The sequence below is a fragment of the Pteronotus mesoamericanus genome, unplaced genomic scaffold, assembly GCF_021234165.1.
Source record: "Pteronotus mesoamericanus isolate MK-2021 breed Mesoamerican mustached bat unplaced genomic scaffold, CSHL_Meso_final contig_20, whole genome shotgun sequence".
Taxonomy (NCBI): domain Eukaryota; kingdom Metazoa; phylum Chordata; class Mammalia; order Chiroptera; family Mormoopidae; genus Pteronotus; species Pteronotus mesoamericanus.
This window is the reverse complement of record NW_026555085.1, coordinates 36,485,148-36,629,326: the sequence shown is the minus strand read 5'-3', so window position 1 is coordinate 36,629,326 and position 144,179 is coordinate 36,485,148. Positions and strand designations below refer to the sequence as shown.

At 37.7% G+C, this 144,179-nt stretch overlaps 1 protein-coding gene and 2 non-coding genes across 3 annotated transcripts; all 3 read left to right on the top strand.

Moving 5' to 3' along the window:
• The first annotated feature begins 5,208 nt into the window (after positions 1–5,208).
• On the top strand, positions 5,209–5,367 carry LOC129068072 (U1 spliceosomal RNA). Its single transcript, XR_008528884.1, has one exon. It is a non-coding gene; the product is annotated as a U1 spliceosomal RNA (small nuclear RNA).
• Positions 5,368–13,178: 7,811 nt separating this feature from the next.
• Positions 13,179–13,308, top strand: LOC129068043 (small nucleolar RNA SNORA33). The gene has a single exon (XR_008528860.1). It is a non-coding gene; the product is annotated as a small nucleolar RNA SNORA33 (small nucleolar RNA).
• Positions 13,309–28,476: 15,168 nt separating this feature from the next.
• On the top strand, positions 28,477–139,181 carry COL12A1 (collagen type XII alpha 1 chain). The gene is made up of 66 exons (XM_054569632.1): positions 28,477–28,745; positions 31,801–31,917; positions 38,351–38,467; positions 40,246–40,389; positions 41,544–41,603; positions 43,748–44,011; positions 44,187–44,351; positions 45,016–45,189; positions 47,111–47,401; positions 47,569–48,171; positions 49,292–49,564; positions 52,292–52,564; positions 54,151–54,423; positions 64,191–64,463; positions 70,533–70,799; positions 71,252–71,444; positions 72,523–72,644; positions 74,377–74,526; positions 74,608–74,727; positions 74,827–74,991; positions 75,548–75,694; positions 78,243–78,382; positions 79,142–79,271; positions 80,527–80,669; positions 80,962–81,091; positions 83,089–83,229; positions 84,284–84,409; positions 86,795–86,934; positions 87,424–87,556; positions 87,654–87,680; positions 88,000–88,142; positions 90,629–90,758; positions 91,175–91,314; positions 91,738–91,867; positions 92,944–93,086; positions 94,121–94,250; positions 94,879–95,021; positions 96,591–96,720; positions 98,682–98,801; positions 99,934–100,080; positions 101,020–101,136; positions 101,632–101,778; positions 102,320–102,394; positions 103,853–103,992; positions 105,276–105,399; positions 105,573–105,716; positions 107,077–107,241; positions 108,553–108,591; positions 108,688–108,826; positions 110,896–111,038; positions 111,458–111,567; positions 114,930–115,079; positions 116,828–116,905; positions 118,213–118,299; positions 120,541–120,594; positions 121,633–121,728; positions 123,154–123,207; positions 123,573–123,626; positions 127,663–127,716; positions 129,131–129,202; positions 132,807–132,842; positions 132,949–133,015; positions 134,129–134,317; positions 135,320–135,388; positions 136,398–136,568; positions 138,886–139,181. Exons 2-66 carry the CDS (start codon positions 31,842–31,844, stop codon positions 139,062–139,064), a joined length of 9,369 nt encoding a protein of 3,122 aa, XP_054425607.1. The 5' UTR covers positions 28,477–28,745; positions 31,801–31,841; the 3' UTR covers positions 139,065–139,181.
• The last annotated feature ends 4,998 nt before the right edge of the window (positions 139,182–144,179 follow it).

Below are 144,179 nucleotides of genomic sequence, written 5' to 3'. Positions count from 1 at the left end.
TGTTACTAAATAGAAGAAATTTTGTGATGATATTATCCCATTAATATAAACACTGGGAGGGAGATGTATTTAAATGAAATTTGTTAAAATTGCTACTATGCACAAAATTACATTTGTATCCTGTAGTTCTAAATGAAATGAAACCGTATCTGTAGATAAAAAAACCCCCAAAGCTTGGGGAGGGCTTGCAGTTCACACAAAGCAAGGAAATGGCAGCACAAGATTTGAGACCCAGTTATATCTGATTCTTTAAAGTTCATAGTCTTTCTCGTGTACTTCGTCTTACCACGTCTTTAGTTAAATATTTACTGGAATAGCTTCAGTATGCTGTTAATAGCAATGCATGCAGATACGACTTGGATCCCCTGTAGTCAAGCTTCCTAGAAAGAGGTACCAGTACAGTCTCCAGTTCCATCATTCAGTTTCATGTTGATCTTTTTACATAATTTGCAGTCTGCCTACCTATTTAACATTTTTGTCTTCTACTTTACGCTTGAGATCCAAACTCAGTGCTCTCTCCATTGACAATATAACTGCTGCGGCATGGTGCATGCATACTCCTTGACACCCTGGGAAAGCTCCCCAGGTTCTGCTGGAACCCTTGACAGTTTCCTCTTTGCTCCCAATGTTCCCTGTACTCATCTTCATCAGGAGTTTCATTCCTTTGAATTGGAATTTAAATTTGAATTACAATTTTTGATAAGAACCAGTATAATGTAGTTAATCAGACATACGGAGTCAGAAGACCCAGCTTCCAGCCTTGGATTACCGTGGGTAGCTAACCTTGCTAAGCCTGTATCCTCATCTCTATAAATGAAACAGTATCTCAAATACATAGTTATGCTAATGCATGCAAAGGACAAAGAATGGTTTCTGACACATACCCAGCGTGCAATAAATGTCAGGTACATCTGTTGTTAGTTCTGAGAAGAGCTTCTTTTCAACTCGTCTCTATGAACTAGGCACAGAGCAGGGATTAGGAGCTGGTAGGGCAGGTTCACAATTTCATCCATGTCAGGTGACATCTGTCTTCTGGCTCTGTTATCCCTAGTGTACGGCTTTCCTTCTTGTAAGATGGCTGCTGCAGCTCCAACTGTTTTGTTTTTCTGCAGGAAGAGGTATCTGTGAAAGAGGACATGCTGACTTAAGTGAGCTCTTTATGGAGCTTTAGGGCCCCCACCCAGAGACTTTAGCTTACCTCTTTGGCCAGACCTTTGTCACATGATCATGCCTGGATTCAGGGAGACCAAGAAATGTTAACTGGACATAGGGCCAAACAAAATTGGAGTTCGATTTAGTGAGAAGGGAGATTGGGTACTTATATTGATTTTAGAGAGTGGGAGAAGGGAGAGAGAAATATTGATATGTTTTCCACTTATAATTTTTCTTTATTTTTAGACAGGGGAAGGGAGGGAGAGAAAAATCAATGCGTGGTTGCCTCTTGTGTGCCCCCCTCTACTGTGGACCTGGCCTGCAACCCAGACATGTGCCATGACTGGGAATCGATCCAGTGACTCTTTGGTTTGCAGGGCGTGTCTCAGTCCACGGAGCCACACCAGCCAGGGCTATTTTTCCACTTATTTATACATTTATTTGTTCATTCTGTGTGTCCTGAACAGGGATTGAACCTGCAACCTTGACATACCAGAAGGATGTTCTAACCAACTAAGCTACCAGACCAGGACTGAGATTGGGTATTTAGTTGGCAACTAGTAGCCTCTCCTTGAGCCAGTTTGTTTTTTTTAAAAGAACGAAATCACCTTGGCCTGGTAGCTCAGTTGGTTAGAGCGTCATCCAGATATGCCAAGGTTGCAAGTTTGATCCCCAGTCAGGGCACATACAAGAATCAGCCAATGAATGCATAAATGAATGGCACAACAAATTAACGTCTTTCTCCCTCCCTCCCTCCCTCCCTCCCTCTCTCTCTCTAAAACCAATAAATAAGAATTAAAAAAATAACAAAGTAAACACTGAGGACAGAGGATCTAGAATCATTTCAGTTCCTAGCTGTAGTTGTTTCTGATGTCCACATTGATGCCTGTTCTTAGATTTTGTTGCATTCCTATGGCTAATAATCTTTTATTTAAGTTAGTTTCAGGTAGGTTTCTCATCCAGGAACCAAACAAAGCAGGATTTCCTGAGTTTTCCACTTACACAATCTGATGAAACTACAACCCTATCATTTACCCTAAAAAATAGGTGCTTATAAAAAGGGAAGCCATTGCTGGTTTCTCATAGCAGGAATGTTTCAAAAAGATTTACTTGGGGAACACAGAAACAAATAGAGGGGATACGGAAATGATAAGGATTATGATGCTGCTGCTGCAGCTATTTTGCTTCAGGTTTGCAGAACTCTCCCTGTCGTTACAGTTAGGTACAAGTTCCCCAAAGCTGGGAATTTACCAGGTATCTAGTTTGAGTCTCCGTCTTCCTGGGCCTTGGTGTGCATTCACATGGAGAGCAACAACATCTTGTGCACGCAGTTTCCTTGAATTCTGAGATTATGTGACATTTATTGACCTCTTGTAGGAGGCCATCATCTTCTGTCTTGGGAGTTGCTTAAAAAACAAAACAACCAACCAAAAAGGCTCTTGGCATGCTGATGATTAAAGGCTGATGTCTTTGTTTGACTTAGTTCATTTCTTTCCAGGCCATCTTATCTCCATGAATGCACTTAGCTAAACCATTACTTGCCATTAATAATGGATGCTTTACCCGTAGTGCTTTTTCTTAAAACAGTATCTGCTTTGGGAAATCAGTATGTGATTAACCATTTTTACTGTTTCAGTTAAAAACACACGTCTTTACACATTGGTCATTTTTTTCACCTTGATTCTATCCTAATGTTAACATAATGGGTTTTTGTTTGTTTGTTTGTTTTTAAGATTTATGTCTACTTTAGTTGAAACAAAGTAAGAAGAAATAGATCAGGAATTCTTGTAATGGGTGAGGAGATAAGAGTCTCTTGTTTTATCTCTGCTGATATTTATCAATGAAAATCTAGACAAAGAGCAACTAACAATCACTTCACAGGATGGAAAGATAATAAAGCAAAATAAAAGATACATTGCTCAAGATGTAATTTGGAATATCAGTTTATTTTTCAAGATAACTGTGTTCTCATTTCCCAAAGCAACAGCAGCCTAGCTTCAGTAATATATGATAATTGGTTTCCAAATCAAGCTTTTTAACTGGTAGAAATGGGTGTTTATTATAGATGATTATTAAACATGCTGAGAAAGAAAGAGAAATGAGTATGTATAGAACACTTAATAACTACAGTGCATATATTATATTACTATTTCAGAAACATTGTCTTAGTATAACACTAATTCGTGCATAGTATGAAACTAAATAAAGAAGAAGGCTTCTGACAGCATTCTAATTTTTGTTGTATGTATAAATGAAGCACAGGGTGTCTTTAGTACTCGCTACTTGTCTCAGCTCATTCTTCCAGAATCCTTTCTTCAGTGTGGTAGAAATGTGTCCTCTGGAAATGCACACGTTCCAGCTTCCCCACCTGTATGAGTCAGCTCAGGCTGCCATAACAAAATACTGCCGACTGGGTGCCTTAAGTAGCAGAACTTCATTTTCTTACAATTCTGGAGGGTAAGAATCCCAGATCAAGGTACCAGGCAATTCAGTTCCTGAGGAAGCACTCTTCCTTACTTCCAGATGTTTTCTTACTTGCTGCATCCTCACAGAGCCTTTCTTCTGTGACATCAGAGAGTGCGCTCTGGTGTCTCTCTTAAAAGGACACAGATTTTACTGGATTAAGGCCCAACTCTTATGACCTCATTTAACCATAATTACCTCCATCTCCAAATACAGTCACATTGATGGTTAGGGCTTCCATCTAGGAATTTTGAGGGAACACATGTGAAAGAATGAAAGTTATTTTTGGTTGCACAATTTCAAGAAAGGGCTTTGGCCTAGGATCCATTAAATAAAAGTTACCATCATTGGCCCAAGTTGTTTCAGAGCTGGCTTCTTGCCAATATACAGCTTCTATTTGGGAGCCAATGCTCTGAAAAGTTTCTCACTTGTTAACTATAAACAAAGATAATATTATATGTCTATAGAACTTTAATACCATATGTACTGGGTGTGTTCAGTTAAGGGTGAGTAGATGTTAAACATATATAAAGAATATGGTTCTTTTTTTCAAGGATAACAGGCATATAGAAAATATCGTGATAGATGAGAGAAATAAGTTAATTGCAGGATATTCTGCTTAAGGTTTTAGTGGTAGGAGAAATAGAAATTCTGAAATATATGATTGTAGGAGGAAATGTGATTGGAGAAATTCAGAAGATTTAAGCAGTTTCACTTAAGATGCATCACAGTGGAGATAAAATAGCTTATGAGGAAGACATTATAATAGACTAAGCAAGATTTTAAAATATTGAGGGAAATGAGTTGTCCTTCTGAGGGAGAATAGGGTGGTAGGAGGTGATAACAAGGATGTATTAACAATAACCTAAATGTTTTATAAGTTATGTTTTGTGTAAGAAACAGAAAAATTGCCATGAAAGAAACAAAATTAGAAGAAAGGGTAAATTTTTAAACAGGATCAGATGCATTATTCATAGGTTTCTACTTTAAATAATAAGAGGAAGAAATTGACAATGGAGATGATATTGGACTAAAAATTATAATTTACAGTTGCAGCATTTTTCTGCAAGAAGTGAATGTAACCTCCACATACGAAAATGAGAACGGCAGAACAGAGAAGAGCTGCTCAGCAGACATGAAGTGGTTAATGCTGTGTTGTACTAGTTATGCTGAAGGTCACACCAATTTGGGAGCCAAAGTCACATTTACATTAGTGTCCAAATAACCATGATTTTGGTTATTTGCACAAAAACACTGCTATCTTTCAAGTCATCCTAATTCATTTTTGTAAGTCACTGGCACATCATATAGGCCCAGGAACATGATTTTCCATATTCCTCTCTTCCCATCTTATCAAAGTGCTTCACCAACACTAAGAGAAATCAACTCAGCCAAGCACTTTTTTGCCCACTTGTCTGTCTTTGCAAGCTCCCAAACCTACCTTTCCTTGTGTTCCAGGGCAAGATTCCTTTGTATGAGGAAAAGGGGAGCACTTTGCCTTCATGTATTCATTTATCAAATATTGAAATGCTTACTATGAGCTTAGCAAGGTTCCAGGCCCTGACGTGTTGCCATAAAAAAGACAGGCAATGCATAACATGGCAGGGGAGATCCCAAGGTCACAAAGGCGGCCTTCCCAGGGCGAGGCTCACTCATCGCACTCTGGATGGGTGGACCCCTGCCATTTCCCCAAATGTGGGAGACTCGACTGCAAAATTTGTGGTAGTGGGGGGCTGCATTTGCACTCTCCCCTGGAGGAAAAAAAGAGACAAAATCCCTGCTCTCCATGAGTTATATCCTGAGCTATGTTCCCTCAGCAAGGCCTTGAGACAGCAGCTTTGGAGGTCAGAGTCTTGCTAAGTTTTTGGTGAAGAGGGCTGTTTCTGTTTTGGGCTTCTGTTAGCACTCTCCAATAAGACCCTCACGTGCCAAAAAAGAAGCAACCATTTTTAGGTACACGGTGTCCCAATCCATACTTAGAAAACAATCGACATTTTTGTTTTGTTGATGGAACGAAAAGTAGTCAAATTTCCTACTCTGCCTGCTGTATTGACAATCTTTCACATGGCTCTAGAGCCTCAGCTTTGTCTTTGAAGATCTCGGCCTATTGTGAAGATTTTCCCAGAACAAAAGAAGAGCTTTCCCCTAAGTAGTCACCCCTTGCAAAACAGGAAACAGCTCAACTTTTGATATGACAAGGAATTTTGGCATATGATACCTGCATCAAGATTTCAAAGTTCTTATGACCATATTTCAGTCAGATTCAGGGAATTGTGAGTATCTTCCCTTTCCATCTCTATAAGGAAGCTGCTCTCAATAAGCAGCCTTGTGATAGGAACTGGCCTTTCCTTAAGCCAGTAGAAGAGCTACTTTTTCCTTTTATATCATTTTTAGAGGTCATTGCCTTTTCCTAGTGCATCTTGGCATAAAAGATCAGGACCTAGCCCAGGATGGGTCGTTTGGTTGGTTGGAACATTGTCCTGGGCACCAAAAAGGTTTTGGGTTGAATCTCCAGTGGGGGTGCACATGGGAGGCAACTGATTGATGTTTTTTTCCCCCTCTCTCTTTAAAATCAACAAACAAATGTATTTTTAATCTTCTAATGAGTGTTCAAAAAAAAAAAATATATATATATCTCCATGTATGTATCTCTCTCTGTCTCTCTGACCCATAGGACACGACTGATACTTTTATGGCAGGGCATTGTTTTCCTGGAAGGGAAAAACAAAGGAAATAAATGCTTCACTTAAAATGGCTCAATTTGAAATGAATGCTCACAAATCAGTTCAAATTAGGTAGCAATTTGTTGAAGGAAGGTTTCCATTTCTTTTCCTGTACCCCCTTGAGGATTTGAGAGGTGCTGTAAAGGGGTCAGGGCACCACTAGGGGGTAGTATTGGATAGGAAGAAAAAGGAAACCTTCACATTCGCCTATTCCCATAAAATTAAATCATATTTCAGTAAACCTAAATTAAAAATATCGGGCTGTTGCCAGTCAGAAGTTATCATCTCTCAACTTCTATAACACTGCTCACATGTGCAGGTAATAACACCTAACTGAGGGAAAGACTATTCATAATGACCACATAGTTCAGTGTGTGCAAAAAATTATCAGTCATTTACTATTGAATCATCATCTTTAATGTCCCTTCCAATTTATCATTGCTTCTCACTGAGTGCTTGATAAATGTTAGGTAGCACTATTATTATTAATAATGTTACTAATTATAACAGAGGCTTATTCTGGATACTTGCTTGATTTAGTTTGGGAGTCAGAAACACTGAAACCAATAAAGAGAGTCCAACACTTTTTACCCCTGGTGGACTTGGTTGGCTTCTAGGGTAACTACACCTTGGTCTTTAAGCCTCACACACACAAGAGAGGCACTGTTGGCAGAGCGTTGTCCAGCACAGAAATCTGAGAGTGACCCAAAATTCTTAGTTTTGTTTTAATGATGAGGGTCTCATCTGAAGAAAAGCATTTTGCCATACTTTTTTTGAAGCTTTTCTTTGAAGTTACAGGACCTACTTTCTTAAGCTAGCTTTAACATACCTTTCTTTTCATTTCAAGAATAATTAAAATTTGGGGATGGGGATAATATATTCAAAAAACTTTTATTTTGAAAATTTTCAGATGGGAAAATTAGAAAAAAGTGTGTAATCAACAGTTGTATACCCATCATCTATATCATAAAATTGTTATAATCTCACCACACATACTTTATTGTGTGTTTTTTCAATAAACCATTTTGAGTTGTAGGCTGTATAAAATTTCACTCCAAAATACTTCAGCAAATTATCCTTTATAATATAGTAGTATTATCACAGTATTTCCTAATATACTGGCCATATATTCAATTGCCTCAGCTAACCCCCCAAATGTCTTTTATATCTGTTTTATTTGTTTCAAGTCAGGGTCTTACCGAAGATCATATAGTCCATCTCTTTGCTATGTCCAAGACTTTATATGCTGGGACAGTGCTCCTCCTCCCTTACTCTTTTGTCAGTCTGTGAAGACACTAGGTTGGTTGTCTTGTCGCATGACACTGACACCTGTGTACTTGAACTTCATTGTAACTACAATGCTTGGTGTTGAAAATGAGGAGCACCCTCCAGCAGAGTGGTGTTGGAAATCTTCATGAGATACTTACTGATTTTTTTTCAGTTTTAATATTCAGATAAATTTTACATTGTCACAAAATAGGATTGTGACATATTTCACAATTCCCTATATTATCTCTTTTCATTTTCTGTCATATTTCTAAGATTTTCACAAACTTTTCTTTTGAGCTTGCTCCTCCATCTTTCTTTAAAATTATATTTTATTGATTATGCTACTACAGTTGTCTTAATTTTTGTCCATTTGCCCTCCTTCACTCAGCACCCTTCTCTCCCTCAGGCCATCCTCACACCTTTGTTCATGTCCATGAGTCATGCGTATAAGTTCTTTGGCTACTCCATTTCCTGTACTGCACTTTACATCCCCGTGGCTACTCTGTAACTACATATTGTATTTCTTAATCCCCTTGCCTCTTCACCCATTTCCTCACACCACCCTCCCACCTGGCAAACATCAAAATGCTCTCTGTACCTGTGATTCTGTCTCAGTTCTTCTTGTTCGCTATTTTGTTTTTAAGACTCAATTTTGAGAGATATGTATTTATTGCCATTTTATTGTTCATAGTTTTTATTTTCTTCTTTTTCTTAAATAAGTCTCTTTAACATTCCATATAATAATACTTTGGTGATGATGTACTCCTTTAGTTTTTTCTTGCTTGGGGAGCTCTGTATCTGCCCTTTGATTCTAAATGGTATCTTTGCTGGGTAGAGAAATCTTGGCTCTGGGTCCCTGCCTTTCATGGCTTTGAATATTTCTTGCCAAACTCTTCTAGCCTGCAAAGTTTCTTTTGAGAAATCAGTTGACAGGCTTAAGGGAATTCCTCTGTAGGTAACCTGTTTTTCTCTTGCTGCTTTTAAGATTCTCTATCTTTAACCTTTAGCATTTTAATTATGATGTGTCTTGGAGTGGGCCTCTTTGCATCCACCTTGTTTGTGACTCTCTGAGTCCTTGGACTTGCATGTCTATTTCCTCCACCAAATTAGGGAAATTTTCTTTCATTATTTTTTCAAATAGATTTCCAATTTCTTGCCCTTTCTCTTCTTCTGTCACCCCTATGATGCAAATGTTAGAATGCTTGAAGTTGTCCCAGAGGCTGCTTACACTATCCTTGTTTTTTGGATTCTTTTTCCTTCTTGTTGTTTTGCTTGGTTGTTTTTGCTTCCTTATGTTCTAAATCATTAATTTGATTCTTGACTTCACCCACTCTGCTGTTGATTCCCTGTAAATTATTCTTTATTTCAATTAGTGTACCCTTCATTTTGGGCTGGAACTTTTTTATGTTATTGAGGTTCTTGCTAAGTTCCTTGAGTATCCTTATTACCAGTGTTTTGAACTCTGAATCTGATAGATTGCTTATCTAAATTTCATTTAGTTCTTTTTCTAGAGTTTTGATCTGTTCTTTCATTTGGGCCATGTTTCTTTGTCTCCTCATTCTGGCAGCCTGCCTGTGTTTGTTTCTATGTATTAGGTAGAGCTGCTGTTCCTCCCTGTTTTGGTACCATGGCCTAATGTAATAGGTGTCCTGTAGGGTCCAGTGTTACAGCCTCCCCTATCACCCAACCTGAGTACTTGAATTGTGCCCTCCGTGTGTCTGAATACACCCTCTTCTTGCAGTTGTGCCTTGATTGCTCTTGGAAGGGATTTAGCCAGGTCAGTCAGCTGCAAGGACTGGCTCTAACCACTGATCACCAACTCCCGCCCTCTGTGGAGGATCAGCTGTGCAAGAGCAGGGTGGTGGTGCTCTGACATAGTGTGTAGCTGTCCACTGGTTGCGCAGGCTCTGGGGTTTCCTGGGTGGTGCAGGCCAAGGTTGGCCACCACCTATGTTCTGCCTGGGGCCACCCCAGCATGAGCTACAAAGCAATTAGCAGATGGCTGCCTCTTGTACTAGGCTTGGATGTTCCTAGCTGAAGCCAAACTGTCAATCTAGACTGGTTGCTGCTAGTCTATATATGTATACACACACACTCAATCCCATTTTATACAAAGCTAGTTGCAAATTTTGTGCTTTGTATTTTCAAATGTACTTATAAAGATAACTTCTTAAAATTTTCCTTAACATGTCCTACGTAAGACAAAAACAAATGAATGCAAAATAACTTTAATATAAATTAAAACTGAATCAAAGATATTCAGAGCTTGAATTATTTATTTCCACACTGTGATCTCTGTGTCCCAGATTGAGCATCATTGAATTCCTTTCCTTCTACCAATAGGTATAAAATATATAAGGTTCTCTTCCTCCTAAATGGTTAAGCTGTCCCTGGAAATTTTATTAATTTGTTTTTTGTGTGCAAAATTGTTTTGAGGAATACTCATTACTCCAGGCTCTTGTTTGAATCTTTTATTCAAGGAAAGTTTGGTCAACTTGATTGATGCTGTGTGGAGAGGTGTTGAGGAGAAAAAGAGATACGATTCCAAATGCTCATTCTTTTTCTCTAGGTGGACAAAACAATATAAAAGCAATCCTCTACTTTGAGAGGGACAGGAGAAGAGGCAGGCTGAGAATGGCCTGCTGAGACAGGCATCCCTTACACATTGGCCTGCCTACTTTTTGTTTCTTTGCTCTTGTTCATTGGACATAGCTAATAGCCAGGTAACCTTAGGCCAAAATGCTGTAGGATGACCTTCCCCATTGCTAGTTGTATAGCTGCATTTTCCTTCTTTTTATGAGACCAAAAATTGTACGATAAACTAATGTCTATATGTTTATCTGTTTGAAACATTGGTTATGAGAACCTTTGTCTTAACTGCATAGATTTAGTCTATCAAAATAATTAGGGGTTAACCAAAAGTCCTGGCACCTTTTCACAAAGACCATGACCTCTCCCTATAAATAGTTGATCCTGAGAAAGGAGGTATGTGAAGTAAGAGTGAGAATTAACTGTAGGGAGAATGATGGGAGATAAGGGACCACAGGTTCAAACACTGTGGAAAGCAAGTTCTGTGGACTCAGAGGTAAATTAAATGTGGTCCAGATGGCAGGAGGACCAAACATTAAGGGGTATGTGGCGGTATTTAAAAACATTCGCCAATTCTTTGACATTCCTCCTATTAAGAGGTGGAGTCTACATTCCCTCCCCTTGAACCTGAGAGGTCTTGTGGCTGCCTTGATGAGCAAATGTAGCTGAAATGATGCTGCATGCTTCCAGGGCTAGGTTAGAAAAGGCTTCTGACAGTTTCTCATGGGACACTCATTAATGAGGCTTCAGCTGCCAAGTAAAAAGTCCACCTGAGGCCACTAAGTGGGGACACCTCCTAAAGGGAGAGAGAAATGTCGAAGGAGCCCCGGCTGCTCTGGCCTGCAGATGTGTGGTGCTTCCAGTCCAGGTGCCAGTCTGAGTGCAGAAGCTCTCAGGACGACTCTAGCGCCAGTCACGTCCTGACGCCAACTGCGTGGACTCTGAGTGAGAACTGCTTAGCTAACTAAGTCCGTGCAGCCCAAATTGAGTGAGCAAAAGAAATACTGTTATTGTAAGCCATGTTTGTTTGTTTGTTTTTAAATGTAGCCATAGATAATTAGAACAAAGCACTAAAACATTACAGAATACATGAGAAAAGCAATGCTGATAAACTCAAGTTCTCTCATTAAAGTTCTGAGGAAGTGCAAATTAATTCCATTCTTTTTTTTTTAAATTTTATTTTAATTTATTTTTTCATTCTTGAAGTGGCTGGTACCCTTGTGAGGCCGTAAGTCAGAAAAGCACTTCTCTCTAGTATGTGTTTATCTCTGCTGTGTATTTGTGTGAAAAGCAATGGAATGAATTCCATCCTCCTTTGCCGGAGAGGTTGGGACTATAGGGGAGGAAAGATAATGTTCCCTCCACCCTTCGAAGTTCTTGTCTGAGATCCCTGTAATAAGAGACAGATTAACAAAGAAAAACAAACAGAAGTTTATTAACATATTTATCTCATGTACACATGGGAGTTACCCAAGGGAAAATGATTAGCTCCCGCCCCGGCTGGGTAGCTCAGTTGGCTGGAGCGTGGTCTCCGTGCACAGGGTTGTGGTTCTCTCCCCGGTCAGGGCATGTCAAGGAGTCAACCAATGGGTGCGTGAAGTGAGTTGGTGTTTCTCTTCCTCTTCCTCTCTCTCTAAAATAAGTAATAATTAAAAAATGATTAGTTCCCTGTGGTGGCTTAGACTTAAAATGAATTGCATCTCAATATCTTAATAGCAAGAGGGAGGGGGAGATTTAGGCCCCTTAGGGGAACGTAAATATTTTTTAGGAAAGGTAAACAGGATCTTAGAAGAATAGATGAGAAGTATGATAGTTTATGACAAGATTTGTCTGGGTGTGGTATCAACTTATATTCTTTTCTCCTGTGACAAAACCAGTCTTCCCCAGTGATGATACTCCCAGGCAGGGAATTTATGACAATTGAGTTCCTTTTGGAGGATCTGTTTTTAGGCAGAAAAGGTGGAGTTAAAGAAAGTCTCTTTCTGCTTTTGCTGTTTCTCAAGTGCCTGCAGTTCAACACTGTCAATACCAAAGCAACATATTTTGGGATGGTTTGTCCTGAATCCTACAGTCATATTTGGGGATGACATACTCGTATTCTGCTACCCTTGAGGATGATAAGATATAAGGGGCAGTCCTCTGGGCAAAGCTTTCATCCTTGGTGAAAAGAGATTTAGGAGGAGAAAGGCTTTCCTTGCAGCCTCCAGGTGCAGTTGTATGAGCAGCCGATTCCTGGCATCCACAAGATGACAGAAACCAACTCCTCACACGGCAGAGGGGAGAGATGGGAGACCACCAGTTCCATCTTCATTTTGATGCTTGGAACTGCTGGCCACTGGACTTCTTGCTAGATAATCAGTGTCCTTAATGTTTACGTTCCTCTCAGTGAGATCTGTTACTTAGGGCGGAAGACATAACTGATACACTTGAGATAATGTTGCTTCCAAGGAATGTGTGATTAAAAAAGTATTTTAAAATCCTTTAGAGTATCTCTCAAGAGGTTACCTGGTTCCAAAAATCACATGAGAAAGCTAAAGAGAGAATGAGGACTTAATAAAAGCAGGGACTATTTTGCTGTTTTCTCCCTTCTCAGGACACTTTAGCAAGTAGAAGTAAATTCATGAATCAGTCTTTTGTTCCTTCTGTTTCTGTAAATTTTCCTGTGCAGAAAATGATTTGTAATCCAAAAGTGAAGTATGAAATCTTATGTCAGATAGTTACTTTTAAGATTTGGTAATCAAACGTTGTCAGGTGTTGAAATAAAGTCCTTCCCTGTCTGATTCCAACATTCCAGAATGGCCAGTGGTTATAGGCTCAATTTTGTACTCCCCAAATTTATATGTTGAAGCGCTACCCCCCAGTACCTCAGGATGTGACTGAATTTTGGAAATAGGGCCTTAAAGAGGTAATTAAGTTAAATGGGGTTGTTAGGATGGGCCCTAATCCAATATGCTTGGTGTCCTTACTAGTAAAGGAGATTGGAAGCCAGCTAATGAACCCGCTTACCTGAATGTGTTTCAGCAGAAATTTAGACAAGACTGGCAATAGTAAAGCCTTGTTACAAGCCTTAAAAACATTGAAGTCATTAAGGTCCCTGCAAATGACTATAAGGAAAAAAAAAAAAAGAAGAGGAGGAGGAGACTGGGATATGGAAGGAGACACCACACAGGTGCACGCACAGAGAAATGGCCAGGTGAACACAGCGAGAAGGCAGCCATCTGCAAGCCAAGGAGAGATGCCTCAGGAGAAGCCAAACCTGTCAACACTTGCATCTTGGACTTCCAGCCATTAGAACTGTGAGAAAATAAATCTCTGTCATTTAAGTAATTCAGTCTGCAGTATTTTGTTATGGGAGCCCTAGCAAACTAATATAACAGATACGTGACATTTGACTCCTGGTGATATAGATTACAGTTTTTCATCCCTTTATCTCATCACTAATAAATGAAGGGATGAAAAAAATTACAATTCAAGAAACATTTCCAAATAAGTTAAAGTACTATGTTATATTGACTTCTTTTGAAGGGCATACAATTTTTATTCATCGATACTCAGCTTCATCCCTGAGGCACTGTGTGTTGAATAGATGTTTGTTTACAAATTGTAGTTTGAAGGTGGCATTAAATCATTGGGCTTCCGATTTGCCCACAGGTCTCAATCCAACCTTGGAAAGAAGGAGAAACTTGGAAAAGAAGGAGATTGTGGTGAGAGAAGGATTATTCATGGAAGGAGACCTTGGAACCACTTTTGTGATTATGAGATCTTTGGAAGGAAAGGAGAATAAAATTTGTTTTATTGATTTTAGACTGTGCTTAGCTGTGAGACAAAGATGTCAGCAACATTGCTAACACTTTATACTTATTAGTGGATAAGGAAACACTTGACAAATTTTACTTTTGCTGAGAGAGCCCAAAAGACAAATTAGTTTCCTGGAGAACATGATCCAAGTTCTATTGGATTGATTCCTTTTTAAGGTTGTTTGAAGGCAAATTTTTTTCCTTTGTATAATAATCCAGGTGATCAGTCTTTGGCCTACTTATAAATTGAGTTCTCAAAATAGTCTGCCTCTTCATAAATTGCAATGCTATTTTCTCTTTAACTTTCTAAAACAATAAAAACTAATGGAAATATCCTCCCCAGTATTTATTTTTTATAACATTGCAATTAATGGAAATATGTAGTTATTCCTCTCTTTTCCCCCAGGTCATTTTGATGCTATGGAAATTACTCAGGATGTTTTCTAATAAAATAAAATAATAGATCAACAATCTTATCTAGGTTTTCTCAGGTCTGTCTTGCAAATTAGCCACCAGGAAATATCTACCAAAATAGAACACTATATCTACAACAAAATGGTATTCTTGAACTATGGTTCATAGCAAAACATACACAGAAAGCTATATTTTAAAAGTATTTTCTCACCCAATTTTCAGTGACATTCTTGGATATAAAAACCTAAATTTATAAAAGAAAGCAGATTCTCTTTGATATATTGCTATGTAAATTTGGAAAAGGCTACTGGATAAAACTTGGAAAAGGCAACTAATTTTGTTTTGTTACCAAGAATGCAATTTGTGAAAAAAAGTGCCTGATTATAATAAATTAATGATCAAAATTGGAAAATAAACATACAAATAGAACTTTTTATTTGGAAAGTTTTGGCACTGTCGCAAACAAGAATACACATTTTAACATTTGCAAATGAGGAAGAAATTCACACGAAGAGCTGCAATTAGTGGAGGCAGAACCAATGAGGCGTATTTGACCAGCAACCTGCCATAGAAGCTTTAAGAAAGGCCTAAAAGATGGAATTTAATGAAATAAAAATATTTTAAAAAGAAAACACAGCTTCACCACAGACTTTTTCCCCATTTTGTAAATACATTATTAAATGCTATTTGCTTTTGTATAGCTCTATTCTACCAAATTCACCTCCTTATTTTTACCTAGCTTACACATCTGTGTGAGGGGTCAGGGTGGGGGCAAAGCTTAGACTAAATTGTCTCTTCTGCAGCTACAAGTTTTCATGGCTTCATGACGAAGAAACCATGACCATAACAGCCAGTATTTACCTAGAACTTTCTCTGTGCTAGGAACTGTCCCTAGTGCAATGTAAAGTAATCTGCAATGCTCCAGGGTTTATACTGGATTAAAAACATGGCTCCAAATCAGAGGAAATTTTTGATAACTAAACTCTAGAGTTCATGTTTTAACTAGAAAATGTCATGTGTCTAGGGCCCCAGTAATCTGAGGGATAAGGGGATCTCATCTTTGACTCAGAGACTTCTGATTCTCCTATGGTGCCCATTTTTTCCATTTCTCACAGTTGGCACTTGACTACTTGGAATAAAGACTACATTTCTCATCATCCCTTCCAGCAAGTTATAGCCATGTGACTAAGTTCTGGCCAATGGAATAGAAATTGGAGTATTGAGGGATAACATGCAAGAACCTGCTTTATGAGACAACATATATGCTTTAGTTAGATTATTAGATTGTACTGTTTTTGTTTGACTGTTTGGGAAGGGACTTTTGTACCATGAAGTAACACATTATGCTAAGTGATTTCTGTGTGTCCCATAATGATACAGTATGACAACCAACCATATTTTTATATAGTTGATTTTTTTAAAGGTGAAAACAATAGGAAGAAGAAAGTTGAAGTCAAGCTATTAAATTAACAAATTGACGTAAACAGGACATGAAGTAGTAGAGTAGTACATACCAGGAGTGGAACAGTAAAGTCTGTGTTTACCTTTGAGTCACTGAAGAATTGATAGGTCACTATGCTAAAGCAAAGAATGCATGTTTTTAACATTTAACAGTTCTGTTTATCTGTGAACTCAGTTTTCTGAATTCTCAAGATCATTTACACTTCCTTAGAAAGAACAACTCACATTTTAATATGTCTCACTGTCATGGAATTTATTTTCTGACATATTGTCTACATTTTCTCCTATTCATTATATTACTCATTTTGGCAATTTTTCAAAACTAGCACTGATCCATGAAAACTTTCTCTCTTTCTCCCTCTCACTATCTGCACTCCTTATTTCCCTCGGTAAGGATTTTCTTCTCTCTTATCTGGCTGACAAACACTGACAGCTCAGCTGAGCTCAGCTCATCTTGGCTCAGCTCAGGTATCTCTCTGGGAGTTCATCCTTTCCAGACATCTGATTTAGATGCTCCATTGTGTGCTCCAGCCCACAGTACCTGTCTCCACCAATGCACTTAGTACTCAGTGGAGTGGCTTTGCTTACTCCTCTCTCCTCTACTGCACTGTAAGTTCTTTAAAGTTCTGGACTAGGTCTTTCATCTCTATATTCCTAGATCCCAGCAAAGTGCCTCTCATAACAATGCAATAAATTCTTTTTTAAAAACATTTTTCTCAGATCTGAGTTTCAAAAAACTCTCAAACACACTTTTCTTTAATACAGTTTTAAAGTTAAATTTACTGAGGAGTAACCCATTTAAAAAATTAACTTTAAAAATTGTACAGTTTGATGAATTTTGGCAAATGTGTAGAGTCCTGGAATCATACCACAATTATGATATATAGAACATTTCCATCACCTTCAAAGTTCTATTTGCTCCTTTGCAGCCAAGTCTCCTACCCCGCCCCTACCCCCTAGAGACCACTGTTCTAATTTCTGTCTCTGTGGTTTTGCCAGTGCTGTACTGTCATATAAATGGAATCATATGTAGCCCATATTCTTTTCTGTCTGACTTTTTCCACTCAGCATAATGAGTCCGAGACCCATTCATGTCGTGCACATCAGTAGTTTGTTGCTGTTCATGTCTAAGTGGTATCCATTATATGCATGGTCTAAAAGTGCTTATCCGTTTGAGACACAGTATAGTTGTTTTCAGTTTTTGACTTATGGATAACGCTGCTGTAAACATTTGCCTATGGGTCTTTATATAAGCACGTATTTTCATTTTTCTGGGTAAACACACAGCATTGGGATTTCTGAGTTGTATGGTAAGTGTGTGTTTAACTCCATCATTAAATGCTCACCTTTTCCGAGGCAATTGTGCCAACTTACAATCTATCAGCAGTATATGCATTTCTCAGTTCACTAGTGCTTTTAAAATGACTATCATAAGTACCTGTGTACTAGATTTTTGCTTTTGTAGTTGTCAGATATTACTAAGTTACTAAAGAAAAAAAAAGAACACGTAAAAATAAATAGATAGAGGTGCTGAGGTCCAGCTTCTTTTGGATGGTGGAGTAGAAAACTGTTGAATAAGACCTATTCTTCCCCAAATAACTCCTCCACTGTTTTAGTTTACAACACCTAAAATGCTCTCCTTGCAGTGTCATTCCCTGCCCCAGCTATTCAATACTTTGAGTTAAAATTCCCCAGGAAACTGATCTGATAGGATCGCTCCATCAAGGTTTATCAGGACCAACTTGCAGAGGGCTGTAACTAAGAGCTGGGTTGGGGGAGACGTTTGAAGAATGAAGAGTCTGAATCCAGGGACCAGCAAAGGACGGGAAGAATGGACAGCCACAGTGGAAGGGAGACAACAAATGAGCAACAACCACGTTGGAAGGAGCCTTGAGCAAGGAGTCGGTAACTCCTGCGCCACCTGTGGCAGTAGATCCGGGTTTGAGAACTAGAAATGCCACTTTCTAGTTATGTGGCTTTAAGCAAAGCATGTAACCTCCTATTTACACATCAGCTTTTTACTTTTTTTTCATCTGGGATGCCAAGGAAATAATTTGAGCTCCACTTGCATCAAAGTGATTGTTATGGGCATTGCATTGATATATACTGTTAAGTGCAATTTATAATTCATGAATGTCTCCTATTATTTGGTCAATTTTTTAAACTGCTCTTCTGCCATTTAATTGTCTTCTGTTAATCTTCCTTTGACTTTTACTCTATACTTACCGTATCAGTGGTGTCCCCTCTCAGATTCATTTAATCTCTTTTCCTGCCCCTTTAAAACATTCTACTCATTTCAGAGTAGGTAATCGGTGGCACTTACATACATCTCTCAGACCTAGGGAATGGTATTCTGAGGTTTTAGATGTGACTGGGATGTACCATAGTTTCAGGCTCTGTGATATGTCAACAAACACTCAAATTGCGTTTCAATGAACTCGAAGTGGGGTTCAAGGTAATCTGAGAGCTAGATGGAACCTTCTTAATTTCTGAGGGGATATAGTTATCCTTCTGTGGCTCTTCCGTTGTCTCTAAGGCAAGCGCAAGCATCTTTTTACAAGAGAAGGTCAGTCATAGTCATTTATAAAACGCCTACATTTTCCTGGAAATTTTCCTATATATCCTGTCTATTTATAACTGCACTTGTTTTGCCTTCTCTGTGTTCCAGCGTAATGTTTGTTTATAAAAAACATGTCATGTAGTCCTTTCAGTGCCCTCTATGATAGGAAAGATGAAATGAAATTTTAATGCAGTAAATGACTCGCTAGGGAAAACACATGTCTCTGCAATGATGTCATCAGATGGAGATTCCATGGCCCATTGTTCTCTGGGGACCTGCTGTTTCCATAAGCCGTCTAGCTCACAGGATGGTTTTCCTTTCAAGTAAAACCATCTCAAAATTATGCTAAGTGTGAGGGCCAGGAGTTAAGAGGAGGTGAGGGATTTCTGAAGACAACAGTGCAAAGGAGATTCCTCTGTGCTTGGCAGCTGGTTCTCCGGACTGAATGGAATGAGTCAAAGTTTCAGTTAAAGTCTTGCTAAATCTGAAGTCAGTTACCAGCACTATTTGACACCTTGGATGGGGCTTGGTTTGTGTTTTAGCTACCATGTGCCCCGCACAGATGTCCACAGAACGTGGACATTTTCCACTGGATTGCTATCTATCAGAGGTGGAGTCTGCTGGTCATACTCCATTACTCCTTTTCTCCTTCTTCTGTAATAACAGAACCCTGCAGTCCGAGAGAGGCACATGGGTGGCCAGAAGAAACTACTGTCAAGCCACCTTTGCAGCTAGATGTGCCCATGTGACTAAATTCTGGCCAATGAGATATAATCGCAATCATTAAAAAGCAGCTCATCGGAACCTTCGTCAGAAGACGACAAAGGTCACCATGTGACCCCCTCCCCCAATCTTTTTGTTTGTCCTTTGCCTTTCCCTTTTGGATAAAATTTTTATGTTATGTCTTAAGCTGGAGCAACCAGCTTGGACCATGTGCTCCCTTGAAACAGAGGCCAACTGTGGAGTAATGAGATGGAAGGAGCCTGGGTGAGGACTCCATGACACAACGCCACCAGATAAGCTGCGTACCACCTACCTCTTGACTTTCATGAGTGTTTGAGTTCCTGTTATTTCTATTCTCTGTTGCTAGCAGCAGAACACTTCTGATGTTGTTGGTTGTCAGTTGTAAGCACTTTTTGGAGAGGGGCGATTAAAAGACGTTGTGGCAATGTTCTCAGTGAATTCCAGAGGTGGTCTCTGGAAGAGAGCAGACGCTGACCGTCATAGGACAGGAGACCATTGTGCTGGGTCGTTCCTTTCACGTGCACTCAGAACACATGGACACTGCTCTGGGGCTGCTTTAGTATCTGCAGCAAGTAGACACTGGGGCTACCTCTCCCTCTGGATCTTGCTCCCTCTGGAGCTGGAGTCAGTGGCCCCAAGGCATCTGGTTTCCTTATTAGGAGCTCTGTCAGTGGTACTGGTAAGTACTGGGTGGGCCAGGTACTTGTAGTTGCATATCTCACTGCCTATTTGTGGCAAGTTTTGTTTTGCTTTAACTTTAAAAGATGGCAGATGCAGATATGTTGTGATAGGTGGCAGCCTTCCACTGCTTTAATCCAATCTCATTTTTGAGACAGTGAGGCAGTGAGTCTCAACATGTTTTGCAAAATTAATGACAGGCCCAGAAATAGGGTGCCCAGAATAATGGAAAGAAGACCAACCAGGCAGCCGGTACCTGGATTCCAGTCCTGGCACCGCTGACAGAAACATGACATCGAGCAAGCTACTTCACAGCTCTGGCTCTCAGATTTTATAAATGAAAAATGAAGTGGGTTGCATGATTTCTAAGGTTATTTTTTTTAGTCCCATCACTCTGATAATTCCTACCATCGTTAGATAAGACCTATCTTACAGTTTTATATCTTTCTCTGAAAGTATTCAATGAATCTGTTAAGTATATATACAATAGAAAAATATCAATATTTTCCTCAGAAGAAATAAAACAAATTTTTCTCATCTTTGGATACATGTTTTAGTATCAAGAACAAGAAATAAATAGCATTGTGAGTGTGTTTTCGGAAGTAAAACTGTACCGTGTTTCTGTCTATTTAAACTTTAAAGATAATCGCAACGACAAACCAGATTCCCTCCGGGTATAACCCGAAGTGGGAGGCCTGGAGCCTTGGGAAACAGCTGGGCCAGGGTTTGATCCTGGCTGCTCCTCTTACCGGCTCCATGACCCTGGCTCACCCACGCACCCTCAGTTTGCTGGTTTACTCATAATTTTCCTTACGACTGCTGGCAAGACTGAATCCAAATTTTAACACCCTGATTTGAGGACCAGCCCTACAGGTGGTTAGTCCTTACTTGCCAGTTCTAGATGACCCCTCTCCATCTTCCCCATGGCACTTGAGTTCCCAGCATGCCTTAGCACAGACATCATGAGTAGCAGAGAGGGCCTTGGCTTAGGTGAGCTTGTGTCAACCCTCATCGGCCCTCAGAATTACCCAGGAAGCTTCGTACAGATGCCTAGGCCCTGCCCTGGGGATTAGATATAACTGGTCTAAGGGGGATGCTCAGACACCAGTACAGAAGAAGTTTTTCAGTCTTGCTGAGTGATCCTTTTGGGCAGGCGGGCTTGTACAACTCATTGGCTTAGACCTGCCAGGGCCACTTCAAGCTGCACGGTAGCCTTGCAGTGGAGCAGAGGTGGGAGAAATACCACTGAGCCACCCACAGAACCCACACAATGGCCATATTGTGGAAATGCATTATTTATCAGCTGAGACCACCTTAGCTCCAGTGTAAACATCCGAATGAATATCAGGTTGTGCTAGAGACTGCAAAACCAACATTTCAACTTCCTTTTCATAGGTAGTAAAAACAGTAAAAGTGCAAGGCTTCATTTCAAAAAACTTGGTTTTCTAACTACTTCCCTGTTATAAATATGGCCTTAGGTGTTCCTAACATCGGAGATTAGAATCTTTTATTATGGGGACAGTTAGTGGTTTTGTCCCAAAACTACTGTTACCAGTAAAAAAAAAAACCTGAAAAGAAAAGAAGCCATTTGATAAATAAAACTGCTTTTTTTCTTTTTGAAAACTAGACCATGTGTGAAAGTTGAAATTATTTTCTAAATTTAAACAATGAGTGAGGGCTTGATGTACTTTCAGCTTGATGAGTCCAACACTTGGGCAGCAGATAGACAGCGGGAGGACAGAGAAAATTGTTTAAGCATTTCCCAGATGCTTTTTGTATCACATGCAATGTTATGTATTCAGCCACCCATGAACAGGCCTGTAGGAGAGCCAAGGAACAACAATGCTGTCATTTTCCTTTTGAATAACTACTTGTCACAGAGAGTGCAAATGCGACTCTAATAGTTTTTCAGTTTGCAAAATCCTAAAAAAAAGATACATCTCTCTTTCTCAAAAAAAAAAATCTGTATTTGAATCTGAGATACTATTTTAATTTTATTAATAGAGTAGAAGGTTACCAATAAACTTTCTTTATTAGAGGAAAACATCCCAATGATTTTGATCATATAATAAGGCACGTCAAAGTCATTTTGTCATATTCCCTTAGACTGGCTCTTGGGCCTACTTCCTCGATTTTCCCCATGGCATCGTTATTCTTTCATTCGTGACTTTGCTCCGTTGACTTAAGACATTTTTCCATCCTTACCTCCTCGAGCCAGTCATCTTCCTGCTTTCAAGCCACCGTAACACAGATCCTCCGTGACCCTCCCTGGACGCTGGCACGGCCTCTGCTGTTGTCCTTGCTTGCAGGCTGTCTTCCCAGCAAGTTACTGGAGCTCAATTGACAGACTAGGCTCCTTTTACAAGATTAAAAAAAGTCAGTCTTTCATTGAGCCAGCATTTATTTTAATACAGAGAAAAGTCCATGGACTTAGATGACAGAGAGCTCTGAGTTCAGATCCTGATTCCAAACTTACCAGCAAGTCACTTACTTGACAGCTCTGATCCCAATTCCTCATCTGAAATTAAATTCCAAGGATTGATGTATATAAAATGTCATATGTAGTATCTGGAATACATTCTGTAAATTATTATATTTAGAGGATTAAGTTCTAGAAACTTGGCCACTTCCAAGTCCCACAACTATTCCAATTGTGTTCACGAACTTTCTGCTAAAACAACTTTGCTTTATGTATTGCCCAAGACATTTCCTGTCCTCTGCTATTTTTTTTTTTAACTTGTCATTTTGAACCTTGGACTTAGAATGCCCGTTCCTGGTCCTTTAGTCTTCCTCCTCTAGAAATTCTCCAGGAACCACTTTAACACAGAGTGCGTTCTTCCTCCCAAGAACTCCCAACAATTCTTATTGTTGGAAGACATTTCTCCATGGGTCTCACGTGTTTCTGCATGTTGTTGAACAGACACTTACTGCTTTTGTGTCAGATGCTCTCTCCTGGGGTGTCTGTAATACTAGCAGCCTTGGAAGACAGAGATAATTTCTTCCCCCAGAGCAAAGGGCAAGCCTGTTTACTGTCCACTATAACAAAGGTAATGTTTCCTCTCAGGGCAAAAGTCAAGCAGACTTACTGTCCTTACAAAAGACTTGGGTTCCTCAAGCTCAGATTCCGTTCCTGCAATGTAACTCACTGCGTATGCAAGGGCCACTGGGCCCTCTTGCCATCGCCCTGTGAGAATTGGGGAGCTGGCCCAAATGACGATACTCTGGCCACTGCATGTTCTGCCAGCACCCATGACACTATAGCATGTTAATTTGTTAGCTTGCAAGTAGGATAAAACTTCAAATCCTTCACAGTTCTTGACAAGTAGTATTATTTGGTTCTTATGGCTTCTGAATATATTTGTATAACAATCTCTTTCCCCTCTTTTTTCTTGTCATTGGTTTGTGGAGATTGGTTTATAGAGAAATTTGCTTATGGAAAAATTGATTTTTTTTTCCTGTGGAATGTTCTGAATGTCATATTGAGCTTATTGCTTCCTGTGTTGTCATTTATATTGTCCTCTATACCATGTATTTTTTCCTATATTATTTTTTGTATTGGTCTTTCTGCTTCCAATTACACACCGTCTCCACACCTCCCTTAAATGATTTGACTTTTGCTTATGTTTACTTCTGGTCACTGTCACTACATTTAAATCTTTATGGGCAGGGAGTCTTCTGATTTACATTTAAAAAAACTTCCCACTTTTTTTTAAGGGAACATCATGACTGGAATAACAGCATTTGCTGAATGAACGCTCAAGACAAAAATGATTTGATAATGAGTCTGTTCAGATAATGGCCACCCTTTTTTCTTTTCTCCACCAGAGGGCGTACTCCACACTGGATTTAGGAGCGTCACAAAGTCGGCTTTGAATACCTGGATGTCAGTGCTCAATATATGTATCTGAACTAATTAGTTAGTGTATAAAAATACATTGTCAAGTGGTGCCTTGGTCTGGTTACACTTCATTCGATACAGGAGCTCCAACTGAGAACGGTGAAACCTCTTTTCATAGTTTTTATGACTATGATTTCATCATTAATGCATTTCAGTCTGCTAGGTAGTAAGTCTGAAGGTGAAGACCAAATCTTGAAAAATGAATTCCTATGAATTTTCACCTTTTCACCAATGTGAAACTATGTCAATGTACACATACCAACTGTTGACACACAGCAGTGGCCTGACTAGAAATTCTGGACCTTGTGCTACTTTGATAGTTACAAAATAAATAGGTTCCAAGTCCCTTGTGGTGGTAAGGATACCTTGAACTGTATTGAATCTTAAAGAAATGAAAAAAAAAGTGGCAGAGGGTTGCTTTCTTAACTATTATATGAATTTATTTCCTATTGTCTTTTACATTTTACTCAAGGAAGTCGGAGCTAACTGAATGATCAACTCCTAGCAACAACTGCCTTTCATTAAATCTAAATGGTTTATCCTAAGAAGGTATTTTATTTAGATGCAACGTTTTTAAGAGCTTCATAGCTTTCCATGCGACCTCAGCATTTGAGGTCACACAAGATCTGAACTAGCCACCTTCTGTAGTAGGATAGATATGATGTAGTTACTGCTTTCTGCCACAAAGTTGCTCACGCTCTGATGGGAGAGGTTGTTGCAGTACAGGTGAGAAAGTCTGGGTGAAGCGTTCACAAAGCCTGTGGGTGTCACCAAAATAGTCCATTCTGAAAAATCAGCATCAGGCAAGAATGCGGAAGGAGTGTAGTGTATCCCTCTTCCTTCCTTAGGGATGGCTTGCTGTCTGGATTCCTCAGCTTTGCTAGTGCAGAGAGGGTGGTTGTCTATTGCTTCTCCCTTTTAATGTTAAAACATTTTGAAGGCATAAGCTCTTGGGAGATTTAAGTGGGCCGTGTGAAGCTGCTTCAGGTGCCTCACGTGTTACTTGACAGAGTTTTGAAGGCAAGTCCTCATCTTAATTATCTTTGTATCTGTTGCTTTGAGCCTGGCACTGTACAGGCACATAAAAGATGATCTTTACATGTGCTTTACTCGCCTAGCTTTAGGGATCTAAAGGAGAGGATTCAGATGCAGTGTTTCTAGCTCTTGCTGGTTACTGCCTCTCTGCCTGAGAAACTGTGCGGACGGAGTACTATCTCCTCTCTTTACACCCTTATCTAAAAGGGATTGTGAGGGCTTTTTTCACTTAACACCCTTACAGCCCGCTCTCCCTACAGCCCACGGGCAGCCCCAAGTCAGTGCACATTCCGCCCAGGTTTCTCTTTCCTTCTGCACAAGGTAAATCAGCAAGAACATACAAGGGAAACACTCACACCTGTTGCTAAGAAGGCTGGCTAAGTTAACCCCAAGCAAATCAATGAGGAGGCCGTTTTTGCCTTTTAAAAGGTGAAGGCCCTGCTGTAATCTAAACTTCCTGAAATCAGTACCTCTTTCCTCGTCTACCCTTGATTAGAACCTCACAGCAACCTTGGGCCAAGAGTTTCTATAAGCGGTTAATTAACGGGCACAAGGGAAGTTTATGCCACTTTCTCATTGGTTTTACTGTCCTGTCGCCCCTGTCAGTCCTGGGAATCAGATCAATGACACACTTTTGAAAAACTCACAATTTAACTTTCAGGCTGTAACTTTGACCTCCGACTCTAGGACTCACGCTGACCGCTAGATGGCGCTGTCAGCCAAGAAATCTGCAGCTCTGGACCCGCCGGGAACCCAGGAGTCGGAGGGAGAAGAGGTGGGAGTAATAGCTAGGGAGAGCGAGGGAATTAGTTCGCGGGACGTAACCTCAGGCATAAGCCACAGAATCCAGACGAACTGAATAAATGCAGCCAACTCTGCCTCAGTTGATAAATATATATATGCATTTTTTTTGCAAACATTTACGGATTCCAAGGGGTATTAATAACTGGACGCACTACTGAAGGGTACAGGTTGGAAGAAGGTTTACACCTTTTTGACACGTTTGTCCGTTTACCAGACTGGATGTTCAGCATAAGGGTTCCCGGAGAATAAACAATGCAGATGGCATGCAGGGAGGCCCCTCAGGCGCCCCTTTGGATGCATTTGAGTTGAACCTTGTGTCTGTCTCCTGGGAATGGATGTGTTTGGATTAGCTTGTGGATATGCACCTGTGAACTCCCCGACCCGGGTGTCCCCTCCTTCCTCCTCTTCTCATCCTACTCTGGAAACTGCGTAGGAATCATTTTTCAGAGGGCCAGAGAGCGTTTGCAGCCAGTGGTTTATATTACCTACATTCCTTTGCAGCAACTATTTTCAAGTGCATTAAATCTAAGAATGTGAGCGAGAACGCCTTGAGCAAGAGAGGATGGCAGCGCAGGTCCCCAGCACTTGGCCCTGAGTTGGAGAGCGGCTCAAAGTGCGTGCTCTTGAGGGCAGAAGCCTCTTCCCCCCAGTTTGCGGTGTTCAGCCTCAGTAGGAGGAAGCCAGCCACTGCCCTCGGCTCCCGGAGCGTGGCTGCACCACTCCCGGCAGATAAATGCATTTGCAGCTCTCAAATTAATAGGAAGGAACCCCTTTTAAACCAAGAATATCAACACCCAGGCTTTATACTGCTCCCTAATCAAGAATCTCGGCAGAACAAATTTTTTAAAAAGTGCAAAAAAGAGAAAGGCTCGCGCGCGCGCGCGCACACACACACACGACGACCTGGGCCAAATGCAAATCCCAGCCAGCCTGGGCTGACATGTTGTCCTTTTCTAGACAGGGGGTGGGAGGTGGGGATTGTGTCCCAGCAGCGTCCCTGGTCGTTCCAGGCCGGGGCGCCTGCCAGGACGTCCGCGGGTGCGGCGGGGCACTACTGGGTGCCAGGAAGGCGGCTGCCGGTACTTCTCTACTCCGTTCCGGGGGCTGCCACCCTCTTAAACGCGTGTGTGAGAGGGGAGTTAAGTCGGGGTGCGGGTGTAGACCTGGCCGTGATGCGGAGGCTAGCTCTGTACAGGCTGGGATAGGGGCTCATTGGCACTGCGGTGATGACTGTTCGCTGTGGTGTGCACGTCAGGTTATTCACGCCCAGGACGCATTCGCGCCGGGGGTGTGTGCCAGACACAGGGGTTGTGAGAGTTTGAAAGGGAAAAAGACTGTGCTCTGTGCGTGTGGGCTCTTTGTGCGAGCTGCCCAGTTGGACTTCGAGTGGGCCGGGTGTACTTCGGGAATGTGCAAAGGTGGCGAGTTCCATTTACCCCCCATTCCAGTCTTTGGCTTTTCTGGCTTTGGCTGGAGGAAGCCTGTGCGTGGGGCGGAGTGCAGGGGGGTCGCCCTGCAAGTTCTTGTCATTCTAAAAGCAAGTTCGGAGATTATCACGCTCGATGGAAGGAAGGCCAAATTAGCAGACGTCAGATCAAACGGGAAGAGAGGTTTACTTTGGCGACTAGACCCCCGCTTTATTGCAGGCGGTTAATTCCAGGGACGCCGCTCCCGCGTTCCTCTTGGCGCCACCTCCTCCATCCCCGGTGGCTCAGCCTTGCAGGGGTAACCCCTGGGCCTCGAGGCCAAAAGGCACAGGGCTTGTGCTGAGCGCACAGACGTGTGTAATCTGAACCTCTCCTGAAGCGCTTTTCAGATGCCAGAGTGTAAGCGCCCCGCGCTTCCTCCCGTGCGTCTAGTACAATTTGGCAACCCCGATTGCCAGGCTTCCTGCTCAGGGCCAAGGGGTGGAGTGGAGCGGGGAGGAGGCGGCAAAAAGAGGAGATGTTTCTGGCGGAATGTCAGCCCCACATTTGGCCTCCATCTCCCCATCGGTGGGGGAAATCTTACTCCCCTTCGTTGCCTGGACCCCACGGGGTTTCAAGGGTAAAGCTTTCGGTCCTAATCCTCCTCTTGGGCCCGGGTGAGAACTTTCTACAGTGTATAAAACTTGTTCCCGAGCGGCTTCCTATTAGGAGGACCCCTGGGTTTCAGAGCGTTGGCCGTCCCTCTCTCTTGGCGCACCCCAAGCCTCTCAGTTTCGTCCCAAAGCATCGGGGGAGAGAGACGGGACTGGGAAAGCCATCCCATCGCTGAGCCCCGCGCGGGCCGCTGTCCGGGTTTCCAATCGCCGCTCCGAGATCGAAAAAGACATTAGTTGAGCCGCGTGCACAGACAGTTAGTTAATGGAAACCCTGTAAATCGGTTTTAAGTGCACCCAGGACGGAGGGGGAGGAAGGTGTAGGTAGTGATGATGAGGGATGGGGCTAGGAAGGGTTGGGGTCGGTCCCACATTCTTACGATTTTGAAAATGAGAGCCCCTCCCGCCCCTCCCATTGTTCTTAATTTAGAAAAATAAATTCATTAAAGAAAATCGCACGGATAGGGAAACCCGAGCTCCCCGGCCCGCCCCAAGCGGAGGAGTGCGCGGCTTCCCTTGGCAGGGAACCCGGCGGCGGCTGTCCCCCGCCCCGCGCCCTCCCCACCCCCCCGCAATCCCTCCCCCGCTCCCCGGCGGGGCACTGCTACTACCGCGATCGCCACCTCACGCCGAAGGAATGCTCGAAGTATGCACACGTTCCCAAAAGTAGACCTCCTTCACCGCCGGAGGAGCATACATCACCCCGTGGCAGCCGTCCACCTTCCCAGGCGTTTCGTAACCGAGTAAACTGAGAGCTGGGAACAGCCCTCTATTAAGTAGCCCGCGGCGCGGAGCCTCTTCCCACTCCACGAAGGCGAGCCGCCCAGTTGGGTCCGCGCGCCGGCAGCTGCGGTCCCCGGCCGTCTCCGCCCGTGCTGCCGCTCCGGCTGCTCTTCCCGGGATCCTCCTCCGTCTCCTCCTCCTCCTCCTCCGGGTGGCCCGGCCTCTGCCCAAGTCCCAGCAGCCGCCAGGTGCTCCTGGAGCGCGGTGCCAACTGCAGGGGCGCGCGGGGGTCGCACTGAGCGCAGTCTGCGACGACGTCGGAAAGCCGCCGCCACCTGGATCGTAGCCGCTGCAGGTCAGTCCGGCTTCCAGCCCGTTTCCCTCGTCCCATCCCTCCCAAAGATAACTTGGAAAACTTGCTTCTAGCCTGTTGCTTGCTCCGCCCTAAGCCATTAAGGATCCTGGGCAAGGACCGTTTGGACTTGTAAGTGTGGAGATGTGCCTGAGATTTGCCAGGTATATTGGGGTTTTGTGATTGATTTGCGTCTTTAAGGGAGAAAGAATAATAGCTTTTCCTAAGGGCTGATGCAGGCGGCTGTGTGTGCTTTCTGCACCCTATCCAGTGTTTCTGTTTGTAGAGGAATCTAATCTACAGATGCTGTCGATTTCAATGAAGGGGGCGCCGGGTTTTGTGGCCACCCGTCCTTCGTTGTCTCGAGCCTGCAGCTTTGCTGGGGGTGCCGTCCTGCAGCCGGGCGCAGGGAAGGTATTTTGGTGACGCACGGTGCGGAATTCTTTGGAGGGCCGCTGAGTGCTCTGCAGCTCGTCGAGGCCCCGCGGGTGTGTGTGGCATCTTGAGACAGATTCCTGATCGAGTGTTCTGGCTCGTTCCTCTGCTTTTCAAAGCATCAGAGATGGCGGGTTGGTCTAGTTCTAGGGAAATGAATCTTGGCCGAATTTCCCTAGCTTCTGGAGAAAGCTCCCTCTCCCGACCTCTTCCCGAGTGCATTGGTGGAGGCCCTACTCGGGGTCGGTGGAACCTCTTAGGTAGTTTCCATCTCAAATCCAAGAGAATGTAGGGGTCAGAGAGTGTGGGCGCCAGGTTCATTTACGGGTCGAAGAAGACCTGTAGCCAGGAAGCAGAAAAGGTGCTTAAAATCCAGCATCCTCAGGGAAGCTCTGATGACCATTCGGGGCTTTCCAGGACCCCCTGCCCCTCACCTCAACCTGGACCTTCTATAGTCCGCTGGTACGTTGTAGGTAAGAGGGGGCAAGAAAGGAATTGAGCGCCAAACTCGCCCTTGGCTAAAGAAGGTCAAGGTCACGTTGGGTAGAGGAGGTAGGTAGGTAGATGACCAACAAGGGATCTAGAGGGACCCTCCGCGGGTTGGGGGGAGGTAAAATTTTCTTTTTAAACTGTAAGTTAAAGAATTGGCCTCTTCCACCGGGGTGGGAAGGGGACAAGTTGGCAGAAGGAGACTTATCCCTTAAAGACTATCCCCTCCTCCACCCCCCGCCCCCCGCAACTGACTCATTTTCATTCATGAGGGTGAAGTGAGGGAATCCTCTCTGCCACGTAGGGGCGGCCGTTTTCAGACATTTATGTCTGAGAATGCTCAATGAAGTGTTGCTAAGCATTCAGATAAATGTTTTGGCTAAAAGGAGATAAAACTTAAAAAAAGAAAGAGAAAAAAAAAAGAGGACATATGGACGGAATACTTGGTTGGCTGGCTGAACTCACTGTACGTTCAGATACCCGGCCGCAACGTGATTCATTCTTGCCACTGAATCAGGCAACCGATAGGTGGCGCTCTAGACCCAGACAAAAGGGCCTCCGTTGCTCAGGGCTTTTATTTTTTAATTTTTATTTTTTTAATTTAGACTTTAGCAGTTAAAAAAATAATCTGCACAAGCTTTTCGGTGGGTAGATTGTCAGCCTTTAACTTTTCGCGAGCACGACTGCCAACTGAGTTGGAAATTATTATAGCAAAGTAAAGGCCAGATGACGGGAACAATGGGCCAGTCTCACTTTTAGCTTTTCACCGATGTAGAAGAGGGTTAGAAATGTCAAACAGTTGTTAATTAGGAAGAAAGAAATTGCTAGAGCCCTTGGATCTCCAGGGCAGCGCCAAAATTTTAATTTTGGCTTCATAAAAAAGAGCTCCAGGCAAATTTGGCACGCCTGCTTACCAGACATTTAAAATGCAATTTACACTCAGGCCGAGGAAAGCTGCCCTAACACATCGTGCCAATAATTTGGAAAGACCTGGTTGGAGCTTGTAAGGCTCTTTTCTCAAAGAGGGCTAGACCTTTGGCTCATTTTTGGATTCCCAAGCACGACTCTGTTTTTCAGGAGGCCTAGTCTGTTGCCTTACAATAATTTATGTACCCTGGAGTCAACTCTCTTTTTATATTTTACCTCTTGGCACCTTTCCAGTTCAGTTCATTGCTAGCAGCTTTTGTCTCTGCATTGGACCTTAGAATGTTTTAGAGGATTCCCTTCTGCCCATATGGATTAAGCACCTACTATGTGCCGGGAACCACAAAAGATGAATAAAGCTCTATGTCTTTCAGGAATTATTAATTTAGTTACAGTCAGGAAAAATCAGGATAAGGCATGTATTCTTTTCTGGGGCACATATACCTGTGATCTTCTGGGATAAATGAGCAGTTAAATGAAAAGATTATGACTGAGGATTTTTATAAAGATATCTTCAGGAAACACAAGAGGGTTTTGTCTCTTCTATTGCTTGTCCCCTTTTTATTATGTATTTTAGAGTTGTTTTTCCCTAATTTTGGGTAAAGGATTTATCAGATGCGAAGACAACACAGCGAGCAGGAGGGTCAGGTTTCAGTTGGGCCTTACATATTTCTGTATAAGCCATTTCAGACCTAAAGAGCTGCATATTTGTAGGCAGAACAAAATGAAGAAAAAAGAGAGTAAAAGAGGTTTATTATACTTTTCCAAATTACCCTGAGACCACTAAAGTACAGTTACCTAAAGAGTTCAGCAGCTAGGAAAAAGTGGCCGGCCAAATAAAATCCCCAGCTGGAAGAGACATTTAGTTGAGTCAGAGATAAAATGACCTCTGAATTAGCCATCACCCAGGCAGGATGAAGTCATGTGGGGCCTGGCAAGTCCTTCACCCTGGATGCTAAGCAGGACCAGCCTCCAGGAAAACAGGACCCTCTTTAAACTTGAACTCCCTCTTAGTGCCATGATTAAACTGCTGTAGATGAACTTGACTTCCACTGCGCCACAATAAGCCCATTATATGCTGGGCTTGGCCCCGTTGATTATTAAGGCAGATATGGTAGGGTACTGGCCCAGGGCCAGGCTTCAGTTCTAACCTGGTTCCAGGCCTGCCCAGACCCGGTTCTGATGCGGCCACGGATGCTTCCTCCCGCAGATCCCTTCATGTGGCTGTGACTTCGCAGGCCCAGGCCAAGCATGAGGACCAGGCTTCCCACAGCGCTCGCCATCCTGGGCTGGGCCCTGCTCCTGTCGTCGTCCGTTGAGGCAGAAGGTAAAAGACTCTTCCTTCCCCTCCCCCAGTGACAATGTTGAATTATAGAAAAGAAAAAACAAGTGAATATTCCTTCTGCGCTCGCTCTGTTTCCCCGCACTTTATCTTTTCTCCAGGGGTTTCTCTCCTCCAGAGAAACTCCCCCTTCTACTGAGGTTTGTCCATTTCCCAACTCTCCGGTCCAGTTCTTTCGTATTCTGCTTAATCCATTCCGTACAGTGCTGTGTGGTCGGTCTCCTTGCGCTTGTTTCTGCGGTGTGCTGTCCACACTGCCACCTCCCCTGCTGCCTTCCAAGAGGACCTGCTGTCCGGGAGGGGGCGACGGCTGCTCCCACCTCTACAAACAAGATACCTCCGGGTGCTGCCCAGGAGCCCTGGTGCGCGGGCGGGCTTGCTCCAGGAGCTGGTAACCGCCTGGCTTGGGGCTGCGACCTCCGTGAAGGCACAAAATAAAAGACTCCAACAGCGCTGGCTCTGCGCGTTTGTGTGTTTCTGTGGGGAGCTCAGTCGGACAGGCGGGCGAAGCAGACAAATGAGGTAGAAGGCAAAACTTCTAGGGGATAGGTGGCAAGTAGAGAACGGTCACCCGGGGTGTGATCGCGTGGTCCAAAGTCGCCGCTGTTTCTGTTTGGTTCGCGGGATTCGGAGGCCCGTGGCCCCTGCCCAGCCCGGCACAGACAGGTTGGGTCTGGGCCAAAGTTCTCGACCCAAGAAGCGAGCGGGCGCCAGACCAGCCGGGCCCCACCTCCCTGTCCCCCATCCTTCCAGCATCACACGTGAGTGCTGAGTTGGTCAGGGGCTGGGAGATGGGTCGTCCTGGCCCTCTGGAAAACGAAGGACTTGATTTTCAACCTCACTTCTTTTCTTTGTGTGCCCTTGATGCTTTATTTTTCTCAGTATTTGCTAAGCAAGCCATTTCTATATTTTAACCAAATGGAGGCTTCTGTGTCCTCATTTATCACTGAAGGCCTGACAAACTAGATTTTTTGTTCTGCAAGGTACATAAAGTGATACCATAAAAGACATCTTAATTTTTTTTTTCCACAATAAAGAAATGCCCCTCATGGAGTTCAGGGAAAAAAGAAATAGTTCTGCGTGAGACAATTGTGGAAGTTCCAGCCTGGGTTCTGCTTTTATAGAGGTTGTGGGAAAGTAAAGCTGTTTCATGGCAACACTGAGATTTTAAAAAACTTTCTCTACTGTGTTTGATTTTTTGCTTTTAAGACTGTAGGTCCATAAAATTCAGATTGGGGAAAGCAGAGAGTTTCCAAAATGTATGGCATGTTTAGAAAAGTGACAGAGAAACTTGCTGGTTTTTCTTATCTGATGAATATTTTTGTGAATGGAGAGGCTTTTCAGAGTGGCCTCTGTGAAGTAATTTTCAGAAGAGGTTGCCTTTTAAGCTTCTTTCTGTGTCATTATTAGGAAGGAATTTTATTTGAGCAACTTTGGAAGCCCTACTAAAGATATTTTTAGATAATTTGCTGAAGTGGCCTAGTTACTGCTCATTAAGAAAATAGTTACTTGAAAATCGGAAAGACTTGAGAATTCTTAGGAAAAGAATTAGGTTGGAAATGATGTAAGTGGAAAAAAATCAATTCTGAATTGGATAATGGTTGGTTAGCAAAGTGCAGTTAAAAAGAACACTTCAGTATCTATTACTGATTATTTCCATATTTCTCACATTTCGTCTTCTTAATTTATATTTATTTCCACATGGTACAGCTCTTTCTTTTGCTTTCATAAGCTGTGTCTTTTCTTGTCTCTCATTCCCTTACATCAGTATTTAATAATTACATTTTAATAGGATTCATTTTTTTTGGCTCTATTCTCCAGTTTGGAATTGTCATATATTGTGAGCCACAAATGCAAGCCACATATAAAACTTAAAATTTTCTGGTTGTCACATTAAAAATAGGAAAAAGAAACAGTAGATACTAATTTTTATAATATATTTAACACAATGTATCCTAATAATATCACAATATCATTTCAGCATGTAATCAATATATAAATCATTAGTAAAATATTTTACATTTTTTGCACTAAGCCATTGAAGTTGAATGTGCATTTTATGCTTGCAGCACATTTCATTCTGGAGTGGCCAGAATGAAATTTCAAGTGCTTGATAGCCATGTGTGGCTGGTAGCCCCGTACTGGACAGCACAGCTTCCGTGTTAACTACCAGCTACTGATTCCAGGAGCCTGGGAAGGGCTTGCAAAATTTGTGGCCAAGGCCTTTCTGGGGACAATGAGCTAGAAACAAGATTTCTTTGAAATATGTCTGTTGGGGAAATTTCAAAATGTTAATTTGCACCCCTATTTCCTGCTATGTCATTTTAATTTTACTTCTGAAGTGGCCATAGTTATTTTTCTTTCCCTTTTGCAATTCATGTTTATATGTCTACTGTTTCCAACAAACTTCTATTGATTTAATCCTTTATATGTTGAAAACTCAATACTTTTTTGACATTATTTAAAAAGTTTGGCATTCACTTTTTGCATTTCTCCTTTTTTTAATAAGTGGTTCAACATTTGTCGTGTTTCTTTTCTATCTACTTATACAAGGAACTTTATTTTTCATAATGCAGTAGTTTGTCCTATAGAAATAAGGTGAGAATGATTTTTTGCCTTTAATATTTGTAATTTTTAGGCATAGTACAGACTTTATTAAACCTGTCACTTGGCCAGTGCTCTGAATGACCTAGAGTTATAAAATAAACAATTTGAAATTACCAGTTCATCAGTGAATTGAAGCCATAAGCTTTATCATCTTGTGTTTAGGTTAAGAGGCTAATTAACATATATTTCTATAATTCCGTCAAATGTATATCAGAAATTTCAGACTAGAGGAGAACTCATAGATCTACTCTAATTCTCTCCTCTTCCACATGAGAAAATGAGGAGCAGAGAGGCTGAAGGATTCAGTCCACTAACATGGTTACCTAGGGACAAGGCATAAACAGACAGAACCCAGGTCTTCTAGTCCTATTTAAAGCTGGTTTGCCCATACTGTATTCCTTTCTTGTTCAAAAGTTGGTCAATACAGTCAGTTTAATGAGGGAACACATTATATAATGTGTACACATGATTCATTACTTGTCTGAAGCATTAATTTTTCAACTGGTTATTTTTTGTATCTTAGAAATACAAATGAAATTAACATCTAATAATGGCAAAGGTTATTAAATTTATACTAGCTTTGGATGGAAAATTAAACTAATGCCTTTTGAATATAGTAAAATCACCATTTGCACACGTTTTAAGTTCTCCACCACTAAGGCAGCATTTTTTTAGTGTTATTATCACAAAGATTAGACTACAGGTCTTACTAGTTTATCAAGATTATATTTTTGTAGTGTGTTCTCATTTTTTATCTTTAGCACATTTCATATGCTTATCAAAACTCATTACACTATTCTCCTCTCACCTGTCCATCCATCCATCCATCCATCCATCCATCCATCCATCCATCCATCTCTGCATAGTTTGTAAACTCTTAGATGTTTCTTCCTTTTAAGTGCCATGATTAAAAAATTTTGTTTTTCAAAAATTATGTGTCAGGGCAGACACTTTAGACACTTCAGTTTTAAAATTGCTTGAACAAGTATGTAAAGTTAGTTTGCCAAATGCTATCTGTATCTGAATTGGTGATATCTAAGTACCATGTATTTATTATTGAACAGGCATCAAATACTGGTTTTTTATAGAGTAGAGAGAAATATGTATGCATAGATTAATACTTACTATGTGTAAATATTGTTTTCTCTTTTTAATTTAACATTTATTGTATTTTTTCCCATTAACATTTAGTCCTCTTATACCTCCCGCCTCCTAGTAATCTACACACTGTGGTCCATGTCCATGAGTCCATTCTTTCACTCAAATATTTCTTATTCTTTATATTTAACTCAGTATTTAAGAAAATTGTATATGCTGAGTCAGACTATGGAATCAAAGTTTTGCTGCTTGTTAGTTGTGTTAACCCCTCTGAATTTCACTGACTGATCTATGAAACTGGGATAATAACGCATGCTAAGCTTGACTGTTATGAGAAGAAAAGGAAACAATTACAAATTGTTTTAGGGAACACAAAATGCTGCTTGTGACAATATAAAGGCGGTTGTGAATTATTTTTATGTAAGAGAAGAGATTTTCAAATTTAATGAAAATACATTTTGCATTGATTTAAGTTGATAGGGGTCCATACTCATATCTACTTTATTATCTTTTATTTTCATGAAACAAACCAAAAATATATAAATTGCATGGCAATTATGAAAGGTTTGGTATGTGATAAAAGTGGCAAGAAGGAAGGTGGAGTGGGTTGTCTGTTGTACACATACTGGTTGGTCGTTCTTTCCTACTTTCGATTCCCAAGTACCACATCTGAGTTTCTATGAACACCTTAAATTCCTCTGAAATGTTAAAGACTTTTCCCAACAGTCAATTTTTCAGTTTTTCTGGAATCCTGGTCATTTGGAAACCAACAAGGTGGGCCGCTGCTGCCCTTCAGCAGTTTTAACCTAATGTCTGCTGCTTCAGGTCAATTTCCTTACAAGGTTGGTGGTACTGTTTTTCCATGTACTGGTTTTTTTTTAAAGCATGCTCAGGCCAGTTGTGTCTGCCTTTGCATTAAATTTGTCCTGAGCCATTGCTACTGGAACAATATTTTATAATGATATTCTTAATAGCTATTGTCCTATTAACATTTGTTGCATGCTTGTTATACTAAGTCATGATGACAGCTGAACCTCGCAATATGGTCAGACAGCAGAATGTTGAATAATTCAACTATGCATGTAGATTAATAGTCTAATCTCACTGCCTGTGTATGGATAGTAGGAAAATAACATTCATTCCATTACCAGTGTATCCAATACAGATAAAAAGCCATGCCCTACAGTTGTAAGCAGCAGCTATTAAAGCAAATGTTTGCTTAATTTGTTTTATTTCCATTTAAACATATTAATATTACATAAATCCCTAACCCCAGTTAAATTTTATGACCCATGTCTCAAAGCTACTGCTGTATTTCAATTGACGTATGTGAAAACCTACAGAGATTTTAATCTCTCAAAAATTCTGACTCACAAGGAATACTTTCAAACTTAAACACTTTATGAAGACTATGCTAAAAGTCTTCTTACTTTATTGACCTGCTTCAAGAGTAATAATTTGTAATGCACTGACCATGCACTGACAGTGAGTCAGTACAATGCTGCATGATGAGGCATGAACGTTGCAGAGAGAATATCATTATAAAATATTTCTGAAACGTCTTTGTGTAATGACTATTGTACATGGAGGCTTTTGTTCATTGTGGGAAACTAAAAACAAGTCAACATTTTATTGACACATGCATGATGCTGTACGGTTTTGTATGTAAACTATTTCTTTCTGTACTTTTAATTATTCCTTTCATTGACTTCTCCAAGTTTTTACGCGCAGTCATGTCTCCAGATTGCTGATTCTTCTTCACTGTTTTCTTTAAGTTCTGTAAATAAATGTCCATAAATATACATTGATGTTGTCTTTTCATAATTAACCATTGTTTTGTAGAGGACCATACTGGCATTTTAACTTAAAATGCCATTCCTAGTATGGGGTATACCTGCTGCAAAGGAAAAGAACAGTGTTGGTTTACACCTTGCAAATATACAGCAAATAGGTGTAAACAGACAGAATATTCATTTTATAAACATCTGTATATCACTCTATATATTTATAAATTATGAACATCTCTTATTATTTCAATATTTGTTTATATGAATATGAATATACATTAAATGTATATATATTTGTGAAACATAGCAGTGCTAAATTTCCCATGATTATTTCTTTTCATTAAAATACAGTTTCATCTCTGCCACAGATTGAGATTTCTCAAACAAAAATTAATAGCAACACTTCAATGCAGAGAATGAACCCAAAACATCATTGATTCTTTTCCACACAATGGAAAAAAAAAGTGCTATGTCAGTGTTCTAAATGAACTTCTATGGTTGTAAGCAGGTTGTGATATGGCATGCTTATTCAAAATGCACTCAGCATGTATTGAAATTCTTTTAATTGTTATGTGAATTGTTTGCATATGTGGTTATTATATGTGATCTCATTGTACTTGTATGTACTTGTATCCAAATATGTTTCTATTATGCTTGATTTTGCTGGCCATTCTTGGATGACCTAGCAACTCAAGAATCAAGAGTGTTTTGTGCTGTCTTCTATAATATGTATATTCTGTGATGTTTTGTCATATCTTGTCAGCTTTTAATTTTATTCTTATCCAACAGATTATCTTTCATATTTGTTGGAAACAAATTTATGCAAAGACAATTTAGTAAGCTTTGCTCAACACAATTCTTATTAATTAAATTGACCGTTTTCTGAAATAGGAAAAGGTAACTGATATCAACTCTCTCTTTTGCAGTTGATCCACCTTCAGACTTGAATTTTAAAATTATAGATGAAAATACTGTTCATATGTCATGGGCAAGACCAACTGATCCAATTGTGGGTTACAGAATAACAGTGGACCCTACAACAGGTAAGTTTTGCTTTTAGGAACATCAAAGATAATACAGTCTGCTCTTCGTCCCACCTTTCATTTTATATAAGGAATCCGAGATTTAGAAAACCTGAGAGATTCAGCCAATGACACCAGATATTTGCTGGGACTCGGGTCTCCAGATTTCCAACATAGTACTCACTGTTATATTTTTATAGTGTTGAGCTTTATTAATATGGTTTGCTGCGCTAAGCTGTTATTAAAAATGGACTTTTTTGGTACCTGATCAGAATATTGCTAGTAATCTTTGATTTTGCCACCTTTTGACAGTCTTCTTGAATTACTGATATTTCCAGCATATAAAGTGTCAAGTGATGAAGTGAGTTGTTATACCTTACCCAGTGTCTTACACACTTCAGTACTCAGGAAACATTATTCTGGGATAATGGTGAGCTACCATGATAAAAGATATTTTAGCTGGGTGGATTCTGTAGATACCAAGCTAGGAGTCTGAAAAAATATTGTTTTGGTTGCCCTCAAGGGCAGTATTTAGTGTTCATCATGTTGCCCATGTGTGGAGAACCAATATCTATTGATTAGCTTTTAGTTCTGACATGTAATGGGAAGGTAACCTTTTCCACTAACAGTGACCAAGTGGTAGGAAGAAGTCTTGATAGGCAGATGATAGAGATGAATTATGTCAACATAACTTATCACCAGTGCTGTGTTTATTTATGGTTTTTAAAGATACCAATGATTTTAAATGCTGATTTATTAGGGAATTGGGAAGCTATTTTTAAAATATGATCTGAGGACTTAAAATGGAGTCAAGAATTTACTTCTTTTTTAAAAATAATTTCTCCCTAATATGTTTGAAGTCAGTAAATTCATTAATTCCAAAGCAAAAAAGCAGTTGAAAAAGGCTCTATTCAGTTTTTAGGTGTTGTAAATCACTGACGTCTATACTCCCCAAGCTAGGACTGGGACCACACAACACAGCAGAGCCCTGGTGCCTTGGGGGCCCTTGTTGGTTCTGCAGTGTTTTACATATAAACCAGGAGCATTTCTCAGAGTTCGGTTACATCTGTTACCTTTTTGGATTATTTTGTTTTGATTAAAATTTAATATAATTGAAAATCTTAACAGGCACTTAGTCCTTAGGAACTACTGTGTTTCCTAATTCATTTGAAATCTAACATAATCTAGAGGGAAGTATAAAGTTATTAATAGGTAAGTCAACATTAGGTACACTGTGCCTTGAAACATTTGCTACTTAGTTAATTCAGAGGAGTGTGGTTACCCAGGAAGGTATGCACCTGTTTGGGTATGGAGGCTGCATTGCTTCCACACTAATATTTTCCCAGTAGAGGTTAGTCGTAGTCTATGGGGTTTCTTTCTCTGGAGCTGATTTTCATTTTTTTTTCTCTTTCTCTGCTCTCCTCCAGTGCATAACTTAATATTAAGTTATTTCCTACTTTATATCTCTTTTATAAAAAAATTTGTTATTTATTGTAATCCTTCCAAAACAAGAAGAGATTTTTGGTCTATCCTGGTGTATCTTTAATCTAGGTGCATCCTTGGGTCCTCAAACAAATATTTAATATGCTTGTAACAAGTAAAGGCAATGCCAGTCTATTTATTGAATTTCTAGAATTCAAAGTTTTTGTTTTGAAGGACAGTAAAACATAATGTTTGGATGTTCTGAAAACTAACATATGTTGAATTTTTCAGATTTTGAGTGTATGCGAGAATTATATCATACTGTATTGTACATAAAAAGCTTTGTTACATTGATATTTTCCTTTCTATATTTCCAGATGGGCCCACTAAAGAATTTACCCTAGCAGCTAGTACCACTGAAACTTTATTATCAGACCTTATACCTGAAGTAGAGTATGTGGTGACAATCACTTCATATGATGAAGTAGAAGAAAGTGTACCAGTTATAGGCCAACTCACAAGTAAGCACACATATAAAGTACTTTTATTCTTTTGATTTATTTTGCAGAAGATTTCTCCAACTTTCACATTTAATCTGTTATCATGTAGAGTTAATTTATATCAGTATTATCTATTCTTCCTAGAATAGTCATTTTTATGGTCCTAGTTATTAGTAAATGTGAATAATTCATTCCTGATTTATAACCCTGGCCTCTGGAATCATCAGGAATGTTATGAATGAAAACTATTAGAAACATTAAAGTTTGCCAGGCGACAACATTAATGTCTTTTTGAAATATAGCTAAAACTCACTAAAAAGAATTTAGTTGCAAGGAAATGCTTATTTGGCTGTATTGTTTTTTTTTTTAATTTTAAAAAAAGTTTTCAGATACGTTTGTCTCCATTTTCCCATCACCACTTTCTCCTGCCCCACCCACTCCCACCTCCCACCCTCAATCCTTCCCCACTTTAGCTTTGTCTGTGGGTCCTTCATACATGTTCCTTGATTTGACCCTTTCCCTCTTTTCCCCATTACCCCTCTCCCTCCTCCCCTCTCATTACTGTTGGTTTCTTTTTTCTTTCAATGTTGCTGGTTATATTTTCCGTGCTTGTTTGTTTTGTTGATTAGGTTCCACTCATAAGTGAGATCATATGGTCTTTGTCGTTTACCCCCCAGCTTATTTAACTTAGCATAATGCTCTCCAGTTCCATCCACACTGTCACAAAGGGTAGTAGCTCTTTCTTTCTGCTGCGTAGTATTCTGTTGTGTAAATGTATCATGGCTTTTGATCCACTCATTTACTGATGGACACTTAGGTTGCTTCCAGCACTTGGCTATTGTAAATTGTGCTGCTATGAACACTGGGGTGCATAAGTTCTTTTGTATTGGCGTTTTGGTATTCTTAAGGTATAATCCCAGCAGCGGAATCACTGGGTCAAAAGGCAGTTCCATTTTTAGCTTTTTGAGGAAATTCTAAACTGTTTTCCACAGTGGCTGCACCAGTCTGCATTCCTACCAACAGTGGACTAGGGTCCCCTTTTCTCCACAACCTCATTTGGCTGTATTCTATTAACAGCTAAGCATGGACCATACATTTGAAACACTATTGATTTTAGTTTTAGGAAGTATTTGTATGGGTTCATTTCCTTTTGTAATAATCAAGTTTTGACTCAGTTCAAACAGGTGGTCCGACGAAGCCAGGGGAGAAGAAACCTGGAAAAACAGAGATACAAAGTAAGTATTTCCCTTAATATTTGTGCTTAGATTTGTAGAAGTCATAAATGTAATATGAAGATGTTTCATCCCTGGCTGGTGTGGCTCAATGGATTGAGCATCAGCTTGTGAACTGAAATTTCACCAGTTTGATTCCCAGTGAGGGCACATGCCTGGGCTGAGGGCTGGGTCCCCCAGTTGGGTCTGTGTGAAAAGCAACTGAAGTTTCTCTCGCACATCGATGTTCCTCTCTCTCCTTTCCCTTCCCCTCTCTCTAAAAATAAATAAATAAAATCTTAAAAATAAGATGTTTCAAATATATACATATTCTGATCTTATTTTTGTGTTTTTTCTATAAGCTTTATCTAGAAGTATAGACAATGTCCTAGTAATGTATGACTAAGCAGCCATAGTGTCTATGTTTTGACTTTCTAGCCAATTTTTCATTCTGTTTACTAAATATTCTTTTTTACTAGAAATGCTTTGAATTTGTGTGTGTCCAAATTTTCCTGCAGGACTTTGGCAGTAGGTGAAAAATAAACCCCATCACTGGACTTAACTCATATTTCAAAGATAAACTGATAGAAATAGGGGGTAGCTTAGGGATATATGAGAAATATAAAGCTGAAACAGAAGGAAGATGCCCCCATAGCGTTTTAAGCAATTCAGTTGCCATGAAAATACATTTCCAGGTCTGTGTATATGTTATGCTCCTGTCTAGGGTATTTCCATGACCTTGGTTCATGGCAGTTATAGTCTTTTCCAGAGTCTTCATAAGACATAATTGGTAAGTGGGCACGTTTGTAATGAAATGAAAGCAATTTTATCTACTCTGGGTTTTGCATTTTCAAGCCTCATTTTGTCTTATACTGCTTTGTCTGATTTAGGGGGATAGATCCTTAAAGGGGTTTCTTAGACTTCTAATTTTACTACTTTGAAGAAGTTGGGTTTATGACCCAGGATGACAATAAAAAGATTTTCAACACAAAACTTCCTTTAGCTGGAATTTCTCATTCTAGGTCACTGTTTATCATTCCTTCTGATGTCTAATATACTAAAACAAAGTATGCAGTTACAATGCTAATATTTTCCCTGAACCACCAATATTTATTTTAGATCAAAGCATCATGACAATATTGACTTTTCAATAGACTTAAATTGGCTCATTAAGAGCATGAAAAATTTTTTTGGGCATGCAATTTATATTTTGCTTGCAAAATTTTCCAGGACCCTTTCCTCCTCTTACTAGGCAAGTACTTCTACTTTTTTTTTATTATTATTCACCAACTGACCACAGGACAAAAATATTTTCAGGAAATTTACTCAGTGTTGCCTTACAAATATAGACTTTCATGAAAACCAACCTGATCCCCTGACCAGAGTTGGAAAAGCAAGTCATTGCATTTTAGTAATTTAAGGATACCATGTGTATTTTTACTTTTGAATTAAAATGTTTTCTCCATCTTTGTTTAGTGGAAGTAGTTCTTTTTCTAAAATCAAATTTAAATACATTGATAATTAAGACAAAAAGATATCCTGGCTCTCTTACATCATATTTGTGCTTGTTTTTACTTCTGTTAGAGTTTATTAACCCCCTACACTAATGACTGCAAACTTTAGACAACTATATTGAAAATTGAAGGAGAACATTAAAAGATTTGCTCATTTCTTGAACTTGATTGCATTTGCTTGAATGGTACAGCGTTTGTTTCATATTTGTTTATTGCTAAATACCAAAGAGTAAAAACACTTTGCATACATTTCTTTTTTACATCTCCTAGATATTTTATGTAATTTTTACTTGGACAGAAGAGGAATGAAGATACAGTCTATAAAAATAGGTTGATAGCATAAATACTTGGGTCACATGCTCTAGGAGAGTAGGCCATCTATCTATTTCTCTCCTTGCATGTCTCTTTTAGCAATTTAAAGACATATAGTTTCATAAATGCATTTTCATAAAGACACTGAAAATGCTTCTGTGTGTGCTAATAAAATTTTATATTCTTTCGTGCATGTCAGTTGTGGATGAAGACCAATGTGAATGTGTTTTAATGACCAAAATGACCGAAGGAGCCAACATTTTTACAATGTTAGTTTGTATTCCTTTAGTGATGGATAAATTTAATAATGCATCCTTTAAAAATATCTCAAATATATTTCAGAATGCTCTGTCAGTGCCTGGACTGATTTAGTGTTCCTTGTGGATGGCTCATGGAGTGTGGGAAGAAATAATTTCAAGTACATTTTAGACTTTATTGCTGCTCTTGTGTCTGCTTTTGACATTGGGGAAGAGAAGACAAGGGTTGGAGTCATTCAGTACAGCTCTGATACCAGGACTGAATTTAACTTAAACCAGTACTACAAAAGGGATGAGCTACTTGCTGCAATTAAAAAAATCCCATACAAAGGTGGCAATACAATGACAGGTATGTTTTACAAATTTTGTTATTGTTGAAAAGAAATGAAAGACCTGTTTGGGAAAGAAATGAAGTATTGCACAATTATCATATGTTAAATAATTTTGAAATTTATCACAGTTTTTAACTTTGGCAAAATTGTGTAATTCAGGGTGAATGAATGTGATACTTCTTTTCATTTTAGGGGATGCCATTGATTACTTAATTAAAAATACTTTCACGGAATCTGCTGGAGCAAGAGCTGGCTTTCCTAAAGTGGCAATTATCATCACGGACGGCAAATCCCAGGACGAAGTGGAAGTTCCAGCAAGAGAGCTTCGCAGTATCGGGGTTGAAGTTTTCTCTTTGGGTAGGTCAAGTTTTGTTAGTTTCATTTTAGAACTTTTCAATACTTAATGCTTAGGAAGATGAAGGGTTGACTCCTCAGGGAAGGATGCTGTTAAAAGTGTTATTGCATTTTATAGTGTAGTATTAAGCCACACCATCCTTAAGTAGAAATTTGGCTTGTCTGTTTCTCTCACGTAACTCCCTTAGCATATGCATTAAGTGCGGTGGTATTTGTGCTCTTTGCCAGCCCTCTGCTTTTCAAAGAATGCTGGGTCAATGATTCTAATAAAGATCCTCCTTGTATTATCATTAAGTGTTTTTTATGTTTCCCATATTATGTAATACTTGAAGAATTTAGAGGGTTCCATCCAGCTCATTTAGGACTCTGGAAGAAAAAAGTATTATCTTTACAGATGGCAGGGACAAACGATGGCATGGTCCGCGTGAGGGCCCACTCTGTTTTACTAACTATTTGTTTTCATCTTTGGCTGGCCACTTTATGTGAAATTATAAAATGCCTTTGTCATTTGAACAGTTGCACATTCGTTATGAAGCAAAGCAATTCTGGTTTATTACTGAATAAGGATTTGAAAATGCCTTCACTTATGAAAGACTGAGAAAACGAAGATCTTCCCCAGTTCAGCACATTTCTCATTTTACTACATCCTTTTCATTTTGTTTTTAAGGCATTAAAGCTGCAGATGCAAAAGAACTCAAACAAATTGCCTCCACACCTTCACTAAACCACGTTTTCAACGTGGCCAACTTTGATGCGATTGTGGATATTCAGAATGAGATCATCTCCCAGGTGTGCTCAGGCGTTGACGAACAGCTTGGTGAATTGATTAGTGGAGAAGAAGGTGAGTGGATTGTGGTGTGTTCCGTGTGTTAGCCTTTTCCTTTGTTTGGTAGCATTTATAGCTTTATAGTTTTTTTAGTTACTCAACTTATTGATATTATTTGTACTGTTTTTCCCCCCTTAGTGGAACATTAAATGATATAATATTTCTATAATTCTGAAGTTCTTAAAAATAATTTTTGGACAAGTTTGACTTGCTTTTCTTCTCTAAGATCATTTTGTACATATTGAGTATCCATAATTATGCTATTCAGGTACTTGCTTTAAGTATCTTACACTCTGATTTAAACACTCACAGTTTGAAGAGACATTAATTTTAGCATTCTGCAATGTAAACTAATAACAATACTTTTAATTAAATGGTGAAGGAAAAGAGTTTTCCATCATCATATTCTGCATCATGATTTCAAAGCTTTAAGAATATTCCAAAACCAGTCAGTTTGATCCTCTCATAGCTGGAAAATGTCTTCATTTTTATAAGTTACTGCTTCTGAATACATAGGAGGAAGAGAAGACATTTCATAACCATCCTTTCAGGTGTTAAAAAGTTGCAGTTTCCATGATTGTTCTCCCCTTAGCCTGAGAACTGACAAGTGATTAAAGATAAGTTCTAAATAACTATGTCTTGAATCACATAAACTTTTTAACCTCCAAACCCCGAGTGTTTTGGCAGTGCTCATGGGCCCCAATTCTTTCAGAGCTCCTCCTCATTATTTTGGGCGCTCCGAGTCTTTTTCTTTGCTTTATTGCCTGATGTCTGACTTTTTTGATTGGTATTAGTGCAAAATCCATCCTCCGTCCTGCTTTTCTCTGGTTAACCTCTCTTCACTTAATCTTTGCAGCATTCCGACTCCTCTGCATCTTCATTAGGGTGCACGTACCAGGGGAGGCCAGACTTTTGTTCTGCCACTGGTGGAACTCCCCCCGCACTGGGTGCAGGCCACATAGCAGGTGCTGTCCACAGTCTTCTCTCTCTTGCTGGCATTTGCCTGCGATTTCTGGTCCCTGCACTCTCTCTAAATTGCTCAAAAGTTTTGGCCAGCCCTCCAGCTGGCACATTCATTGCTTCCCGCCCATGATCTCTTACTTCTTTAGACACCATTTTTTTTATGTGTTATAGCTGATTGCCTTTTTGAGGGGATGATGAAGAAACTTGTATTTGTTTTTATCATCTACTTCTTAGAGGCTGATGTAACAATTAGAACTATATCTTCTGGGAAATAGATTCCATTGACAAATGTGAAATTTTGAAGATTTGGTCTGAAATATCTTAAAGTACTTTATGTTTTATGTTAAGTACATGATTATGATCTATACTGATAAGGATATAAATTTTTTAGGTTTCAATATTTGTCAGTATGTACGCTAGAAACCATTGTTTCACCAACTCTTGTTGGTGGCATTATGACCACTGTTGAACTATTTTTTTTTACCTTGAAGTAAGTGGGAATGGAACTGTTTAAAATGATAAAAACCTGTCATTTTGGACTTGGTGAATTCTTTACCTTTCTTGGAATACTCTAAAGTATCTTTTTAGAGGTTATATTTTCAATTTTATAGTATTATTAAAGGGGAAACATATCTGAAGAATTAAGTCATTGATTTAACAATATCATCAATACCTGAGAATAAAGACAATAAGTAAATGGAAATTTTGGTCCCAGAGGAGAATAAGGCATCAGATGTCCTATCATTAATTTCTTCTTTCCCTACGTGCCCCAGCTTCCTGACTAAAAATCTGGCACCAAGTTTCTCTTGGTTTGCTGCTTACAGGTGGAAGTAGAAGGTTGGGGTTGGGTAACTCTTCCTGGTACCTCTGTGATTAATTTAAATGAGGAGAATTAAAGGTCCAAACCTAAGGCCTAATTAATAGGGTTGCATCCCACTGTTTTTTAATCATTGTTCTGCTTGTTACTTTTTAGTTATTGAACCTCCCTCAAATTTGGTTGCAACAGAAGTTTCATCAAAATACATTAAGCTAAGTTGGAGCCCATCTCCTAGCCCAGTGACTGGATACAAAGTCCTCCTTATACCAATGACCACTGGAAGCCGACAGCATGCCCTGAGTGTGGGGCCTCAGACAACTACACTCAGTGTCCGTGACCTCTCAGCAGACACAGAATACCAGATCAGTGTTTCTTCCATGAAGGGACTGACATCCAGTGAACCTGTTTCAATAATGGAGAAGACTCAGCCAATGAAAGTTCAAGTGGGTAAGTTGACAGGTGGATCATCGGGTTTGGAATATGTGAAGGCCCATTTGATAGTATGTCTTACTGATTCAGATTTAATTTTAATCAAAATATTTTCAAGATATAGCTATATTTTAATGATTAATTCATACTTGTTGAATTTTGTTTGGCTTTCTTTCTTTTTACAGAATGCTCACGTGGTGTGGATATAAAAGCCGATATTGTGTTTTTGGTTGATGGTTCCTATAGCATCGGGATTGCCAACTTTGTTAAAGTTAGAGCCTTTTTGGAAGTTCTTGTAAAAAGTTTTGAAATTTCACCAAATAGGGTACAGATAAGTCTTGTCCAGTACAGCCGGGATCCTCATACTGAATTCACCTTGGAAAAATTCACCAAAGTTGAAGATATAATTGAAGCAATAAACACCTTCCCTTACAGAGGAGGATCTACAAACACCGGGAAAGCAATGACTTATGTCAGAGAGAAAATATTTGTGCCCAGCAAGGGTTCAAGAAGCAATGTACCAAAGGTCATGATTCTTATCACTGATGGAAAATCTTCAGATGCTTTCAGAGATCCTGCTATAAAACTAAGGAATTCAGACGTAGAAATCTTTGCAGTTGGTGTGAAAGATGCTGTGCGCTCAGAACTAGAAGCTATTGCCTCTCCTCCTGCTGAGACCCATGTGTTCACAGTGGAAGATTTTGATGCTTTTCAAAGAATATCTTTTGAACTCACACAGTCCATCTGTCTTAGAATTGAGCAAGAATTGGCAGCTATAAAGAAAAAAGGTTAGTAGTCTTTGTAGAGTAAAAGCTCTCTCTTTATGAACAAAGAATTTTTTTGTTTGAAAATTGTAGATAATATGCTTCTTCAGTTCTTTTTATATACAGGAAAAAGTAACTTTCTTATGTTATTGAAAACTGTTAAAGTTTGTTTAGTTAAGTTTGAGATGTGACTTTCTCTTAGGCGTTTTTGCTTAACAGACTCATGAGATGTTTCTGATCCCAGATCTTCAATCAGGGCTATGAATGAGCTTTATCACACCTATTTATCATATTCAATTCAATAACCATTAATTGAGTGTCTACGATGTGCTGGATGCTGAGCTAGGTCCTTTGAATCAAGGAAAACTAGGCTATAGTCCTGGACCTTTAAATTATTTTATGCATTCCCTTTCCTGGGCCATTTTTGGGTATCCTTTCCTACATCCTTGATTTCCTTATCCCTCTTGTTTTCATTTGTTCAAATTCCTTTTTTCAGCATTCAGTTACACATCTCATTTTTTACATCAAGACTTTCTTAATTGTTCTAGTGCTATAACATCACTTTCAGACATTTGACATTCATATGTACTGCTTTGTTTTGTGGATAACTTTACATTCTCTTGACTCTCCATTGTATGTTCTCTGAAGACAGGCTGAGCGCCTTAAATACTGTCTCTTCCTGTGTTTTAGTTTAGTAAATGTCCTTTCATTAGGAAAAAATTCTTAATTATTACATTGAAATAAAGTGTTTACACCAAAGGTTAATATATGATTGCCAGGAACGAATTGGGAACATTTTGGTGGTTTATTTTAGGTCTTTTACTATTTAAAATCCCAATTGTGGACAGCACCATTGCATTACTGCTTTGTCTTAAGAAGCTCAAGATTCAAATTCAATTTTAATTAGGCATTTTAACCATATAACTTAGTATTATGAATGGTCAAGACATGTGATCAGCACCTCCTCGTAGGGCTGTGAGAGGTCTTCTCTCAATGATCATATGTGGAATATTTACTCAGTACATAGGTCTCAGTGACTGCTCTCCCAAATGATTATAAGCCATTTCAGGACACATAGTTATGAAGTCGGTTTTTGCTTTATAAGTTAAAAAATTTTAAACTATGTCCTTCTTTTTTTGTTTAGCTTATGTACCTCCAAGGGATCTTAGCTTTTCTGAGGTGACTTCTTACAGTTTTAAAACTAATTGGTCACCTGCTGGGGAAAACGTTTTTTCCTACCACATCACCTACAAAGAAGCTACCAGGGATGACGAGGTCACGGTGGTGGAGCCAGCATCGAGCACCAGCGTCGTTCTCAGCAACCTGAAGCCAGAGACCCTATACTTGGTCAATGTGACTGCGGAATATGAGGACGGCTTCAGCGTTCCCCTAACTGGAGAGGAGACCACCGAAGAAGGTGTGAAGGGGTTTCTGCCACTGTTTTCCAAAAACTAGCAATTTATTGTGGAACAAAGTTTACCATTTGAAATAACCACCTGCTTCATAGTTCAGAATTGTGAACGCCTTTGTAAGATTCAGCATCTTTAAAATACAGCTATTCATAAATCTTTTTAAAAAGAGAAAAAAAATGCTTTTAAGTAAAAAACACTAGACTTTGGTGAATTTGAGGTTAAGAGACATGGAGAACTGTTAATAATTGTGGAATTAACTCTTGAAACACTGCTTATCCAGCATTTTTCTCTCCCACATTTCAGTAGTCTCATGCTCACTTACTTCTCAAACTGCCTTCCTTTATCTATGGATCTGATGACAAGTATATATTACCAAATATTTTATTTTTTAATGGTGGTAAAGTTTACATAACATAAAATTTACCATTTTAACCACTTTTAAGTGTACCTTCAGTGGCATTTATATTGTTGAGCTACCATCACCACATCCATCTCCAGAATTTTTTTATCTTTCAAAACTCTGTGCCAATGAAACAATAAATCTCCATTTCCCCTTTCCCCTCTTCCCCTGGCAACCACTACTCCACTTTCTGTTCCTATGGATTTGACTACTCTACGTACCTCTTATAAGTAGAATCATACAGTATTTGTCCTTTTGTGACTCGCTTATTTCACTTAGCATAGTGTCTTCCAGGTTAATCCATGTTGTAGCATTTGTCAGAATATCCTTTGTTCTTATGGCTGAATGATACTTTATTGGATGTATAGACCATGTTTTGTTTATTCATTCACCTATAACAAATACTGGGGTCCCTTCCACCTTTTAGCTATTATAAATAATGTTGCTGAGAACACGAGTGTACAAATTTTATCAAATGTGTTAAGCAGAGTTTGTTTAGATGTGTTCTCTTTGCTACGTAGAATTGAATACTTTCTGATTCATTTCACTACATTTGGCATTTAAAAGGTACTGATGAACCTGGTTAGGAGGACTAAGACCAGACAATTACTCTTTAAGATAAATATAGTGACTATTACAAGATGTCAGTTGTTCTTCTCTATTTTTACTGAGGATAAGAGAAGAGGCTGAAACAGCACAGTGTGGAATTTAAGATAGTTGCAAAGAAGTATTTGCTGATGGGGAAGGCACATATTGACATACATTGCTGATAAAAGCTAGAGAATATCTTCTCTCTGAAAGATTTTTCAAATAAAATGGATTTTTTCTTTTGTGCATAGTTTAGGTATATTTCTCCCCAAGACCAGCAAATACACTAAATAGCCTAAGGTGTCTTAGAGTTTTGTCATTGTATAACTTATAAAAGTCCATCCTTAGATATTTGTGACTTTCTCATGATTTCTCTGTACTGTCCACATTACCTCTTCATGAACCTGGCTCTTGTTCTTTAGCACTTTGGGATGGGGATGGGAATATGCCTCAAGAATAAAAGGTTTTTTGAGTGGAGGTGACTAAATTCATATACACTCTAGGTTTTGACCATTGGGTTACCACAATAGAATTTGGTAAGGCTTTTCCAGTTCTGTTGGTCTGTAGTGAAATCTGAGATTTAAAATTTCTTTAGTCAAGAAGGCAATTTCTGATGCAGTACCTTTATTAAATTAGCAATTATTGAGCTCCTGGCAGGTGTCAGGTACTATGATAGTTGATTTCCATGGATTACCTCATTCAACCACATCAATAACCCCATTAAGTGGTCACATTTTTACTGTGGGTAACCTGAGGTTCAGAATTATACATCTGTTAAGCTTCAGAGCCAGTGGTCAAACCCATCAATTTACTGCCTTATTTGGGGGAGGGGGCTAATTTAGTCTTCTTTGTCATAAAAAATGAATCATGGGTGCAAGCTTGTCCACAGCCATTTCTTTCTTTTCTTGGGAGTTATAATTTCTTTCTTCTTAATGTGCTGGGCATTTAGGTAAAGTTGTGATCATGGGTGAGGTGCATGCAGGCATGTTGCACTGTGGTTTCACTCCAATGGATTGAGAAGACAATAACCTTTAGTTCATTTCCTGAATGTGTTGTCCATGTGGACAATTTTCCTACTAGACAAGTAGGTCATTTAAACATGTTTACTAACCACAAAGCCAAATGATATTCTCATTTGGGTTTAATCAAAATCTAGGGATGTTACCCACATTGCAATTGAACCTCAAGATTTAGCTCTAACTAGCATTCATTAAGTACCTATAATGTGTTTGGTCCAACACATGAATGGTATAATTGTTCTCCAAGTCAAATGACTGTACAGATAAGTTAGTTATGGGGCTGACTGGAGAAAACAGTTCATTCAAATGGGTACATGTGGTAGACCTGGGTGTGAGGTATTATTTTTCCTCTTTCCTGAGAAAACCTGGTGAGAGTGAAAGCCTTGGTTACTAATATTTGAAGAAACAAAATGTATTTATTTTTGAATGTTATGTCAATATGAATTTATCATTTAATAGAGTATTTATGATTCTAAAAGTTTACTATTATATATGCCTTTTATTTGATTAGAAAGTTAACAGCACTTAGTCTGTTTCTGGGTATTGCATTTGTTTGCTGTTTCAGAATCTAGTTAATGTCTGGCTAAATGAATACAGTAACCAGGAAGTTTGTCAAAAAATTGCCCAAATGGGTTTGTTTAGGGCAATGCTATAATTTAGTGATCAAAAGCTAGTTTTATTTTTTTTGTATAAAATCAGTCAACTTTTTTTTTTTTAAATTTCAGTAAAAGGAGCACCTCGAAACCTGAAAGTGACAGATGAGACTACAGATAGCTTTAAAATTACCTGGACTCAAGCTCCGGGAAGAGTTTTAAGGTACCGAATTATATATAGACCAGTTGTGGGTGGAGAAAGCAAAGAAGTTACCACTCCTGCCAACCAAAGGAGAAGAACCTTGGAGAACCTGACTCCAGACACAAAATATGAAGTCTCTGTAATTCCCGAATATTTCTCAGGACCTGGTTCTCCCCTGACTGGAAATGCAGCCACCGAAGAAGGTAGAGGAAATATACTGACCATATGGTAACAAGTAAAATCTTAGACTGTAGGAGAGACTTTGGACAATGCTCCAGTTACTACAATCTCTACGACACTTGGCCTCAGTTATCTGAGTATTTTAGACTGTAGTCCTTTTAGACTTGAGTTGCTCAAATTTTTGACTTACTCATGACAGTATTTGTTTGTGTCAATAGAACACAATGCTTGAATGCTATGGCATGGTCTAAGTATTCTTTTAAACATACTATTAAATATTTTAATGTAAATTTAAGGATGGCTAGGGATTAAAAATCAAACTGCTATGCACCATTGAAACAGATTACATATTACTGCTTCAGAAAGGTTTCAAAATAGTAAATGGTGTAGATTCTGATATTTGTGGCCAATTATTAATATTTAATGTTATTCACTGAGAAAAATTAAGGCATTCATAATTTTTATTTTATTTCCTATTTTTAAAGTTTTTAAAAAATATTACAATACTATTAACAACGTATTAGTAATAATGAACAGTTATTGAGCACCTGTGTGTGTCAGGTTCTGTTTAAAGAGCTTTTCATATATTATCTTATTTAACCTTTGATAGAGCCTATGAAGTTGTTATGATTACTCCAGTTTTACAAGGAAATCGAGGCTAAGAAAACGAACTATTAACTCACACTTGTGTTGCTAACAAACAGTGTATCTGAGTTTGTGGACTTCCGCGTCCTTGTGCAGACGTTCACAGGAGTGTCCATCCTTGCTTGGCCTGCATCCCTGTTTCCCTCCCAGTGCAACCTAGCAAATGAGCCTTTCCTGCACAAACTTCTGTGTTTCCACCTGCTTTCTTCCTCCTCTCTTCCCTTCGGGAAGTCACTGCTTCCTTTTTTTGTTCTCATTGGGGATACAGGGCTCTTTGTGCTGGGCACCATAAAAAGACCCAGTGACCCCTTATCTTTCTGATTTCTGGAGTAAAAGTGGCCCAGTGGGGAGTGTCACCGAGTTGGGTGCCTTGAGACCCTTCAGAGACGACACAGCCACTCTGCCAGTTAAGTCATGAATGCCAAGCGCAAAGGGATGGGTGGCCCCTGAGTTTTACCCAAGGCTAGACCTCATTTAGGCTGTTTTGTCTCTTACATATTTTTTTGGGAACAGCATATTTTTATAATTTATCATTTTTATCACATTAGTGCATTTTCCTGGCCATTACATTTAGATGTTCATAGCATTATGCCAATGAACCCTTTTTTATTGAGGATTTCTTAGAGGAATTAAAAACATTGTGATACTAATCAACATATATACATTTTATAGTGCTTTGTTCCACTTATAGAGAAACCCTTGTAGTTTTTTGCATGATGGTATCTACACATGACAGATTTTAGCTATGTAAAAACAAAAAGAGAATTAGATATCTTTGTTTCGTCTACCATGTGGGGCCTAGTTTAGAAGTGCTTGAACTTTGTTGGCTAGTCAACAGTAACGATTGCTGTATTCACACCCAAGATATAAATTTAATTTCACACAGACATTCATATAAAGCAACAAAAAGTTTTTCAAGTCATTTTATTAAATAATGGGTTTTTATTTTTATTTTTTAATGAAGTTAGAGGGAACCCAAGAGACTTAAGAGTTTCTGATCCCACCACATCAACTATGAAATTATCTTGGAGTGCGGCACCAGGAAAAGTGAAACAGTATCTCGTCACATACACCCCAGTGGCAGGAGGTGAAACTCAAGAGGTCACTGTGAAGGGAGACACAACCAATGCCGTGCTGAGACGATTAAACGAAGGGACACGGTACACCTTATCCGTGACAGCCCTGTATGCATCTGGGGCTGGAGATGCCCTTTTGGGAGAAGGAACAACACTTGAAGGTAATTGCTGTCATAGTTTATAAAAATCCCTCAGCCGGTCTGTGATTGCATTTAGGAAACTTAACATGTTTCCCGTGAAGGAAATCTAGAAATGTGCAATTCTTTCCTTTAAAAGAAATTTGTATTGGCTCAGTAATCATAAAATTGCTTCTTATTCAGAGATGTAAAATATAAGCAACTGAAAAAATGAACTTGATTGGGGAGCTGAGTGCATAATAAGGCCTTAGAAGTGTGTCTGTAATGCCACGGCTGGTTAAATGGAGAAGAGGTGTGTGACACGCAGAGTGGAAGGCAGCCTGGGAAACGTCTGTGGGGGAAGAGGATTCGGACGGTCCAAGGTCACACAGCTGCGCCTCTCACCCAGGAGCAGATAGGAACCTATTTCTGACTCTCAGTCTCTTTTCATTCACCATGCAGGGAAGCATTCATAATAGTTTGAGAAATTTGAAAATCAGAATTTCTGTTTGTTTCCGACATGTTCTCTAAAATTCAGTTGCTTGTTAGTAGTTCAAAGTTAATACAGTACTTAATAAGAACCATCAACAAGACTGGAGCTCTTTCCTTGGTTCTCTAGAGTAAGTTGTCAGCAGGCTTCATCATATCTTTCAGGATCTTTTGAAATTTAATGGCGGCTTAGAATTAATTCACCACAACTACAAAGTCAGTCATGTGGGATAGAGAAAATATAAATTTAAATTAATCACAATGAGAATGGAATATAATGTTAGAATGAAATATTAGTGGATGGTCACAATGATGAGTCAGTACTGTAGCTGGGAGCCTAAGCGAAAAATCAGGCAGAGCTTTCCTTCTTGTTATCACTGTCTTTTAAGTGATTTATTTAAAAATGGTTATAGGAAGAAAACAAATCTGAAGTATCTTCATGTGATGTGAAATCACAATGATTTTTGGCAAAAAACCATCAAATTTGATGGATCCAGGAGTTTGGAGGGTTGTAGATGTTTTAATTAGCAGGGACAAGGCTTACAGTAGGCAGTTTTGGTTAAAGCTTCAAGACTTAGTCAAGAGTTAAAAATAAACAAACAAAAAATATTCTAATTAGAATTCTCTCTGCAATATTGATAACTACTTTAATTTCAATAGACCATTAAATTTATTTTTAGAACAGGATTTAAATGAAATATTAAATGCTTGTCTGTAAAATACTGATTACCAGAAGAGTCCTGGTTTGGTTATTGAGCCATGGAGACCTTGAAATAATTTCTTAACCCCTAAGAGCCTCAGTTTACCCATCTATAAAGAGGGAATGATCATTATTACCCCTTCCTACTAGACTTGTGGAGATAAAATGGGAGAATGTAAGTGAAACTCTCTGGGAACTGTAAAATACTATATGTATATAATTGTTTCAAAAAGAAATAACATTTACTTTGGGCCTGATATCTAATACTTTCATATTTCAGAAATATTGATAGGCTATACTAAAGTTTTGAAAATACTTTAGAGTTATAAATAGAAATTGCCTTCATTACAGAGACATAATCCAAACCATAAGAGCATGTGACCTTTATGTCTGGAGCAACGCATACAGAATTTCTGAGAAGTTTGTCCTTTTCTTTGGACTCTTTGAAGTTCTGTTTCTCATGTGCTTTCCAGAGGATTTCAACATAGATTATTCATGGGATTTTTATAAGCATAAACTTTCAAGCTTTTATTTTTTACAGAACAGTTGTAGGATATTTATATTTGTGAAAATCTCTCCTTTGTAAGGATTATCTTGAAAATAGTTTAATAGTTTTTCTTTTGCATGTAACTTTTTAAAAAATTGTTGTTCCATTATAGTTGTCCCAATTTTTAACCCTGTTGCTCTCCACTGCCCCACCCACACCCCCACTCCCTCAGTCAGTCCCCACGCTGTTGTCCATGTCCATGGGGCCTTTCTGCAGGTTCCTTGACTAGACCCTTCGCCTTCTTTTCCCCCTTATCCCTCTTCCTCTTTCCTTCTGGTCACTGACAGTTTGTTCCTTATTTCAATGTCTCTCGTTCTATTTTGTTCTTTTGTTTGTTTTGTTGATTAGGTTCCACTTATAGGTGAGATCATATGGTATTTGTCTTTCACCATGTGACTTATTTCACTTAGCATAGTGCTCTCCAGTTCCATCCATGCTGTCATGAAGGGGAGGAGTTCCTTCTTTTATACTGCTACATAATATTCCATTGTGTAAATGTGCCATAGTTTTTTGATCCATTCATCTACTGGTGGGCACTTAGGCTATTTTCAGCACTTTGCTATTGTAAATTTTGCTGCTATGAACATCAGTGTGCATAAGTTCTTTAGAATTGCTGTTTTGGCCTTCTTAAGGTATAATCTCAGTAGTGGAATTGCTGACTCAAAAGTCAGTTGATTTTCAGTTTTTTGAGGAAATTCCATACTGTTTTCCAGAGTGGCTGCACCAGTCTATATTCCCACCAACAGTGCACTAGAGTTCCCTTTTCTCCACATCCTGGCCAGCACTTGTTGTTTGTTGATTTGTTAATTATGGCCATTCTGACTAGTGTGAGGTGGTATCTCATTGTAGTTTTAATTTGCATTTCTCTGATGGCTAGTGATGCTGAACCTCTTTTCATATGCCTCTGGGCCCTCTGTATGTCCTCCTTGGAGAAGTGTCTATTCAGGTCCTTTGCCCATTTTTAAACTGGATTGTCTTCCTGGTGTGGTCGTGTGAGTTCTTTATATATTTTGGAGATCAAACCCTTGTCCGAGGTATCATTGGCAAATATGTTCTTCCATATGGTCGGTTCCCTTTTTATTTTGCTGATGTTTTCTTTAGCCATGCAGAAGCTTTTTAATCTGTTGTAGTTCCATTTGTTTATTCTTTTCTTTTCTTTTTTAAAAAAAATTTTTTTTAAATTTATTTATTTTTTAAATACATTTGTCTCTGCAGAGACAAATGTTTATTCTTTTCTTTATATCCCCTGCCCTAGGAGATATATTGGTGAAGATATTGCTTCTTGGGCTATCTGAAATTTTATTGTCTATGTTTTCCTCTAAGACTTCTATGTTGTCATAACTTATATTTAAGTCTTTTATCCATCTTGAGTTTATTTTGGTGTATGGTATAAGTTTGTGGTCTAGTTTCATGTACCTGTCGAGATCTCCCAGCACCATTTACTGAAGAGGCTATTTTTATTTCATTGTATGCTCCTGCCCCATTTGTCTAATATTAATTGACCATGGAGATAGGGGTTTATTTCTGCACTCTGTATTCTGTTCCAGTGATCCATGCGTCTATTCTTATGCCAGTACCAGACTGTTTTGATTACAGTAGCCTTGTAATATAATTTGATATCAAGTACTGTGATCCCTCCTACTTTGTTCTTTCTCAAAATTGCTGAGGCTATTCAGGGTCATTTATGGTTCCACATACATTTTTGAAATATTTGTATGTCTGTGAAATATGTCATTGGTATTTTGATAGGGATTGCATTGAATCTATGGATTGCTATGGACAGTGTGGACATTTTAATGATGTTAATTCTTCCAATCCATGAACATGGTATATACTTTCATTTACTTGTGTCTTTCTTAATTTCTTCAGTGTTCTGTAGTTCTCTGAGTATAGGTCTTTTACCTCCTTGGTTAAGTTTATTCCTAGGCACTTTATTTTTCTTGTTGCATGTAACTTTTAACCTTCTGATATTCTCTTGCATTTTCTTACTTTAAAAAATATATTCACATTCAGCCTAAATCTTCCTAATTCTAAAAATTATAGCATTTTTGTTGTGAATAATATATAAACAAATTTTGAAAACAAAATACACATTTTACTTTAACAGCAAACACAATCTGCTTGCTGGGTTGTGATTTTTAGCTTAGGTGTATAGTTAAATGCTATAATTTTATAATCTTTACAAGTGATATAGAAAATGTACCAACTTGTATGTCTGTGTGATTGTGTGCTTGGACACATATTTGATTAAAAAAGTTATCTCTAAGGGAAATATATGAGTAGTAAAATACATTTTAAAAATTACTATTTTTCATTTCCTGAGAGGACAAGCTAGATGATTTGCAAGTTTTCTTTAAATATCTAGTTAATTCATAACTAAACTGTCAAAATGAAAATTTTTCATTTACAGCAAGCTCTTTACCATGGTGAAAGATTACATTAAATGCTGCCAGTCTGATTTTATTAACATATTTATTCCATTGCATTATGTGTGGTAAACTTGACAAATATGTGAAAGCATAGTTGTGACTAAATTAAAATAATAGAAGATTTTGTCCCTGGTTATCCCATTTCATTTTATTGTGTTAACTCAGCCAAATCCACATACCATATACAGGAATAGGATATGATGGTAAATGCAGGGGATGGAAAGCCCAGACACAAAGCCAGGCAACTGCTTTTGAAGGCTGCTGTTTTTCTAATCTGTTTTTCTCTTGGGAGGGGAGGTGGTAAGAGCCTACCTTGAAGGAATGCTTCTGTCATCCAGAAGCATGGATCAGTGGGCAAGAGCATTCTGTAGGTTGAAAATCTTACAGATTGCCCAAAGGGCATTCTGTTCAATTCAGAAAGTATTAAACAAATATTTAGTGTGGTGTACAACCATCCCTAACTTAAATCTGTTCCCTAGTGTTTTCTTGAAATGCAGCCAATGATCAGAAAATTTCCCTGTCCCTGGAAGAGAGATTTATTAGCATTGGCATTGGGGAAGCTCAAGGTTGGCTCTAGTACTGTAATGAAATAGAATCACAGAGGCAGAATTTATTGCTATTTCATATCCAAACTTCAGAGGAATCTGAGCAGAAACCATTAGGTTTGATTTACATTGTTTTTTTCCTCCTCCTGTTGTTGTTAAAGTAGATTTAATATGCTTACTAAAACACTGTTGTAGATGTAAGTGCACTTTGAGTTTGGTAGAACTTTTACATGTCACTCTTAGTGTCCAGAAAGAGGAAAACCTGTTCTTATAAACCTTGAACTGAATGATGCTCATTTTAATTCAGAATTTTACCACAAATGAATGAAAATTTTAGTGTTGTTTTCTGGCTATGGAGAAGATGACTTTTCAGAATATCCTTTGTTTCAGTTGCTATAGCAACCTGCCAGAGTCCTCCACATGAATGGCTTCCTGTACACTACGCCACGCTAACTCAGCTGACATTTTGTTACAATGAGGTTTTTAGCACATCAAGGAATTCCTCTGCATGATGTTGAGTAGTAACATGGGGCCTCTCCAAGATGAACTAAACAAGGCCTCTGTTTTCCTAGATTTACTGCTGCCTCATAACTTGAAAAAAATCATGCATTCTGGGTATAACCACTCTGATGTTTCCAGGGAACTACCACAGTCACCAAACAGTTATTCATATTTCCTTTTCTGCGAATTAATGGCTCATCAGAGAAAAATATAAATCAAATTGGAGAGGTAACAACTGTGGAAGAAATGTCACTGGCTTTGAGGTCAAAGGGTGATTTAATTAAGAGGTTTTTAAGAACTATGTATTACTTAAAGTGATGAAGTTCACTTATCAATAGTGAACTTTGTCCTTTTGAATGGTGGCTCTAATTCATCGGTTGTAAATCAAATGTGTTTCCACATGAACATTATCCAGAAGCAGGTCTTCTGTATTCTGCTATGGAAAGTTGGATGACTTTTGAGTTAAGCTCTAACGGAAAAGACAAATTGATTTAGAAGAAGGTTTACATTACATTTTCAATTTAACTTCTATTTTTGAAAGTGGTATGTGAAACTCAATGAAAGCTGGCTGGAACAATCTATAAGATGAAATACAGTTTCATTTCATTATGATTAATTTTTCAGTTATCATCATTGGCTAATTTGTATTATAATTATATTTGAATTGGATGATGATTTGCTTTTCAGAAAGCAAATGGAAAAGGGCTAAGCAAACGTAGGAAAGTTACTTAAATCAGGCATTGGTTCTTTGGCCTCATGTATGGAAAAAAGTAGAAATCAACCCCTGTGGATGTTCAAATCATGAGAAATGCACCTGTTTAAATTACTTCCCACAGCAGAAGCACGAAGATGCATGCAAGCAGGCACGAGAAAAATGCCTTTTGACCTTCTGTCAATATGCTATATAATCAAAGTGAAAATGCTGGGTATCAAAATTTCAAAAACTGATGAATTGTGTATGTTTAAATTTGTGATTAAAAGCATTGTTATTCTTTATTCCTATTCCGGTACTATGCTAAGGTGAATCGGGTAGAAAGGAAAACTATTGAGAAGAAATCAAAGGAATAAAGATGAAGGCATACCATCAGTGCAGAAGATGACTGCTTTGAAATGATTGCCAGAAATTCTGTTATTAGAAATAAAAGTAATATACAAAGCACAGGCATAGAGGCCAGAATCACAAGATTAAATTATTATTGAAAATAATATCACTTTGTTAAAAAGCCTGAACAGACCGAAGCATCATAAAACACACATTTGTAAGTCTTGGGGCAGAGGGAGAGAAGGAACTCACGGAGGGAAAGAGCCTGTGCTAGAGCAGGCATTGATCCAGGTTTGGGCAAAAGTAGTGACGAAGTGGCAGAAAGTCTGCTGGAGCTGGTTTCTGTTGACCGCCACCATTGCTATACCTTTCCCTTTTGAAGAACAGTAATTTTTCCTGGAGAGAGGCTGCAGGCTTGTCTGATGATATCTTTCCTTTCTCAATTCATCTCTCTTTCCTCTTCCATCCCAGGTACTCTGAAAAGAGACTCTCTCCCAAACCCAATCTAACGAAACCAAGACAAATAATCTCTTCCCGTAGTTTTGATGTCTGAAGTTTCCTAAACTGGGGACAAAACCTATAATTCAATATATTAAACCAAACCAAATGCCTTGCTGGGTAACACTCAGATTGAACCTCATTCATAGGAAAATGTGACCAACTCTTGAATAAGAAGCATACAGAGTGGGGCAAAAATAGGTTTACAGGTGTTTGCATGGGAAATGATACAATACTTGATAAATAATAATACAAGAAGGAAATCGGTGTTTTGTGCACTCACATTGTAAACTTACTTTTGCCCTACCCTTTATATTGAGAGCCATTTCCTTTTGCCCCTGAGGACCCCAGAACCCCAGGAGGTGATATAGCTTGCTGGCGGTCTGCTTCGCTGGTTGCACATCTAGGTTCGAAACCAGCTTGGCCACTTGACAGCCTGTCAATTAAATCATAGGGTGCAATCCAATTGTTTCTCTCTCTCTTTTTTTTTTGGTAATCTAATATTTTGCCATGCCAAGATTCCATTTTAAAAGACTTCAAGGGTTATAGATCTGATAAACTTTACTGTCATGAATGTATCATATTCTCAAAATTTTTGGGTGTCCTGCAACAGCTGGAACACCCAACCCTCCTGTCTTCTTCAGAAAAGAGGTTTATCAATGTGTTTGACAATAGCATAAACTTAATATTTAGCAGTATTCTTATCAAACTGTCTGACATATAAGAAGCACCTTGAAGTGGTTTATTTTTTCAATCTTGCCTAGTGGATTGAGTTGTCTTTCTTCTTCCCTTGGATTCCATATTTCTTTGTCACTAACATGGGATGTTGCAATGCCAGTGCCTGCAAATAATGCTTTATGTGACACAGGCAGAAACCATGAATTTTTGGAGGATCTTTTTTGCAATTGAGAACTTAGCATTCACTTGGCTTAGTGTTGTTAGCCATTACTTAGAACTCAGGAATATCTTTTAGTTAATATTTTATTTGTATTTTAAAAAGTACTTTTACAGATTCTTTTCAGGACATTGAGTAAACCTTGAAAAAGTCTTTACTGCAATTCTACTAGTATTTTATTCTAGCTTTACAGGTCTTGAGAGTGTTAAAATAGTTGATTAAAATCCATGGGAATACATGTTTAGTGATCTAGGCTGCTTTTGTTTGTAGCTCAGAAATGTCTTTGTGAATGTACTTTTGCTTCAAACACAATTCTCTTTTTATTATTTTCTCACAGTGAAATCATTAGCCTGTGTTTGTGAAGTTGATGTCTGTTGTCATGGAAATGTCACAAATTCAGTGCTGTAGAAAGTACGGAGAAAAATAGACTGAGAAGCACAATCTTTGGGAAGACTAGAAGCTAAAATTATTGTTTGTAAATTACTCCAGTGTTAATTTGGAGGATAATTCCCACAGCCTACCTAACTTTGTCTTACATATATTTTTGGAATGCCATTAATGCAGTGTTTAGCTCATTTAAATTCAAAGTCATTTTAAAGTACAATTATTTTACAGCAGCTGTTCCTAATGCAATTTAGGAGATTTAGGAGGAGGTACACATGTGAAAAAAGGCTGTATATCAATAAACATGTGCTGCACATGTAAAACTTAGAGCCCCATTGTGGGGATATCAATGATTAAAAAAATGAACAAACAAGCAAAAAACACCCAAACCAAACCAAACCAAAGTAAAAGTTTTTTATATTCCTGTAAGCAGAGAAAATATAAAGATGTATGGTCATTTACATAGCATATAAAGGTAAAGAAGACTTTTAGATGAAATTAGCCTCAAGTACTGAAGGGAAAAATTTCTACATGTTCTTGAAAATAAGTATTCTTGCTTACAGTGAAATATGTAACTAATTTCCCTCTCGAGATGAAATGTTTTGTCAGCCGTTAAAGTTATTTATAATGGAGTTAGAATTTTCCATTTGCACTTGGGGTCTGGTAGGATGCCCAGCTCCTGTTTTGTTTATTTTTCCCCTCTAAAATGTACCATATATGACAGGTTTTTGTTCACCCAGATTTCTTTTTCATTCATTGTTATCTTTACTTTTTGTGTTGAGATTTAATTGTTTAAGTATATTTTTGATATATCACTTTTATTCTTTGATTCAAGTAAAGTATAAGCCTTCAAAATTCTTGTAACAACATTATATATCATTTTCTGGACTATACAATTATTGGTAAAATGTATGCTGTAGAAGCAGATAGTTTTATATTTGTGTCATATTGTGGCATAAACCCTAGTGAAGGTAGCCAATATAAAGTGACCTGTATATTTAACTTACATTTAAATTATGGAAAGTGAGGGTTTTATTGGAAGACATCTGTGCCTCCTATTAAGTTGAGGTTTCTATATTTTTCCATTTGGGTTGTATTTTTTTTTTAAATGAAAGAACCAAAATTTAGTAGCAGACATTTTTGATCAGCTAAAACAAGTGGTGTGTTTTATTTTGATGACTAACGCTTTGAGGTTTTCCAGAAGAATTGGTGGTTTTTAGTTTCATTAGGGGTAAGCTGTATTGAAAGTTTGCACTTTTACTTTTTTTAACTGCATGAGCGAATAGAGTTTCCACCAAAAATGATTGTTGGAATTAAGATTTGTAAGGGATATGAAATTGTTGAAGTTATTGTAAATCATACATTGAAACTGAGCTTGTTTTAATTGGATCAGAGAGGAAAAGATGATGGTAAAGAAATAAAGATCTTTGTAAACAATGGGCTATGTCATTAAGTGGACTAAAATGTGGTAAAAATTTGGAATTGAGATGCAATTTTTCTTTGGAAAACTCTCTGTTGGGCATATACTCCATATTTAGATGTCATTCTTGTCCTGAAGGGTCTTATTCTCTGACTGGACAGATGGGGGCCAGGGTGATAGATAGGAATCACATATAATTCTAAAGTTTTATTCCAGAACAGAGCTGTCAGCTGAGAAAGGAGAAAAGCAATTTTAGACAAACTGAGTCTGAGTCCAGCAAGTTAGGGTGTCTACCAGGATGAAGGAATATTTACATATCTAGTAGCCATTAAAAAATAACTTCCCTTTAATTTCTGTTCTAGAACGTGGTTCACCTCGGGATTTGATTACTAAAGACATCACCGACACGTCCATTGGGGCTTATTGGACATCTGCTCCGGGAATGGTTCGCGGGTACCGGGTCTCGTGGAAATCACTTTATGATGATGTTGAGGCTGGAGAGAAAAGTCTTCCTGAAGATGCAATTCATACTGTGATAGAAAATCTGCAGCCAGAGACCAAATACAAACTTTCAGTATTTGCAGTTTACAGCAGTGGAGAAGGAGAACCTTTGAATGGAGAAGCCACAACTGAATGTAGGTAACATCGCAAGAATGTTTGTGTGTGTGTTGATGCTACTGAAGAGCTGCGAGCTCAAGCAACATGAAGTTGAACTGCTTGCATTTCTTTTCCTTTGTATGATCATTGAGGACTGAGAGATTAGGACCTTTGAAGAATGCAGTTTAGCCCTGGCCAGTGTGACTCAGTGGGTTGGAGTGTTGTCCCATACACCAAAAGGTCGGGGGTTCGATTCCCAATCAGGGCACATACCTAGGTTGCAGGTTCCATCCCCAGGGCATATATGGGAGGCGACCAATTGATGTTTCTCTCTCATAGCGATGTTTCTCTTTCTCTCTCCCTTCCTCTCACTCTAAAATCAATAAACATTAAAAAGAAAGAATGTGGTTTAAGTTAAAATTTATTTAGTACTGAAAATTTATATCAAGTAGCAAAATATTGAATTTCTTCTAACTACCCATATTTCTCTCCTCCCACCACCCCCAACCCTCTCTCCTTTCTCTCTCTTCTGGTAGAATGAACAACTAGATAAAAACTCAACTAGTAAAAAGAGCAGGAACTATGGAGATAAAAAGAATTTGGACGCATTTATGGCTTATGTAACCTTGGGCAAGTTACTTAATCTCATTTGAGCCTCAATTTTCTAATCTGTAAAATGTAGTCTCTTAAGGGTTGTCCAGATGATTGAATGAAACAACAATGTGCAAAGCACCAAGCAGAGTGCATGGCTGCTTAGAGATGATTGGGAAATGGTAGTGGCTGTTGAGACTAGGGTTATTATACACCCGAGAGTAATGCTAGAGTCTTTACTTTATTTCTACTATAGTTGGTAAGGTTAAACTAAAAGTCCTCCTAGTTTTCTGATGGCTCTGATTTACCTTAATCTCATTAATATTCTTCCTTGTCAGTGATTTTGAATGATGTACCATCATTTATTACCAGCTGGCTGGTGAAATATGTGTCCACATTTCTTAATTCTTCTTCCTAAAAAGTCATTTGTTAGCTATGGGCATTTTCTCCAAAATTTATTGGAGAAAAATTTATTTCTTTTTTCGGGGGGAAATTTAAGAACAAGAAGAAAAAATAGGGAATTCTTACATTTCTTTTTATTAGAAAGAAGTGGAGGAATTGGGTGTTTTTTTTTCTGGAAAAGAGCAATTTCAGTTAAGTCCTATATCTTGATTTTGTTAATCTTAAAGTCTTTTGGTCTGAGTTGTCTGAAGAAATCATCTTTTCTTTTTTAATCATTGGCAAACTCAGTTGGCTATGTCTAAGCTAAAATTTGTGTCAAAATTAATGATATTTTAAAAATCAAACTCCTTTTAGAAAATTTAAATAGAAAAGCATATTTCTCAGATATTCACATAATTGGTTTACATAGCAGTAAATGAAATCTTGTGTTTGAATGTATTGGATGAAATGTTTAAGAATTTGGCAGAGACTCATTTCTATTTCTGGCAGAAATTCATTTGTTGTAAAGAGAAGCCATATTGTAAACTTAGGCCAGATATGACACATAAAGCTAAATTTATTTGTAGGAATAAAAAATACAATTCATGTGGGTGAGAAATTATTCAAGTATATGTATTTAGAGGGAGGACAATATTTTTAAAAAAACTCTCCTCCCTCGTGTCTTCTTCCTAAAAGACTGAATTTTCAGTTTTTATTTAAGATTGAAAATCTCCACAAGGGACATATTTTAGCCAAAAGCAAATATGGTAACAAAAGCCCTAAATAACCTTTCATCTCTAAGAAGCTGAGCATCTAAGAAATTTTCAGTTTGTCTTGGCTAATTGATTGATTTAAAGGTAGGGGAAGAGAAAGGCCTCTTTTGAACTAGGAACAGATGAGGCAGGAATGAAACACACATTTTATAGTGTATATGCAAACTGCTTAAACATCTAAGCACATATGAGAGAAGCCAAGAATTTTTGTTTGTTCTCCTGGCATTTTGTTGTTATTTCACTTTGCTGTCTTTGTGGAAAGTAAAGCAGTTCAGAAACCCTTTGAGAAATCTGAGTCAGATGCGGTATTTAGGTGGTGGATGAATCCCAAAGTGTGGATACCTGGGCCATCACTAGGTCGTGCTTGTAGAGTTTCTTATCAGCTTCCAAAAGGATATTTTAGAAGTGTTTTTAGGCTTGCTTTCAACTCAGAGACATGGTAAGCAGCTACTGATAGAATGAAAACCATGAATTGTGGCCTGAAAACCAGCAGATGAGAAGCTCTCTATTGGCCCTCCCATTTATAGCAGCCGGTCAAGTGGAGTACAGTGGATGTTGGGAAGCCCCCTCTGAGAGTTACAGAAATGTGAAAAGAACAAACAACGTGTTGCAGCATTTTATATCATGTGGCATACCTGTCAATGAAGTAAAACATTAACTTTTGTTTATGGGATGCCAACAAAGCTTTTTAAAATTTCTCCCTAAAATCCAAAGTTTTCTATTAAAATTAGGATGAGGTATGTTGTACTTTATTTACTTCAATTCTTTTATTTAAGAATTAATTAAAAGACAGGAATATTATTAAGATCTTTGAAGCATTTCAAGGTATGGAGTACAACATTTAACTGTTATTCACATATTTAAATTAGGAAATATTTTAAAGATTGGAATCCCATTCTTTTGGGAACATAGGTTTATTTTTAGGCCAACACTTATAAAATTTAAAAGTTCATTTTCCTCAATTCTGAGTTGTGTAAAATTTGAGAATTTTGTATAAAAATGTCTTGTTCTGAATAAAAAATTAACCTAGAGATAAGAGGTCAGAAAATATATTTTAGCACAACCCTTTCTAGAAAAGTGTTAGAAACACATCAACTTATTTGTGAAAATTTGTAATAATAACCCCAATAGATTGTTCTTCTATATACGATTCTTTTCATACTATTTCCAAAGTCTTATGTAAGGTCTTTACATTTTTTTTGGTTCGAAAATACACACTTTTTTTCTTTTAATAGCTCACTTACCTGGAAGTAGTAATAGACAATTGAGGATTAATCTGAATAAATTTTAGTATTTTGAAAAAGTAATAGACTTAGCTGAGAACTCTTTCAGTTTCTTTAAACACTAAAACAAACAAAAAAAATGCAACTAATTCACTCTCAGTTGAATTTATACTTTCACATTTCCGAGAAACACAATTCATAACCATCTATTGAATTTCTTTATCCTCTATACATAATGTATCTTTTGTTTATATGGCTACATTTAAGATTTTCTTTCTCTCATTGATTTTAAGCAATTTGCTTATGATGGGCCTTACTGTCATTTTCTTCATGATTTTTTGGCTAGGGTTCATTGAGCTACTTGGATCTGTGGATTTATAGTTTTATAAAATTTGAAAATATTTAGGCCATCATTTCTCTAAATATTTTATTACTCCCCTATTCTCTTTAGGTACTCCAATTATACATGCATTAGTCTGTTTGAAGTTATCACACAGCTTGTTGTTGTGCTGTTCTGTCTTACAATCTTTTTTTCTTGTGTTACGTTTAGATACTTTTTATTATCATGTTATCAAGTTCACTAATCTTGTTTCTGCAATTTCTATTCTGTTCTTAATATCATCCTATGCATTTTTCAGCTATAAAAGTTTTGTTTGAGTCTCTATTATATGTTCTATGTCTTCATTTAACATGCTTAATATTTTTCTGTCATCATTAACATGTGAAATATAGTTAGAACAGTTCTTTAAACATCCTTTTTGAATAATTTTGTCATATATGCATTTTTAATTCTGTTCCTATTGATTGATTTTTGTTTTTATGGGTTTTCTTAGCTCCAAAATACCATTAACTGTTGGATTAAGCGACAGGAATTTATTTTCTCATAGTTCTGGAGGCTGGAAGTCCAAGATCAAAGTTTTGTCAGAACTTGGTTTCTAATGAGAGCTCTTTTCCTGGCTTGGAAATGGCCATCTTCTTGCTATGTACATATATGACTTTGAAATAAATTTTCTTATTTATTTATTTATTTATTTTGGTCTGTTCATACAAGTTGGGGTAGGGAGGGAGAGAGAGAGAGAGATAGAGTGAGCAAACAGGCTTTAGTGTCTCCTTTCTTTTAGAAGGATCCCATTCCCACCAGATTAGGGCCTTCCAATTGATGGTCTTCTTTAACTCTAATTATCTCCCCAAAGGTTCCATCTCCAAATCCCATCACATTGGAGGTTGTGGCTTTAATATATAAATTTTGAGGAGACACAACCATTCAGCCCATAACATATGTCATTTTTTTTTTTTTGCATGCCTGGTAAGTTTTATTTGATGCTAGACATTGTGAATTTTCCTTTTTTTTGGGTGTCAGGTATTTTTATATTCTTATAAACATCCTTAAATTTTTATTCTGGATGCAGTTAAGTTACTTGGAAATAGTTTGGTCTTTTAGAAGCTTTATTTTATTCTCTGTTAGAGATAGACCACAGAAACCTTTAGTTTAGGGCTACTTTGCCCCATTACTGGGTGAAAACCTCTTGAGTACTGCACATGATATTCAAAGAATTTTGAGTTTTTCTAGCTCTGTGAGAACTCTAGGAATTGTTACATCTGCTCTTTTTTGGTGGTTCTTTCTTGTACATAAGCACTGATTAGTACTGGGTTGAAAACTCAAGGAGGATCTTTTGCAGATTTTTGGAGTTTTTCCTTTCTGACATCAACTCCTCTATAGTACTCAGCTTTGCACGTTCTAAGGGCCTGGGACTCCCCAACTCGCAAAACCATCTCCTGAATTAAGGAAGACCACTAGGCTCTACCTGGATTCCGTCTTCCTGTACTGGGGCTAAAAATTCTTCCTAAGTAATATGCCAGGGCAATCATAAAGTGAGCACTCATTCATTTCTCATTCCTCAGAGATCACTGTCCTGTGCTTCCTGATGTCCAATGTCTGAAAAATGTTTGTCTGTATATATGTTCATTTTATTGTTTTTCAGATTTTTGGTCATTTCAAGTGGTTTTTGTCCATTTGAACAAGAACATTTCTCTTAGAAATACGAAAGATCCTTTACAGTGTTTCTTTAAGTTTTAGATTCTTATAGAAAATGCTTATGAAAATGCTTTTGAATTACTAAGATTATTAAAATGAGTGAAGTGATCCTGCTTATAAACTCTGGTTATGTGTAAGAAAAGAGGTGCATTGGCTATTTGTGGGTGTTTGGTAACCTGTTTCTGATGTAATCATTATTAATTATAAAATATTAATAAAAGGTAATCTAATAATAAATAATTATATATTAATTTTAATCAAACACTTTTTACATTTAGTGCTTCCTAAAACACTCAGTGTTTACTAATTCATCTTTAGAGCTCTTGAGATGCTTTTATGTGTTAGAGTTTCCTATTCCTTTGTGTTCATAACCTGACATATTTGTGGCAGCCACAAGGAATAGTGTTAACTCTAGTCACTGTGTCCAGTCATTTGTGAATTGTGCCTTTTTCTGAAAAGACCCAAGTATTACTTCTGACCCTGCATTCAAGATTTTTACTATTTCCCACAGCACAATTGCTACAGGAATTCTTTACAGATGGAAATACAATACCAATTTTAAAAGGTCATCTCTGGAAATGGATGCTTTCTTTCTTTTTTTATTTAAATATTTTATTTATTTATTTTTAGAGATAGGGGAAGGGAAGGAGAAGGAGAGGGGAAGGAGAGAAACCTCGATGTGCAAGAGATAGATCGATTGGTTGCCTCTCACATGCCCCCAACCAGGGACCTAGCCCACAACCCAGGCATGTGCCTTGACTGGGAATCGAACTGGTGACCTTTTGGTTTGCAGACTGGAGCTCAATTCAGAAATGGGTATTTTCTTTATTAAGACCTTTAGAATGGAAATAGGAAATTCATGCAATATAAACTTCCATTTTTATTTATTAGCCAATTAATGAAAAAACATCTCACTGTGATCTCACTGAGGTGAGGCTCACACGCCCTCATGAATTTATGGACATCATGATGCCAAGCAAGAGAACAATGTACATATTTAAGAAACCACAGATAATTTATTTTCATAAAAATGGGGGGTTGGATATACATATTTTCTTTCAACATGGTACACATGTTAATCTTTTTTGTTTTTTAATCTCACAGTATCCCAAGATTCAAAAACCTTGAAAGTGGATGAAGAAACAGAAAACACAATGAGAGTTACCTGGAAACCAGCACCTGGGAAAGTTGTCAACTACCGTGTTGTGTATCGCCCCCGTGGGGGAGGTAGACAGATGGTTGCCAAGGTGCCACCCACAGTCACCTCAACAGTGTTAAAGAGACTTAAGCCCCAGACCACATACGATATTACAGTTCTCCCAATTTACAAGACAGGAGAAGGAAAGCTTAGGCAAGGATCAGGAACAACAGGTACAAAATGATAACTTTTTTTGGAAAGTATGCCATATTTTAAAGAAAACTTTATACATCTACTTTATTTGTAAATGTCTAAAATTAATTCTGTAATAAATTAGAATAATTTTATAGGATGCCTGAATAGCATGTTATTCTTACCAGTCGAGCTCTTGTAAAATGATTCTATATATTAATGTTCTAATGCTAATCTAATCTTCTGAATTGTGAGAATTATTTACACTTTTACTTGGGTAGCACTTTGTTAATCAGCATTTTTATTGTGTATTTTATCTGGTGCTACCAGACTTAGCTTTCTTATAAATATACGTTTTGAAGTGTGATGGTTGTGATGATTCTCATGTATGCCACTTAGATATTTCCAATTCAGTTTATTATTGTGGAGGCTAATAAAAACCTCCAGAGCCTCATCTTATGGATAATATTTTAAAATCTTGTTATCTTTACAGCTTCTCGATTTAAGTCACCCAGAAATCTCAGAACCTCTGACTCAACCATGTCAAGCTTCCGAGTGACTTGGGAGCCTGCGCCTGGAGAGGTGAAGGGTTACAAAGTCACGTTCCACCCTACAGGGGAAGAACGAACACTGGGAGAGTTAGTGGTTGGACCATATGACAACACAGTTGTTTTGGAGGAACTTAGGTAGGAATGAACTATATTTGGTTTGTGTTAAAAGATTGAATAACTTATGTAAATTAGTCGGCCTTACACAGCAGATTTTGCCAGCAGACTGTTTTAAATCAGCTGAAGTTGCTTTCTTATCCTTGATGCTGGTGAAGCAGAGGAAGGATTCAGGGGTTTGAACAGAATGTAGGCCTGAGCAGATTTTTTTTGTAATATTTTAATGATTTCTGTTATTAAGTAATCAGGGATGGCATTTTTAAATAACATCTTGTTTTTTAAAAATTAACACCCATTTTACACTGTTTTACCAAAAGTCACTGTCCCCTAACAAGCCCTGTGGCAATGTGGGGCTTCCTTCTGGAAAGGCCCAGGTGACTCACACTGAGATTCCGAGTGTCCTCTTCCAAGGTGGGCTGTGGCAGAGGGAAGGCAGGACTTTGTGCTTGGTGCCAGCTGGCAGGACTGGGGAAGGGTGAGCTGATTTAAAGTCTCGCTTCAGGCTGTGCAGTAGAAAACAAGGAAGTTTGAGTTTGAACAGCACCCTGCATTCATTAAAGTAAAAAGAATGGACTACTGTGAAGTGCCTTTTTTTAAAGTTTGTTTGTTTCAACCATTCCTTCAACAATATTGAAGTCTATATAAATGCTTGTTATTTACTTGTATCAGAATAGGGAGGATGAAATTTACTGAGCCTACTATGTGCCAGCATTGTGCTAGCTGCTTTATGTTACCCTGCAAGGTACAAGATTTAAATTATTTTCTTAAAGCCATTCGCTTAAAAGCAGAAAGGATGAAGAACCTGATTCTTCCTTGACATGTTCAGTAGCACAGTAGGGATTCTACATCCCACAGCAAGGCAAGACCAAGGCTGGTGCTGGAAGCCCTAGTGTTCTCTAAAATGTTGGCTAGCTTCCCTTGATACCTCACACTGTAAGCTTAAACTAGAATGTGATGGAAATTATTTTTCTTCTCTTGTGGTGGCATGCATTGTAACTTTGAGTGAAGGTTTGTAAATCAAGATGAATGTCTTAAACAAAGCAACAATGCTACTACTTGGACCAATAATACATACAGACCATATGTTTTCACATTTCAGGGCAGGTACCACCTACAAAGTAAATGTTTTTGGAATGTTTGATGGAGGAGAAAGTTCACCACTTGTTGGACAAGAAATGACAACCCTTTCTGACACAACTGTAATGCCAATTTTATCCTCTGGTAAGAAATTGAGTTACATTTCCCTAGGAGACCTCAATATTATAGAACTATTTCAAATATGAATTGCTTGGTTAATCACAAAATGAAAGGTGACTTACACAAATTTTACACTAAAATTTATATAAACAATTTACATATTTAAAAATTCTTCAAAAATCCAGCTAAGCATGCGTTTTAACTATACAGTTTAAGGCCTTTATTTTGTTGTTGTTGTTAGCATTGCGTTGATTACATAATACCATAGTATTTAAAGATGAGTTTTTGTGATCAGTAGATAATGTACATTTTCTCTCTTTTTAATGACTAAAAGGCTGTTTTATTTTAAAGTAGTGAGAGAAATGATTTATTTGGGCTTAGCAAGCAGAATTGGGTTGCTTAAGTAGATGGGGAACCACAACTGGGAAGTAGAAGGGTTAACATAAAACCTTTAGACTTCTTTGTACTTGCCACGATTACAGCTTTCATGAACATGATGAAGCTAGTTTTGAATTCTTATAGGTGCAAGTGGTGGGTAGAATTTACTTCTAAATATTTGCCATCGTTTGCTAAAAAAAGAGTAGACCTGGGCAATTCAGGAGCAGGCTTGTAAAAGCTTAGGTTTTTGGAATGGTATTTGGGAATCCACAATCTTGATTTAGTGTGTAATCCATGAGGACAATGTTGTAATGTGAGGAGCATCATGTGATTTTTCTCCGTGACTTCTTTCTGTAATATAAAGATCAGAGGCTAACCAGGCAAGAGGTGGGAAAAGTCCATAGCTGGTCATGTATGCTCTTGGAAAAGAAAGCATTCGAAAATGTGGATGTGGACAAAATAAAGTGTCAAGTCTTGCTGTTTTGTTTTAATGTTCTATTGTTTCTCCTATGATGATATTAACTGACTTATATTTTTATTTTGTAGCTTGTGCACTGAGGATATTGGGATTATTCTCTCTTTCCAAAGCACCCTAGCTTTGTATCAATGTTTGTGCTTGATTGCAATGTTTGTCTCTACAGCTCTCAATTTGTATATTTGTTGCATACTTTTTCTAAATTGTCTTTCTTCTCTCTTGATTTTTTAAATGTGCAGACTTTACCATCTGTATTTGCCTGATTGTTATACATAGCAGATGATTAGGTAGTTAATGGTTGTATAATATAATAGCTATCAGGCTTTAAAACAATTATATTTACTTTAAAAAGGTCTAATTGTAAGTTATGTTCCTATTTTCTTCATAATACATACAGTAGTTACTTGGGAGCTTGATTATTTTAAGATTTCCTGGCTCACTGAAACCTTTCCTAGCTTGTACAGTTTATCTTGTCTGCTAATGATCATTGAAGATCATAGAAAAATGCAAATCTAATCTTCAGATTACATTAATGTTATTTTAAAATTATTAACACCTTATAGTTAGATGGCTGTACATTTTCATTTATTTCAGACCTAGAGTTTGTGAGCCCATTCAAATTTATAATGATAGTTTAATTTATGTCTCCAGGGCCTATGACTGTGGTCAGGAAACACAGTCAAGACGAAAAAAAGATTTGCCACTCAAATAATCATTGATTCTTATGACTGTTATTTGAAGTCTGTAAATCACATGGACATATTTTCAGAGCCTCAAATTCCAAAGCTATAAAACTGAAACAGGCAACACTGAGCTTCCAGGGGGTGGAAGAGGCGTGGCTAGGAAGTAATTCTGCTAAGAGTTTGCTCCTTACCCTGCTCTGTCTCACAATTGCCATGTCAGGGATGGAGTGTCTCACCAGAGCTGAGGCAGACATTGTGCTGCTGGTGGACGGATCATGGAGCATTGGCCGGGCAAACTTTAGAACTGTGAGGAGTTTCATTTCTCGTATTGTGGAGGTCTTTGATATTGGCCCCAAAAGAGTACAGATTGGTAAGTCTGACTATATTGAAGACATTTAGACATTTTCATTGTGCTCTTTTAGATATGCTAATGCCAGTGGTGTTATTTTAGCCCTTGCTCAGTATAGCGGGGACCCCAGAACAGAGTGGCAGTTAAATGCTCACAGAGACAAGAAGAGTTTGTTGCAAGCAGTGTCAAACTTACCGTACAAAGGAGGCAATACTCTCACAGGTGAGTCAGGAGGGTTTGGTTCAACTTTAGCTCTTGTTTTTGGTCAAAGCTTGTGGCTCAATAATGATGTGATTGATTCTCTTTTAAAAATCCCACCAGGCATGGCTTTGAATTTCATTCGCCAGCAGAGCTTCAAAACCCAACATGGAATGAGACCTAGGGCTCGAAAAATTGGTGTTCTTATCACTGATGGAAAATCACAAGATGATGTTGAAGCACCTTCAAAGAAACTGAAGGATGAAGGTGTAGAGCTGTTTGCTATTGGTAAGCAACGGCAAGGCTAACAATGCTCTCAGTGCTGTGAAAGCTGAGGATATTTTTGTAGTTAAAAATATTTTCTGAAGTATGAAAAAAACAAACACATTTTCCTTTTCATATAATTTATCAAATTATATAATTATCTTTGTAATGAGACCAAATTACATGTCTTCATGGAAGAAAGTAATGGCTCAAGAGGACAAATGTATTCTTAATAAGAATCAGAAAAATTCCTGTTTGGTTTTCCATGGCTCAATCTTTATTTTTGATATCCATATTTTACTTTCCAGAAAAACAAATATTGGAGAGATAGTTTTTCTGGGTGGGAAATTGGTGTCAGAAGCATTTAGAAGACATTAATTCAGAATAGCTTTCAGTTTACATTATTTTTTATTTGTTTCTGTTTTATACATCTAGGTAGATAGGCATTGTATTATTGAGGGAAATCATATATAGGTTCTAGTTAACATTGATTATACAAGGGTAGCCTGTAAAATTTTTGCTTCATCCCATTATTTTTTCTGAGAAGTTCTTTTAATTTGTATATATCCATTTTTTTGAGGTATTAAAAATGCTGATGAGACTGAGTTAAAGATGATTGCATCGGATCCCGATGATGTCCATGTATTCAATGTGGCAGATTTTGACTCACTTTCCAGGATCGTGGATGAACTCAACATTAACCTGTGTAACAGTGTCAAGGGTCCAGGTAAGGTTAACTCAGGGTTTTCACCCTCCAGCACTGTAATACTTTAGGCCAGATAATTTTATTCCATTCAATTCCACCCCTTCCTTACTTTCTTCTTTCCTTCCTTCCTTCCTTCCTCCCTCCCTCCCTCCCTTCCTTCCTCCCTCCCTACTTCCCTGCCTTCCTTTCTGTCTTTCTTTTAGACAAGAAGGGGAGAGAGAGGAAGGGAAGAAGTGGGGGGAGGGGAAAGAGAGAAACATCAATTTGTTGTTTGTTGTTCTACTTATTTATGCATTTTTTGGTTGATTATTGTATGTCCCCTCACTGAGGGATTGAACCCACACCTTGGCATATAGGACGATGCTCTAACCAACTGAGCTACCTGGCCAAGGCTGGGCCAGATAATTCCTATTTTGGGTGGGGGAAGGGACTCTTACATTATGAGATGTTTAGTAGCGTCCCTGTGTCCTGCCCACTGGAAGCCAATAGCATCCCCTAATTTGTGACAACTAAAAATATCTTCAAAATTTTTCAAATGTTGGCTGAAGAGAATATTTCCCACAATTGAGAATCGTTGGTTTAGTTCCTGACTTGTCTCTGAAGGCATCAACCTAGAAATGACTTCTAGTTTATATGAGGATACTTTGAGTTATATGTGTCTGCACGGACATACACCCACGCATAAATGGTGATTGGGGAAGAGAGATTCTTTTTTAGTGTATACATATTTTCTTATAAAGCATCTTCCTCTATAATTACTGTTTCTGTTAAATGGTTGCTCCCAGACTTTTGTTTTCTAAAGGTTGATAACTTTTTTTGTTTTTGTTAGGAATGAAAGAGGAGTCTTATATCTGATTTGCTTTGCCTCAACTGGAGATGATCAGATTTGATACTTTGCACTTGTAAACATTAAATATACAGGGAAATTATATTTTTAGAGTTTGAACTTTTAGAAATAGCATAATCTGTCTTTACTTGTGAAGAAACCGAGACTTGGAGAACTTAAATTATGCAGTGTCAAATGGTTAAAGATGTTTTTAGAGGTCTTCGGAAAAAAAGTAGTTATTGAAAAGGAATTAAGATTTAGAAATAAAATTATGGAACTGAATTTGTAGTGATGAAGGGTAGTATGAAATTTTTACTTCCCACATAAATCACAGGACATAGTAAACACCAAAATTGAAGGATTTTGGAAAATTAAATGCACTATATTATAAAAGTTTCTTTTACATATTTGTAATGGCAATGTGGATTATGGTAAAGATGGTCTTTTATTAATATCTTCTGGTTTTGGAAAAGTTGGAATGAATTTAACAAATAAGTGCTAAAATGGTTTACATGCTTTGGGTACTGGGATACGTTTATTTAACTGTTCCTTCTTGAGTTTCTCGCTCCAAACTTTTGCAGATTTTCTTTTTGGATTTTGAACAACAGACTGACCTTTTCCCTGGAGAAATGGACCAGCCAGGAAACCAGTATTTGTGGGCTTCTGGCTCTGAATGAGCTGAGAGAGTTGTAGTTTTATTTAGTTGGAGAGAACTTTGAATAGATGAAAACATCTTTTATCTATTTTCCTTTATTTTTTTTTTGTCAACTATGTAAGAGTTGCATTCATTCTAGTTTCCCAGACAGTAAAATTGGTTGATAATTTTGTAGGCTTGATTATGACCCAAGTACAATAAAGGTTAGGATACTAAGAATGGAAATGCTTTCTCCAGCTTTGGCTTACAAAGAAAGTAGAAAGAATTTATGTGAGAGTAATTTGCCATGCTCATGGAGTCACTGGATTAATTCTCTTTAAATTTTTATTTGGTATGTCTTTCTAGTGGTCATATGGAACTTAATATTTCTATGTTATTAATATTTATTCCAGATATTGTTCTGCATTAGTCATTTCACCTATACCTACCCACAGAGAGCACAATCATAGATAGTATGACATTACCAAATTTTTAAAAACTTGGTTGTTTTGTTTCTCTCTTGAGTATAACAGTGGTTAGTTTCTCCGAACTAATTTCACTGAACTAGGTCTTGTAGTGGGACTAATCATGAACAAGAAACCAATTCTGTTCTCACAGACTGCACTCTGAATATAAATAATCAAAATGATAATGTGGGCAGTGAACTTGCATGGTACCAAAAGTGACAGACAATGGAATTGTTGGGTCCCAACTCTTTATTTATTGATTATAAATTAGGCTTTATATGGATTATAAATAATTACATTTATTAGATTATCAGTTGTTCACAAGGCTAGAGAAAGGAGAAAGTATCCAAAGGATGATTCAGAGGATTTGAGACTAGGTGACTGGTAAAGTGGGGTCAAGTTTCAATGAAAGAAAATGAACTCAAGTTTGAATTTTCTGAGCCTAAAGAACCCTCTGGGCACCTATTCAGAGACGTCTTATGGACAATGGGCCTCTATAGTGATTTATTGTAGCTACTTAGTATGTGAAAGGATGTGTGTACAAGATTAATTTGGAAACTTATAATGTTTCAATATAATTTCAGATTTCATCACCTTGATGTAATAATGAAAAAAGTGTATGTACTTTATTTCCACATGTAGGTGACTTGGCAGCGCCTTCTAACCTAGTTATTTCTGAGCGAACCCATCGTTCTTTTAGAGTGAGCTGGACGCCTCCTACTGACAGTGTGGATAGATATAAGGTGGAGTACTACCCGGTTTCCGGAGGGAAACGCCAAGAAGTGAGTAGACAACACCTACAATCCCCTTCTTCCTGATGTTCAGATTGGGTCCTCCTCTTTAGGGCTCTGGGAAAATTGGCGGGTGGGGAGCAAAAGGGGAGGTAGGCTGCAGGACTGAGTCAACAATGGTGCTTTCTATTTCTTGCTTGGCAAGCACTTCCCTTTGGGTTTAATTAAAGGAAAAGAGCTATACTTAAATTCTTATGATTTCTGAGAGTTGAAGAATATCAGTATGATTTTTAATGAAAATTTAATTAGAGGATACTTGATTTGTTCATGATTTTATACTTAAAATCAGAGAGTTATAAGAGAACATTAAAGATGATCTAGTTTTACCCACTCATTTTACAAATAAGGAAAAACAGTTGGGAGAATAAATTATATAAATTGTCCAAGATCTCATTGTAATGTGGTAGTTTGCAAAAACAGAAGACAATGGTCTTATTGAAATATTGCCCTGGCTGGTGTGGCTCAGTGGATTGAGTGCCGGCCTGTGAACCAAAGGGTCACGGGTTCTATTCCCAGTCAGGGCACATGCCTGGGTTGCAGGCCAGGTCCCCAGTAGGGGGCACATGAGAGGCAACCGCACATTGATGTTTCTCTCCCTCTCTTTCTCCCTCCCTTCCCCTCTCTAAAAAGAAAAGAAAAGAAAAGAAATATAATTTCTAAGCTCATTGCAATGAACTACTTTGTAACTATAGTAGAAAAGAGGGAAGTGATAATAGTATGTTTTTATTACTTAAATTTTTTTTCCTTTAGTTTTATGTGAGCCGACTGGAAAGTAGCACAGTACTGAAAGATCTGAAGCCTGAAACTGAGTATGTTGTGAATGTGTATTCTGTAGTAGAAGACGAATATAGTGAGCCTCTGAAGGGCACAGAAAAAACCTGTAAGTCAGATTAAAAATAAAATACTTTTTTTTAAAGATAAAGAGGTGACAGTTCATGTGGGATTTGGTCAGTCTTCCAAATCATTCCTTTATTCAATATCCATTCAACAAATATTTATTGAGTGCATTCTTTGTGTAGGTGCTCGGTAAATACTCAGTGGTTTTCTGCTCTCACTGGCTGTGAAGTATCTCTCATAGAATTATTCACTTAAGGAAAGATACCTTGTGTGGAGAATGGGACTAAGATTAGGAAGAGGGGCTGTACTGAGGTGACCTGTTTTCATTCTGTTGATGGCCAGATCTTCTTGCTGGCAATGAGATCTCTCCATTTTTTTCCCCTTGGCCTTTGGCCTCTGGCCTTTACTGGAGAAGTTCCAATGGCTTTGACTTTGAGTAGAGCTTCTAGGAGAGATGTTCCTCACTCTTATTTCTGGTCAGGTTTCTGAGGTTATATGAATATTCTCTTTCCTTCTCCCATCTTCTTGGCTGGGTTCCAAGGGGAAGGGCCACTTGTAAGAGAAAGGGGTGAGTATCACTCTCTCCAAGGCAAGAATCGACTCTACTTACTGCTCAGTTCTTTACGTCTTTATCTCTTCTTTTATTTCCTTTTTTATTAGGCCACAGGAGGTAAGAAATAATGTATTTCATAATAGGCAGGATTAATTTGATAATCCCGTAAAACTTTAAACTCAATCTTTGGACAAAAAAGAGAAAGCTATATGGGTGTTAAGTGAAGAGGAAACTGTAAACCTTTTACTCTGCCCCAAGAACTTGACTTCAAAAAACCCATAAATTCCCTAAGTTCCAGTTCTTAATGGATGGCACTCTCAGTTAAAATTTTTTAAAAATAAAATGTGGAATAAAATATTATGTAGATTACTTATATATGAAATTCTATGATTAAAGAATGAACATAGTCAAATTAGAGATGTTGCAGAAAAAGTGACTAAAATATCAAGAAGTTGGTATCTATGTATTTTGGCTTCCAAATGGACTCACAGGAATAATATTTTAAATTTAAACTTTCTCCTATGAAATAGTTGTAACTTACAGTCCTGAGTATGAGGTAACTATGCACAATGACATTGTGTTTTTTGTGGGGGAGAGGGAAGGATGATGTTAACTCTCACTGATTTCTCATAGTAACTTATTCTTTGTTTAACATATACAAATATCAGTAACTAAGTAGAAAACAATTAAAAAAATGAGTAGAAGGACAGGAATTAGCCTGATGTTTGTTTCTTCATTCCAACAGTGCCTGTTCCTGTAGTCAGCCTGAATATTTATGACGTTGGCACTACCACCATGCAGGTGCAGTGGCAGCCAGTGGGAGGGGCTACTGGCTACACTGTGTCCTACGAACCCCTCAATGCCACAAAACCGACAAAACTCAAAGAGGTGGGAGACATTTATTTCTTTTTCATTGGATCTTCCTGAGACTTTACAGTTGTAGCGTCCTCATTAACTGCAGTTACTTATGAACTCATTTATACCTTTACACACAATACCTTTGTGGCCTGTGACACATATTGGAAGCCATTAGCATGAAAAGAAAAATGCCATTCAGAAAAATGACAGATAAAAGTTGTGTTAAAATCTAGCAGTTTCAAACGGGTTGTAATTGGCTGTCCCCAGTAAGGAGAAACGTTTGATCTGAATGTCTGATTCCCTTCGGCATATTCATATGCAGATGCGTGTGGGGCCCGCGGTGAATGATGTGCAGCTGACTGACCTCTTTCCCAACACTGAGTACGTGGTCACAGTCCAGGCAGCCCTGCATGACCTCACTAGCGAACCTGTCACTGCTCGAGAAGTCACCTGTAAGACATTGCTAATTTTCCTTCTTTTCTATTGCCTGTAAACATAATATTTGTTCAGATTTTTCTTTTACCAAATGATGCTAATCATAATTTGATTATTTGTGCATAATGTATAGGGTTATTATTTCTGGCAATTAAATTTGAGAATTAATTCTAGACTTAGGGCAGCATCTCAAATTCATTGTAGGATTTACATTTTTTTTCACATATAATGTACCCGATATTGAGATGTATCTTACAATCAATGTTGTCTTACAACTGTTTTTGGCCAGATGTCTATCAGGGCATAGAACATAAAGTAATGTATACCTTACAATTGATGTTGTTATATGTCTGTGAAATACAGTTGGTGAGGATGGAAAGTTGGGTGAATGGAGTTTTGGAGGAAGATGCTTGGATTCAGATCAATATGTTCCAAATTTTTATTGAAGTAGAACCTCTGTGGCACACATGAATAAGTCTGTCTCAATTAAGTGAATTAATCAATTAACTCCATCCTAAAACATTGATCATCTATTACACTCCAGTCACTGTGCTAGGAAATGCACCAAGAAATAATACAAAGCAGCATAGAGTGCATGGATTCCTTCCTCGCTCGCGCTTCTCTTGTGTGTGTGTTGGTCAGCCCTTCCTGAGTTTCCTGTATGCTTCACTAGCAGTTTTCTTGAAAAGTGACAGTGATTGCACTTAAGACCTTTGCCTGACCTAGCAGGGAGTTGGGTTTCATGCTTGTTGAGATGGGCATGCTGCAATAGGTCACTTGGCTTAAATTTGGTGAGTCTCAGTTCACATTTCTAGAGAAATAAAGTTGGAAAGAATCTTTAAGGGGAAAGGGCCTGAGACAGAAGCATGATGGAACAAAAAAGAGAAAGAGCCCCTCCTGGATGGGGCACTATAAATTCATGAACAAAAATAAATCATCTTTTATATGTTAGATGCTGTTTGGAGCTGGTGCTGTTATGGAAATGGGTCAGTGGCAGATGGAAAGAGTCGGGAGTCTGCCAGAGATGAAGACGTGTTCTGAGAGTGCTGGGAGAGAAGACCTGTAGTGGGTGACACACAGAGGTGGCTATGGATTAGGCTATAGGGCTGGACTTGCATAGTGGAGGCCAGGAGCACAGAGAAATAAAAGCATTGGAGGGATGAGGTGCAGAAATGGAGGTAGAGAAAAAGATTCAGGAAGAGAGTTCCAGTGAGAGACAAAGGAAATTGGTCAGAGGGGCAGCTGGAAAGAGTGAGACATGTCTTACATAACAAAAGAAAATCCCTTCAAGGAACATATAGCAAGGACTCATGGACAAAACCAAAGGGGAAGAGTTGAGGGAGGGAGGGAGTGGGCAAGGGAAAGTGGTGTGGGGAAGGCAGAGACAAATGTATTTGAAAAAAAAAAGAAAAAAGAAAAGAAAATCCCTTCATTAGTCCACTTCCTCCCTCTTCTTTTTTAAGGTAAAGCTTTGTTTGCTTTAGCACAAATTTATTATTTGTATTTTCTTCTCACCTTTTAGGCTTCTGTAGATTTTCTTATAAGCTTATTGTATGCTTACTTTTGGTCCATCTTCATTTTTCACTCTTGTAACCACTTATTTTTTTTTTTATCACAGTCTTATGGGAGCTTGACTGTTTTGATTTTGGGTTTTGCCTTAATCAATTTAAATACCTGGTAACAAAACATGAGTGATAAATTTATGGTGGATTATGATTTATTATAGCCAAGCAACAAGAGTTATTTAAATAGAGTGGAAGAAATTAACATATAAGTGAGAAGTAGAGTTGTCATATAAATTTGAATTTATCCTGTTTTAAAAAAGTTTTCTTAAGGATTATTCAGCTTTACCTGGTAGAATCATAGTACATTTATCATTGTAACCACCGTATTTTAGTTATTTTGCTTCACACCTTTAAGTTTTCTCAGAACAACTTCTTGGAAGTTTGTGTGGATTCTTTAGAGCTTTGTGGTTGAGAATCACATCTGGGCCCAATTTCTCATGCCTCTCCAGTGCCTCTTCCCAAACCTCGAGATCTGAAACTCAGAGACGTGACCCACAGCACCATCAATGTCTCTTGGGAGCCCGCGCCTGGAGCAGTGCGTAAATATATTGTTCGCTACAAAACTCCAGAGGAGGATGGCAAAGAGGTAGGTGGGAGATTAGAATGGTTTTGGATTTGTTTTCCTAGTAGGTTTAACCAAAGAACCTAAAGAAGCACAGTTGATAGTATGTTTTGAATGTTGTCCATTTATTAGTGTAGTGTTGAAAAATTTTTATGTTAATAAAGCACTTTTTGAATATTGATAATATATTGGGCTGTCTTGCATTTAGTTTAAAATGTTTTGCTATATGATAATAATCCTAAAAATACCACCCCTTAGTTACAGAATCTAGAGAGTATTTCCTTTTCATCTAGATGCCTTATATGGTGCTTTGCATTCTGTAAATTACTAAAAAATGTCAGTAGTGTTTCTAAAAATAAAAGCTAGCAAGGGGATGTTGGGGGTTTGTCAGATAATAGGAAGATAGGACAGAGAGAAAGGACGAATATGTTGTTAGAGGAGTGTCCTTTTGACAGTGAATGTTTTTGAGTAGATGTTGGGGTGGAGAGCTTTTTCCATGACATCCTGATTCAAAGTGGGAGCAAACTGAGGGGCTTCACTAGTGAATGGGTCTAGAACTTGTGTGTGCCTGGGGCGGGAGCACTAATGTCGGAATCTCAGGGGCATTTCTGGAATATAGAAATAGTTTCTCTAAGCACCTAGTTACTGACTGTGCCAGTCATTTGGATTAGACGAAAGCTGATTTACCCACGTACACACATTCATTTCATCCTGGGTTTCAATTTCAAAAGAGGTACAAGGAACAGCAGACCTCACAGGGTTCTTGTGCACAGCAAATGAGATAATACACAGGACAACATTTCCAAAAGAAATGAGGCAGTGATACAAAGGGAAACTGATTAGTTTTAAATCCATAGGCAGTCATCATTTACCACGTCAGATATGGTCTAGTACATACCTCTTTTTCCACTTCAGGAACATATGAACCATCTCCAGTTTCTGTACTCTTATGCAGATTGGAAAAAAATTGCTTTTTTTTGTACCATTTTTCTTGTGCTCTTGTTCTGAGAGAGACAGTAAACAACAAAGATGTCAAAACTAAACCCTTTGTAAAAATAGCTCCACTGCTCTATTACAGGTAGAGGTAGACAGGTCACAGACCAGCATCCCTCTCAAAGAACTCACCTCGCAAACCCTGTACACAGTCAGCGTTTCTGCCGTGTATGACGAGGGGGAGTCTCCCCCAGTGACTGCTCAGGAAAAGACCCGTGAGTTATGGTCATGCTGTATTGGGTCATTTTATTCCTTAATGCTATTTTTGCCAGTATTTAATAATGTTTGCATTCATACATTGTTTTTCATTTATTTTATTCTCCTCTTCCACCTTTATGTCCATTTCTTTTGTAATTTCTATCCTACTATTATTCTATCAGCCTCTCTCACTAATTCATCTTCTACATCCTTCACTGGTATATGTGGGGTTGGGGGTGGGGTGGGAGAGAAAAAAGTACACTCTTGATGTATGTTGGACATTTTCTTTGGAAAAGTTGCATTAGTTATCAAGTATTTTTGACATGTTACTATATGTAAAGGGCTATTGGGGGTAACAAAATATAAGCATCTTCGCCATCAATGGTTCATGATTTTGTCGTGGAGATAAAATTAGTTAACAATACATGGGGTTGTGTAAGGAAGTTGAGGTTTGTGGCACTCAGATTGTACGTACTCGGATTTCAGAGGAAGGGGAGACGTGAAAGGCGGAGGACGGGGAGACACAGAACACCCTGCCTCACCCCTCTGTCCCTGCCCTGTTATGTTGCTTCTTTGAGGGGCACCTATTTCTCTCCCTCCCATGGCACTTTCATAGCATTTAACCCATTTATTATTGCCTGTTGATTTTTTTTTATCTATTCTGCTTTCCCCTCCTAAAGAAGGTAGAGGCGTACTGATTTTGTTTAACTTTGCGTCTTCAGTGCTTGGCACAGTGCTTAGCCCAAAATTTCCTAATTAAATAGTAGTTAAAAAACCAAGGTCTAGAATCAGCAGTATTCCAAAGATATATAATGGGAGTCACATACGTAATTTCAATTTTTCTAGTGACCACATTAAAAAAGGAAATGGACATAAAATTAATTTTAATAATGTGTTTTATTCAACCCAATATATCCAAAATATTGTCATTTCAACATGTATCAGTATAATAATTATTAGTGAGATATTTTACATATCATCATAAGTCTTCAAAATCCAGTGTGTATTAACTTTATACTTACAGCATATCACAAATTTGGACTAATCACATTTCAAGTACTTAACAGCTACATGTGGCTGGTGGCTCTCATGGTGGACAGCCCGGGTCTAGAGAATTTAAATGACTTGGCCGCCCCATCCAGTTAAGCTAGTGGTGGGATCAGTGCAATAGTTTGGAACCTTTACTTCCTATACAGTGACTCCCTCACCAGAGGCTCAACTTTTCCCCTTCAGTGCCCAGCTGGCTGTTCATGATGAGGGCATCTTGTGAAATGTCCCAGCCTGCTCCTTAACATCAGGCAGTATCCACTTCTGCAATTTTCTTACCATGTACTGTACCTTAGCAATTTCAGTTGCCTTCTTGACATTAGTTCTTACTTGGTAAGTAAGGGGAGTGGCTAGAGACAAAAATTGATGCATATGAGTAAACTGACAGCTTTGCATAAATATAACATGAGTAGTAAAGAGAAACAGAAGTCAGGAAAAAAAGACTAGTAGAAGCAGATAATTTAGTATACTAAATTAATACTTTCAATAAAGGTTTTTAACCCTTGATATTTCCTAATAACTTTTAGATACATCCAAAGTGCATCCTTGATGTTTTGATGGCAGTTGTGCTTGTGAAAGTGGTACCACTCTTTATCTCAATGGGCCTTTTCACTAGAATTATTAGAAACAAATTTTTGATGGCTCTGGGTTTTGTGTACTTCGCTTTGGTTGCCAGGAGATTGAGAAATAGCTGACAGTGAAAGTTCAGGACCGGTGGCAGACTTTCCAGGCTGCTTGTACTGCACACTAACTAGAGTGCCTGATTAATGGAGAGGTTTTTAATTGGGATTTCAGCAGTCATCAGTGCTCCATGGTTTTTCCCCTCTTTAGAAAGAGGCAGTCACAGTCTGCTTCACATTGTGTTTAAGGTTAGTGACTGTAGGAAAAGTTTATGCACGGGTTACTTAGACCATAATATTTCATGGTCCGTGAAGATTCATGTACCCTCTGATATTACATGCCAAAGTTTCTGCTTATGTGTTCTGCTGCGTGCAAGGGCCCTTGATTTTCATTAGATTCTCAGAAAGATTGAGATACAAAATAATGAGGAACCACTGAATTAGAGGAGTATTACTAAATATTAGCTTTAAAAAAATCACCATTTTAAGAGAACATAAACAATCACCTATAAAAATTTAATAATTACCTATTATATCCATATAGTGCTTCCAGTTTTTAGAGCTCTCTTTTGTGTTTGTCTTTCAGATCAACTGAATTGGGGAAATATTTGCTTCTAAGCAACATTTTCAGCCAGTCTTTCCATGTTCATTAAAATAAAACAAGGCAGTTTTATTACAATAAATTCAATTTGTAGATCACGTTAATAAAATTAGCTCTGCCTTTTCTCACGACAGGCACGGTGCCAGCACCAACAAACCTAAAGATTACTGATGTAACGACAGAGAGCTTCAGAGGAACTTGGGATCACGCAGCTTCAGATGTGTCTCTCTACAGAGTAACCTGGGCACCTTTTGGAACCTCAGATAAGATGGAGGTAGTGTTCACTCTCATGTTTTTTTAGTGTCCTATTTAATTATAGGAAATCTCTTTTTCTTTTTAAAAAAATTTTTAGTTTTAAATCATATTTATTCTATTACAGTTTTCTCAGTTTCCCCCCCTTTGCCCTCCTCTACCCATCCCACCCCGCCCCCCTCTCCCACAGTCAATTCCCACTCTGTTGTCCATGTCCATGGGTGATTCATAATGTTCTTTGTTTAGTCCCTTCTCCTTTCCACCATTGTCCTCTTTCCCCATCCCCTTTGGTCACTTTCAGTCTGTTATATATTATAGGAAATCTTGTCTGAAATAATGTATTACCTGTGTTGCCAGAAAAACATCCTTTCTTACCAGTGACATTTGAGCTCATGGAATGACTCAAAGCAGGAACACTTGGCTAAAAAATGTCAACAAATTGCCATTGAGTGTATGATATACCTGTTGACTTGATTTGTGTGGGTTTGTTTTTTCTTCCTCTTTCCCTAAGACCATCTTAAATGGAGATGAAAATACCTTGGTGTTTGACAACCTGAACCCGAACACCCTCTACGAAGTTTCTGTGACAGCCATCTATCCCGATGAGTCAGAAAGCGATGCCTTGAGTGGCAGTGAACGAACACGTAGGTGTTCAGCCTTTAGGATATTGTTATTTTTAAATTAATTAAAAAAAATAGAGCTATAGCTATATTAGTAATATTTCCCTAATTCCTTTTTTAGTGCGTTTGATACCCCCAACAACACCAGGTAAGAATTTAATTTGCTGAATTGTATGAATGACCAAATAGAGAATGAAGGAATGAATGAGAGATATCATAGAATCTGTTGCAAACAAGCCTTCTGCTTTTAAATTGTAAGGCGTTGATTGGGACCTCTGTTACACAGGACTTTCCTGGAAAAGCTTTGTTTAGCCACTATTCGTTAAAGAGTTATTTAGAATTCAGTGACCAATTTAGTTCTAAACCTAGAGGTATACACTCTATTGATTTCCTTGGAAACAGTGCATATTTTGGGGGGGAGGTATTGATCTGTGTGCTTACTCTGTTTCTCAAAAATCTTCTTTCAGCTCCTAAAAGTGGCCCCCGAAACCTTCAGGTATACAATGCAACATCCAACAGCTTGACTGTTAAGTGGGATCCTGCTAGTGGTCGTGTGCAGAAATACAGAATCACTTACCAGCCTTCAACAGGTGAAGGCAGTGAACAAACGGTAATTAGTTTTGTAAAGACTATTATTTGGATAAATTCTACCTTTTCCTCTTCAAACTCCTTTCACCCACAACATTTAGTTGATCATACTTATTATTTTGAGAGATGCGATCTTCACTGTATGGGGTAGAAATATTTGACTCCATCTGTGATGGAGTCTCAGAGGATGTTCTTATGGGAGACGAGTGTTGCTATCCCTAGTAGCTTCCCAGTATCAGGTATGTGCCTCAATGCACCCATATGTCCATTTAAAAACTATGAGTTGGATTATCCATGAAGATATCTAGATTTTTGTCTATTTAGATTTTCAATCCATATCTCTCTACCTTAATTAAGTGCTGAAAGTTTCCTAAACTTCCATTGTTCTAGTTTTTCTGTTTTTGCATGTCATAAGTGATCTCTTAGGTCTGGTGTTTCCAGATCCATGTGCCTGTTCACCTAATTCATAGTATTTGTCATTTTTATATTTATCTAAATGGATATCCCTGAGAAAGATGCTAGAACTATAAACTCAGCCTTCATCTTTTTATCTTCCCAGTCTTTCTTTTATCTAACAGAATCCTTGTCCACTCACCTTGCATACTTTAGTTGCCTGTCTTTGAGCTTTCTCCACCTTTGTTTTTATGAAATGTGTGACTAGAACTGCACACATTATTGTAGCTCCCAAAAGCCCCATAATTTTTACACAGACAGGATGATGCTTTTGGTGAGATTCGGTACTTTGTTGAATTTTTTTGGGGGGGTTGCTATAATGTTTCCTCATGTAGCTTTAGAGAGATATGTGTTATTAACTTTTAATCATCTGACTTGCTGAGCTCCAGTAAGTGGATCATACCTCTTAGCAGTTTAGAGGAGTTAGCGGAGGTAGATTCTGGCAGTGGTTAAAGGTCTGTGGTAGTACATAGTCGTAAGTGGGTTTAGCTGAACCAGAAATCCTCTCATCTGCATTGTGACTTTTGAGTTGGTATTTTGAGGTTTCCATAGACCTGGACTTAGGTAGTTTGATACATTTGGATTGGGAACATGTCTCAGTTAAATGAATTATTATTTATATATGTTAAATATATCATTATTATCAGTAATAAACTAAATATCAACCTGTAATTATCTAGCTTTTTATAAAAAAGTAAGACATATTTGATGGGTTGATATTTTAACGTCAGAAGCAGAACTTCTTTTACCTATGTCAGGCCAAATTTAGGTAAAAATAGAGTAGGATAAACTTGACCTTAACATTTCTCTTCTTAGTGATACTGACCCTCTGATTGCTGTCCAGATCTCTTTTTCTGTCTCTCGACTACTTGTTATAATTAGATGGAGTCTCATAAATGTATCCTCTGGACAGTATTAGCTGATGATCCTTAAGATTTGCTATTGTTAGGGATCTTTTCATTTCAATGCTAGTCCACAAACCGATCAAAGTAGTGAACCACTGATGCTGGAATTATCTTGGAGAGTTGGGTAGAAGAAGTAGGCAGATACCCTTCTGCTTGCTCATTAGGTTCCCTTTCTTAAGTGGATGCTTCCAGATTTGTTAAATATCAAATGGCTTGTGCTGACATGAGTATTTTCTCTCATCACCTCAAATATTAAATGTATTAAAACTAGTCACTAGAGTTCAATTTGCTTCTGTCAGGATTACTACAGTGATTCCCTGAGGTTTCCTGTAGAACTTGAAAGGATGGGTGCAATGTCGGAAACATCTGGAATGTGCTAGCACATCCAGCCATCCACATGTGCACTCATTGTGGGCAGTGTGCCGCTTTCATGTGATTTTAATTAGTATGGCACAAACATCTGAATTCGGTAAACTGTTAACAAATCATACAAATTTTCTTTCAACAAGATAGCTAGATGGCCTTAAGCAATGAATAAAATACAGAAAACTCCGTAATCAGAGGAAATTAAAAAAGCATCATACCACGTGGAGACAAATGGGAACTCCTGCTTGAGCGTCCTGGCAAAGGGCCCCGTCACGTAACATACACAGCTAATGCCATTAGAATGGCAGTGTTTTGGGGAAACACCAAAAGCTTTAGATCTTTTGCTGAGTCATTTCAATGTGTTTTTAAAGCAAATAAAAAACATCTGTAAAAAAAAGTAGGAATTACACTGAGTGGCGCGGAGCTTCTAATATTATGCGGGTCTTTGCTATCTTAAAGTTCGTTTGTAACTCACTTATGTGGGAAGAAATCAGAGATCACTGAATGCCTTTGGGTGAAATTTTACAGTGTTGGCTGTGAGCAAGGTGAAATATCTTTTTGAAGTCATCAGTGTAAGCTGAGAGTCTCTTTTTGTGTGTGATTTAAGGTGCCTAGTTTATATTTAAAGTTATACCATAAGATATCTTTAAATCTTCACTGCGGTACGTATGTGTTTCCAGGTCTTGGCAAGGATCTCAAACAGCTCCTTTGTAGAAGGAGCTTTTTCTAAAAGACTAGTGAGATGGAGAGAACAAAGTTAAAACTTTTTCCTGTTTTACTTAAGATCACAATAGGAGGACGACAGAACAGTGTGCTCCTGCAGAAGCTGAAGCCTGACACTCCTTACACAATCACGGTGTCCTCCCTGTATCCTGACGGTGAAGGAGGTCGGATGACGGGAAGAGGCAAGACCAGTAAGTGCACCCAGGCTCCTGTAGCTTCTTTAGTAATTGCCATTGGAATGAAATCACAACTTTATCTGGAAACACTGAGGTGACACGGAGTTTTGCTAATTTTTAAAAATACATTTAAAAATAAAAATGTTTTTAATATCCTTGCTTGGAGTTAACTGTCTCTTTGTGGAGAAAGACACATATTATTTTCTAGAACAAGAAACAACAAAATTCTCTGAGGCCAAAATATCTTGTGGAGAGATGAGACATGTACCAGATTATTAGTTTTTCATTTATTTGCTACTTCAACAAATATTTGCTCAGTGCCCATTATAGGGTGCCTGCTATGTTCTCGGGAGATACCATAGAACCTGTGCTTCATATGTGCTTGGCTCTTAGGATCATAATGTGTGTGATGTAATTTCTGTGCATTGCAGAACCTCTGAATACTGTGCGGAACCTAAGAGTGTACGACCCTTCTACCAGCACCTTAAATGTTCGCTGGGACCACGCAGAGGGAAATCCCCGTCAGTACAAGCTCTTCTATGCGCCAACAGCAGGTGGTCCAGAGGAAATGGTAATTATTTCCTGTAGTGAAAAATGTGTGTTTGTTTGAACTGTAGCTGAATGTTTTAAAAGCAGAGCTAAGGGATTAACTGTTTTGTTTTAGCATTGATGAAGTTTATATTCATTTAATAGAACTTGACAGAGAGTAAGTTTGTGCCTTGGTGCCTAGGTGATAAGGGGGTTGCAGGGAATTGGGGCTGGAAGTAATCGTTTCAGAAGTTCTGAAGGGGGAACCTAGGGTGAGTGTAGGGCCTAGGGAAGTCTTCATAACCTCTTGTAACAGTGTATATGAGGAAATTATATTCCAGTAGTATACAGCTTGCTTCTTGCCTTGTCTTGAGTTAGTATTTTGAGTATTCTATTGTTTGAAGTATTATTTACTTTATGAGTTTTTTTTAAAATCAAGTCCTTTATGTTTTAATAATACCTTTAGGTACCAATCCCTGGGAATACCAATTATGCTATTCTGAGGAATCTGCAGCCGGATACCCTCTACACTGTCACAGTAGTTCCCGTTTATACTGAGGGTGATGGAGGACGCACCTCAGATACTGCAAGGACATGTAAGTAAGAGACAGGAAAATCTAGCCTTTTCATTAAAAATTTGCTTTTCATTATAAAGACCATATAGGTTCATTGAAAAATATTTGGAAAACTCAGAGTAATAAAATAAAAACATAAAAATTACCCATAATGCACCTCCCAAACATCATCAACTATTACTATTTAAGTGTATGAAATAGAAAATTTATAATGGCATTTGTCTTATAAATGTGTATACAATAATTAGTATACCACTTTGGTTATTCTCTTTCACTAACAAAAATTCATTGAACTTTGCTTTGTGCTTTATAAGTTTGTGTGAAGCAGTGTTTTGTAATTGGTGTTATAGTGTGAATTACTGAAATCTGTTCCTCATATGACTTGATTGCACACCCTCTGGTTTTCTGAAATGTCTTTTGGCATTAAAAATCTGTGTGCTTTTATTTGCCATTAACATCTTGAAAACTGTTTTATAGTAGTTTTGCAGTTCTTTGTAGTGTTGCTTAAAGGTTTTTGTGCATACTTATAAATATTTCTTTGGCTTCTTTTGGTAAAAGATTAGTGGTCTAGAAAGATGATGTTATTGACAACTACAGTTTGGGGTTAGTATGTGACTTTCGTTTATGCTTTTCTAAGTTCCTATTGTGGCAGATAATTGAGATATGAGGATCTTATTTCTTTTCCCTTTTCCCTTTAATTTTAATCATAAAAGATATTCATAAAATCATAAACACAATAAAATTCTTCCTCTCTATCTCTCCATTACTTATGTTGGAAAACTGAAGCTTCTTTTCCAGTTTTCTTGTTCCTTATCCCTTGTCCCTTTATGGCTAACCCATTATTTATTTACTTACATTTATTAGCTTGTTTTTATTGGCAACAAATTTCCTTCCATATAGAGAAAGGCCATAATTGGTTAACATTGGATAGAAATGGATTTGGATAGTTTAAATCTGCTTTTGCATGTAGATAATTAGAAGTTTAAGGAGGATAGTGTTTTATGCTTTTACAGAGTGTAAGTTCTGGGGAAGTGATAACAAAAGCTAAGTATGTATAAACAGACTTAAGAAATATATGTTGACTTTTCCTTTCTCAGTGGTGAGAGGATTGGCGAGAGACATCCAAGTATACAACCCTACACCCAACAGCCTAGATGTTCGCTGGGACCCTGCCCCTGGGCCTGTGCAGCAGTATCGCATTGTGTATTCACCTGTGGATGGCACGAGACCCTCAGAATCTGTAAGTAACTTTCTCTCTTTGAACTCAGCAATTGACTTTTGTAGATTCTACTGTGCCTCCTGCCGTGGCTGCTGGCCCAGAACAATAAACCAGTTGTTGGTGTGGCACCGAGTCTCAAGGAAACTTCATTTCCTGATGAACGGAGGCTCGTGTTTGTGTCATGATGAGCAGTCTGCAAGAATGCAAACCACAGACATGCCAAAGTATGATTACATGATTGCTCTTGATGAATTAAGGCAGGTGTATCAATTATAAAATTAGTTAGCAAAACTGAAGTTTGGGGGAAAATGTAAGTTAGCAATATGAGTTCAAAATCCCAGTAACAAATGCAAATTATTGCTAAACCTTGTTAATATGGACTGTTGTTGTAAACTACAAATGTCTTATTATAAAGCTGCCTTAGAGTATTCCTTTATCGGCTCGTACAAATTGCAATAGAACTATTGAGTTCTGTAAGTAAATTAATAATTTAGAAATCAGAAATTACTGATTTGAATACAACAGTATCAGTACACTTAAAAATAGTAAACTTATAAACTAACTTTTTAGAAAAATAAACAATAATGATAGATAAACAAACGATGAACAATACATGTGTTTCGTAAGAATATTGATTTTCATGTCTCTGTGTATGACAGGACATATTCAGACAATGTTGTCCTTATCCATTGCATAGAGTTGCTCTCTACTGTAACACAAAATTTCTCCCTCCCAGGGTAGAAGTCTCTTATGTTTACCTAACATTCAGGAATGTTCTTCAGGTTACTATTGTGAATACTAGATGTTCTGGTTGAGACTCTTTATAATGAACATAAATGTGAATGTGAACTAACTTTGTTTGGAGAGGAAATTTCTGAGGATAAATTGCATCTAAACATGTGGGTTAGGCAGATCTCATGAAGAAGCACAAGTAGTTGGCTTCTGACGTGTCTGGGCTCAGCCTTTTATTATCAGAGTTATTATGCTGACTAATAAAAGACTCGGTAAGCATTTGGGTTGTCATCAGGCAGAATTTGGCGCTTCCTCCCCTCCAGGTTGTGGTGCCAGGAAACACCCGCACAGTGCACCTGGAGCGGCTGATTCCGGACACACCCTATTCTGTGAACATTGTGGCTCTCTACTCAGATGGAGAGGGGAATCCCAGCCCCGCCCAGGGCCGAACACGTGAGGCAGAAATCCTTTCTCCACCCCATTCCCTTCTAACTCCATGGCTGGGTTTCTCTGAGTGAGTGAGAGGTTGTGAGAGCTTTTGCCACCTTTGTGCAGGTGAGGCTAGGCCTCGACACTCAAAGTGAAAGTCTTGGGTCCACAGCTGCCTTGTGTGCAGAGTGAACTTTATTTGGTCATATTCTCATTGAGGACCTAAGTTAAGAAGGGCTTTCTTCCCTCCTGTCTTTCAGTAGGTCTTTTCACTAAATGGGTACCTTTCAAACATGAGGGCTTGGCTTCTATGTTTCATGAAAAAGGAAGTGATTATAGCAGTTAAAATCATCCTTTTCCCCCCTCCCCCAGTCTGTACATTTAGCTTCTAAGCTAGTTCTATGTCCCTGGAAGTTCAGTGTGTAACTGTAGCTCTGAAATGTAGCACTTTCTATGGTTTATGCTTTCGCATTAAAACCATAGAAAATGTGTATTTTATCATAGGGAATAAACAACCTAGTGAATGTAGAAACACCTGAAAGTAACTTCCTTAACCAGCCCAGGGTAAAATTCTTTTAGACTCCTCCCTTTGTCCCCATGTCTGTCATGCTCACAGGCAGGCAAATAACTCTATTGTATTTTATTTATTTAGTACCACGAAGTGGACCAAGAAATCTGAGAGTCTTTGGGGAGACAACCAATAGCCTCTCTGTGGCCTGGGATCACGCTGATGGGCCAGTTCAGCAATATAGGATCATTTATTCTCCCACTGTTGGTGATCCAATTGATGAATATGTGAGTGTGATTCTCATTTATTTGAGCATTTTGTAATATGACCTGGTTGGATGGTGAAATTAAGTTTTCTCCTTGAGGACTGTGCTAGGATTAGGGTTGAGTCCTTGATTCTTGTGTGACATTACATTCTGTATCACTTTGTCTTACATGATATGGGGACCACCTGAATGTATCTAGTATGGCCTTCCATACTATAGAGAATCAATGTCTTTGGGACTCATTTTCATCCTGAAGAAAGATTGAAAAACTGTCTTATCTCATAACATGCATATTTCTAACCATCTAATTATACCATAGGAATTAAATCTAGTGAACTGTGATACCAGCTATTCTGAGCTATCTAGATTATTGTTCAAATGTTGTGACTATTCAATAGTTACCTTTTCTTTAATTTCTTTACTAGGTCATCCTTAAATATTCATGCTAATTGATCTCACTTTTCTATATACTCTAATATTAGTCTCAAACTTCCCGAATATCATATTATATCTCTTTAGAACCAGATTCAAGTTTCCTAGAGTGTCCTTATTGCCCTCATTGTGCATATACTTTTGTTATGAATGGAAAAAGCCAGCACTTTCTTTAAAGTTTAGTGATAGTTTAGATAGTGGAAGACTACACACAATGAATATAAAGCAGTTTAGTCTGTGGTTTGCAACCATTTTTCTACATACAATCTCTTTGATCATCCTCCTTCCCTTATCTCTATGTTATAAAATATTTCACTTACTTGAACTTTACATATTAAACTTTAATGTAAGCCCTCATTTTTATTAAGTAGAAACATATATAATTGCCATTTAGTGTTTCTGATCAAAATGACAGAAGCAGTATTGCCACACTTAGTTTGCCAAAGCAAAGACGCTCATGCTTTAATGTTTGTTCAGCCTTCCCATGTACAACTATGCAATTTCCCTTTACTTCCTGAAAGCAGTACAAATAAAATTTCTTCCCCCAACTCACCATTTGTAATCAACGAACTCTACCCTGGGAATTACAGGCGTACGTGGTTCACACCGTTTATAGAAGTAAAGCTTAGAGTTGAAAGAGAGATTAAGAGATCTGATTCGTTTCCTCTTCAGGGAGGTAGTAAAATGTATTTTCCATTTCTTCTTTTTCATCTTTTTTCACCTGATTAGTATTAGCCAAACTGATGCTCACAGTGGGTACTTGGTAAATATTTGTTGAAAGAGTACACAAAATCATAACATGTACTGATGAGAGATGCAAGAGACAAGCATACTAGGGAGTGCGGCTGCACTCGCTAATGCGTGCTGAAGTGTTTTACGCGTTACTGCTTTTCATCCTCACAATTTCTTTCAGAGGTGCTAAGTCATAAAGCTGGTAAATGCCTAATCTGGGATTTGAGCCCAGATCTGTCTGACGCTAAAACCATTCTCCCATGCCGCACACAGGCTGTGTGGACATCTGCCTTGCCATGAGCTATTGTGCAACAAAAAGAAAATACGAAGAGAACATTACTGTTTATGGGAATACATAAAACAATATTGTCTTTTGATCGGAAGACCTCAAGCTGATAATAAATTTATAATTTAACTTCCCCTGTAGACCACAGTCCCAGGCAGAAGGAACAATGTAATACTGCAGCCCCTGCAAGCTGATACTCCTTATAAAATTACTGTTATTCCTGTTTATGAAGATGGAGATGGTAGCCATCTAACAGGAAATGGAAGAACTGGTAAATGTCTTATATCTTTAATAATCTTTCAATTTTGCCTTTACTAACACAATTCAAGTACTACAATAGTATTGCATGAATATGTATATTAGACGTTGAATTTTGTCAAAAAGACATGAGAACAGGACTTGTATGCTAACTGTTGAAAGGTATGCTTAAAGAAGAAAAAGGAGAAAAAAATCTGCATATTTTGCTTTGCTTGAGATAGTTTTATTTCTCCTTTGGAAAATCATTGCATATTCTCTGAATATTGTTTTAGTTTGTGTGGTATCAGTTAAGCAAGCTTGTAGCTGTTAACTCAGTCAGTTCAGTAACAGCAATGAATACTTCATCATGGTAGAATCTTATGTCATAAATAGACTGGATTATCATTTATCCTCTCTCTTTACAAAGGTAGCTTTTTTTAAAAAATATTTTTTCTATTGTACCCAGTAACTTAACAAAGAATTACCAATGTTCAGACCCCTTTTCTCGTCTGCACTGGTGGCAATTTCCTATGGTTTAGAGCAGGGGTCCCCAACCCCCAGGCCTGGGGAGCTGTACTGGTCTGCAGTCTGTTAGAGACCAGGCCGCACAGCAGGAGGTGCGCTTGTACGTAATGCACTGGAATCATCCTGAAACCATCCTCCCCGCCCCCGCCCCTGACCCTGGTCTGTGGAAAAATTGTCTTCCATGAAACCGGTCCCTGTTGCCTAAAAAGTTGGGGACCGCTGGTTTAGAACAAAGGTTCTTCAGCTTGGTTGCTTATTGGAATCACCTGAGTTTTTAAAAATGCCTTTCCTGGGTGCCACCCCCAGAGTTACTAATGTAACTGGTCTGAGGTGTAGCCTGGACTTGCCAGTGTTCTAATGTGCTCAGGTTAAGAGCCACTGATTTAGCATAAAGACATGCTAAGCTATAGATCTGATTTCTGTTGCTGGTAAATATTCCTTTTTCCACTCTGTTCAGCATGATTTCAGGATCCTTACTACACTCAGTTGCCCAAACTCTTCTTGTGCTTAAATGACCTTGACAGCATTACAGCATTTGGAAGAGGTAACATACAAAAGCTCTTAAGAGAAAAGCAGAGGTGTTTCAGGTCAGTGTCTCAAGACCAGGAATTTATATATTTATTAATACATTTTATCTATAAAACTGAGACAATGAAGACTCAGTTTAGTGATTTTAATTTAAAATCAAGATGATTTAATTTAACAGCTTCCCATTTTTTTTTTTAACCTTCCTTTTGGTTTTAGAATATGTTTTGGTACTTTTCTGAGGAAATGGCATATTTTTAGAATTTTGTGCTTATCAAAATATGTAAAAGAAAATCTTTCCTAGATATTGAGTTTTCCAGGAAGGCTCAAAGCCATTTCTAGTTTCTCTTGTTGAAAAAGTTTTTCAAGTTGAATTCCTTATTTGTGTAATTCTATGAATAGCTCAGCAACTACTTCACATGCTGCTTAACGGCACTGATTTTGCAGGATGTAGAGAGGGAGGCAGTACCTCTGAAGGCTTGAGAATTAACTCTAGGTACGTTGGTGGAAAATAGAATGGTGCAGGGAAAGAACATCATTTTGGTCACTAACTAGCTTGTGGTCTTGGGCAAGTTATATCTTATATAATAAGGTATTTGGACTAGATAGTCTCTAAATTGCTTGTTGTCTCTAATAATTTGTAATCTATAATATTCTAAAAGTGGGATGAGATTTTTTATTTTCTATCATTCTGAATCATATAAAATATCAGCTCTGGAAATCACCAGTTTCAGAGTCGATTTGAGTTGCAGTTTGATTTAAACCCCCCCAAGCTTTCTTTTGAACATTCCGATGTCTTGTTTTCTGGATTAGAATTTATGGGGTATTATAAAATTTCTTTTGTGGGGTTGTACTATCAATACTTACAACCGATACTCATAAAGCTCCATGCTGTCCCGGTATGTCCATGAAAAGTCAGTAATGTGTGTCAATATTTTTTTGCAGTGGGACTACTTCCTCCTCAGAATATACACATCTCTGATGAATGGTATACAAGATTCAGGGTATCTTGGGATCCTTCACCCTCTCCAGTTCTTGGATATAAAATGGTGTATAAGCCAGTGGGTAAGGAAGCACTTTTATCATCATACAAATGCACTGGAGAGATTTTTGGGTGTGAGGGCATTCTTTGTTGTGTCCCCTATGATTAGTTTCTACCGACAATTCAGTTATCACATTCAGGTCCTCCTTGATCAGAAGTAATGTTTCTGGAAATTGTATTTTAAGCTAATGGTCTAAAGTATTATTATTACTGTGAGTGTAAGTGAGATTCTCATTTATTTGCATGACTGATAAGTTTTACCTGGTTCATAAAATTGCATGCATTGAAGGTGTTTGTGTTCAGATGTCCTATGTGTTACTATGATTATAAAATAATACATATTTAATCAATATAGAGTTCTGTATTTTTCCCATTATGTCAAAATATTATTCTATTTGGGGCATATGTATTTTAGTTATTTATAACAAGCTTGCTTTCAACTTCCATTGACACTTTCACCTAAATAGATATCACCTTTATTAAAGTATTTGCTATATTATATCTTCTGTCTACACTCTTAGAACAGTGGAAGAAAAATACTCTTTGTACCAGATTTTCTGGGTCATCTTCCAAGTACCCAGGAAGGGCATGAAGTTTTTGAAATTGCCTAGAAATTTTTTCTTAGAAAAAACATAAAGAGAGGGGATAAGAGGAAGAGAAGGTGAGCTTTATAAGAAATGTAGAGCTTAAAGGAGGGAGAGGTGTCAATGACTGAGGACCTTCAGTCACTAGGCTTATGGAGTGAGGTCTAAGATGGATGTTCTCAAATCATCTCTACTGTACACTGAAAAATGTCAATTGAGCACTTACTATGTGCAAAGCACTGCACTTGCAAAGTGAGGCTTAGAGAAGAGGCCTGAGGGTCCAGAATGGTTGTTGTGTGATTAATTTATTCATTAAAGGAACATTGATACATATCTGTTACATTCCAGGTACGGTGCTGTACCTTGAGAATCAGAGGGTAAAGAATCCAGCGTCTGCTTACAGTTTTGTGCTCACCATATAACGTAGCAGGTGCTATGGTGAACAAGTGCATAAGGGGCTTTAGAATTAATGGTGTTCATACTATCATATAAGTTAAGACATTTTGATTTTAAGAAACATTTTAGACTAATGGTGACAGATATCTGTGTGTCTTTGTGATTGTTATTAAAGGTTCCAGTGAGCCCATGGAAGTCTTTGTTGGAGAAGTGACATCATACACATTACACAACCTCCATCCCAGCACCACCTATGATGTAAATGTTTACGCTCAGTATGATTCTGGACTCAGTGTCCCCCTGACAGATCAAGGCACTACATGTGAGTTATGTGTCTTTGCATGGTTGTAAGAAAAAGTGTGGTACAAATTCCTAGATTTGCCTGTTTTAATTTTACTTCTTAAAATATGTATGTTTTCTTAGCATTAAGTAAGTGTGACCCTTTTGTGTCCAGCTAAACAAATCTGTAAGTAATATAATTCAGTATACACAAATGTATATGATGAAATATGTTTAGTTCACAAAAATGTTATATTTTGAATTTTGAAAGATAAAAATTATAAATTCATTTCATCATGAATGATCTATGAAATTAGAGTTGGGGTGCCATGTAGGGTTTTGGTTTTTTTTTGACATTTGCTGTTAAAACATTTATTACATAAATACAGCATCCAGCAGAAGTAACACCTGCTAGAGTGTGTTTGGCAGGGTAATAACATGAGTGTAATAATGTATAGTTTTAATTTGAGCATTTCACCTAAAATTTCACATAGTGTGCTTGAGTGTGATATTGTTATGTTACAGAATTAAAATGATTATGATTTTGAAATAAAAGATTTTGTAATAAAAAAGGGTGTTATTTGTGCTAGACCTTGTACATTGGTTTAATTCCAAGTTTTCACAGAAATGCCATGATTATTGATTCAGCCCAGATAGATTTTGTTGTTGCCAGTGCTTTAATAATGATTTAAGGACTTAGGATTGCCTTTTAGAAAAATGTTTTATTTTCCATGAGACATCTTTGACACTTGTAGTTGAAGTTGAGGGGGCCTATGTGGAATTTCTTTCCTCTTAAAGATCAGGGATAGAAAGGGAGATCTGTTTTTGCTGCACTACATTTTCATGTATAAAGAAAAATAGCAAGATTTTAGACTTTTTTTTAGCCACTGTGAAAGTTTTAAAATTCTGTTATGATTAAAAGTAAGTTTTTCTGCCTTTATTTATAAAGTAAACCTGTTATCTTTCTTTCTTTCTTTTATAGTGTATTTAAATGTGACAGATCTGAAAACTTATCAGGTCGGGTGGGATACGTTCTGTGTTAGATGGTCACCTCACCGGGCAGCCACGTCCTACAGGCTAAAGCTAAGCCCTGCAGATGGTATGTGTGCAAAACAATACTCTGTGTGGAGCACAGAGTAGCAACATTTTTAACTGCAAAATTTTAACCTTTGCGACAGCATGAAACAGCCTGGAGGACATTATGTTAAGTGAAATAAGCCAGTCAGAGAAAGACAAGTATTATATGATTTACTTACATTTGGAATCTAATGAAGAAACTGAGCTAACAAGCAAAATAGAGAGAGACTTAGAGATGGAGAGCAGGCTGACAGCTCTGGGGGGCGGGGATTGGGAGGGTGGAGAGACGGAGCCAATAAAAAGATCTCATGGACATGGAGAACAGTGTGGTGATTGCAGGGGAGAGGAGAGTGGATGGAGGTGGAAGAGGGTATAAGGTGAATAAATGGTAATGGAAAAAATACATTAAAAAGAAATATTCAAAAAAAGATGACATTTTGTTTACAAAATTATGTATAAAATGTCTTTATATGTAATTGATGATGACACTGACATTTCCATTTGTTGTCATAATCAGGAACCAGAGGACAGGAAATTACAGTTCGTGGGTCGGAAACCAGTCACTGCTTCACTGGCCTTACCCCGGACACTGATTATGACGTCACCGTTTTTGTGCAGACACCAAACCTTGAGGGTCCAGGCGTCTCTGTCAAAGAACATACCAGTAAGTTTTTGAGTAATCTGGAATGTCTCTGTAAGGCTTCAGAATAGAATGCTCTAGTTGTGGGACACTTATGTGACTCCTGTCTAGGCACTTCTCCATACAGGCAGAAGTAATGATGTAATGACTGCACATTCTTGAAGGTGGAGTCTGTGGCTGGTTCAGGACCTTTATCTGCAGGATATCCATGTTGCCCAGTTACATAGTTGTTGTTATTTTAAGGAAGGGGCTAAAGGAAGGAGATATGGCTCTAGTTGACAGTACGAGGTTGACACACATTTATATTAGTGACTTTTACTCATTTGACCCTATCTGAAGGAAGGCCTTACATTAACCCTTTGAATAATGGCTTTATTTTTTGCAGCTGTAGTCAATGTTGAATAACTATAAATGATACTAAATTTGGATAAAATAGAATTCTTGGTGTGTCCATGCCAATGAGACAATTTGGCATCAAGGATTTAAATCACTCTTAAAATTTACTTTCTGTGATATGAAATGTGCACACTTTGTGTTTTTCTAATTATTATTTTTAAATTTCTAGCCTTAAAACCAACAGAAGCCCCTACAGAACCACCCACACCTCCTCCCCCTCCCACAATTCCACCTGCTCGAGATGGTAAGTGCAGCTGATTTGGCAATTTAGTAAGTAAGAAAGGATTTATCGCTTTCTTAACTCATGCGGCCTGTACGTCATTTACAGTGATGTAGAACATTTCTGATTTATTATTCTTGTTGAAGAGTTTTTTAGATTAAAAGAAAAGATTGCCAGTAATATGTTCTCCCCTTCCAGGAACCTTTTGGTGTGAATAGAATCTGTCATAAACTACTTCAGCTCTTTCTCATTAATTTTGCAGGTTAATGTCTCATGATGCCTTACGTAGTCCCTGGTCACATGGTGGGCATTGCTTTCCATGGGCTGCTGGCCTCAGTAGGAGCTGCAGATCTTTTTGGCTATATCTAGCTGCAAGCTACCCACTGGGCCAATGGCTTTGGAAGTCCTGGTTTTTGACCTGACAAGTGTCCTGGAGTGCACAAAGCTAAAACACTTCTATTTACTAAAGTCTGAGGCATAACTGTCACTTGTAATGCACTGGTAAAAACACGTACTGTTAAAACTGGTCTCCCAGTAATTTGGGGCGGTTCTGTGCTTTATCAAATTAACTTTAATTAATTACTAGTTTATTTTCCCCCACATTTTGTTTTCAGTGTTTAACTGAAAACATTTCAGATTTTAAAAGTATTTTTCTTTCATCTTAGATGGCTCTAGTCTGCCACAACTTCTTTAAGCCTATTAAATAAGATAAAAATTAAAAGTCTGTTGTTATAAAGTAAAACAATAATGGGTTTCTTTAGCTTGTTGAAATTCAGTAGATAATCATGGCTGGTTGAGTTTTTTAAAAATAGATTTTACTTTTTTAGAGCAGTTTTAGGTTTATAGCAAAATTGAGCAGAAGATACATAACGTTACCTACACCTGCACATGCACAGCCTCCGCCAGCGCCAACCTGTCCACCGGAGTGGCACGTTTGGTACAATCCATGAGCCTATACTGACACATCGTTATCGCCCAAAGTCCATAGTACATGCTTGGGTCCATTCTTAGTGTTGTACGTTCTACATTTTAAGCTTTTATACACTAAAATGTTGTTAAATTTTTACTTTTAGAACATTTTTGAGCCTTCAAGTCTGAAGATTCAGTTAAAGATATTTATTTTACTCCACTCCTTGCTTCCCACCCTATGATTCTAGTGGCCTAGTTAAAAATTAAAAGACACCTTATTTGCATCAAATCTTTGATAAGTATAAAAACAATTTCCAAACCGTTAAGTTCTGGACATCATTGCTTTTCACTTCATATACTCCTCATTTATCATTTGAAGCTACTTGAAGAATTCCATGAAGAAAGAGCATAATGGATCTAAACAGATGAAGTAATTAGAGAGCAGAAATTGAGGGCCAATTGGATTAGTAGCAAGGTGTTTGACTATATTACTCAGTTGTATAATTTCACTTGAATGAAAGAATTCATGAGATTTGTGGCTTCCTTTTTTTTTTTTTTTTTAAATTTCCTCAGTATGCAAAGGAGCCAAGGCAGATATTGTATTCTTGACTGACGCCTCCTGGAGTATTGGGGATGATAATTTTAACAAAGTTGTAAAGTTCATCTTCAATACTGTGGGAGCCTTTGATGAAGTCAATCCTGCTGGAATTCAGGTGGGTGTCACTATTGACTTGCTATATCTTACTATTTCCTTTGAACTTCTCTTTTTAAAAGAAAAGACTCTTCAGTACAAATTGTTTTGACTTTTGTTAGTTAACATTTTCATTACACATGTATTTTTGGGAATGAGTTGGGTGTAAATAATAAGTAAACATAAAAATGTTCCTTTGGATATTTGATGTAACTTTCATCTATCTAACTCATTGACTCCATAAAGCAAGAGACTATATTGTATTATTATGCTTTTGACTTTTCTTTTTTCCTTCCCCATTCCTCTTGATGAATTTTCTTCTTAATTTTGGCAGCTTATAATTTTTCATTGAGGCATGTTAGAGACATCATGAAAATAAGAGATTTTAACATAAACCACAAATAATTTCATAAACAAATTATATCTTCTTTTATGGAAGGGTACATTAGGGACTATAATAAAATTCAAATCCCCAAATAACCCTGTGGATATTATTCCAACCCAAGAAGAGTAAAAAGCCAGGCCATTATATTCTCAATTTTATGTGTCAAAAACTGAGCCATTTTTTCCATCCTTTTAGAAATTTAAAATATCTAACAGAAAATAAAAAATAACTATCACATTGTATCAACCCCTATGTGCCAGTTACTTTTATACATGATTACTACACATGTCTTCAAAACAACTCTTCGAAGTAAGTATAATTATCTTCATTTCACTGATGAGGAAACCAAAGCCCAGAGATGTTGGAGACTTGCCCAGTGTCATGTGGCTATTGATTGGCAGACCTAAGATTTCAAACTAATGATTCCTGACTACAAGGCTATCTTCTTCCCACCAAATCACAATGCTAGTAAGTTTGTGATGAGTGTTGAATATCATTACACATGTGATGGTGTTCTGTCAGCATAAAGAATGGATGTGGTCAGTGAGAAGGAGCCCCGAACTGCAAACCAATTGCTCGGCCAACATTTGAATTCAAGATACTGTGTTTTCATTTTTAATTTTGAGACTTCACGGCTCCCCAATTGTACCCGTCCCTTCCTCTATCCTAGAGAAAGGTACCATATAAGTATAGTATATTTCCAATTTAATATCAATTATTGTCAATTTCATTGAAGATTAGAAATTAGATGATTTAATGAGACAACAGTAGTCAGTGTCATAACACTAGCTATAAAGAGCTATAATATAATACTCTGTCAGGTCTGAGATATTTCTTTTTCTCATTCTGTTAGAACCATTGGAGAATTGAAACGCAAAAAGAAATGACTTATTCTCACCACAAACCACATTTTCTTCCAGGTCTCATTTGTGCAGTACAGTGATGAGGTCAAATCTGAGTTCAAGCTGAACACGTACAATGACAAGGCCCTAGCTCTTGGGGCCCTCCAAAATATTAGGTACAGAGGAGGAAACACAAGAACAGGTACAGTTGATCAGAGCATACATAGATCTTCACTCTCCAAAGTACTTGGAGTGGAGGAACTAATTGTATCATCTCGCTCTAATATTCAGATTCTTATCAGTTGGGTATGGCTAATGGCATTTAGATAGTTTGCATTGAGGTGACACTAAAATGTTCCATGCCACACTCTGTAGGTAAGGCTCTCACATTTATCAAGGAAAAGGTCTTGACCTGGGAAAGTGGAATGAGGAAGAATGTCCCCAAAGTGCTGGTTGTGGTCACAGACGGTCGGTCACAGGACGAGGTCAAGAAAGCAGCTTTTGTCATCCAGCAGTCAGGTAAGCCCAGGCATGCATTTGATGCCTAGTGATTGCGCTCGTTATCTTAATGGTTTTAAGTGTCCAGGAATGACTGCAAAAAATCCCCCAAGATCTGCTGATTTTACTTTATTGTTTCTATTTCATCTGTACTTCATACCCTTAGTGCATATTTAATTATGGAATGGTTTGGTAACTGCTCAAAAATAACATGGCATATATTCTTTGTATAAGATGTGACTCAGGGTCCGTCAATGAGCACACTAAATTTCCTCATGGTTGCTGGAAGGCTACAGAATGGAATAATGGGATGTTCCTAGAGCATTTCCTGCCATAGCAGAAGTGAGTCTTGATGTGGGCTCCTGTGCAGAGAGAGACATAGAAAAGCCTTCACTGTGGCACAGCCTTGCAGATCCAGGCTCAAAGCAGCTCTTGAAAGGTGCGGTGCAAAGAAAGAACAGCCAAAGCTCAGGGGCACATCACTGGGGTACATCCTGGCAACCAAATATCCTGAGCGCCTACAGCCTTTTGGATTTGTTATTTAGGATTATTAGAGATGGAGCAAGGTCTTTCCAGTACTTGCATTAACACCATCTCTGTAGGTCCAAGGTCGACATGTGTTATGCATTATCTACTGTGGTAATTGCATGGTTACATGGAATTGCACTGATCTTTTTATAAATTATTGCCACTATGTTATGCACGTTGAGCAGATTTCAGCATATTTTGTGTTCCTGGCTGACTTAAGTTTGGGATCATTAGTGCTTACTCCTCACGTTACCTTATTTATACTTAATTATATAACTAATTCCTTATATAGTTTATTTTGTTTTACAGACAAATCAAGCTCTTGGAGCAAAAACTCTGTTTATTTCTGTTAATCTAAATAAGTGAAAGTTATTGCTAGTGGGAATTGTAGATTCCATTTCAAAAGTGCTCAAAATGCTGCTGTTGAGCTCGAGTTTATCGAGAAAATCAATTTCAAGAATCAAATTTTTAAATGAGCCCATTCTTGCTTTCTGCGTCACATAAGCTTAAAATGTTAACGGTGCCTAAGAGAGCTGCAGAAGTCATAGGTATATCAGGACTGTAGATCTGTGGAAGGAAATGTACACCATATCAAATCTTTCTGCTATGAAAATGTTTTCCTCTTGTTGGGATTTTATTCTAGGAAGTCCATTTAATTGAATTTTATAAGCCAGAAAATAGAATGACCTGGTAAAAGTACATATTCATTAAAGAGAGTTTATGTCAATTAAAAGTACTTGCTGCATACACTGAGAAAATAAAGCATCAGTTCTGATAAGATTTTATTTTGAGTTGTTAAACAATAAAAGAGAGGAAAAGGCTATGTAACTGACCTATAAACACTGTTTTGAAGGGTTCAGTGTTTTTGTGGTTGGCGTGGCTGATGTTGAGTACAATGAGCTCGCCAACATTGCCAGCAAACCAAGCGAACGGCATGTGTTCATTGTGGATGACTTTGAATCTTTTGAGAAGATAGAGGACAACCTCATTACTTTTGTTTGTGAAACTGCCACCTCAAGTAAGTCATGACCCACATGGATTCATCATCTCCCTTGTTTTTAAAAATAACTACTTGGTAGACCATTCCCTATCCTATATGGGATCAAGTCTGTGCATAAATAGATCCTGGGAAATCCCTTGAGAACCTGATGAATCATTGTTCCTATTGAGATTGTGCTAAATGTGGTCTTGTCAGAGGTCCATTTTAAGCCTTGAAGATGTAATGTAGTCCTTATATGGAAATAAAGTGATTTAATACTTCCTTTTCCCACCATCTCAATGCCTGTGACATTGGAGTAAATTAGTCTTCAGCTGTAGGCACACAGTTGTGAAAGCATTTCTGTGAGATGGAAGTTTTCCCTATTAGTAATCAACTGGTATTTGTTCTCTCAACATCCATGCTTCAATGGACAATGAAAACACACATTTAGACATATGTGCTCCATAGAAATTCATTTGGTTCCCATATTTTTTTTTTAGATTTCTCTTATTCCTAGATCTCAAGTTCAACTTTTGAAATGCAGTAAAGTATACAATGTTGATTACTTTAGTCAGTTTATCTTCTTCCCAATCCATTAGCATTGATTCTGGGGATATCAGACTATGGAGAGAGTTATGTCTAGACTCTTGATCCTAGGCAGGGCTATGTTTCGCAAATGTTATATTCCCCCCCATTAAACATTATATTAAAACCTCAGAATGCTGATGAGAGATGGCAGTAGTAAACGAATGCCAGTGCTTTACTATGAAAACTGACCTTGAAGTTCAGAGAAGAGCTATACTGATGGAAGGTGGGCAGGGAACTACAGCTGTCTCACCTCCACTCCCTGTGTTCCTGAAAGCCACTATCTGGCATCGCTGGCTCTGGAGAGCTCAGGGTGAAAACTACTGTACACTTGTCATTGTTGCATGATATTTGGTAGGCACATGAGGCTCTGGGGCTTGGCAGAGAAGAGAAGAGGATTGGATAGGGACAGAGTCCTGCCTTTGCATAAATCTGAAATTCTCTGGGTGAACAAAAAGTTCTTTAATCTATTGAAAAACATCTGAAATTTCCCTTTTAATTGTATTTTACTATTCTTAAGAACATTGTAAAATTCTAATTGGACTAGGGTATGTTCAGAAAACATTGCTAATATTGGTCACTAGTATAATTTCTACTACAAACAGAAAGTATACAAGAAATGTAAACAATTAGATTGATATAAGTTTTTAAAAATGCACAAAGAACTTCTTGACTTGACCATACGTACATAGCTGCTTTCTGTACATATACGATGTTTGCATATCATGTTGGTGAATCGTACTTAAAGAACACTGTACATTGCAGGTTGTCCTCTCATTTATTTGGATGGCTATACCTCACCAGGTAAGCATTTACAAACTTGAACTCATTTATTTCAGTATTTAAGCAATAAAATAATTTAAATGACCTCATTTCAATATGTTCTTGTCTCATGTAAAGGTTTTAAGATGCTTGAAGCCTACAACCTGACAGAAAAGAATTTTGCTTCTGTACAAGGAGTCTCTTTGGAGTCAGGGTCTTTCCCCAGCTACCCCTCTTACAGGCTGCAGAAGAACGCCTTTATAAATCAGCCTACAGCGTAAGTGGGATGCCAGGGGGTTCTTTCTTTCTTTCTTTTTTTTTTAATGGGCAAGACTTCTTTTGAGGCTCTTGGAATCTGTGCTAACTTCTTGGAATCCTGGCTCTTCAGATTTGTCCGAAGACTCCTTATGAATGACCTAGCTTAATGCTTTTAGATACAGTTGGGTTAAGTGTCTTTCATTGGGTCACACAGGGGACAAGGACTCAAGCCTCGCTCTTCTCAGACCTAAGAATCTCATTCTGGTTCTGCGGTATTATGGATTCCCCACCTTTTTGAATTTAAGGCTAGGATTGTGGCTATGCTTCATCTACAGGAGGTTGTTGAAGCATTAAGGCAACTTATTATTTGGAACACTTCTCCCTGCTGTGCAGAGGGACGGGTGGAATAAGTGCAGACTGAGGGCAGCATTCTCTTCCGTGTTTCAGGCCTCCGGGAGATGAAAGGCCGCGGCAGTGCCCCTCGTCCATGTTCAGGCAGGCAGCGGTTAGTTTTTATTGGCCGAGGCTCTGCAGATCTGTTGGGGAGCTCTAGATGTTGTTACTGTATTTTACTTCATGAAAACTTGCACCTGGGAACGATAACCAAAATATGTGTTTCTTATTCATTAGAATGAAACATTTTAATCTTGAGAAATATGTGTTTGGCAACTTATAGAGAGAAAAGAACATGAAGAAATAAAGCTTTCAGTAACTTAGGACAGGGTCAGAAAATGCTGTCTGAAATTTGAAATGTTCTGGGAAAGCTGATGGAAAATTCAGACTAAAACCTAAACTAACTTCTTTTAAGGAAGCAGAGATCACATTGTAGTTTGACTACACAGTTCCTAACTTTTGGATGTTCAATCATGCAGATTCACAGTTTCAGGTTTTTCAGTGAACCTTAATACCTATGTTTAATTCTCAGCTGTCTCTGGATATGATACCTACATTTTCACTAATGACAGCCTGATGTCCTCTCAAGAGTCAGCACTCATGGTTGAAAGAAGCATAAGTGCAATTCAATTATTATTATTTTTTCATAAGGACTCATTAACTGAGGCGAAGAAAAATGGGCAAGGTTAGATATAAATTAATATGGAGATGATATTATTTTTAACATGAAATATTACGAAGATAGTAGTTTTCCGAACACACAAAAGCTATTACGTCAGCTTGCCCAGAACATATGTTTTAAGAAGCAGGGCAGGATTATATTTCAGAAGTACCAGTGGTGTGGTAGAAGGACTTGAAACCTCAAGAGACATACTGTGCCCTCTGTCAAAATTCATAGACTTTTCTCTTCTAAGACTTGATGATCAAGACCTTTTTTCTACCTTCAGAAACAAAGTGTTACTCAATGGTCTCAAACAGAAAACCATCAATTTTGCTTTGGTGATTCTGCCTGCATAACGGTTGACTCAACTCTGGAAGGACGCATGGAACTGCATTTTTTTCTTATTTTGTCTAACAGCCTTAGAGCAAAGAAATATTTCCTTTTAACTGAATTACATCACTTTATCACCACTAAATGTTTGCACATGTACATGACCTTAACATTTACTACTGGCTTTATTTTTGTGAACATGTGAATTTCTAGAGATTATTTGATTTATTTTATTTTAAGGGAAAAAATTGGACGTGCAAAAACAATTAGAGAAAGTGAAGAAGAAATTAAAACCTTAAGTTATCTTATGATCTTATGCCCCTAATGGAAGTTAAGTATATCTAGTGAGATTCATTTCCTTAAAACTACATTCATGGGTATAATGTTTATCACTTTAAAATTATTGCATAATTTTATAATCATTTATATGTCTAGAAAAAATTAGTTATTAGGATAAAAAACCATTTGGCAGACTTTTGTGACCTTATCAGATTATAAATGATCTATTACTGCTTACATAATGGACCTTCGGTGCTTGTTCTTTTGATATCTTTCCTAAATGTTTCTTCTAATATGTAGCCAGATTATATTAAATGACTCTTAAGACTACCCATAATGAGATTCTGGTCCAAAGATTTAAAATAGTCTCTATTTATGATGAGAAATCCTTATTAATTAATTCATTTATTTGTTTTATTCAACAGAGAACTACACCCAAATGGACTCCCTCCTTCATACACAATTATATTATTGTTCAGACTTCTCCCAGAAACTCCCAATGACCCCTTTGCAATTTGGCAAATCACAGACAGGGACTACAAACCACAAGTTGGAGTGATTGCAGATCGTAAGGAACTTTATCTTATTTGAAGTCATATACATACATATTGTTGATTACTTTTTCTCTGTTCTCTTTAAGAACCTTTTGAATATACAAGATGGGGCAAAAGTTGGTTTACAGTTGTGAATATGCAGAACAGTTTATTCTCATATTATTGTTTATTAATTATTGTATTATTTTCTATATGAACAACTGTAAACCTACCTTTGACCCATTCTGTATTCTCATGTACTACTTGATATATAGGCTTTTATGTTTAAAGTTTTAAGAATATAACATATTAGTAAATATTCTAATTATGTTTTATCTCAAATAAACATTATGGAATTTTTTTAGACATCTTACCAAAAAGTATCATCTGTTAATACTTTCAATATAAAGTACACAATGCATGTGATTTGGTAACAATTATGTGTTGATTACAGCTTCTAGCAAGACATTATCATTCTTTAACAAGGATACAAGAGGTGAGGTGCAGACTGTTACATTTGACACAGAAGAGGTGAAGACATTATTTTATGGAAGTTTTCATAAGGTAAAAAGATTACTTAGTTATTTATAGAAAAAATAACATGACTTAAAATTTTAAATTACTTTATTATTTATTAAAATGTTATTAAATTAGTAGGAATATAGTTATGTCTTTTAAAAATAAAATCTTATGCAAATATCTTTTCAAATACAAGAAGAATGCCTATTTTTTTCTGTCTACCATTATGAACCATTAATTCATTTCATTTCCAAAGCTTACTTTTTTTTATTATATTTTAGTTAATAGGATTATTATTTTATGGATCTGCTTCTGCTTGTTTTTGTTTACTGTGAAGTGACAGACATTCCAGACTAAAAGTTATTATTACCTACCAAAATAATGAAGATAAATATTTATATGACTAATTTTTATATGAACACCCTTATGAATTCTCTAAAATATCTTATTAAAAGTTCTAAGAGGCAGTCTTAAGGGGTTGTCTATTTTTGTTGATCTCAATTCATTATTTGTACATCAATATCCCAGGATAATAGGCACTTTCTAAATGTTTTTAAAGGTTGATTAATTGACAGGTAAGAGTACTGAAGTTTGGAATATTAGAAAAGAAAAGAATAATCTAGGTTAAGAATGGACTTCTTAATAGTATTTCTTAATCCATTGAGTTAGCAGGAGAAATACCTCTGGATCCACTGGTGGTCTAAAAATTCTCTAGTTTAGCACAGAGAAAATTTGTCGCATGCATAGAAAACAAATATTTCCACTTCAGTCACCAGCTCAGGTGAAAATCGAAGAACTTTTCTGTCTTTTAGTAGACTTAGCTATATTTCTTGCTGATTCTATTCCTGAGAATTTGGTTTCTTTTCAGAACATTTTTCTTATTCATGAATTAGATTCTTAGTAAGGATAGCAAATGACTCTTCTCATGGAACTCAAAGAAGCATCATGATGTGCACATGAGTGAGAAGCAAAATACAATGAAAGAAAAACAAGGATCTTTGTGTATAATGGCATATCCACTTAACAATTTATTGTCTTTCATGGTGAAGTGCAGTAAAATAAATGCCTCATCGGGAAAGCAAATTCTAGTTTTGCGAACTAGAATTTTCAATTAGTTTTGATTGCTCCTTATCTGATAATAGACGTTGAATCTGACAGAGTTCTTATGGACCTTTTTGGCTCATTGGTACACCTATTAAACTTACATTTGAGTAACTTGATAAAAAGGACTATTTAATTTTTCCTTCCATACCCACTAAAAATTTAGAAATTTATTTTTCTCTTAGAGACTGATAACCATTTATTTTTTTAATTTCAAACTTCATTGAATGCTTCATTTTACTTGAGAAAAAAAAGGGGGCAGTATTTTGTCTATAGTGACAGTCACTTATTGCAAATAAAGATAATAATTTTTTTGGCCATACTTCTTTATTTTCCATTATAGAAAGGTATTTGTATTATTATGTTTTTTCTCCTCATAGCTCTATTCTCTCCTTAAATTCTCTACCTTTTTCCATAATATGTTTCTTCTATTAGTTCCTCCTCTGCTTTTTCACTAAACTCTTTTTTCTTTCCCATTCCCTTCTCCCATTCTTTTAACCTGCTCTCATGTATTCTATCAATTCAAGTACCAAGTTCGAGCACTATTGGCCGTTTACATTCTTTACTGATTCAAGGATTCAAACCCCTTTCCTTCATTTTCTATGTAATCCAGGAACTGAAATCCTTCCGTCCTTGGGATAATGAGTAGGACTCCAATAAGAGGAAATGAATGAAAATGACACGCAGGGGGTCCTTGGGAAAGAGGGGATAGGTTAACAGAGCTTAGGTGGGGAATGGCAGACGGCTATTGCTTCTTGAAAATTCTCTTGAAAAGTTTTTTGTGTCTCCATTCTATTGTAACAGATGACATAGTTCCACATGAGAAATTTGTAATATGAGGAAAAAGAGGAATAGATGAAAAATAAAGTTTTAGGAGTGGCAGAGCTTGGGAGAGGAGATGAGTTGGCAAGAGCGTCTTTATTTCCCAACTGTGAAACAGTGACCAGCAATGTTTCACAGTTGGGAAATAGTCCCTAAGTACTTAGGACAATGATATACAGATGAAGAGCCCACTCTGAATTGTAATTATGCATGTGTTTACAATGCAATAAAGCATATGGAAGAGATTGTAGCAAAGTACATATTTAGCATGTGCTTTCTATGTTGACGTGGAATGACCAGTATATTTGGAATAGTTTTGTTACAAATTAAAAGTTTTTGAATTTGAAATAATGTCCCTTTATACTATATATATTTTTAAATACTTTTAATATTTGCCTCTGAGATTGTCATGCAAGGGCCAACATGTAAGCTTTAGTTCTTATTAGATAATAAATGTCTTGGGAATGCTTGTATGATGGTTTTCTTGAATTCAGTATTAGATGATTGTGCTGTGGGCATATAAAGTTTCTTTATTTTTAGTAAGCTATGTATTACTTTTATATAAATGCAATATGCAATTCATATTTACCACTTACAGATGCATTAAATTAGTGCTTTGGTGGTGATTCTCTGTAGGAAAAAACTTACTGTTTAAAAAAATCTCTAGAGAGCGTTATGCTTATTGATTCAAAGTATTTAAGAGAATTTCTGTTCTTTTCAACTTGGAGCCAATCTTTTCAAAATAATCATTGAGTGCTTACTTGAGTATTTGTGCTGTGATTAAGTGGAAACTCTCAGCATAACTATAAACTCAAAGATTACCTGCAACCATTCTTTACATTGTTGAAATACAAATGTTTTATTAATTATCTCTACTAATAAATAGATTTCTTAAGATTATAAGTGTCTTAATGTTAGACAAAAAAAATAAATCAACGTAAGATTATTTAGAAGAAAATTGAATCTTGAGTCTATTAATTTCCAGAGCTGAATCTCTATAGAAGACACATATGCTAGTTCTACTATGTTTGGTATTTATATGGTATGCTAGTTCTTTTTGACATGGGAATAAATTAAAAATTCAATTTAGCAAAGTTAGTGTAAGACAATTGAGTCTCCTTTTTGCTAAATATAACATTATTGATTTATTAACTTTTATGTGAATAGTTCCTTATAGTTTACAGAGTCATCTCACCCACTATATTACCTTTAGTCATCTCAGTAAGGCTATATGGTGGGAAAATAAGAAATTATGCATGTATATGTGGATGAAGGAAATTGAGACCTAGAGAGGTTAAGTGGGTCATTTGATTTGATGTTAATAAATGACATGACATTGCAACCTAGTCTTGTATTTTCAGTCTAAGACTATTTGGGATGAGACTAGCTTAAAGAACTATTTTTCAACCTGTGATCTGAAGTATAAAGAAGTCAGCCAATTTTTTGGTAGTAGAAATTTTATAATGGAAACATGATTTTTTTAGGTTCATATTGTAGTGACCTCAAAAAGTGTTAAGATTTACATCGACTGCTATGAAATTATAGAAAAAGACATCAAGGAAGCTGGAAATATCACAACTGATGGTTATGAAATTCTTGGAAAACTACTTAAAGGGGAGAGGAAATCAGCCACAGTAAGTAACACATTTTTATTTTTCTTGGTACCTTGTGTTAAGATTGAAATGGCATTTTTTAAGTAACAAGTGAATTTTTTTCCTCAATGAGTTTTAAATTGTTAAATTTCTTGTTCAGATTGAAACATTGGAAATGTTACATTCAGAAAATATGCTACTGAAAGAATATAATAATGTGCTTTACTCCTAAAAACAAAATAAGATGTCAAGGCAACAGAGAACATCATGTAGTCATTTTGAAACAGGATCAAGTTGGAGAGCACAACGCGAATCGTTGCCAGGACAATCAGTGAAATCTAAAATAATTCATTTTTTTGTTCTTCAAAGAGAGTAATTGTTAATACAAATTTGTGCAGTCAGGACATTAGCATTTGTGGACATTGGCTGTGGCCACCACCAGAGCCTGCGCTTTCTCGCAGAGGCGGCGGCGTCTGTCTCAGAGGGAAGATCCGTGGAGCGGAGCAGCCAGCCGCCTGTGCTCCTCACAAGCTTCACTGTCTCATGTTTGAGGCAGGAGCATAACAACCCTATTTACAGTTCTATCTAGTAACAAAATTTCAAACTGAAGGTTTTCACTCTACCAGGCTAATTAAGTTCTTATTAAATGTCAATCAATAATAACACTGCTCTAAGAACAAGTCTACTATCTTTGGCTTCTAATGGTTTAATCATATTTACTTAATTTAGCTTTCTTCCACAGGCAGAATTTTCTTTTCCTAGATTCAAAAGTGAAATTTTTATTCTACAATGTAAACACAATAAGTGCAAGTTTAATATAATTGTGATTAAAAGTCAAGTATCTTATTGAATTTTGGATTTGATATTTAAATAGAACAACTATATCAAGGTTGTAAAATAATGGTTATACCTAAACAATCCTTTCCTTTTTATTAAAAATGCTTTCTTTTTTAAATGTGGAAAGATAGATAAGATATACATTTGGCCCTCTGTATCTATGGATTATGTATCCATGGATTCAACTGAGAGGATTGAAAATAATTTAAAAAATTACAAAAAGCTTATCCAAAAGCAATACAGTGTAACAATTACTTACATAGAATTTACATTGTATTAAGTGTTATAAATAACCAAGAGATGGTTTAAAGTGTCCTGGAGGATTATGTAGGTTATATACAAATACGCATTCATTTTATGTAAATGACCTGAGTAAGTGTCTTTGAATTTGAGTATAGGGGGTGTGGAGGTTGTCAGATGGATTCCTGGAACCAGTACCTCTGAATACCAATGGAGGACTGTATTATATTGAAATAGTTAAGCTGAGGGTAATCATAAAAATGATTAGTCAGTCCCTAGGTAAGAATTTATGAAAGAAGAGCATTTGCTTTAAAATAAATGCAGAATGGCCTTTGAAATTCTACTTTTCTACAAGGATAGGCTCTCAAAAGTTGATTTAAATGTCTGCTGTTTTCAAATTCTTAGTGAAATAAATTCTCAATTCAATAAAGAAATTAATGTTCACTGAAAAAAAACAAAACTCAAATATTTCATTTTAGCCAAGGAAGTGAATCGGAGGTGGGAATTTCACTTGTGCATTTGCTTTACTGTGTCTTTCTCTTAGGCATACCTTTTTATGTTCTTTCCTTATGAAGTAAGGATCACAGTGCTCTCAAGAGCTTGCACCCTTGAGACAGTTTATGTGAGAAGGAGGCAAAGTTTAAAATGCGGAAATGTTAATATAGAATGTTTCTCATGCATCTTTAGCTGATGTTGCTGTTGGTTGTTTGCAGTTCCAAATCCAGAATTTTGATATTGTCTGCAGTCCGGTGTGGACCAGTAGAGACAGATGCTGTGACATTCCCTCTAAGGTAAGTAAAATGGAATGGAAATCTGTCACAGTTTTAACAGTCACTGAGGAGTGAGGGATGCAGATGCGGATGCAGATGCACATGGTCTGGGAGAGGAAATAGCACTCAGCAATTTCTAATCCAGGATGCAAGCATTATGTGCATGCTAATGAGCTACCGGAGCTCAGGCCAGTGACCCAACGTTGGAAGCCAGGGATGCACAAACACATCCGGAGATTCTCCCAGAGTGGTTACACATAGTTAGAAAAGTCCTGCTGAGCCAGCACGGTTGATACACCCACTGACTGTAAATCCCTCCTAGTGTTTGTAAAACCTCAGCATTTTACAGAATTAAGTCATCACCCCTCTGGATAACTGAAATTTGTGACTAACCGTATTTATTTTTGAGATGATGGTTCATCCCCATACTATCTGTGCAAGTGGTAATGGTTAAAAAGTTGAATGTTAATGATGGATTTAAAGCATTTGGCAAGCAATGAACTGCATACATCAACAAGATGAGTGGGCATTGTTTATTAACAAATATTTATTGAGCACCTATTATAAACCAGGCACTATTCTTTGTGCTATGGTTACAGCAATGAAAAATGAATATTCCAGAGAAAGGCAGGGGGAGAGAATTAATAAGTAGATATAAGCTATGTTATAGAGCAAAAGTCCTAGGATGAAAAAAAATTAGGGCATAGGGATACATAACCAGGTAAGTACTGTCAGCCCTCAGTGATAGGGTGAGATTTAAGCAGAGACCTGAATGTAATGAGGACGCAAACCATCTGGATAATGGAGAAAGATCCAGAAGAAACTGTAAATTCAAGGCCCTAAGGCCACAACATGCCCTAAATATCTGAGAAATATGAATTAGATCAGTGGGGCTGGAGGAGAATGAATGGGAGGGGGAAAGTGGTAGACAACGTGCTGGCCCAGGTGGTGGTGTGCTGGTTTGCAGAGCATGTAAAGCCTTGGAGGCCATGAAAAGGATGTTAGATTTTATTCTAAATGAAAATGGGCATTGATATCTGAGATACTCAGCATTTCTCTAACTCCAGTGAAAATTGGATTAAATTACCAGTGGTCCCAGTGGTGGTTTGGTAAACACTTCTTTGTTATGTGAGGTTTCCAGAGTAAAATATAAAATAAAGACATAAGGAAGCAAAGATTCAGCATAAGATTATTTGTAATGGTGATCAAATAATATTTCTACAAATTAGGAAACAGATTTCCTTGTGTAAATAGGATAAATGGAGGTGGGAAATAGGAAGTCATTTTTACCCTCAATTCATAGGTAATTTTTCTTTTCAAAATTTCAGAGAGATGAAGCAAAATGCCCTGCTCTTCCAAATGCTTGCACATGTACACAGGACAGCATCGGACCTCCAGGACCACCAGGCCCTGCTGTAAGAACACTGAAATAGTCCTAGTTGTTCCTGTTAAGGCTTTGTAATAATCATTCTTTTGCATAAAATGCTTTTAGCCATTCATGTTTTCTGGAAGCCATATTGCAGACCACTCTTGTGGTATGTTTTGAAATCTGAAATAGAGTAAATCAAGGAGAAAATTTGAACACAGTCCTCTATCGTGCAGGGATGAATGATAGTGGCTTAGTATTTAAGAGCTTTTCTCTTAAAGATGTGAATCTGGGTTTCCATCTGTAATCACACGATTATGAAAATTCCTTGCATCTTCTGAAAGCTTCTTGTATGTATGTTATGGAGCCATAGTTGAGTGGCTGACCCAAGAACAACTTGTTTAGAACAAGGATATGTGTACCTTATGTAGCAGACATCTCATAAGAATACCATCTGAAGATGTTACATATGTGATGGTATCACAAACTCTGGGTGAAAGTATTGGGGTTTAGAATCACTTGTATGAGAAGACTGTGACTATTCATGAGGATATCATCATGAGGATGGACCAAGACAGTGCAAGGCAAAACATTGAGAATTTCAGTGATCTAACTCATTAACCAACATGGAACCCTTTGATCTAGTCAATTCAACATCTGACCTGGTCTGGTTTTGTGAAACGGTAGTGATACCTCTAGGCCCTGTTGACCTCTTTTTTCTCTCTTTTTAAAGTATATGTTATTGATTATGCTATTACAGTTGTCCCATTTTTATCTCCTCATTCTACCCCTTCACTCTGCACTCTCCCTCTTACCAGTACCCTCCCCACTGACCTTAGTTCATGTCCATGGGTCATACATATAAGTTCTTTGGCTTCTCCATTCCTTATACTATTCTTAACTTCCCCCTGTCTATTTTGTACCTACAAATTATGCTTCTTATTACCTCTAACTTTTCCCCCATTTCCCCCCTTCCCCTTCCCTGCTGATAATACTCCATGTGATGTCCTATTGGCTTTTTAAGAAAATAATTAGTTAACATAGGAACAGCTCAGAGATTCTCAGAATACCCAATTTTACTATACTTGGATTAATGTAAATTAATGTAAATAATGTAAATTAATTTTAGGTTAATTACAAACCAGCTTCTCATGTACAGAATCAAAATGTCACTGGCATTAACATAATTTCTATTAATTGTGACTTACCTGATTTATATTTATAATTACAAAATTATATCCCAATATGACTTAGATGTTTTTGAGAAGTAGAGATTTTTTTCCTCTTATTGTAAGATAACATTAGTGGATATCACTATCATATTTATTTCTTCTACATATTCTGAGATTCGGAGAGTTTCAAGATATTTTCTTTTTGCATATTATTTTCTCTGGAGAATGCAGTCATATAATTTCAAAGCTGATTTTTCTCTTTACTGTGTTTAAGTAATTCTTGCTTTTTCTAGTAGACCTCAAATTTTCAAATAAACTTCAAGATTTGCTAACAATTAAGAAGAGTTCAGCATGTAAAATTTGAGGTACTTAAGATGTACAAAGTTTTTAAATTTCCTTTCTCCACATATTTGTATGATATAATGTATTTATTGGGTTGGCCAAAAAGTTTGTTATTTTTTTCTGTAAGATGTCTCTAGTAGCACTTAATTGTCTTTAACATCACTCAAAACAATTTTGTTAGATTGTATTGTGACAGTTATCGTATCAGCATGCATTTTAAAAAAAGTTATCAAAATTGATGAATTTTTGTGTAACCATTTTAATATTGAAGATGGAAGAAAATATGCAATGTTTTTGGCATATATGTTTTATTATTTCAAGAAAGGTAAAAACATAACTGAAATGCAAAAAAAGATTTGTGTAGTGTATGGAGAAGGTGCTGTGGCTGATCGAATGTGTCAAAAGTGGTGTGTGAAGTTTTATGCTGGAGATTTCTAATTGGACAATGTTCCATGGTCAGGAAGACCAGTTGAAGTTGATAGCAAGCAAATCAAGACATTAATTGAAAACAATGTTATACCATGCAGGAGATAGCCAAGATACTCAAAATATCCAAATCAATAAAGTTATTAGTGGAAATGAAAAATATGTGTCTTTTATTTTATGGAAAAAACTAAAGACTTTTTGGCCAACCCAATACTTTAGTATTTTGTAAGTAGCTGCACATGTATTGATTGTCTGGAGAATACACTGCTTCTTGAAACAATTTTTATGTATCAACCTGTTTCTACTTTCCTTACATTCACCCTAAAATGTACTCTTACTATGTATTTTAGGGAGGACCTGGTGCTAAAGGTCCCAGAGGTGAAAGAGGTATCAGTGGGGCAATTGTAAGTATATTTTAAAGTGAATTTAAATTTTCATCTGTATGTTGAAGTCTGGTTGTTCAAATTTCCGCTAAGGGGGTACATGACCTTGAGCAAGTTAGTTCATCTTTAGTGTGCCTTAGGCAACATAATCACCTCTGTCTTGTCTCTGGGTGTCAAAATGATGGATTAGAGAAAGAAATGCGCAGGGCCCCTCACTGCTGTAAGGATTGCACAGGGGAACCTGCAGAAGAACCTATGGGCCCTGCTGCAACATGGGGAAGCAGCGGGTGATGGGGCCATCAGTGAGAAGACCCCACCGGAAACAGAGTCCCACTGGAGAGCTGGAGAGGGTTGGGAACAGTTCTGCTGCTCTGTTGTTCCCCTGTCTCAGAGAAAGAGCTGAGCAGCCATATATATGCATTCCCTGGTGGTGGTGGTGGTGGGGCGGGGGCGGGGGCGGGGAAGGGGGGCGCTTGGACCCATTTACCAGTTCACACTGGGTTTCCGTGAAACAACAGAAGCTTTTCAGAGGAAATATATTATGCAGATAATGTGTAGATTTTGTCATAATATCACTAATGATAAGCTAACCCAGTTAGGAAAGGGTGAGGCTGGGATGCTAACCCAGGTCTGTATTGACTCCAAGTTTGTGCCTTTTTCACCTACCCACGTTGCAGAGGGACTCCAACATAGAGTATTTACTCAGTGCGTATCTGCTTTTTCCTTGCTTGATTCATATCTATGTTGGTTCCAGAAATAAGCCCAAGTCTAAGAGAAATCAGGACTAGCTTAAAATAAATCCAATAACACTTGAACTTTGATCTTATGACTATATATGAATATAAATATCTGAATATTATATTCAATACATTTTATTTCTTCAAGAAGGACTTTTGGCAACTTAAATGTTCTTGTAAATTTATTTTGTTTTCCAATTGTTTTTATATGAAGACTTATATGATTGGTGTTTTAGAGTTATGTAGGCAAGTTTCTGACTAGATGTTAGCACTGGATGAGCAAGACATGACTATGTGGTTGTTTCTTTTGTGTGTATTTTAGGGGCCCCCTGGTCCTCGTGGAGATACAGGCCCTCCAGGCCCCCAGGGTCCTCCAGGCCCCCAGGGACCGAACGGACTCTCTATTCCGGGAGAACAAGTAAGCACTAAGGCTTTCTGTATTAAATGAGGATAGTAAATTGACATTGAGTTTAACTGGAACCTTTCCTCCCTCTATTTGCTAAATACTAATATTTTCTCAAAGAACTCAACAAAGTTAGTCAATGAGATGACTTTCTATGATGACTCTGATTTCATATATGTGAATAGTATATGTAATAATGTATAACTGTGTAGAAAAAGTTACTGCTATTTATTTGGCCTATAAATTTTTTTTAATAAATAATAAATATATCCTTCAATATCCTGAAAGCTTTGAAATTATTTTCAATCTGTGGTAGCCCTGGAGTCCTTTTCTAATACTTATGACCTCAAGGCAAGCTTGTGTTATTTGTTTAGGTTATTACTTCTTTAAAAATTTTTAAATAAAATGTTTACCTTTTGTTCCAAATGCTAATTTGAAATTACAAAAATGTTTTACCTTGTGAGGCTCATATGTTATTTAAATAATTTTTTCTATATCTTAAGATGAAACAAATACAATGTATGAATAAGAATATGATAATTGCATAGTTCTTAAATTTAATTCTAAACTCCCTTTTAAAAGGACAGATAACTTTTTACGGCATTTTAAAACATCTCCATCAGATATAGCTAAAAATGAAATATGCAAAGGAACAGGACTTTCTTGTTCAAAAGTGTTGAATGCATCTATAATACCTTTAGTTTCTTATGTCCAAAGGAAAGTTTTAGGGGTTTTTACCTTTTTTAAAACCATTACTGTTATGTTTATCAGGTTTAATTAAAGATTTATTGATTTATTTTTTAGAGAGGGGAAGGGAGGGAGCAACAGAAGTAGAGAAACATTAATGTGCGAGATAAACATCCATCAGTTGCCTCTCTTATTCCCCCAACAAGGGGCCCTGGCCTGCAAACCAGGCATATGCCCTGACTAGGAATTGAGCCGGTGACCTTTCAGTCAATGGAATCACACCGCTGAGCCATACCAATCATGGCATTCAACCATGAATGAATTTTAATTAATTCAGCTTTGCGTTTGTAACAAGTGTCTTTAAGCATGTAGTTATAAATATCAAATTATGTTATTTTATTGAATATCTATTAAAATTAGCACCAAACTAAATATATTAAATACAAAATACTTTTTTACCTTCAAATATATTTCTATGAAAATCCCTTATGTTAAATAGTACTCTTTTAAAGTAGGTATATTATCCCATAATTATATAAAATTATCCCATGACATTGTAAGTGGTAATTATAATATAACATCTGTAGTTTAAAGAGTGAGCATCAATACAAAGTGATTTATTCGTCTTCCTTCAAAAATATTTTTCATTGGATTTATGAAGTGATGGAGATTTCAGAGATGACTCATGTCTTCCCTTTTCACTTAAATCTCTGTAAAACGCCTGGGAACTGTTTTTCCCACTGCTTTCTCTAGGGTCGCCAAGGGATGAAGGGTGATGCTGGGGAGCCAGGACTTCCAGGCCGAACAGTGAGTTGTTCTTGAAGTTGCCTTTTCTTTCACTTGTCAAGTGTTATTTGAAAGGCTGCCTTTGTGGTGCCTCAAAAGGTGAACCAAGGCTAAGCAGCAAGGCAGAAGCCTGGCTATGTCCTTCACACTATTTCCATTTCATACTCTGGTCTTAATCTTCTAGTGTGTGCTTGTCAGTTCAGGCATCTGTTTGATGACTAAGTATCTACAGTATGACTGACACTGTGCTTGGTTCTAGTTCTCTGTTTCTTCTCAGAGCCTCCTGAACTCTGTGTTTTAAAAAAATGTTTTGAGGGAAGGACAAGTATCTTTTCCCACACAGGAAGTATATTAGAGTGTTTCACTTGTTTTTTCTTTTCACGTAGGGAACCCCTGGACTACCTGGCCCACCAGGACCAATGGGACCTCCAGGAGATCGAGTAAGTTTTCTTGGGCAAGCTATAATTATGATGAAAATGATATCAGAGTGCTGCTTATTAATTAAGAACCCTCCACAATTCATTTGCATGGCTGGAAAGCAGAGTTCACATATTTTGTGGAAGACTGAAAAACTGTTAGCAGTGGACCAACCAACATCAGATCAGTCTCAAGGTCTATGAAACAAAATGGCGGGAACTTCAGGAGAGTCTTTGAAATTTTAATTTGGGCAGGTTTTTTATTTTATCATATTTAGAAAAAGAAGTCTATTAAAGGAATTTTAGCTGATTAGTAAGAGATTTAAGAATTCTACCACATTGTTTTAAATTCTAAAATTAAAATCTTTGTAATGAGGCAGGTTTTATGTAACCCTGAGAGTAGCTTTCCTTCCAGAGAACTTTTTATGAAGTCAGCACCTCATCTGTACATCTTTAGATCTCAAATACCACTTCTAGGTCTTGATGATGGGTAGGCAACTGGTACTTAGTAAGGATTTTGCTCACTTGTGACAGCTTTCAAGGTTGCTCTTGACATTATGAAAACAGTGCAGGGATTCTAATCTTTTCCAGGATAAGTAAATGAGAAGCACAGTAAATATGGCCTCTAGGCTCTATTCAATATTAAGAAATATTTGGTTTCATAGAAAACCATGAATGTTTTAATGAGATTTTAGAGTTGTTCAGAACAAAGAAACTGACTTTTCAGCATCCTGTGGTTCAGACAATAGTCTGAGAGTAGTCTGTATTCTGACTAATCAAAAGTTAAAACATGACTAGCAGCAGAGTCAGAGAGGGCTTTTAATGGCCGTTGTAATAGCTGCCATTAAAAATACTGACTTGTTCCCCTTAATTCTTCCAAGACACCACTGCACAGAACAGGGTGGTCATTCAGATGGAGCAGAGATTTGTCCAGATAATTCCAAATGGATGATATGCCAATGAATTTTATTTGTTCCTATGTCTACTTTTGAGTTTGGAAAGAGAGAGGTCAAAGAGACAACAGTATTCTCTGGGAGTCTGGTACCTGGAGATGGTATACCTCTAAATCTATTTATCTCTATCTCTATACATGCACATGCGTGTGTGTGTGTGTATGCATTTTTTATGACTCTTGAAAGTAGAATTCATTTTTTTTTCATTTTTATTTCACAATAAAGGGAAATAGTGAGATTGCAAGAGTCAGTCTATTTAATTAAAAAACAAAACCAAAAATACCACAACCAAGAAGTGATGATGGGCTGACTCACTGCTGTTGCTACCACAGAAGCTTCCTTGGGGCCCTCAGGTCCGCCCAGTGTGGCTTCATGCCGACATGGCGGGTGCCACTGCAAGCCCTGTCCACGTGCTCTTTTTGAACTGGCAGCCAGGCAGCCATCACCACTATCATTGCTTCTTTGAAAAATGAGGCAGTGGAAGGATTATGCTTTTCCACTGTCAAATTCGAATTTGAGAATCCAACTTTGTGGTGAGGCCACTCAGATCTCCCAGGGTGAGGGGACTTTTCAGAAAAATCATTCCCTTCTTTTCCTCACAGCCTTGTACACCTACCCACCACTTAGTTTCCTACCACTAATACTGAAAGTATGGTGCTGATGGGACATCATTTAGAAAATTAGGTATATTGTGGGTATAGGCATGTTAGTGGGGGGGGGGAAGGAAAGGGAGAAACTTGAACCCTGTGGTAGAAGAAGAGAAAACTCAGGAGACTTAAGCTCAAGGACTGTGGTAGGGATGGAAGATTGTTACCAACGTGGAGTTGGTAGAAACAGAAGGCATGTGTTGTCTTTAACACAGAAGATTTTCAAAATGAGACACAGCTTTGGGGAGTGTTAGAAAGTAACAAAAGAACCACATGTACAGGTATCTAATACATGTGTATCTATGAAGACAACCAATAATCTCCTCAGTACCCCTCATGTGGGGGAAGCAGCAATAACTGCTACAACTTTGAAAATAGAGAGTAAAATTGTAGTACAAAGTTCTGCAGATGCCTCAGTGGGTAGCCTTTTGGAAGGTATCAGAATAAAATTCTCCTCACACCAACTTAGATATATGTTTCTCCTAAAAGCAAATAGTTGATCAGACGTGTTAATCGATAGGTGAATGGACAAAGAAAATGTGATATAGAGAATAGAATGCTATTCAGCTGCCCCCAAATAAGAAGGTCCTTTCATTTGCAACAACATGGATGAACCTGGAGGACATTATGCTGAGTGAAATAAGCCAAGCACAAAAAGATAAATACTCAATAATCTCATTTATGTATGGAATCTAAAAAGAATTGAACTCAGGGAAGCAGAAAGTAGAATGGTGGTTGCCAGGGGCAGACAGGAGGGAGCAGTGGGAAGATATCCATCATGGGTACATAGTTTCAGTTACGCAGAATGTATAAGTTCTGGAGATCTAAAATATATAATAATATAGTGACTATAGTTCATAATACTACATTTTTTTATTGAAGTTTGTTAATAGAGTAGATCTTAAGTGTTCTTATCACACTAAAAAAATAACTATGTGAAGAGATGAATATAATTATGTGATTGTCTTGATTTTGGTAATTATTTCACAATGTGTACGTAGATCAAAACATCACCTTGTATACCACAAATAATGTACATTTTTTTTGGTCAATTATATCTCAGTAAAGCTAGAAAAAACATAATGTTCTTAGACTGACTGAAGGAGGATTATTTAGAAATATGATAGTGACCAAAAAAAAAATGTATCCTGTATAGCATTTGGAGAAATTCAGGTGGAAGAAAAGCCATTCAAACTGTCCAAACAATAATACTACCAGCACATTTTTGCTTTCTAAGTGGCTCTCAGAGGCAGTGTTGATGTTACATCAGATGAACTTGGAATCTGTTTTTAATTAAGCAGGCTTAGATCTTCAGAAAACAGTCTAAAAATCTTATCTCTATAAGTTTCTGAAAACAAAATCTTTTTGTGGGCATAGAATATTTTTAACACAATTTTAAAGAAATAATTTAAACTTCCTGTTGTAAAATCAATGAAAGCATGGATACTTCATACAGGCAGTGAACCAAATGTTCTTGATTTTTGCTAGAATCCAGGAATATGGATGAAATTATCATTCATTCTCTACAGAAAATGAGACAAAAATGTCCTTTGACAGAGGAATGCAACAACCATAAAAAATGATCTGACTCAGAAATCCTAGGCTGGATTTCAGAGACCTGCTGTTGGGATGAATGTTAGCTGGGGAGCAGGGTGAGTCATTCCAGGCAGAGGTCACTTGGCGCTGCATAGAGACAGGGCTCCAGAGCCAAGGGCTGAGCCTGTGTGGAGATGCGCTGTGCTCCTGGGACAGATCCTTCCTTCCCAGTCAACCAGACACTGGTACGGGTCTGGTCTTTTCTATGAGATGAGGAGAGAAGGGCCACCAAAAAAATTAACTAAGGATTGAGAATTTCTTTTGTATCCAGTGGAGGGTGGTTGAGACACCATTGCCTCTTTTTGTGGGGTGGAGGAGAGAAATTCATCAGAAGCGGAGACATCAGTAGTCCGGCCCTGGCTGTCTGGCCGTTGCTTAGAGAATGAGCAAGGGAGTTTTCTACTCAGGTGCTTGGCCTCTCCTTCCTCTTTTATGAGACCACGTGCTTTTCTCAGCAACATTTCTTTCATTCCATTTCGATCCTTCCTGGGCCAGTTTGTAGACATGGACTTCTCAGTAGAAAGGATTAGTTTTTATTTAGACTTCTTCACACTCTTACAAAAGCAAAAGCTAGTTTCCTCAAGAAAGAAATGCCTTCTTTGCAGAAGATTAGTTTGACTCAAAATAGTTTTGTTTATAACTACATAAATGAATGAATATAGGAATTAATTATTCAGTAAAAGGTATTAAGTTAAATTGGAAAATTTTTACTTTTTTGTACATTTATCTTTATATTGCAGAATTACCTACAAATAGCAAATTGGGTTAAATCCTTCACCCTTCACATTTAACAACTTGTTTAGCATTTTTCATTTTCACTTGGTCATTAGCTCACTAACATAATTAATTTTATTTTTACAATAGGGCTTTACTGGAAAAGATGGTGCAATGGGACCCAGGGGTCCACCTGGGCCACCGGTAAGAACAGGATGGGTCACACTGTTGTCCTCCTACCCCCATTTTGCTAGAGAAGAGCCTGGTTACCTGGGTTTTGAAGTGCATTCCGTCTGTGCTATGGGTACACCGTTGAGGTTGCTGTTTGTTTTTGTGTTCGTATGTCAAAATGGGCTAGAGAAAACAGATGTGTTAAAATACAGGGTTTTCTTTTGGTTTAATCAAGTTATATTTGAAAAATAGGAAAATTCCCCTAAAGACTTGGCCACTAGCTGTTAGTGCCCTAGTTCCTTCCATCCCTGCATTGAGTGGTAGAATTTTGTGATGGTACTGGTTACTTCCTGTTATACGATTTTAAGAATCTGTGGCCTGTAACTTTTGAATTTTAAGGACATTTAAAATTGAATGGTTATCAGTTCATTCTGAGGAAGTAATTTTACCCAAGTAGGTTTTCTACTTAAGATCTTTGGGGAAAATATTTAAGCCAATGATTTTGAAAGTGACAGTTGTATACCTACATCCAGGTGAGATCACAATTAAATTGTTTGAGATGATGGATGTTTTTCATATCTTATAGCAGGATATGAATATTCAATAGCATATGTTAATATAATCTTATTTATTTTTAATATATATTTTCAGAGAAAGGGGGTAAATGTGTAGCAAACTTTCATTTGAAGTATTTACTACAGAGCTTAAAATTTGCATAATTGATGAAGTGAATAATTAATTATTTTACTAAATCTGATTACTTCAGTTTAAGGAAGTTTTAGGCTTTAGAACATAATGTATTGATTAGTAGATATTATAAATATTCTATTAAAATATGGCTAAATGTCTTGAAGCTGTGTTAAAATAAAGAAGAAGAAATTCTTATGGTTTTGATGGGGTGAAAAGTGCTGACGTAAAAGAAGAGAATGAAGTGTGGAGAATGAACCAAAGAAAAAGTGAATTTCTAGGCTGAGAGTGCAGTTTTGAGCAGACGAGGGAATACTCTGCCACAATGATGCCCAATTTAGCAGAAAACTGGCTACTTTCTTAATTTCTTCCCCAGCCAAAATTTTCACTCCTGTCTTTTGATGGGTTGTCTGGTTATGTAATAGTAATAAACTAAAAAACAGGAATTGCTTTCTGCAGATTCACTTTGTAACGAATTACTGAGATCACAGTCCATGAATTGTAAAACTGATTATATATGTATATATTTTTCAAATGGTCTAAAAATATATTTTAGAACTATACAGTTAATAAAGATTGAGTGGGCATTTTCAATATTTTTTTCCTTTGTGTTAACTTAAAATTTGGTTTTACTCTTCTTTAATATGTGTTTATATGCTGTTTCATTTCAAAGCTTTTAAAGCTGGCCACGTTATTAGTTTACTTTAGATGGGATTTTTCTTTCATCATGACATTCTCTTTCCCGACCTCTGTGTCGCAGGGAAGCCCAGGCTCTCCGGGAGCCACAGGACCGAGCGGGAAGCCCGGGAAGCCCGGAGACCACGGCAGGCCAGTAAGTGGATGGTTTGCATGTCTAGAGTCACTTCACACTGGCCATCGGTAATGAGGGGACTGAAAGGCTGTGGCCTTATGTTACCTCTGCTGTAATGTGTTTGAAGCATTTGTTGAAACTATCATGGAATTAATTTGGTAATAGTTCTAAAGTTTTTCTCTCCAAGTTAGATTATTCTAAGATGAAATTGTGCTTATAGTGTTTCTTTAAAAAGAGAAAGGGGTTACGAGCCAAGACACGTATTTCTACACTGTATAAACACTCTGGGCTGGGTCAGCAGAATGGTTCTTTTTGTCTAGGAGTGGCATGCTCTTTAACATAGAAAAGTACATGGTGATGGTGGATGGTGCTTCCCTATGACAATGGCAGATGTTAGCCCTTTGGCAGTATCATCCAGTCAAACCACTTGCTCTTTTCTCTTTCTTGAGAATGCTAAGATCATTAGTCCCAGAATTAAAATGATTGTGGTAATCTACTATTTTACTTCTTTACATTGCCTAATTCACATCCAGTGTAACCTTTTATTTTTTTTAAGAGAGGGAGAAAAACATCAGTGTGTGAGAGATATCAGTTGCCTCTCACAAGGCCCCCAGACAGGGACTCAGCCTGCAACCCAGGCATGTGCCCTGACTGGGAGTTGAACCAGAAACCTTCCAGTTCACAGGCCGGCACTCAATCCACTGAGCCACACTAGCTAGGGCTAGTGTAATTTCCTTTTAATCAGGTGTTTTGGTTAAAGTAGTCATTGACATGGTATTATGCATATCTGGCATTTTCCAATTAGTGTCTCCAAAACTGAGATACTAAATAAAATATCCAGAAGTATTTGTAATGACTGTTAGGCTTCATATACTTTTTAAGTTCTTATTTTATGTATGAAGTATGAATTTATCTTGTTTAAATAGAATTATGAAATATAAAAAGTTATCTTAAAGATAATTGAGTCCAACTATTAGCTGTTCTCTGGATTAGACTTCTATTTTAAGTATTGTCCAAGTTACCTAAACCCACATTTAAAAAAATTTTTAATGTCATGCAAATTTAAGATAGAATCTTTATGTGACATGGGTTGCCTTCTACGTTTACATAAAATTAAATAAGCAGCATAGTGATTGGAGGACTCCTGATAAAATTTATAACCTGTGTGTACTCTAGCACATGATTTTCTTACTCTATTTTCCTCAGTGAATCATGGCAGAAACTTCACAACAGCAGTTCAGAGTACATGGAACTCTTCTGCCTATTCGGAATTCTGTTTTGTTTTACTATGACTGAAATAAGAGTCTTATGTAAGGCTATTACTGACATAACTGATGGCTGCAGCTAGAAACCTGAAGGAAACTTTTATATCCTCACCTTGAAATGAAGACGATTTCTACAAACCCTACATACAAGAAGAATCTCAGAGTGACAGTAAATTAAAAAATATATATATATATATATATACCAGGAACAATCTCAAAGTAGCAGTAAATGTAAAAAATAAATTCCCTGAAATTTATAAGAGGCTCCAAACTCATTAATAATAGCGGTTCCATAATAGTCCAGTATGTTTGGCAAAGGGAAAGTGAACTCTAGTTTATCTTATGATTGTAACTTGCAACATTTTATTTGGACCTTATTCACCTCCCTTTTTCCTTTTATCCCTTTTTTCCTCTAGGGTGGCACATTGCCTTTCTTTTCATCTTCTATTCTGTCTTCCCTGTCATATTTATGCCCCAAACTAGCAGAGGGGTGCGTGAGGTGTTCGCAGAGAGGTTGGCCCAGTGACTTTTATGTCAGCAATGTTCAACCTTTTTCGCTCATGGCACACAGAGACTAATTACTAAAATTCTGTGGCACACCAAAAAGTGTACTTTTTGCTGATCTGACAAAAAAAAATAGGTATAATTTTGATTCATTCATTCTGGACGGCTATTGTTATATTGTCTGTTGTCATTTTTTACCTGACAATCTAAGGGAAAAGAGGTCAGTGCCCCTGAATAATAGTCAAGTGTTGCCTGTTCTAAAAATTCTTACAGTACACTGGTTGAAAACTGCTGGCTTATGTCATTGGCTATTATAACCAGTTGATATCTTCCTACTAACTTACACCACCTCATGTTGTACAGTGGATATTTTCAAGAACTACTTGTGGAATATTTTTATTCATTTACTCAACACGTATTTGTTAATGCCTAAATGTGGGCTAGTCATTGTGTTAGGGTTGGGGGATACTACAGTAAACAAGGCAAAGTCCTTGCCCTGATGAAGATTCTAATAGAGGATATAGACCAAAAGCATGTAAATAAGTATTTCTGGTGATGATGAGTGACACGAAGGAAACAAACAAACTAAGGGGTGAGGAAGTCATTGTGGCAGTGGGGAGGTGGCTATTTTAGATACAGTAGTCAGAGACTGTTGAGGCGGTGGGATGCATTGAGGGAGCGAGGTGTTTGAAGAGCTGTGGGAAGAGGATTCAGGCAGTGGGAACAGCCTGAATAAAAGCCCGGAGCGAAGAATGCGTCTGGTATATGAAAGGGACAGCAGAGAGGCCTAGATACGCAAAGTCAAGGGAGTGAAGCGGAGAGAAATGGAAGATCATGTCAGATAGCTGAGCAGAGGTGATCATGTGGACCATTTGGTCAATGATAAGGAACTCTTCTTTTATTCCAAGTGTCATAAGAGGCCCGTCAAGCCAAGGGTGACATGATAGAATTTTCTTTTTAAAATCATCACTCTGGCTTCTGTGTGGAGAATAGATTCTAATGGGGCAATCCAGAAAGCAGGAAGACCAGCTCGGAGGATATTGGAGATGTTCAGGCAAAAGTCTTGGAGGCTGTAAGATGTGGTTTGGTTTGGGGTGTATTATCTGAACATCACATTTTTCAAAGGTTTGGGTGTTGCTTCTGTGATAGCAGTTGGCAGCCTGGAAGTGCATTACTAAAAGATACAAACTTCTTGCACTATAAGGGAAACTTTTTCCAGGATCCTCTCCTGGCCAGTGAGAGGCCTGGCAGAGCAGGGATAAATATTCTGTAGTTGTGTTTGGATGTGGAACCACTATTTGGATTGCGTTATTTAATAAAAAGACAAGTGATTCCTTTTATCTCCAGTGCATCCAAAAAAAAAATATCATCGGAAGAAGTTAAAGATACATATTTATTTAGGGAATTGACATAAGCCCAGTGGTTCTTACTAGACTGAATTAAGATTAATCTCATGCAGAATCCACAATAACCAGCTGAGTTACCCAGCCATAGTGATATAAAAGAAAGGGTCATTGTACCAAGTGCAATTTTCATATGTATTTCAGTTCCAGGTTTTCTTGTGAATGGCATCATAAAGTATATGATTAGTACCGTAATTTCTAAATTGTTACCATAAAATTCACATTATCAGCACTCTTTTGGAGGTCATGTGCTTCAGAGACAGGGAGGTAAAGGAGAGAATTAGGTTGCTTTTAACAGCCAAAGACAATGTGGGTAACATCGATGTAAATGTGATGTGTCATTTTGCCAATTCATTAGAAAGCAAACCTTGTTCTCTTCATCATCATGTTTATTTATTAATAATTTTAGATCACATTTGTCACTTTCTAATATATGAAATTTCAACATTTCAGGGCCCATCTGGATTGAAAGGAGAGAAAGGCGATAGAGTATGTATTTCTTGAAATTTGACTTACATTATTTTGTGTGTAAAACATTGAAGTCTGAAACTATAGAAATAACATGCTAATGATTCTCATTGATTTAATTAACAAGGGAGACATTGCTTCTCAGAACATGATGCGGGCAGTTGCAAGACAAGTCTGTGAACAATTGATAAGTGGTAAATTTCTTTCTTTTTAATGTATAAATAGTTTTTAATTACAGGAAAATGCAGAGTTTGAATCATAAAGTTTCTAAGATATATGTTTCTATTTCATTTTTGAACATCTTCTATTTTTATACATTGTCAGTTTTGTAGCCAGTCAGATGAGGCTTATGATATTTTAATGATTGCCATTAAGATTAAATAATAACTCAAGGTAAACTAAAGCCTGTTATCCTTATATTTGGTCTGATACACAATGATATTTTAAAAGTGCTTTTCAACTTTCATACTGTAGGATTTTTAGTGATCTTCAGCTGAGTATATATGAAAGCAGCAAACACTGAATCTTTAAAATTAAGACCTTCCAGTTATTGTAATTCTTTAAGTAGGTCCACCCAGTCTAGTTTGATCACAGGAAGTCCACTTCAATGGGGACATTTTTATTGCCTCCTTATTTTTCACAGACTCTTTTTTCTTATTCCATGAGGCCTATTAAGTTTATTAATAAAGCTCAGTGGCTGAAAACCAAGCATGGCCTTAAACTCAGGGTTCCCTCTTTTGGAAGCCATAATCACTAGCTTTTGAAGTGCTGTGCTTGGGAACACCTACATTAGAATCACCTGTGTTGCCTGTTAGGCATTAGGGTTTCTGGGCCATGCTCTAAACCTGGTGAATCGTTGTCTTTGGAGATGCAGCTCAGAAATCTTATTGGTCAACCTATTCCACAGGTGATCCCAATTTACACTAAATCTTGATTAGCATTGCCTTATGTATGCACAAGAATGGTGTAATTTCTTAATTTACAGAAGGTTCCTTTCTGAGTGACATCATCTGGCAAAGCTCAGGGTTTTCTATCAGAGCCACATTAAAATTTTACAGCTCGTTCACAGTTATAGAAATGCTGTGGCCTACTTGGTCAATATTTAGTGGAGACAGTTATTTACCAGAGATCATTTTGTCTTTGGTGACTGGAGAGTTTCATTTTATTTTTAGGGTCATAATAGAATGCTTTCTGGACAGAGGAGGAATAGAGATGGACCCTCACTAGACAATTAAGGGAAAGCAGTTTCAGCCTCTCACCCCTCCCTCATTGGGTTTCCTATTAACAAGTGTTATTTCTATTTCTAGGTCAGATGAACAGATTCAATCAGATGCTGAATCAGATTCCAAATGATTACCACTCCAATCGTAACCAGCCGGGCCCACCAGGTCCCCCAGGTCCCCCAGGCAGTGCGGGAGCCCGAGGAGAACCAGGACCAGGGGGACGACCGGGCTTCCCGGGAACACCGGGCATGCAGGGACCCCCAGGGGAACGAGGTAGGCATTTCTGGCTGCAGCGTGAGCATAAAGGAAGGAGTCTGCAAGTAGGACCTGGAGGATGTTAAAAAGTATGTGGAAGACTGAATTTGGCAAAGGCTTTTAGTCTTGTTTGGACAGCCCCAAAAGAGCTGTGTGCCCAGGAATCTGTCTTCTTTAGGCGGCCACCAGCCATAGAGTTCCAAAGTTTAGAAAACAGGAAGATTTTGTCAGGAGATCTCAGTCAAGATAATGCTAATTTCTGGTTGTTGTTGTTAATGGGAAAATTGTATCTTGGCAAACTAAATCAAGCACTGAAATCTTACTGATTGTTATGACTAGCAAGATTTGGGCAGTAACTGAATGCAGTCTTATTTAAGCAGCAGCCCTACAGTTTTAGATGCAATTTTTTTTTTTTTTTGGTTCTTTTATTCAGGGCCTGGCACTGGTCTTGTGTATTTGTTTCATTTTAATTTTATGGTGGAAAAGTATAATTGGAGAAAAAAAAATAAAAATAGGATTAACTGATTCCAGGTGTTTCAGGACTCTGGGGTATCCGCTTTGGTCAAAGTAGCAGTTAATGTTGTAGAGTATACTTAAGGTATTTCTATTATGCTGATGGTTTGGATGCTATACTAATAGGGCTACTAAAGATCAGGTGTTTTTTAATAACTTGTAACTATTTATTTGATTTCTGTTCATAATAATGCTTTTTAATATATATATATATATACACACACACACACACACATATATATATATATATATATATATTAGACATGCTTGTTTTCTTCAAACAATTTTCCCCCTGAAGTGTAGCCAGATTTGTTTCCTGGTCATAAATCTGGAGTCGCACAAATGTTCAGAAAGAATCTGGCTTAAAGAGTGAACTGCTGTGAAAAATTAGCTTCTTTTTTCACTATGCGGAATCAGTTACTTGAATTAAGTATTGTAAGTTGAAATGAAAACTACACGTTTCCCTATAATTTCCCCCCTGTGCTTTATTTTTTTGTCCTCCCTTAGGTTTGCCAGGAGAGAAAGGCGAAAGGGGTATTGGGTCTCCAGGGGCTCGAGGCCCACCTGGCCCCCCAGGTAGGTCTGCTGCTACATGAACTAGTAACTGCTGAGAGAGCACACAACTCCCCAAGAGATTCGCAGCCTCATCAGATCAGCTTCAGGCATGGCTGCCGTCATGAAATATATCTTAGCAGGAAGTGCAACTTGTAAAACCTCATGTTTATGTTCTCCTTGCTCAAAAAAAAAAAAAATGTTTGAATGTGTTCCAGTAAGCATTCACTATAACTTTAATATATGATGAGGGTACGGGTTCCAGTGACACAGAGGGTTGCTATTGTCTTTTTTATGGAATTCCTGTTTGTTTCATTTGGCCTCATAGCTTTTAAGAATGGTGTCACTTCCCGTTTTTTCTGGTATTCTTCAAGGTGTTGCTAGTAGACTGAAAAAAAATGTATTCTCATTCAAAAGTCATCACAAGATTTCACTTACAGTTCCTTTATTGATATTTTGGAAAGAAAGAGTAGTTATTTAGTTTTTTTATGAATTTCTTTTGCTAGGTTGAAAATGAATTTTTTCTTCGTTATAATGTCCATGAGACCCTTGCAACTAAGGTCAAACCTAGTGGTTGCATGTTTACATTTATGTTAGCTGTAAGTATCAGTTGATCCAGAAATAACGTTGTTTCCCATAGCCCTGAGGTATGGAGCAGGCACTTCCATGTTTTCCGGGCAGTCTAATGGGTTAATAGAGCCATTTCCTTCAGGTAGTCAATCTCTGCGCGAGTAGGAGTGAACCAGAGAACTCACTGATATCTTTAGTTTGGATTAATTCTCACTGAGTCAGTATTCTTTGAATAAAATCATTAAAATAGTTGGATTTCTGACATTAACTCTTGATGAATCACTGGTAAGAAAGTTCCACACTTTGATTCATATGGGCGATTTCATAAGGAAAACATTTTCTTACCATACACTAGTGAGTTGTCTGGTCTTGAGGCAGTGGAGGTGCCAAAGTATTGTCAACAATACCGCCTCAGGAGATGTATTTAACAAGAAGAGAAATATTTGTTTTAACCCCACACTAGGTCCACAAGGAGAATCCAGAACAGGTCCACCAGGGTCCACAGGTTCCAGAGGTCCTCCAGGCCCCCCTGGTCGTCCTGGAAACTCAGGTATCCGAGGACCTCCAGGTCCTCCTGGATACTGTGACTCATCCCAGTGTGCCAGCATCCCATACAACGGGCAAGGCTATCCAGGTACGTGGTTGTTAATGTAGGAACCCAAATTCACCCGAATAAAGAACTTTTCTGGAAATGAAATTCCCTAGGATTGAAGGAAGATTGACTTGAGTATTTCTTGAAGATATCAGCTCTTCCAGTTGTTTGTTTTGATTATGTAGTAATATTGTTCTCTCTCGAGGCATAAAACATCGTATCACTCTTATGAGTTGAAGAATTATTTTCTCTCCCTTCCAATATTTCTGCAGTTACCAAATCACATCATAAAACTCTCCTTATTTCTCCTGGAAGTTCAAAGAATGCTACCAATTGACTCCCCCCCCCCCGCCCCCCACCTAGCCTAAAGGTTGGGAACAGGGATTTGTTGAATACAATTGTGGAATGCTAAGAATATATATATTTGTTTTGGGACTCTAACTTGTAGGCATACTACAGCGTGGGGCAATAATAGGTTTAGGGTTGTGAGTATGAGAAATAGAATTTATTTTTGTATTATTATTTATTAATTATTGTATTATGTTCCATATGAACTATAAACCTACTTGTGCCCAACCTTGTATTTGAAACACGATTCAGACAACTGAAAATAATTCACTGTCTCATACTGTCCATAGAATTACTGTGTATAAAATCTGGAACATAACTTTTTAAAGGGTTTAGTATTGAAATTCTAGTGTTTCAATGATCTTATGTCTGATTTTGGGACTGTGGGACAGGGGACATATGCTGATCAGGAAATTAATTCATGCTGTGGTCAGCGGTGACCTTTTCATCAGTGCACCCTCAAGCATCTTGCAAGTTTTAAAAATGATACTGCTGTTTGATATGATTGGCTACTAGCAAATAGTGCATGAGTAGTTGAATATCTAAATATCTATATATCTATATATTTATGTGAATACTTATATATGGCCAAAAGTTACAAATCTTAATGTAAATTTCTCATGCAACCTATTGATGAAATTACAATTTAATGCTTGATAAAATAAATTTAAATTACCTCTGCCTTACAGTATGTGTGATTAACTGGAAATATATGGATATATATATATATACTTTAACCATTACAAACTTAGATGGATGTGTATATATATTTTTTGCATAGTAATTCAACTTTTAAAAACTATCATCTTTGACCTGTTTCAGGTTCCGGCTAACAAATTTTCTAAGTCGCCAGTGCTGCTTACAGTTTGAATACATGAAAATCCTGTTTCTGAGATGTTTGCGCACATGCTTATTAGGAAATGAGTCTGTATGGAAATCTCACCACAGATATGGTTAACGAACCGGGCCAACATCATAAAGGAGGGTGGAGACTCTTTATACTAACTTGAATGAGACAAAAGCAGTGGTGTTAGTTTATAAGCCTGAAGCATTTCAGTCATAATGCAGAAAAATATTATTTAAAAAAAGTTCAAACACACAGCCATAAGGAGCCTCAGTTGAGAAAGAGGCTCATAATAAAACTACTAACCAGCGGAGATCATGCCATGTGGAGAAAAACAATTAACCTGGTTACAGAGACATGTCTTATGTAAATAATAAACTAATTGTGGCTTGTAAATGATGTGTATGTGATCCTGTCCACTAAAATCACTTAACAATTCTACAGTAAGCTTCTGCATCAAAGCCTGCTGCTTGCTCTATGCCGGAATAACACCGAATGGAATCGCCTCATTTCTTGCTTGTTAGCAATGTGTCTGGTTCAGGGCATGTGTCTCATTATTACTATTTTTTGTACATGTACTCTCATTTGGGTTTTGTAATTGCAATTTTCAAACCAAAGTTTTGTAGTCACTTTTTTTCTTCCTGTTTTGCTGTAGTCACTGGTGTTCTTCACCCCCACCAGCTGTAACTCAGTCTGTGGGAGAGAGAGCCTCAGAAAATGTCATGTACTGTATATTACCTGGTGATAGTTATTCTCACCTCCAGAGTTCAGTTTCTAGGAGCCAGCAATACTGCCCCTCATCTCCTCATCTTTCCAAACTGTTCTTTGAATTGAGGAGTTTGAAGTCATGAACAGGTACTTGGGGATTTGTGAAAATCCCATCGAGGTTCTGTGTTTACAGTTCTTTGGCCCAGTCTCTGACCTTTCCCAGGTATTTGTGCAATGATTGTATTTACTGCTGGATCGTTGAAGGTTAAAAAAAAAAAGTGCCATTACTTTATTTGAGCATCACCAAATTCTTTATGCAAATGGAAGTAATCAGAACATTGTAATTTATATATTTATAGTTATGAGATTAAGACTGGAGTGCCATCACCTCGGGTGATGGTTTAGCTTTTGCTATGTCTGTACCAAATCATGCCATAACTGTAATGTTGAATCGGACAGAGCCATACGTGCCCGAGGGCGGGGCCTACCTGCCTGAGCGCGAGCCCTTCATCGTACCGGTGGAGCCTGAGCGGACTGACGAGTACGAGGACTACGGTGCCGACGAACCTGGCGACGAGCAGCTTCCCCACACGCGCTGGCGGCGCGCCCTGCCCCGTGGAGTCGGGCAGCAAACCTGAAGCCGCGCCCAGGGCGGCCAGGCTGGGGGGAGGTGTTGGGATTATCTTTTACAGGTCAGATAGAGCAGTGTACGTTTTATCTGCGATGTTTCTTCCGGCGTAGCTTCAACCAAGAGTTCCCCCCAATCTCTCTTTTTTTTTTTAAACTGTAGAGAACCTTGTTTCTGCAGGAAGCCTAGCTAGCTGCACGTAGTCTGTAGACTTCTTTGCTTTCGCCCTTGAAATGCTTGCAAAACACTTTGTTCACAAAAGCTGCAAGGAGAGAACGTGCCTAGTGCCTTTACTTGGTACAGTGGGCAGCCTCAGTGAAACTCTTACGTTAAGCCGTAAGTCCTGGAACCCAGAACTACTGCATATTTCGAGAGGGCAGTTTGTCTTTCCTAATACTTCTTTGCAATTCAATTACAGCACGATTCAAGTAATTCTTCTCCTAAAACCAAAAGGGAGGGGAAAGTCAACTCCATTGCAATTATTTATCTTCCTCTTCTGTCTTCTGTTATCCACTATGGCGTAGAATGCTCTTATACATCTCCTTTAACAACCACAAGCCTTAAGCCATGTAGCTGAAATTATTGTATCAACTGGATACAATTTCATATTGCCTTAAACCTCCTTGTTTTAGACACACTAACATTTATGCCAAATTGCAGAATATTCTGCAGCGATGGAATTGCATGTGTTGTATATTTAGTATGAACTTTTTTCCAGAACATGTTTCTTAGTTATCAAAAGCAGTTGGAAATGTTTGCAAGACTATGAACATAGAATTGCTGCTTTTATATTTTAACTGCAGATTGTGAATTTCACTGCCTTATATTATTTATTTCTGAAACAAAAGAGGCATTTTTCAATAAAACTACTGAAAATTTGATATGGTATTTTTTTTTTTTGAATGGCCTTCTGGACTATTCACATGGTGGTTATAACAAACAAGTTTATATCCTTGGATACTGTTACAGATCTTGCTAATATACTAAATTATGCTAAATAACTTTAGATTTTTAATGATATGGTGAAGTCATAGAAAGAGAGTGCTGAGAACCTTAAAAAGCCAAGCTGATTCCAGAGGCTTCATTGGGAACGTAGAGGATGTGTGGGTTGGTGGGAAAACAACTAGGTATCCTAGGAGACCCCAAACAACCAAATAACTTAACAACCCACATGATTTAGTATGCATTTAGTCACTTTCCTATACCATACTTTACTTAATAGCATGTTTAATTGCAAAATGGAAAATTCCTTAATGGAAAATTTTGCATTTAGTGATACCTTCCTTTTGCACTTTTATGAATGCAAGTAACATCATTCTAAATATCAAAGAAAATAATGTAAATATTGGTTTGAAAGTACCAACATCAATTGAAGAGAAAGACGTAGTGATGGAAAATTTTCTGCAGAGCAAAAGTTTGAGTTAAATATTTCCTGGAGACCAGGGTCAGAAGGAATAGACAATAAATGAGTGTACTTACTGTGTTCATGAAGCTTCCAGGTAATTGCTAAATTCATAGCCTTAATCTTTAATTCCGAATCAATAGGAATACTTTTAAAGTTAGAAGAGACCATTGAGATCACCTCTGTCCAATTCTTTGCTTCACATAGGAAGAAGCAGACTCAGCTAATTAGTATCAGAGCAAGACCAAAATCCTAGGTCTTGTGGTTCTTTACCCTGTTTTATCATCAGATACTCTTATTTCCCCCATCTCCTTCTTCCTTCCTGGGAACACTTACTTTCTGGGTAGGAGCCTTCAAACCTCAAAGTTCTTTGAATTTATTTTAATTTCTGATTCATTTGGGTTTCTGATGCTCGTTGATGAGCCTCTGTATCAGGACAGTGAAGATGGGTTCAGTTCCTCATCACTGACTCAGCTGAGTCCCAAAGCACCATGGATTTAAGGCACAAAGGAATTCCATCTTCTTTCAATGGTATATGTGGGTTTGATTCTTGGTGTTGGCAGTTACTAATTCATTATCTTCTAGTCTGTGCTCGAGAGGGCATGAGTGGCCACACCATTTCTAACCAGGAGATAAGCAAAAATGTAATAACTAGCTGAGATACATGTGATTTTTATTTTCATAGTCCATTTCCTCCATAATTAAGTTGGCTTTGCTGAATTTTATGTTAAAATAAATTTTGTAACCTCTGATTGAGTGCATACTGACAAGTGATAGGGAGAAAAGGCCAGATAGTCTGGGTTTAAAAACTAATGCCCCCAAAAATCAAACTTGTAGGTGCTAGTTAATTTATTCAAACTTTCTTTGAGGGAATACAGAATAACTTGAAATACTTTTTCTAGCTCTTTACATTTGGAAACATTATAAAAAATTTATAATTTATATTTGAAGCTAGTTCTCTGATTTTTAAGAAACTAACTTGAAATAACTGTGGGAAGATGTTGTAGCTTCTAATGAGGGCTACAGTAAGAAAGGTTTCAAAATTTCAAAAGAGCATTTAAATAAACCCTGAGTATCCTTTACAGAATATTTTGTACAATGGGATTAACAATTTAGCAAGTTTAACAGGTGGCTACACATGTATTTTCTCAGATTTATAGGTGTCTGTTTTTGAGTCTGTATAGAATTATGCTGCCTGTGCAGTTACTCAAAATTACATTTTATTTTTTGTACAAATAAATTCAACATAATTTTTTCTGAGTATTATTTATTCTACCCATTGCACTATATTTGACACATAAGATTTTTCCTCATTTGATTTTAGTTCTAATTTCTCCATAATAAAAGGGGTTTTGATTATACTATCTTCACATGGTCTGAGTGCCTTATAAAGAGTATCCACCCTTGCCAGGTAGCTTAGTTGATTCGAGAGTCCTCCTGATATGCCAATGTTGGGGGTTTGATCTCTGGGCAGCGCACATACAGGGAGCAAGCAATGAATGTGTGAATGGATGCAACAGCAAATCAATGTCTCTCTAAACAATCAATTGAAAAAATTAAAAAACACAGTAACCAATTAAACAAAGGATAGCTCTGGTAAATCTCTTATTTTCAAAGGCAGTCTTTTAAATACAAATTAATATTGATCCCTAAGTCACATTTTACTTGTGGTTAGAAAATGAATTTCAATATGAATGTCTAAATGAACATTTATTAACTTTTCACTCTTAGATCCAGGCAGCTAAAGGCTATTGGAAAGAATCACATGGATTTGCTTTCAGGGAATGACTGACATGCGGTCACTTACAGACCCTGTCTCCAGCACTGATTTCTTGTCTTATCAGTACATCCAGTTGTGTAGGCCTCTTTGAAGTTCCACAAACACTTCAAAATGAACACAGCTGGTGTTTATTAGGATAAGATTCAGCTGTGACAGAAAGTCACAAAATAACAGTGGCTTCAACAAGTTGAAGTGTCTTTATTTTTCATATTTAAGAAGTCAAAGCCCAGGCTTTTTCTATATTGTTGCTATGCTTTTTGTGATTTCCTTGGTCAAGTAAGCATGTGGTCCAAGACAGTTAATACAGCTCTAGCCATTATGTCTGTATTTTCCCTGCAGGAAGGAAGGAGGAGGGAAGAAAACTCCACCTCTCTTTTTAAGGACACCTTCTGGTAGTTGCAGACACAACTTAAAACCACAAATTTATATTACATACCATTAGCCAGAATTTAGTTATTTGGCTACATCTAGCTGTAAGGGTAAAATGTTATCTTTATTTTGGGTGGCCATGTGCCAAACTAAAATCAGCCACTCTGTTATAATGTGAAAGGGGAAATGAATACTGGGGGTCAACTCAAGTCTTCAGGGTTTGACACAATGTCCAAATCTGAACATATCTCCCCATAAATCTGATTTTCTTCCATTGTCCCCACCAATCACCAAGTTCCTCAGGTTTGAAATTTGAGAGCCCTTGTAAACTCTTCCTTCTCTCACTTTTACATCCAATCAACCAAGACTAGCCGATTGAACTTCTACATTTATCTTCATCACCCTGTTGTTACTACTCAACTTCAGACTCTTGGGATTTCTTGTCATGACTATAACAGTTTCTTAAATGCTCTCTCCTTGTAACCTTGGCCTCTCTCAAATAATTTTTCCACACAGATGCCAGGGAGATTTATCTAAAATGCAAACCTGATCATGTCATGTCCCCCACTTAACATTCTTCAAATGGTATGTAGATTTCTCTGAAAGTCTTGACTCCATCTGTCAATACCCTATTATTCCTTTTTCACCAACTTTTCCATTGGACCATCTGGAACTTCTATTCCATTTTTTACGAACTTCCCCAAATCCTTAGCCTCCTCAGTGAACAACCCCAGTACTTCCTGGCATGACCCTGAAGATACTGCAGAGACTGTTTATGTCTGCCAGAGCTGGTGGGTGGGGACATGTCCTCTTCACTCCTCACTCAGCACCGTTTCCAGACCAACAATCTTGTCTTCTTTAAAAAGCCTTTATTGTTTGAGGCTTATACCCAACTTCCCATCTCTACCATCTATTCATTTCATGGTAACTTTACCTCATTCAGAAGAGGCTTTAGGGCTTTTATCCACCCCAGTATTGTTATCTTCTAGGTACCTAAACCATCCTTGTTGGATAACAAATATAACATTATCCCACGTATTCAAACTTATCATCAAAGATATTATTTTTTTTTCATTGCTTTTAGTGACGGTGGGTGGGGGTGGGGGAGAGAGAGACAGAGAGAGACATCAGTGTGAGAGAGTAACATCAATTGGTTGCCTCCTTACATGCCCAATCGAAGACTGAACCAGCAACCTTTCGGTTTTGGGGATGACACTCCAACCAACTGAGCCACACTGGCCAGGGCAGACTTTTTCTTTTTTTCAGCCTCAGCTACTCAGTCTTTCCAAGTTCTTACCTTGGGCATATGTCGAACTGCCATGACTTTGAAATCACTAACTTAGACCCTCGACTCTTCTTGGGTTTCCAGCTCACCTACCTGAACACCCGCAATGAAGCTGTTTTCAGCTTCATTATGACACTCAGTGCAGTGACCCTTTCATGTTCTTCCCTTCCACAAGCTCCTCTTTGTCTTCACTTCCTTCCTTATCCAACTAGGATCCCATGTCTTGGTAACATACCCAGTTTATTAAATAGCCTGAACTCCAAGAAGTACAAAACTAGTTTTATTTTTT

What these genes read in the sequence shown, in the direction of transcription:
- COL12A1 (XM_054569632.1), top strand. Translation starts at nt 31,842, where the DNA reads ATGAGGACCAGGCTTCCCACAGCGCTCGCCATCCTGGGCTGGGCCCTG. An exon ending in CCGGAGGGAAACGCCAAGAA is followed by an intron (nt 78,383 to 79,141) that starts GTGAGTAGACAA and finishes TTTTTCCTTTAG; the next exon opens with TTTTATGTGAGCCGACTGGA. An exon ending in TCAATCCTGCTGGAATTCAG is followed by an intron (nt 103,993 to 105,275) that starts GTGGGTGTCACT and finishes ATTTTCTTCCAG; the next exon opens with GTCTCATTTGTGCAGTACAG.